Source organism: Oncorhynchus nerka, linkage group LG8, assembly GCF_034236695.1.
Source record: "Oncorhynchus nerka isolate Pitt River linkage group LG8, Oner_Uvic_2.0, whole genome shotgun sequence".
In the NCBI taxonomy this organism is placed as follows: Eukaryota; Metazoa; Chordata; class Actinopteri; order Salmoniformes; family Salmonidae; genus Oncorhynchus; species Oncorhynchus nerka.
The window spans coordinates 53,044,394-53,188,572 of NC_088403.1; the positions used below are offsets into that span (position 1 = coordinate 53,044,394).

Here is a 144,179-nt window from a genome sequence, read left to right on the forward strand (position 1 = left end):
TTAGGATGCACAGGGGTAATATGCTGGGTATCTAAGATTTTATTTCGACAGGTCCGTTCGCTCCAAGTGTGTTTATAATTCACTCTGGTGGCATGGTTTGCTACATATGAAACCGCACCATGGCTTTCAATGGACACAGTTATTAACTGAATTCCTATCCCAATGGACCCAGGTGGGGGAAAGATATTTGCCTTCCCGACCGCTAAAGTGAATTGAGCCATTTGCAACACTGTATTATACATAAAAAAATGTAGATGTGGCAATGTTCCTTTGTGGGTAAACCCCATTAATCTTTCGTGAAAGGTAAACAGCAACAAGTAAACAATGGAAGGAAGGAAGTGAATCGAGAGCGAGGTTAAGAGTGCACATGCATCGAGAGCATCCGACTGCATCCTTCAATATGTTCTAGAAACCTCGGAATCCATACGCCAGTCAAGCTTCATCTCATCTTTTGACAGTTTTGCAGCTCGTCTAGAGGTTTGCCATAAAACAGTAGTGAAAATGGGTCCCTGAAGAGCTGGGGCTACGCCCTCAATCTTAACTTGTCCAGCAGTCGATCGAGACCAGTCATATACTCCATGTTAGTATTTTATTTTTAAAAAATCAAGACCATGACAACTATCAGTATCCTCTCAAGGATATGTCAGAAAAGTTTGTTCGTTGAGTAAGGTTGAGTGCTAGGCATTTGAAGATCATCAAAAAAAAGCAGGAAAGAAAAGGGATTGCAGTTGGCGCGTCTGGTGTTTGCGCCTGAGGGCTACTCTGACCCTGTGACCCGAACAAACATGATGACTCAGCCAATCGAGACAAGTCCATGCTGCAACCTGTCTCTTTAAGAAACACACACACACAAACAACCATGCATGCACACACACACACAACTGAAAATGACAGAGAACAATCTCCAATCCCGGGTCGCTTCCCTTAAGTCCGCATGACGCGCCTTCAATCTCCTGCGCCTGTCACACAACAAACCCGGAGCACGCTGACAAATCTATGTGCACCTCCATGTACGATAAAATTAGAGACGTACCCCTGTGGTATCGGGGGGAGAGAAAGAGAGGGACAAGTTAATCATGTCTGAGTAGCTTCTCCCATCACTGGCAGCCCACTTTAATCAAATTATGACCTTGTAAAGCATGCACTTGTCATTTGGGACCCAAATCTCCTCGCTAATGACTAATTAGCCTCACATCACCTGTGCCTTCCAAAACTTCCATTACACCCAGAACTACGCTCAAGATAATGGAATAAACAAAAGAGGGGAGAAAAAAAAGCTCTCCCCAAAGAACGTCAGATGTGCATGCATCAATCAACAACATGGTAATCTATAATGGGCTGAGGTAATGTTTTTTTTCTTCATCTGTCAGCGAGAGGCCACCCTTCGGTGCGCCAAAGGACAGACAATAAGGATACACACGTTCATTAACAGCAATTAGCGGGAAAGGGCTTGAGAAAAAGGTAGAAAACAAGTGAGGAAAAGTAAGTGATGCTAACCTTGTTTGAGGTTATGTCCGGCGGAGTTGGGTGTATAACTTAAAGGCCATGACACATCAGTAACTCCAAATCGACTCAAACCAAGCCCATTTGAATAAAGGCGCATAAATAATCATTTCCTTCATGTTAGGTCTTGTTACAAAGTAGCTTTGAGATGATGACCCTTGCTTTGAGGTCACACATGCGGTCCACTTGGCCTCTGAAGTGTCAACTTATCCTCTGAAGTGTCACGGGGGGAACGAGGGTTTGTTTGTTCCATCCAGCGCTCCGTGCAGCTGTGGCATTTGGCGGCAGTCGCACAAACAGGCGGCGCCATTCATTACAACCATTTTATATCAGAGACACACTCTACGTCTAGGGGCCCTAAGCATCTGCCTCCATATCAGGGAGGGAGGGAGGGAGGGAGGGAGGGAGGGAGGGAGGGACAGAGGAGGACAAGGAGAGCGAAAAAGAGAGGCAAAAAGAGGTAAAGACATTTATATAGAGAAAAGGTGTTTAAAAAAATACAGACCGTTTGGACGTCCCTCCTCTTCATCTCTCCCTCCTCATCTTCACATCACAGGAACATCTGGCTGTGAAGACGGACAATAAAAGCCCCCTTGGCTGAGAGTCCATAGATCTATCTCAAACAAACACACACACACATCCTCGTCAAGTCATCCTAGAGGACTCTTGGGAGACCACCACACACTGCAGTACACAGCTGTAACAATTAGAGCTGTGGTTCTAACACACAGTCATAACTGTATTGGCCTAGAGTCTGATATGGTATTCAGCATGAAATTCAACATCAGAAACATTGTGGTCAAAAATGTTTAATGGTTCAATACATACCATTTCCCATCTGAACTGACTAAAATGATGTAACAGTGGACATCCAACAGCTACATGTGTATAGTATATTGAATTTCCCACAAGACTTGAATACAATTCTGTAGCCATGAACATAATCAACATCCATTTACAGTATATGTGTTCAACTGTTCAATGTATAGCATTTCCCAACTGAATTGAATTGCAATTGGTTGCTATAATGGTAAATAGCAAGTAAGTAAGATATAAATACATACTTAAGTTGTTGGTCCAAACTCATATTAATAAAGAAGTTTAACAGAGGGAAGTAGCTATGTAAATGCAGTGTAAAGTACCTAAGTGAAAATTATTTTAAGTACTACTTACGTAGTTTTTTGGGGTATTATTTGTACTTTACTTCACTATTTATATTTTGAATACTTTTACTTCACTACATTCCTGAAGAAAATAATGTACTTTTTTCCTGACACCCAAAAGTAGTGGTTCCATTTTGAATGCTTAGCGGACAGGAAGTGTGCTGGAGTGTGCCAATAGCTATCTGTAAATACATTTTTTAAAACAAGAAAATGGTGCCTTCTGGTTTGCTTAATATAAGGAATTTGAAATAATTCATAATTTTACTTTTGATACTTAAGTTCATTTTAGCAATTCCATTTACTTTTGATACTTAAGTATATTTAAAACCAAATACTTTTAGATTCTTACTCAAGTAGTATTTTACTGTGTGACTTTCACTTTTACTTGAGTCATTTTCTATTAAGGTATCTTTACTTTTACTCAAGTATGACAATTGTGTACTTTTGCCACCACTGTGTAAATGTAATCCAAACATGAGCTAAAAAGTTTGTGTCTGCTCTTCTGTTGTTGTCTACACTGTGGCCTCTCTCCAGTTCTTTATCTACTGTGATGAATGGGCCCACGCCGCGTCCCAAATAAAGATATCCCGCCGCCTCCGCCACGGTAACCAAGCACTTCAAAATAATGTGGCCAACCCAATGGAGGTTGCACTAAATTTGATCTCATTCAATTTCCTTAAACTATCTGCCAAGGCACGCAAGGACAATGGCTGTCTTTTATAAATCACACGCGACGCTCTCCTCTCAAAAGGGCTCCTGAGGGTTGCCCTGGGAGACATTGATACATAAAACATCACCAAGATTTTCCTACAAACCCAATTTATGAGAAGTGACATGAGATTGGGTTGAGGAAACCGAGTATCATATCAAATTTATTTATATAGCCCTTCGTACATCAGCTGATATCTCAAAGTGCTGTACAGAAACCCAGCCTAAAACCCCAAACAGCAAGCAATGCAGGTGTAGAAGCAGGGTGGCTAGGAAAAACTCCCTAGAAAGGCCAAAACCTAGGAAGAAACCTAGAGAGGAACCAGGCTATGTGGGGTGGCCAGTCCTCTTCTGGCTGTGCCGGGTGGAGATTATAACAGAACATGGCCAAGATGTTCAAATGTTCATAAATGACCAGCATGGTCAAAAAATAATAATCACAGGTAGAACAGTTGAAACTGTAGCAAGGAGTCATCATGCCAGGTAGTCCTGAGGCATGGTCCTAGGGCTCAGGTCCTCAGAGAGAGAGAAAGAAAGTGAGAAAGAGAGAATTAGAGAGAGTATACTTAAATTCACACAGGACACCGGATAGGACAGGAGAAGAACTCCAGATATAACAAACTGACCCTAGCCCCCCGACACATAAACTACTGCAGCATGAATACTGGAGGCTGAGACACTGTGGCCCCATCCGATGATACCCCCGGACAGGACCAAACAGGAAGGATATAACCCCACCCACTTTGCCAAAGCACAGCCCCCACACCACTAGAGGGATATCTTCAACCACCAACTTACCATCCTGAGACACGGCCGAGTATAGCCCACAAAGATCTCCGCCACGGCACAACCCAAGGGGGGGCGCCAACCCAGACAGGAAGATTACATCAGTGACTCAACCCACTCAAGTGACGCACCCCTCCTAGGGACGGTATGAAAGAGCCCTAGTAAGCCAGTGACCCAGCCCCTGTAATAGGGTTAGAGGCAGAGAATCCCAGTGGAAAGAGGGGAACCGGCCAGGCAGAGACAGCAAGGGCAGTTCGTTGCTCCAGAGCCTTTCCGTTCACCTTCACACTCCTGGGCCAGACTACACTCAATCATATGACCCACTGTAGAGATGAGTCTTCAGTAAAGACTTAAAGGTTGAGACCGAGTTTGCGTCTCTCACATGGGTAGGCAGACCATTCCATAAAAATGGAACTCTGTAGGAGAAAGCCCTGCCTCCAGCTGTTTGCTTAGAAATTCTAGGGACAATTAGGAGGCCTGAGTTTTGTGACCATAGCGTACATGTAGGTATGTACGGCAGGACCAAATCAGAGAGATAGGTAGGAGCAAACCCATATAATGCTTTGTAGGTTAGCAGTAAAACCTTGAAATCAGCCCTTGCCTTGACAGGAAGCCAGTGTAGGGAGGCTAGCACTGGAGTAATATGATACATTTTTTTGGTTCTAGTCAGGAATCTAGCAGCCGTATTTAGCACTAACTGAAGTTTATTTCGTGCTTTATCCAGAGCATTGCAGTAGTCCAACCTAGAAGCAACAAAAGCATGGATTAATTTTTCTGTATCATTTTTGGACAGAAAGTTTCAGATTTTTGCAATGTTACGTAGATGGAAAAAAGCTGTCCTTGAAACAGTCTTGATATGTTCTTCAAAAGAGAGATCAGGGTCCAGAGTAACGCCGAGGTTCTTCACAGTTTTATTTGAGACGACTGTACAACCATTAAGATTAATTGTCCGATTCAGCAGAAGATCTCTTTGTTTCTTGGGACCTAAAACAAGCATCTCTGTTTTGTCCGAGTTTAAAAGTAGAAAGTTTGCAGCCATCCACTTCCTTATGTCTGAAACACATGCTTCTAGCGAGGGCAATTTTGGGGCTTCACCATGTTTCTTTGAAATGTACAGCTGTGTGTCATCCGTATAGCAGTGAAAGTTAACATTATGTTTTCGAATGACATCCCCAAGAGGTAAAATATATAGTGAAAAAAATAGTGGTCCTAAAACGGAACCTTGAGGATCACCGAAATGTACAGTTGATTTGTCAGAGGACAAACCATTCACAGAGACAAACTGATATCTTTCCTACAGATAAGATCTAAACCAGGCCAGAACTTGTCCGTGTAGACCAATTTGGGTTTCCAATCTCTCCAAAAGAATGTGGTGATCGATAGTATCAAAAGCAGCACTAAGGTCTAGGAGCACAAGGACAGATGCAGAGCCTCAGTCTGATGCCATTAAAAGGTCATTTACCACCTTCACAAGTGCAGTCTCAGTGCTATGATGGGGTCTAAAACCAGACTGACGCACTTCGCATACATTGTTTGTCTTCAGGAAGGCAGCAACAGCCTTTTCTAAAAATTTGAGAGGAATGGAAGATTCGATATAGGCCGATAGTTTTTAAAATATTTTCTGGGTCAAGGTTTGGCTTTTTCAAGAGAGGCTTTATTACTGCCACTTTTAGTGAGTGTGGTACACCTCCGGTGGATAGAGAGCTGTTTGTTATGTTCAACATAGGAGGGCCAAGCACAGGAAGCAGCTCTTTCAGTAGTTTAGTTGGAATAGGGTCGGGTACCCTCGAATGTGTCAGGTAACATTGTGCATGTCGGTCGCAGTCTGCTATTGGAGGTTAATACAAGAAATGGTAAGATATCACTTAGATATTCTTTGAGCATTGTTTGATTCAATTTGCCCTGTACAATAGAACCCATAAAATAGTCCCAAAGTGCAAACTCCCAGAAAAATCAAGTGCGTCTGAAAGTACATACCACTGGTCGAAAACGGGTTGAATCAACGTTGTTTCCATGTTGTTTCAACCCCCAAAAATTATATGATGTCATTGAATGAATGTGGAAAACTGATTGGATTTGCAAAAAGTCAGCATTTTGGGAGGGGGGTTTTCACCCAACTTTGAACTTAAATCAAATGACAGGGTGACATTTGTTGCCGATTTCACATTATTAGACAAATCAACCAAATGTCAATCAAAACTAGACTTTGAACTGTCGTCTGTGCCCAGTGGGGTGACACATGTATTTGACCCAGGTCTGCTATATACAGTACACACTGTTCACTGGCATTATGGTAAATCTTTGAATAATCTGCTGTTATGGGATACATTATTGTCACTCAACACTGACTGGGCGTGTTAATTCAAACTCTACTGAACAAATATATAAAATCGCAACATGTAAAGTGTTGGTCCCATGTTTCATGAGTTGAATAAAAATATCCCAGAAAATGTCCAGATGCACAAAAAGCTTCTCTCAAATTTCTCTCAAATTTTGTTTGTTAGTGAGCATTTATCCACAGTCTCCACTTGACAGGTGTGGAATATCAAGAATCTAATTAATAGTCATGATCATTACATAGGTGCACCTTGTGATGGGGCACTAAAATACGCACATGCCATAATGCCACAGATCTCTCATGTTTTGAGGGAGCGTGCAATTGGCATGCTGACTGCAGGAATGTCCACTAGAGCTGTTGCCAAATAATTTTAAGTTAATTTCATTACCATAAGCCGCCTCTAATGCCATTTTAGAGCATTTGGCAGTACATCCAACTGGCCTCAAAGTCTCTTGAGTCTCCTGAGTCTCTTTTGTCGTGCACTCTTCACGACTGTATTGGTGTGCTTGGACCATGTTAGATTGTTGGTGATGTGGAAACCAAGGAACTTGAAGCTCTCAACCTGCTTCACTGCAGCACCGACGATGAGAATGAGGGCATGCTCTTTTTCCTGTAATCCACAATCATCTCCTTTTGTCTTGATCACGTTGAGAGAAAGGTTGTTGTCTTGGTCTCTGACCTCCTCCCTACAGGCTGTCTTGTCATTGTCGGTGATCAGGCCTACCACTGTTGTGTCATCGGCAACTTAATGATGGTGTTGGAGTCGTGCCTGGTTGTGCAGTCATGAGTGAACAGGGAGTACAGGAGGGAACTGAGCATGCACCCCTGAGGGGCACCTGTGTTGAGGATCAGCGTGGCGGATGTATTCTTACCTCCCCTTATCACCTGGGGGCAGCCTGTCAGGAAGTCCAGGATCCAGTTGCAGAGGGAGGTGTTTAGTCCCAGGGTCCTTAGCCTATTGATGAGCTTAGAGGGCACTATGGTTTTGAACACTGAGTGGTAGTCAATGAATAGCATTCTCACATAGGTGTTTCTTTTGTCCAGGTGGGAAAGGGCGGTGTGGAGTGCAATATAGATTGTGGATCTGTGGATCTGTTGGGGCGGTATGCAAATTGAAGTGGGTCTAGGGTTCCTGGTATGATGATGTTAATGTAAGCCATAACCAGCCTTTCAAAGCACTTCATGGCTACAGATGTGAGTGGTTTGGTCGGTAGTGTTCTTGGGAACAGGGACTATGGTGGTCTGCTTAAAACATGTTGGTATTACAGACTCGGACAGGTAGAGGTTGAAAATGTCAGTGAAGACACTTGCCAGTTGGTTAGCTCATGCTCGCAGTTCATGTCCTGGTAATCCGCCTGGCCCTGCGGCCTTGTGAATGTTGACCTGTTTAAAGGTCTTACTTACATCGGCTGTGGAGATCCGATGTAATGCATGTTCTTCTCATGCATGTTTCAGTGTTATTTGCCTCGAAGCGAGCATAGAAGTAGTTTAGCTCGTCTGGTAGGCTCGTGTCACTGGGCAGCTCTCGGCTGTGCTTCCCTTTGTAGTCTGTAATGGTTTGCAAGCCCTGCCACATCCGACAAGCGTCAGAGCCGGTGTAGTACGACTCGATCTTAGTCCTGTATTGACGCTTTGCCTGTTTGATGGTTTGTCGGAGGGCACGGCAGGATTTCTTATAAGCTTCAGGGTTAGAGTCCTGCTCATTGAAAGCGGAAGATCTAGCCTTTAGCGAAGTGCGGATGCTGCCTATAATCCATGGCTTCTGGTTGGGGTATGTACGTACGGTCAGTGTGGGGACGACGTCATCGATGCACTTATTGAAGAAGCCAATAACTGATGTGGTGTACAATGCCATCAGAGGAATCCCGGAACATATTCCAGTCTGTGCTAGCAAAACCGTTCTGTAGCTTTGCTTCCTCTGACCACTTTTTTATTGATCTAGTCACCGGTGCTTCCTGCTTTAATTTTTGCTTGTAAGCAGGATGTAAGCAAATGGAGGGCGAGGGAGAGCTTTGTATGCGTCTCTGTGTGTAGAGTATAGGTGGTCCTGAGTTATTTTTCCTCTGGTTGCACATTAAACATGCTGATAGAAATGTGGTAAAATGGAATTAAGTTTACCTGCATTAAAGTCCCCAGCTACTAGGAGCACCACCTCTGGGTGAGCGTTTGCTTGTTTGCTTATGGCAGAAAACAGCTCATTCAATGCTGTCTAAGTGGCAGCTTCTGACTGTGGTGGTATGTAAACAGCTACAAAGAATACAGATGAAAATACTCTCGGTAGGTAGTGTGGTCTACTGCTTATCATGAGATACTCTACCTCAGCCAAGCAATAGCTCGAGACTTCCTTAGATATCGTGCACCAGCTGTTGTTTACAAAAATACACAGACCGCCGCACCTCGTCTTACCAGACGCTGCTGTTCTATCCTGCCGGTACATCGTATAACCAGCCAGCTGTATATTGACATTGTCAGCGTTCAGTCACGACTCCTTGAAGCATAAGAAGTTACAGTTTTTAATGTCCCATTGGTAGTTTAATCTTCCGCGTAACTCGCCGATTTTATTCTCCAAAGATTGCATGTTTGCTAGCAGAATGGAGGGAAGTAGGGGTTAATTAGATCACCTACGAATTCTCAGAAGGCAGCCCGATCTACTGCCCCTCTTTCTCCGCCTCTTCACGCAGATCCTGGGGATCGGGGCCTGTTCCCGAGGAAGCAGTATATCCTTTGCATAGGGCTCGTCAGAGTCATGAAAGGAAAAAATGAATTTTGCTAGTCCGTGGTGAGTAATCGCAGTCCTGATGGGAGAACCTTCCAGAAGGACAACCATATCTGCAGCACTCCACCAATCAGGCCTTTATGGTAGAGTTGTCAGACGGAAGCCACTCCTCAGTAAAAAGGCACATGACAGAGAAGAATGGAAGAAACTCCCGAAATACAGGTGTGTCAAGCTTGTGGCGTCATACCCAAGAAGACTAAAGGCTGTAATCACTGCCAAACGTGCTTCAACAAAGTAAATATAAATGAGTAAATGTGCATGCAAAATGAATATGTAAAATGCATATGTATATGTAGCAGAAAAGCGGTCTTTTTTTTAAACATAAAAATACATTTTTTTAAATAATAATAAAAGAAAGTACTGAGTTTAAGGGTCTGAATACTTATGTAAATGTGATATTTCCAGGCTTGTTTTTAATAAACATTTGCAAATCAAAACTAAAACCTGTTTTTGCTTTGTCATTATGGGGTATTGTGTGTAGATTGATGAGGGGGGAAAAACCTATCCGTACGATCCGTATGTATGTATGTATGTATGTATGTATGTATGTATGTATGTATGTAAGCCCTTTCCGTATGTATGTATGTATGTATGTATGTATGTATGTATGTATGTATGTATGTATGTATGTATAGTAGGGAGAACAAGTATTTGATACACTGCTGATTTTGCAGGTTTTTCTACTTACAAAGCATGTAGAGGTCTGTCATTTTTACCATAGGTACACTTCAACTGTAAGAGACGGAATCTAAAACAAAAATCCAGAAAATCACATTGTATGATTTTTAAGTAATTACATTAGCATTTGATACACACACACTCTTTTTCTCTACTGTACTGTGCTGTCCAAACTATTGAAACATAGACATCTATAATTAGTACAGATTTGGTCCAGACCAACCATATTTGGTCTTGTTGGGGGTGGAGCTCATTAGAATACTAGCCAGTGTGTAGAATAATACCCAGATATGCAAAGGAGGATAGTATATTTATCTACCTTTGTGTATCTATTTAGGATACATCACCATGAAGAGAAGGACAAATGATGCATTTCTGTATAGTAGAGGTCAGGGACCCAGGATGTCATTCTTTTACCGGTTGTTGATCCACTTCACAACGGAGAGGTTTTCAAACTCAAGGTTTCATATCATAGCTGACATCCCATTCTTTCTGCAGACATCTTTGAATCTTAATTCAGAGCAGATATTTAAGTGTTTTTGGAATGTGGTCACATAAAAAAACTGAGGGAGATTTAACTGTCATTCTGTTACCAAACTTTGCATCTGCACTGTTCCTCAAGTAAATGTGTTATCGTAAAATGTTCAGTGGCAATTGTTAAAAGTAGACTTCTGCACATTGGTGTATGGTTTGGTAAACTTTGCAATCAATGGTTTTTGCTCAGTATACAATTTAACCCATAAGAGCCTAAGCCCTGTCTAAGTTGCGTGGCATTTAAGACAAAGCATGTTTGCAAGCAAAACAGAGTGCTAGCGAGACTACGCTAAACCCTGCATTGACTTTCAACTGATAATGAAACCAACAAACTATGGATTAGAAGCCAAGAGAAAACATGTTTTTATCTAGCTTCCAAACCACCCCTGGCCTCAAAACATAGATACCAAAAAGAGAGCTTCATATATAGCAAACAAAATGATTACACATCTTTAGAGCAATCTGGGGGTCCTGTGGTCGTAACCACTTTGTCGATAGCCTTCCAGTGGGCAGGTGCGCTGATACAGATGGTTTCATGAAGATCCATTAAAAATAATTTTGCTCATCGTCAGGCCCAGGAGGGGCCCATCACACTGAGATGGGTGAGACGCACTGAACTGCCAACAGGCGCTACCAACCACAACCCTCTCCTCACCACCCCACCGTGAGCCGCCCCGTTGCCATGGGAACGCCATGCACAGATGGAACACAGGGAGGGAAGAGAGGAAGAGGGCAGCAGATACACACCACACACATACACAGACACCTTGGGGGTGAGGAGCACACAGAGGAGGCCAAAGGGGAGCCACTTGCAGCCTCTTGTAGAAGATTGAGTCAGAGGGCCACATCAATAGCATCGCTGCTACATCTATAGTATGTTAGGTTATTTTTTAAAGTCCTTGTGAGGCTGCTTATGTATCATTTGTTCACCCTGTTGCAGGATAACCTTCCTGCAATGCAGGACATTTAAAACTTGCAGTGTATTTGAGGTTTAAAAAGGCTTCTGAAGTTTTTAATTTCACTTTGAATGTTCAGACTTGATTTCCCCTTATGAAAAAAATGTATCAACCCCTACAGAAAAAATATGAATGTATTATAATCCACATAATAATTCTCATTTCCTGTTGCTGCAGGATTATTTCCTTGCTGTACAAAACTGGCTCAAATTAAGATCTTACATCTGTAGCTGAAAGGTAAGATGTATTGGAGAGAGAAAATGGAAAAGTATAATTGACAAAAATAATAAGGAATTGTATTTATTCCTCGTGTTATTTTTCTATTTTTCTCTCTGCATTGTTGTCAAGGGCCTGTAAACAAGCATTTCACTGTTAGACTACACCTGTTGTTTACAAAGCATGTGACAAATACCATTTTATTTGAATACCATATATTTTTGAATGGCTGATGTTTTGATGTTTCTTTGATATAGGGATTATCAAAAGATGTAGAAAATCAATGTTTAATAAAAATGGCTTCCTAGGGGAGAGACAGTTCTTTGACAGGGGTTGTCTCCTGCCTTATCTCTCCGTCTTCAGATCCCGAGACAGGCAAATATTTAAACAGTAAACACTAAAGATTAGATGCCGTGCTGCTCTGTCAGACCCACACACACACTCACACACAACCTGCAAAACACACGCTGCGCTCTCTAAAACACACAGACACAAAAAATGTGTACACCCAAACACTCTTGCTTGGTTTTTAAACAACTAATTGGCCGATGCCGGTTTATTTATTTGAATTCCATTTTGTTCTTTTTTTTTTCTGTGCGCTTAATGCGCAGTTTCCCTAGAAGATAAATCAGATCAAGCCCGAACTGTGCAATGTAGTAGGGAGTTGTAGTTCCCAGCAGGCCAACAGTCTACATTGTTTAGCGTAGGTAATTAACTACAATGACCATAATCCATTGCCTACTTGTTCAGTCTGCGTTTATTTCATGGCAGCTATGTTAGGTTAGTGTGGGGCAGACACGGTGAGAGAGAGAAGAGACAGTAGAACGCGCAATTCGAGGGGGATGGAGAGAAGTTCTTTCCCGAGGTATCTTCACCTGAAAATACATTATCGAAGTGATTGTTAGTTGGTATTCAGCAGTCATAAAAGTATGCCATATTTACTTTGAAGAACTACAACAATTGTGATCTTAGGCAGCAGCTCCACAGAGATGAGATGATGACTTGGAATGAAACAGCTGAAATCATAATAATAATCATAATAAGTGATAAGGGACGGATCAAAATGTACAGAATTTCAGTAAAGGGGAGGGTTTAGTATATATTTTTAAATATAGTCCAGGGGAGGGTCATGTCATTTCTAATTGATGAAATTTCAATATTTCTCAGTGTTAGCTGAGATTTGTCGGTCAATTCCTCCACCCACCACTCGTTTAATAGCCTACCTAAGTGTCAGTGAAGTGCTGTTAAGTTAAAACCAAGACTCAAATTTAGGGGGTATGTGAGAGTATGCCATAGGCCTAGCTTTAAAGAACATGGCAAAAAGCGCAGGAGTACGCCTTGTTAGGATACGATTACCCAAGAAAATACAACTGATCCGATTCTATAAAGTGATCTATAACATGGCTTTGGTCTGCCACACGTTATGCTAGAAACAAGCTGTAAAATACCAGGGAAAGACGTGACTCCGATGTATGTGGGGAAACCATTGTTTCCAATGTATGTGGGGATACCATTGTTTCCAATGTATGTGGGGATACCATTGTTTCCAATGTATGTGGGGATACCATTGTTTCCAATGTATGTGGGGATACCATTGTTTCCAATGTATGTGGGGATACCATTGTTTCCAATGTATGTGGGGATACCATTGTTTCCAATGTATGTGGGGATACCATTGTTTCCAATGTATGTGGGGATACCATTGTTTCCAATGTATGTGGGGATACCATTGTTTCCAGTGTATGTGGGGATACCATTGTTTCCAGTGTATGTGGGGATACCATTGTTTCCAGTGTATGTGGGGATACCATTGTTTCCAATGTATGTGGGGATACCATTGTTTCTCGTTTCTTTGACATTCAGTGGCTCACTTTGCTTGGGAAGTAATCTAATTCTGTAACTATCAATTGATTTAAGCGATTCACTTTCTGAACAATGGAAGACATTAAACCCAGACAGCTTTTAGGTAAATACTTGTGACCTCTTGTTGGGTTAAGCCACAGAAGATGATCAGCAGGCAGTTAAAGCTTACCCTTTTCTGCATCGGTCATTTTTGAAAGTAACATGCTCAGATTCCTGATGACATCTGAGATTGAATTATTTAAAAACGGACCGTTTTCTTGCAAACAGGGACACACTGATTTGGCATTGGAGAAATGTGATAAGATGAACACATAGGCCTATCTCTCTGTCCGTGCTCAGCCTTTAATTTTCTTAATTTGTGTGCTATTAAAAAAAGATTCTGCTAATATGTCAAATTACGTAGAATTCCATGAAATGTTTATAAATGTCTATTTTTTCTCGGACCTGCAAATACGACGATAGATTCATGTAAAGCTTTTACTATAAAGGAGATCTTTCCCCTACTCTTGTCCACGGTGATCTGCGAACCCACAACTTTCTGGCCTGCAGCCCTGTGCGATATCAACAATGCTCATGTTGCCATATAATGCTTAGAAGAGATTTTAAAAGGCTATGGTCAGTCTAAAAAGTGAGGGTAAAATGGTAGGCATGTTCTCTGCTATCCACTTTGTTTTAATGATTATTTTGGGTGTATGGGAGTGTCTTTTTTTTCAAGTGTTCAGGGAGGGTATAGGTAAAATGTATTTTGCCGAAGGGAGGGCAATCCATTTTCATTTCGATTTTCTCCATGTAACCCTTATCATAAATAGCATTTACTCCCTAAGCAGTAACAGGCAGTTACTACCACCATGGGACTTTTATTAATTGTTTTATTCTATGCTGTTACAGCATTCAACCCACATAATGCATAGTGCATTAATGTTCCAATCGAAATTGAAATCGAAAACTGTGATCATTTTTTTACAATCGAACTGACCTCAGAAACACTAATTGCTAAGCACTACCACACACACAGGTGCTCACTCACACACACACACACACACACACACACACACACACACACACACACACACACACACACACACACACACCACCATAATGTGTGACCGCGAAACCCACTCTCAAACTCTGAATCATAGTCCACTTAGCCGTGATATTTCTACAAAGTCAACATTCCCCTCTGTATTGAAAGTGTTGAGAACAGACATGCACCACACCGACGTCCTCCACCGGCATCCTCCAACCGGCCGCTATCCAAATTCACTGTCATTCAGATTAGCCTGGGAGTCACCAGATGCCTGCGGGCGCTGCAACAGCAGCACACTGAAACGCCGTAATTAATCCCAGATTACATCCTGCGCCTCTAAGGCTCCATCACGCCAGTTAGCTCGGAGAAGTGCTTCCCAAGGTTAAGAAGAAACTGAGAAGTGTCAGTACACATGTTGGTCTTCTACAGAATGACACGCTGGTCTGGAGTGACATTACATTCAGTATTACAACACATTTATATTTTATTCAGATGGGGAATGCTCTCTATTGAACAGCTGAACACATAACTAGATATGTTTGATGTTCACCGCATGGAAGGTTAGCTCTGAAAACTGCTTCCAAAGGTTGAGGAAAAACTGGGAAACAGCAATACCCACACTAATCTGGGAAACAGCAATACCCACACTAATCTGGGAAACAGCAATACCCACACTAATCTGGGAAACAGCAATACCCACACTAATCTGGGAAACAGCAATATCCACACTAATCTGGGAAACAGTAATACCCACAATGATCTGGGAAACAGCAATACCCACACTAATCTGAGAAACAGCAATACCCACAATAATCTGTGAAACAGCAATACCCACACTACTCTGACAAACAGCAATACCTACAATGATCTGGGAAACAGCAATACCCACACTAATCTGAGAAACAGCAATACCCACACTAATCTGAGAAACAGCAATACCCACACTAATCTGAGAAACAGCAATACCCACACTAATCTGGTACACAGCAATACCCACAATGATCTGGGAAACAGAAATACCCACACTAATTTGGGAAATAGCAATACCCATACTAATCTGAGAAACAGCAATACCCACACTAATCTGAGAAACAGCAAAACCCACACTAATCTGAGAAACAGCAATACCCACACTAATCTGAGAAACAGCAATACCCACACTAATCTGAGAAACAGCAATACCCACACTAATCTGGTATACAGCAATACCCACAATGATCTGGGAAACAGAAATACCCACACTAATTTGGGAAATAGCAATACCCACACTAATCTGAGAAACAGCAATACCCACACTAATCTGAGAAACAGCAATACCCACAATAATCTGGAGCATGACCCCATAGGGGTGGGGGAGGGCTGAAGGTATGGTTCTTGTATGGAGTCCTGGAAAAATAAATAGTGGGGGGGGTACACCGTACCGGTAAAACATGAGCCTATCACAATAATTACAACAAAAAGTCAAGAAAACTTTAGGCCAGTGGTAGGCAATCTTGTTCCTGGAGTCCCGCAGGTACTGCAGGATTTTGTTCCAACTAGGCACCACACCAGACCAACTGAGCTAATTGATCAGTTAAGTGTTTGCCTAAATTCAACACACCTGATCTTTCTGGTGGGTTAAATCAAAACAGTGGCTGTGGCCCTGCAGGACGAGGGTCGTCTATCCCCGCTGTAGGCTACTACACAATTATTTATGATTAACGCCTGACAAAAGGCTTGAAACATGTGTGAATGGGAGGTATAGCGGGTGGAATAGCCTGGGGGAGTTATCTACATAGCAAGACAAGACAGGGTAACATACTACCAAGACAACACCTAACAAGATCCTCAAGAGTTTCAGATATCAAGTGTTGTTCAGGGCTATCAACTGAATTCCTTAGAATATCTTGTTATCTTAAGACGTGTTCAAATGTCCTCCTAAATGAAAATAAGAGCCAAAGTTGTGGGCTGTCCCAATGTGATTTGTTACAAGCCTAATAGAGCCTGCGTCCTCTCTCCCTCTCTTGAATGTTGATATTTCGGCTGACCTTTCAAAGCTCAATTCCTTTTTCCTCAGCCATCGAATCTAAATTAAATAAATTAACTACATAATACATTAAAGCAGTTTCAATTAAAAATTGAAATCCCTTTGATGCCAGCGAACCGTTTGTTGATGTGCTTGAGAAAGTGCGACACCCCCCGTTTCAGTGGGGAGGCCATAAGGGTCTGTTTACTTCTGATTAGAGCGGGCAGAGTCATTTCTCACAGAGGGGGAGCGTTGTTGTTTCTCCTGCCACTCTCTGTACTGCATTGGAGCCATTCGGCACAGCGACCATGAAAGACTCACTCCATCTGACTAAGCAGGATGTGGACTTGCCCGCTCTGCCTATTCCGCTCATTCTATCCCTCCCTGCCACCGTCCGTCTGTCTTAGTTTGGCTACTGATGTGAAATGGCGTCTGTGTGCGGCTCATCTTCAAGCGGCTGGAATCGTAGCCCGATACAACAACCCCCCCCCCCCCAGACAAGCCGGGAGCCCTTAAATTAAGTCAATCATTTAGTCGTAACAAATTACAATAATAATTAAATCATTAACACATTAAATATAGCAATTAGAAATCGTGTCCTACATCAATGAATTTGAGTGAATTTTATGGGGGAGAGCAAATGGAGCAATGGAGTGTGCCAAAACACACTTATTATTTTATTTATTTCATCTTTTTTCCTTCTTCTACTACACACGTTGGAGCGTGTTGCACAACCTCGAGAGTAACCATCCGCTAAAGAAATGAATAAATAACCGCAGATCAGAATCGGCAAATGATAATTAAAAAATGAAGTGAAAAAAAGTATAAACCATGTTGAACGACGATTCTCTCTGTTACAGTCTGGTTCACAGCCCTTAAAAAAGCAAGTCGTTTCGTATTCGTAAAGCCACTGTCTAAGAATCCCAGTAACTTCAACTAACGTATTTGCCCCATTGTTTACATTTAGTTGGTGGTTCCACTTTGATTGTATACACATCTTACAGGGTGTGGCTTTAATAAGACTTGGCTTATGTTTAAGTGGTGTTTTTTATACACTGTTACATTATATATAAACCTCACCAGTCTCCCAAACTACATTTCCCGGTCGCCTAGCAACAGCAGCACTCCCTAGTTGAGGCTGAGCGGGGTCAGGGGGGGAAAAAAGCATGCAAACCTAAACCACCTTGCGCTTGATGAAGCTCGCCAATTGATAGCTCTGGCTAAAGTGATGTCTCTGGACCTCTGAGTCCTGGTGAAAATAGGTAGCTAGCTAAGTGGTGGGGATATCGTTGAGATGGTAAGAGCCTGGGTGTAATCCCCTTATATCCCCACCAACAGACACGGCCTCACAGTTAGAAAGCTGCTGGAACGGCACATTGGAACAAAACACAGTGTCGTACAAACAGGGCTTTGGTCCGTGTTCGTTTCGGAGCTTGGATGAAGAGTTGTTTTCATTTGATTTGTGTGTGTGTGTGTGTGCGCGCGCGCCGCGAGTTTGTGCACGCCTGTCCACGTTGTGGCAGATCGCCTCCATATGTCTTGAAAGTTCACAAAAGACAAAAAGTCAATGTCATTTCAACATAGCAGAACACAAAGTCCTCTAAACAGTCTCAGACAAAGAAAACAGCTGTTGCTCAATGAGCTAACAAATGTTGGCCATGACATTGAGTCCTCCAGCTAGTTTGCAGGTGGGTCCGTTTCTCCTGAGCGCAGCCCATTGGTCTGTTGGTAATTCACCTCATTTGGAGGTTGTAAATAATGCCTGGTGCCATGGCTTCAGTGGCGCGTGGACTAGAAAATGGCCTTCTGGAGGCGAGGAGAGGAGATCTGTGTGCCTGACCTGAGACCGGAGCCACTGCATGGCTCGCTGGTTACAGCTGCCACACAGCCAGGTAAAATTGACCAGTTAATTGTTTGTTTATCATTTCTAGGAGGACGAGAAGAGGCCAAGGCTTCCACTGCGAACGTGGACACTAACTCTTTTTCTCTCTACCTATCATCCTCTCACTTTTTTCCACGGTTATTTTCCACTATTGATGACATGATGAGCCTTTGGGGGAATGATTGTGTGAGAGTCCATCTGTTTCAAGGAGTAGCTTTGTCTGTGTGTTGTGTTGTGTGTTTGTCATAAGTGGACATTAGCTTTCCTATTTATCTGAACTTTCACTGATCTATGCATGCTTTCACCAATGATTGACCTTAATTGATTGCATGTGTGTGCTGTGACTTGGAGATTTGCTGTGCTTAATATAATTATTATTTTTAATCCACCCTCCTAATTGGAGCATCCCCCTAAAACACATCTCTCTTTCAGTGCTGTTCACGCCCTCCGCTTCCTTTTATAACCTGTGTTCGAGTCGAGCACCTCTGTCAGGCCAGAGAAGATGCGTGTCCATGGCGCTGGAGTACAAGATGCAAGCTGTCGGTCCACACTACAAAACGTCTGAGCTGTGGAGCTCTGGTTTACGCTAGCTCTTAGTGGGATCCGTTCAGGGTTGTCGACTATCGTTGGTCTTTTGTAGTTCTGGCTCCAAGTGCCACTCCCCGTGCTCACGGTGGTGGATTCGCCAGGTATTTGTAACGATTAATGATATACGATGTAACTTATTCCTCTTAAAGTGACAGTAATGTGATTGTAGTCCTAGGTATTACTGTCTAAGTAGTGCCAAACAACCATCCGGATCTGTCTGATTGATCCATTGCATTGCTCATGATCCAACTCAAAGGTGACCTGTCTCGAACCTGTGTTATGTTCTGGTTGAGGTGTTCCCCCTCAGGAACTGGCGTAGTCTGGTAGTTGAACAATTTTAGTCACAGCCCCTCTCGGCCAGGGTGTGTGTTTGTGCATCTATACTCCATACTTCTAAAAATGATTCACTTTAAAGAGCATCTATTCTTCATCATACAGTATACACATGCTCCCACTGTGAATAAGGTCAGAATGCATGTAGCCTCATCCCCGGGCTAAATTGCTACAGCATATAGAGCCTGCAAATACCAAAACAAAGTGAGACTTGAAAGAGCCGTGGGTTCAAATCGAGACGGGAGAGAGAGCCTGCAACAGTTGTATTAGATGGGACTTTGAAAAATTCAGAAAATCGCCAATAAATATTCTATCACAGCGACCATATTTTTTGGGAAGCCCAATTTGATTCTGAATTTAGGCCATAGAGAAAGCATCCCTATAGAGTTCCCATTATGGCATCTAAAAGCACACAGGCAGCGCCATTCAGGCAATCTCTACTTTGAATTAGTCAGTTTTCTTCGTCATGATTGGCTGATCCCTCCTGGTTGGACAAGACTCCAACCGGGTCATCAGGAGGGATCAGCCAATGAAGTTGGAAGCCCCACCCAGTTGACTACATTAAAATGGTAGAAGCCCCAGATGGCACTACCCGTGCTGATGTGGCCTTTTGGCCACTAGAGGCCTCTATCATTCTCTATGGTTTGGGTATACAACAAATGTGAAAACAGTTCTAAAAGACTTCCTTGTTTAGCCTAAATCACTTGCACTGCTCACATGGTGATGGCCAGAGATTAGCCGATGAAAATCCAGCGGGAGTTTTTCCCGCTCCTGCCTTAGGCTTCATTCTAGTTCCTTGTGAAACCAGCTGGTGGACGAGATTACTGTATGCTAGTCTAGCACCCCCAGACAACAGTTGACAATCAATCCCCTGTGCAGCATTAGTAAGATGGGGATCAAACGCCTTGAGTGAAATCCTAATGCGAGGGGCTTGACAACTTCTCAATTCAGCCTCCTGAGTGGCACAGCGATCGAAGAGATTGCATCGCAGTGCTTGAGACATCACTACAGACCCTGGTTCGATCCCAGGCTGTGTTGCAGCCGACTGCAACCAGGAGACCCATGAGGCAGCGCACAATTGAACCAGCGTGGTCTGGGTGAGTGGAGGGTTTGGCCGGCTGGGATGTCCTTGTCCCATCATGCTCCAGCGGATCCTCGTGGCAGGCCGGGCGCATGCGCACTGACTTCGGTCGCCAGTTGTACAGTGTTTCGTCGGACACATTGGTGCAGCTGGCTTCCGGGTTAAGTGAGCAGTGTGTCAAGAAGCAGTGCAGCTTGGTAAGGTCGCGTTTCGGAGCACGCATGGCTCTTGAGCTTTGCCGCTCCCGAGTCCGGCGATGGGACAAGACTGTAACTACCAATTGGATATCACGAAATATAGGAGAAAAAGAGGGGAAAAGTATATTTTTAAAAACTCAATTCATTCTAATTTGCAGATAGAAAACAAAAACATGGTAGAGGACGGAAGACTCCCAGACAGAGGGGCCTGACTTGGGGCAATGCCATCACCTCGACTGCAAGGCAAAAAGACCCAGGGGCCAGTCAATGCTATCAAAGGTCTATTTCTGTATACATTCCAAAATACCATGAGGATGATGATCTCTCTCCCATCGATCACCAAGGTCTACATATCTTTAGACAGCATTGATTCTTTATTGGCTTGTGTATTCCAGGAAGCATTAACAGACAAGCTTGTGTGAAGTGGTGTGTGTGTAAGCCTTCGCGCATGAATGTGTTTGTATGAGAGAGACAAGAATAGTGGAATGGGTGAAAAACAAATGTCTTTGATTTCAGATGTATGGGCGGAGAGGAGCTCAGGTAACAAAGGATTTCACCAAGAGAATGTAGGCCTATTCGCTATGTCAAGGGGTTTCGCCAAGAGAAGTCCAACAACAGATCTATTTCAATGCACATTTCCTATAAGCCTATAGTGCCTTTCTATCAAAAACTCTACTTTAAAAATAGCATTGTGATGGTTTGAGGAAGAACGATGGAAAAAGTCCCCTCAGGGCAATAGTCTTTCACAACCCCACTACTTGTTCTTTCAATCAGGCGTGCAGCAGCAGTGTTCAGTGTTATCTCCCAAACTGCTGTTTGTTTTGATAGAGCGGCCTGCTACCCCAATTGGCGTTCACTTGTCACAGCTGCGAGCTAAATCAGAGCCTCACACGGCCTCAATATTTCCCGACACCCTCAGAAGCCTCTTATACTCTGATACTCCTGCCACAGTTTCCCACAACAACAACATTTGTCTCCTTTGCCACCAGCCCTCCGACTTCCTTTGCTAAATGGATGCTTTACGAAATATATTCTTTGGTGTGTGGCGCTAATCTATGGCTGCCTTTTAATGAAACTATGAGGAATTACCACTATCCAACATCAAAATGCTTAAATTATGGATTAACATCCCGAAATTCATTAGCAGACGAATGCCAAGCTCCAATGGTGCCCCATTGAAAAATAATAGCAAGTACCTTTTTTTTTTTAAATTGCGGTTACTGATTTGGCTGACAACTTTTCGGAGATGCACAGATATGATGCATGTTGATAATACTACAGGCGTGTCTTGTGCTTAACATTAATGTGGTATGGATCCTGTTTGACTTTGAGGAATATTAGGAGAAATCCCTCAGAAAGGCAATACATAAGCTTTTACATAAAACGTATGAGCTATAGTTCACGAGGCTGAGAAATTATATTTTCATGTAAGACTAGAGCCAAGGCCACTAAAATGTACTAATTAAGCAATCATTTGAAGTTAATTATCATGAAGCATTATGCTCTTTGAAATCTAGAAGACACAATATATACATTTCAAATAGTCATTAATAATGCAATGTTTCACCCAGTTCTAAAAACATTAACAGCCGAACTACAATTCATTGTTTGATCACACTGAAATAACCAGAAGCTAGTTGTGTGACAAAATACCATTAACATGCTTATTGAGGACCAGAAGGGATCAACAAATTTGAATAGTATTGTTCCCTAAAAGCAATGCATGCAACGGCTTTGAAGTAATGTGCTGTACAAACCAAGGTTCAATTAGGTTGCTTAAACTCTAAGGGAGGGTTCTCCACTATATACAATGCATCACAGAATTACATATTAGAACTAATTTGATAGGATCCCTGTGCAGTGCATAGCCTCACAGTTTACCCATATGTTTGTATTAGATTCTTCAACCCCGGTTGGCATTCAGGTGGATTCAATATACTGAACATTGCAGATAGAAATGCAAGGAATAGAGCTAACTTGACTCCTTACTCTATACATGTCAGAGAAGCATGTCTATTCTATGCAATATATTTCTATTAACAGGGCCCTCGATCATGGTGGTAGAGCTAATCACTTGTCAATATCAGAGTCTCTGTCAGTCTCCATCGTTGGCTACGTGATAGACTGCCCCTCCTCACTCCCTGAACACATTTCAGCCACCGGGGCAAGGCCCCCCCATTTAACGTGACATGATTAAGACATGGAGGAAGGAAGGATTGTGAGCGGGAAGGTGTGTGTGGGGAATGGGTTAGAGTTAGAGATGTGTAAGTGTGTGTAGCAGGTTAGAGCTTACCATTGTCACCCACCAACCTACTTCCTCATTCTCATACCAGTCAGATCCCAATTCATTCGCTGGGAAGAACTCTTCCCCATCAAGCCAATCATCTGAGAGGAGAAGAAGAAGAGCGAGTGGGCGGCTTCATCTGATTCAGTCAAATACTAATGTGGAATATATCACCCAGTATACAGATATCCCAACCCCACCTCTCCAAGCCTCCTCTCTCCAACTTCTCCCCTCTCCAACCTTCCCCTCTCTCCAACCTCCCCAACCTCTCCAAGCCTACTCTCTCCAACCTCCCCGTCTCTTCAACCTCCCCGTCTCTCCAATCTCCCAAAGCCCCCTCTCTCAAAGCATCCTCTCTCCAACCTCCCCCTCTCTCCAACCTTCCCAACCTCCCTGCCTCTCCAACCTCTCCAAGCCTACTCTCTCCAACCTCCCAGTCTCTCCAATCTCCCAAAGCCTCCTCTCTCAAAGCATCATCTCTGCAACCTCCCCCTTTCTCCAACACCCCTCTCTCCAACCCCCTCTCCGCTCTCCAAGCCTCCGCTCTCCAAGCCTCCGCTCTCCAAGCCTCCGCTCTCCAAGCCTCCTCTCTCCAAGCCTCCGCTCTCCAAGCCTCCGCTCTCCAAGCCTCCGCTCTCCAAGCCTCCGCTCTCCAAGCCTCCGCTCTCCAAGCCTCCGCTCTCCAAGCCTCCGCCCTCCAAGCCTCCGCTCTCCAAGCCTCCGCTCTCCGTGCATCTCTAAGCAGACCATCAAGCCATTGTAAAACTGACAGCCATAGGCTGCATTTAGACAGGCAGCCAAATTCTGATGTTTTTTTTCACTAAATTGGTATTTTGACCAATGAGATCAGCCATTGTAAAACTGAGCGCCATAATGTTCCGGAGCCGTAGGGGCTCATTAGGATGTATAAACCTACATAGCACCTTCATTCATATTCTCCATAAACTGCCGGGGCTAGATATATATTTTTTTGCCTGCCTTGTGACAGGGAGGGTGGACAATAAACCTGCAATAATATTCATGCCACAAGATTGATTTGCAAAATATACTCAGCAAAATAATAAAAGTCCTCTCACTGACAACTGCATTTATTTAGAGCAAACTTAACATGTGTAAATATTTGTATAAACATAACAAGATTCAACAACCGAGACATAAACTGAACAAGTTACACAGACATGTGACTAACAGAAATGGAATAATGTGTCCCTCAAACAAAGGCACCTGCAAGTTCCCGTACATTTCTGGGGGGGGAATGGCCCTTGCCCTCACCCTCCGATCCAACAGGTCCCAGACGTGCTCGATCCGGGCTCTTCGCTGGCCATGGCAGAACACTGACATTCCTGTTTTGCAGGAAATTCCGCACAGAACGAGCAGTATGGCTGGTAGCATTGTCATGCTGGAGGATCATGTCAGGATGAGCCTGCAGGAAGGGTACCACATGAGGGAGGAGGATGTCTTCCCTGTAACGCACAGCGTTGAGATTACCTGCAATGACAACAAGCTCAGTTCGATGATGCTGTGACACACCGCCCCAGACCATGACGGACCCTCCACCTCCAAATCGATCCCGCTCCAGAGTACAGGCCTCGGTGTGAATCTGAATAAGTCAGGGCTTTGACTGTGTATATGTATATGAATGGCGGTGAATGAATGAATGGAAGTGTCAAAGATCTCCAGTACCAGTCAAAAGTTTGGACACACCTACTCATTCATATTTTTTACTATTTTCTACATTGCAGAATAATAGTGAATACATCAATACCATGAAATAGCACATATGGAATCATGTTGTAACCTAAAAAGTGTTAAATCAAAATATATTTTATATTTGAGATTCTTCACAGTAGCCACCCTTTTCCTTGATGACAGCTTTACACACTCTTGGCATTCTCTCAGCCAGCTTCATGAGGTAGTCACCTGGAATGCATTTCAATCAACAGGTGTGCCTTGTTAAAAGTTCATTTGTGACCAGTTCCAGGAAACTAGGTGTAGGTCGCGGGTCACTACCTCACAGGAGAGCCGTTTAAACGTAATCCCTTCTCGAATATGTGAACTCCCATGTGCCTTAATAAGAAACTCGTAGGCCATTGATAAATACAAATACAATTGTTAAATTACGAGCCTAGTTAATGTATCAAAAGAAAAAGTCAGCAACCTTCCCGCTAGACATGATTGGCTGAGATAATGAGTGGGCTGGACATGCCGAGATGAGTATAGCACGCTTCTGTCTATTTGAGCTGGTCAATATGTCTAGGTAATCCTGTCTAACGAGGCTTTTTTATTTTTTATTGTGTATTAAGTGTTGGTCTCCACTTTCTGGAGGACCGAGTTTTGAAATCAGTGAAATTCGACTATGATAGCTAAGGAGATAGAGAAAACGCCCGTCTCCGGATTACATCTTCAAACTAAGGGCAAACATGGCATCCGACAGGAGACGCAGAGTAACCTCTGCTGCAGAGGATAAGTTCATTAGATTTAACTGCACCTCAGATTGCAATCCAAATAAATGCTTCACAGAATTCAAGTAACAGACACATCTCAACATCAACTGTTCTGAGGAGACTGCATGAATCAGGCTTTCATGGTCGAATTGCTGCAAAGAAACCACTACTAAAGGACACCAATATGAAGAAGAGACTTGCTTGGCTCAAGAAACACGAGCGGTGGAAATCTGCCGTTTGGTCTGGAGTCCAACCACCGTGTCTTTGTGAGACGAAGTGTAGGTGAACGGATTAAATATACGTGTGTAGTCCCACCGTAAAGCATGGAGGAGGTGGTATGATGGTGTGTGGGTGCTTTGCTGGTGACACTGTCTGTGATTTATTTAGAATTTGAGGCTCACTTAACCAGCATGGCTACCACAGCATTCTGCAGCAACACACCATCCCATCTGGTTTGGGCTTAGTGGGACTATCATTTGTTTTTCAACAGGACAATAACTCAACACATATCCAGGCTGTGTAACGGCTATTTGACCACGAAGAAGAGTGATGGAGTGCTGCATCAGATGACCTGGCCTCCACAATCCCCCGACCTCAACCCAATTGAGATGGTTTGGGATGAGTTGGACCGCAGAGTGAAGGAAAAGCAGCTAACAAGTGCTCAGCATATGTGAGAACTCCTTCAAGACTGTTGGAAAAGCATTCCAGGTGAAGCTGGTTGAGAGAATGCCAAGAGTGTGCAAAGCTGTCATCAAGGCAAAGGGTGGTTACTTTGAAGAATCTCAAATATAACATATATTTTGATTTGATTAACACTTTTTAGGTTACTACTTGATTCCATATGTTTTATTTCATAGTTTTTAATGACTAGGTGCGTACAGACTTTTGACGAGTACTGTATATGAAAATGTTTGTTGGGGTACATATTCAGTACAGTAACCATTTTCCTCCCCTACTTATATTTTTGGACTGTACAATCTGCAAAATAGGATTTGATACTGATTACAATGAGCAAAGGAAAAAGTGGCCCTGGTATTTCACCCTGGGCAGAGAGGGAGAGATAGAGTGAGGGCTGGGGGTTAAGAGAGAGAGAGAGAGAGAGAGAGAGAGAGAGAGAGAGAGAGAGAGAGAGAGAGAACAACAGATGGAGAGAAAGAGACACAAAGGTAATGACAGAGGTGGAGAGAGAACGGGCGAATGAAAACCGTGAGAGAGCAAGAAATTATTTCTATGATGATATAACTCGGAGAATGATTCATTTCTCTCCACCGTGCAAAGTTCAATATGTGAATTCCACAGAAGCTCTGAGTAGCATCAGAAGCAGCAGTCAGAATTACAGGGCCCACAGTGCTCTCAGAATCTGATTTCCAGAGTCAAAACAGGCCCAGAAGATCACACCTCTTATCTCTCACATACCTACAGTGTATTGAAGCTCCCGTAAATACTACCTTCTCTGAATCCAAATCTGTTTGTTCAACTTACAGCTAACTAGGTCACTAACATGATAGGTGACAGTGGTGTGTTTGTGTGTCTATGCTTTGTGTGCTTTGAGTGAGTGAGTGAGTGAGTGAGTGAGTGAGTGAGTGAGTGAGTGAGTGAGTGAGTGAGTGAGTGAGTGAGTGAGTGAGTGAGTGAGTGAGTGACAGAGACAGAGAGAGTGAGAGTGATAGTGAGATAGAGAGTGAGAGCGATCATATTCTAAATGAAATGATGAAACATAAAGAGCACATATTCCAATTGGCTATACTTAAACTCTTTACATCATCTGCAGCTCTGGCGTCTTCCCCAATATTTTGAACCAAGGACTGATCACCCCAATCCACAAAAGTGTAGACAAATTTGACCCCAATAATTAATATGGAATCTGCGTCAACAGCATTCTCGGAAAAATCATCTGCAGTATCATCAACATCAGACTCAAAAAAATCTCATCAGACATCAAAACAATGTCCTGAGCAAATGTCAAATTGGCTTCTTACCAACATACCATACGACAGGCCACGTAGATACCCTGCACACCCTTATTGACAAAAAAACGAAACAAAAGCAGTCTTCTCATGCTTTGTCGATTTCATGAGGGTCTGCGATACAAATTGATGGAAAGTGTATTACATATTACATTACAAAATCTATGTACACAAAGTGTGCAGTTAAAATTGGCAATAAACACAGATTTATTTTCTCAGGGTCGTGGGGTGAGACAGGGATGCAGCTTGAACCTAATCAAAATGCATTTGTCATGGGGCGGCAGGGGCGGCAGGGAAGCCTAGTGGGTAGCCTAGTGGTTAGAGCTTTGGACTAGTAACCGGAAGGTTGCAAGCTCAAACCCCCGAGCTGACAAGGTACAAATATGTCGTTCTTCCCCCGAACAGGCAGTTAACCCACTGTTCCTAGGCCGTCCTTGAAAATAAGAATTTGTTCTTAACTGACATGCCTAGTTAAATAAAGAAAAAATAAAATAAAATGCTTAAGTAAGCATTTGACAACTACAATTTGATTTGATTCAAGCTGCATCCCTGTCTCACCCCACAATGCAGAGAGAGAAAAAAAAGAGAAATAATAGAAACATAATAGAAATAAATACACAATGAGTGACGATAACTTGACCCCCACCCTCTTCAACATATACTGTTTATAAATGAATTGGCGAGGGCACTAGAACAGTCTGCAGCACCCGGCCTAACCCTACCGGAGTAGCCAGGACAACAAATACAAATTCTACCTTGACACTGTTGCCCTTGAGCACACAAAGAAATATACCTACCTCAGCCTAAACATTAACATCGCAGGACACTTTCACGAGGCTGTGAACGATCTTAGGGACAAGGCAAGAAGGGCAATATACGACATCAAAAGGAACATAGAACTCAACATCCCAATTAGGATCTGGCTAGAAATACTAAATAAATCAGATATAGAACCCATTGCTCTGTATGGTTGTGAGGTCTGGGGTTCGCTCACCAACCAAGAATACACAAAATGGGACAAACACTCAATTTAGACTGCATGCAGAATTCTGCCCCCAAAAATACTTGTGTACAACACAAAACACCAAACAATGCATGCAGAGTCAAATTAGGACTATACCCTCTAGTATTCAAAATCCAGAAAAGATCTGTTAAATTCTACAACCACCTACAAAAAAAGCTATGCCCACACATTCCACCACAATGCCCTCACCTACAGAGAGATGAACATAGAGAAGAGTCCCCTTAGCCAGCTGGTTCTGGAGCTTTGTTCACAAACACAAACAGACTCCACAGAGCCCAGGGCAGCGACACAATTAGACCCAACCAAATTATGAGAAAGCAAAAAGATAACTACTTGACACACTGGAAAGAATTAAACAAAAAAACAGAGCAAATTGGAATGCTATCTGGCACTAAACAGAGAGTACACAGTGGCAGAATTCCTGACCGCTGTGCCTGAACCAAAATTAAGAAAATCATTGGCTGTACAGACTCAGTGAGCATAGCCTTGCTATTGAGAGGCCACCATAGGCAGACCTGGCTCTTGAAAAAAGACAGGCTATGTACTCACTGCCCACAAAATGAGGTGGAAACTGAGCTACACTTCCTTACCTCCTGCCAAATGTATCTCTAATGACAGCATTGGAGATACATATTTCCCACAGTTCACACAGACCCACAAAGATTTTGAAAACAAAGCAAAACATTGATAAACTCCCATATACGTTAGGCGAAGTACTGCAGTGTGCAATCACATCGGCAAGATTTGTGACCCCGTTGCCATGAGTAAAGGGCAACCAGTGGAGCAGAAACATTGTAAATGCCACCAATATTTATCTTCCCCTACTATTCGCACTACAACTACTTGCACATTGCTAAAACACTGTACATACAGTTCCTTCAGCAAGTATTCACACCCCTTGGCTTGTTCCACATTTTGTTGCATTACAGCCTGACGTTATAATGGATTAAATTTAAATGTTACTTTGTCCCAATACCCCATAACGTCAAAGTGGAAGCCTAGTGGTTAGAGCGTTGGACTAGTAACCAGAAGGTTGCAAGTTCAAATCCCCGAGCTGACAAGGTCCAAATCTGTCGTTCTGCCCCTGAACAGGCAGTTAACCCACTGTTCCTAGGCCATCATTGAAAATAAGAATTTGTTCTTAACTGACTTGCCTAGTTAAATAAAGGTAAAATAAAAAATAAATAAATAGTTTTTAGAAATGCATTTAAAAACAAAAAGCTGAAATGTCTAGCATCAATAAGTATTCAAAACCTTTGTTATGGCAAGTCTAAATAAGTTGAGTAAAAATGTGCTTCACATCAGATAATCATGTGCATGAACTCACTCTGTGTGCAATAATAGTGGTTAACATGATTTTTGAATGCCTACTGTACCTTTTCTCTGTACCCCACACATACAATTATCTGTAAGGTCCCTCAGTGGAGCAGTGAATTTCAAACAGATTCAACCACAGGGACCAGGGAGGTTCTCCAATGCCTCGAAAAGAAGGCCATCTAAGCAAACATTGAATATCCCTTTGAGCCTGGTGAAGTTATTAATTACACTTTGGATGGTGTATCAATACACCCAGTCACTACAAAGATACAGGCGTCCTTCCTGACTCAGTTGCCGGAGAGGAAGGAAACCGCTCAGGGATTTGACCATGAGGCCAATGTTGACTTTAAAACAGTTTAAAGGCTGTGATAGGAGAAAGCTGAATATTACTAGTTAGTCCACAATACTAACCTAAAGGACAGAGTGAAAAGAAAGCCTGTACTGAATAAAAAAATATTCAAAAACATTCATCCTGTTTGCAATAAGGCACTAAAGTAAAACTGCTAAAAATGTGGCAAAGAAATGTACTTTATGTCCTGAATACAAAGTGTTATGTTTGGGGTAAATCTAACAACACATCACTGAGTACCACGCTTCATGTTTTCAAGCATGATTGTGGCTGCATAATGTTATGGGTATGCTTGTCATCGACAAGGACTAAAGAGTGTTTTTAGGATAAAAATAAACAGAATAGAGCTGAGCACAGGCAAACTCCTAGAGGAAAACCTGGTTCAGTTTGCTTTCCAACAGATGCTGGGAGACAATTTCACCTTTCAGCAGGACAATAACTTAAAACAAAAGGCCCAATATACACTGGAGTTGCTTACCAAGACAACATTGAATGTAGTGGCCTAGTTAAAGTTGACTTAAATCTGCTTGAAAATCTCTGGCAAAACCTGAAAATGTCTGTCTAGCAATGATCCATTTTTAACCTACTTTGTAACACAACGAAATGTGGGTGTAACGCTCGTCTGAAGAAGAGGGAGTGGACCAAAGCGCAGCGTCGTACATGTTCATGATGTTTATTAAAATCTGAACACTAGAACAAAATAACAAAGAGCAAAAATGACAACAAACCGCTCTGTCAGGTGCAGAAACTCAAAACAGAAGACAATTACCCACAAAACACAGCTGGGAAAAAGCTGCCTAAGTATGATTCTCAATCAGAGACAACGATAGACAGCTGCCTCTGATTGAGAACCACACCCGCAAAACACACAGAAATAGAAAACATAGAAACAAAGAAACTAGAATGCCCACCCGAATCACACCCTGGCCAAACCAAAATAGAGAATAAAAGCCTCTCTATGGCCAGGGCGTGACAGTGGGAAAGGTCAAGAGGTGTGAATACTTTCTGAAGGCACTGTAGCTGATAATATAACACGTGAAATGTCTATCTTTATGAATAGAATATTTACTGTTAAATTCAAATCGTTTTTTTTTGTCGATGTTGTTTTGTGTCCTCTCACTTTCGCTTATTTCACTTGCTTTGGCAATGTAAACATGTAAACACCTTAAACTTACAGAATGCAGAAAAAAAACATCCTAAATGAAATAGAAGCATTGATATTAGTTGGCAGGGGTCTTCAACATGATTGTGTTTTGATGTATTTGTAATACCTTAAGACTTTTTCTGGTAGATGTTTTATAACACCCCTTCGGGAGAAAGAGCGAGGGGAAGCTTCTCTGCTACAATGAGTCGGACCGTTTGGATGAATCTCTCCCATCACAGAAACATCTGGCTGTGAAACCGGTCCATAAAAGGCCCATTGGCCGTGTGCGTCATGATTGACTAATTGAGCCCCTTCAAATGACAGCCTTCACAAAATCAAATGTCATCATCACGCAGGTGTATCGACAGAGGCTCATCCATAATTAAAGAGAAATAGCTATTGCGATGGTTAAATCAGGTCAATCAACAAATCCAAATTCTTTACAGCCCAACTGTATTCCAGATCAAACTAATTGACAATACTAATAAGACCAAACTAATGGATGATGTCAAAGTGTTACAGATAAACCATGAAGGTGAAATAATTACACCAGCCTCGGTTGTCTTGACAGTTATCTGTCAGGTGGATTAAACTCTACGTGTATTCAATTCAGCGTCTATTAACCATCATCTGTGATGCTATATGCAACAGCTAGTTAAGCAAGCAAACCAGGCAAGGTGTTGTCACAACTGAAGCGCGCATGAGGCTGTTTAGTAAGACATCTAAACCCTCTGCAGTACCAATGAAAAGCTAGGTTGTGAAGGTTCTAAGCACCTAAAAGCTAGACTACATCCAGCTAACACCTATAATGTGGAAAGGCCGATTTCGTTTTTTACATGTTTTTTTATTCGTTATTTAACTAAGGAAGTCCGTTAAGAACAAATTCTTATTTACAATGACGGCCGATTAAAGTACATGTTTTATCAAGAGCAGACACTTTTCCATGTGAACACTCCTTAGTTGTTCCTCCACATGCTTGACATAGGTCACTTTAGGAGAAAGCTAAAGGTCACTCAGTTATTTCCCACAATGCATTGGAGCTGAAGTCTGATGATGGTAGGTGTGACAGGCCTGCCATGAGAAGGGAATGTTATGTTCAGCCATAAAGCATCGCCTGTTTTAACAGTGTGTGTTTTCACCAAACCTGAATGTACATTTCTAGAATATGTCATTTTGATGAGTTTACCTGCGGCTTTGACCGGGGCATCAGGCTCAAGCCCGAGAGGCCACCCAGTTTTAAAACGAATGCAATAACGCTTCACCTGGTGCAAACACCCTCATTGCTGTCTTACCTTGTCCATAGACTGCTTGCAGGGTAAAGAAACCACTGTGCCATTTTGTAATTTGGGTGAATTATCCTTGTAATGACTGACTCTACAAACAGAAGCATGTGAGTGGAACTCCGAGAGCCAACAGAAAGCAACAGACAATATTCAGATGCATTGTCACGCTCAATGTCCCAGCAAATAATAAGAAATAATGACAAAAGATGTGCCCCCTCCCTTCGCTCTCTTGAAGTGAGAGCCCCGCTTTCTACATACTTCCAATTCAGTCACTGGTAAATGTGTCATATCAGCTCGCTCCAAATCTTTAGACACAGTAGTAGACATAATATTGCATGCAGGGACAGACAAGCTCACAGTGCCATTGTAACATTTTCACTAGACAACAGTGTATACACCCAGTAAATATTCAGTTATTTCCCACAATGCATTGGAGCTGAAGTCTGATGATGGTAGGTGTGACAGGCCTGCCATGAGAAGGGAATGTTCAGCCATAAAGCATCGCCGGTTTTAACAGTGTGTGTTTTCACCAAACCTGAATGTACATTTCTAGATATATGTCACATTTCACTGGGTACGAGTTGCTTTCTTCAGAACAGCATGCAGTCTAAAAGAGCTGTGTGTGTCACCCCTGCAAACACTATACCCAAGCGTGCACACACACACACACACACACACACACACACACACCGCATACAGTAAGTGCAGTACCCAGAGGTCGAGCCTCATGCACAGTTAATGTTTCTCCTGTCTAGATGATTAACATTGCCTGATCCCCGCTCCCAAACGGCGCCCAAATTTCGGTCTCCTCCGGACTCACCTTCTGTGTTCAACACACTCCTGGGCCTCAGTAAAAATAGCTGTTCCACCCCTGTGGTTCACTTTGTTCCAGCTTGCTGTCAGAACAAGCTCTTTGTCCACTATGATGGCAGGCCTGGGAGATATCGATTTAAAGACAGGCAATGGAGAATGTTTGGAAAGTTCACAGTGCTACTTGTTTAAGCTGTTTGGCATTTTTTTTATTACATGTATTATGTCTATTCAGACAAACAATTTTAACCATGAACTGACCACATTCACTGCCATACATAAACTCAACTACTTCCTGCTTTCTTCCGACAACTATCCTCTGACCAATCAGAATAGAGAAAAGTAGTTGCTAGGTAGATAATCAATTACAATTCCAAACAACTGATTCAGCATATTTTAGAACTACACAACATTGACTTAGAAAATTATATTTATTGTAATATAATTCTACACGTGGTCATTTACATGTTAAAGGACCCATGAGCACCAACATATGGAGTTTATAGGAGCATATCAAATGTGGTGTCAAATGAAAGCTAAGAGACAATATTTTGGGGAAATGAAGGCATGAATATGTTTTTCAACCATTTTCCATTCTGAAAATTAGGAATAAGCAAAGGCTTCTGTTCCTGGTACTTCCTGTGTAGAGCTCAATTTTTGTGTATTTTATTTTATTCCTCATGTTAGTTACTATTTAATTTTATTTTAATTTCTTAAACTGCGTCGTAGGGAAAGGTTCGTAAGCAATCACTTCACTGTAAAGTTTACACCAGTTGTATTCGGGGGCATGTGATAAATACAAGTTGATTTGATGCTTTGATTTCTAGTCACACAGATGGAAAAGGGGTCATAAAAAATTTACTAGAAAAAATCTTAGAAATACATTAGAAATACATCAAAACACATTCATGTTGAAGTAAATGAATATGTAAGTTTAAGAAATACTTCCTAGAGTCTGGTCATTCTGTTTAAAAAAACACATACAGTGTGCTCTGAAAGTATTGACACTTTGGTTGTTGTTTTGACTCTGTACTTTGGATTTGAAATGTTACAATGACTATGAGGTTAAAATGCAGACTGTCAGCTATAATTTTAGGGTGTTTACATCCATATCGGGGGAAGCTTTTAGGAATCGCTGCACTTTTAGTACATAATCCCCCCATTTTAGGGGACCAAAAGTATTGGGACAAATTCACTTAAATAAGTAGTCAAAAGTTCAGTGTTTAGTCCCATATTCCTAACACGCAAGGATTATATCAAGGTTGCGACTCTACAAACTTGTTGGATGCATTTGAGTAATTTTGATTGTAAATAAAAATAGACTATGTTTCTAAACACTTCTATATTCATGTGGATGCCAACCATGATTACAGAGAATCCTGAATGAATCGTAAATAATAATGAGTGAGAAAGTTAGATGCACAAATATCATACTAAAGTGCTGGAGTACAGAGCCAAAGCATGTTCACTGTCCAAGTACTTTTGAAGCTCACTGTACCTTTAACATATTATAACATCTCTCTATCTCATGAGGAGGGAGGATTATGAAAGTTCAATTAGTAAAAAAAAATTACGGATAAAATATGAATTATTAAGTGATTCAAATGCGGCACTCTGTTACCAAATCAAGAACAGTAAAAAAAATATTATAATAATTCAGGACCAGAATGAATGCAATTGAAATGGCCACAATGGGAAATCGTAGTAGTCACAAAGCACAGCTGTAGTAGAGTAAAGTAGAATACAGTACAGTAGAGCACAGTAGAATACAGTACAGTAGAGCACACGAGTAGAGTACAGTACAATGTCATTTATAAACCGGGGCGATCGAGCCCTGGATGCTGATTGGCTTTAAGACGTGGCATATGAGACATTATAAACAGAGTGGTTTGAGCCCTGAATGCTGATTGGCTGAGAGCAGTGACATATCAGACCGTATACCACATGTATGACAAAAAATGACTATTTACTGATCTAATTATGTTGGTAACCAGTTTATAATAGCAATAAGGTACCTCAGGAGTTTGTGGTATATGGCCAATATACCACGGCTAAGGGCTGTATCCAGGCACTCCGTGTTGCGTTGCGCATAAGAACAGTCCTTAGCCGTGGTATATTGGCCGTATACCACAAACCCCCTCGGACCGTATTGCTTAATATGTCATACTAACTTTACTAATCTACTCTACTTTTCTTTACTGTATTGTACTGCAGTAGTTCCCAAACTGTGGGGATCGACCCCTAAGGGTCTGCGGGGTGGGTAACTCACTCTGTCTTTAAACTTACTCTTCAAGTGATAATGGTAGAATGCACAAGGTGTTTCATCGGTTTTCCTTGTCATGTCAGTCATTGCATACCTTAGAGAGCTATTTATAACTTGTCAGAAATGTCCAGATCAACTAGCCCATGTATGTCAGCTAACATTTTTTAGCTAGGTTTTTTAGCCCATAGATTTTGTAGTAATGTTCGAGTCACTCTAATATCACATGAATACACATTAGACGTGCAAAAAAATGTATAGAATTGCAATAGAATTTGCTTTAAAACGGATCCAGAGCATCCCAAACGTGCTCAATGGGTAACATGTCTGGTGAGTATGCAGGCCATGGAAGAACTGGGACATGTTCAGCTTCCTGGAATTGTGTACAGATCCTTGCGACATGGGTGAAACATGAGGTGATGGCGGCAGATGAATGGCACTACAATGGGCCTCGTCGCAGTATCTCGGTGCATTCAAATTGCCATCGATATAATGCAATTGTGTTCGTTGTCCGTAGCTTATGCCTGCCTGCCCATACCATAACCACACTGCCACCATGGGGCACTCTGTTCACAGCGTTGACATCAGGAAACCGCTCGCCCACACAACGCCATACACTCTGTCTGCTATCTGCTTGGTACAGTTGAAACAGGGATTCATCTGTGAAGAGCATACTTCTTCAGCATGCCAGGGGCCATCGAAGGTGAGAATTTGCCCACTGAAGATGGTTATGAACCCGAACTACAGTCAGGTCAAGACCCTGGTGAGGTCGATGAATACGCAGATGAGCTTCCCTGAGATTGTTTCTGACAGTTTAAGAAGAAATTCTTTGGTTGCACAAACTCAGTTTCATCAATTGCCCAGGTGGCTGGTCTTAGACAATCCCGCAGGTGAAGAAGGCAGATGTGGAGTTTCTGGGCTGGCAAATTCTCTAAAACTACGTTGGAGGCAGCTTATGGTGGAAATTCTCTGGTGGAAATTCCTGCAGTCAGCATGCCAATTGCACACTCCCTCAAAACTTGAGACATCTGTGGCATTGGGTTGTGTAACAATACTGCACATTTTAGATTGTCCTTTTATTGTACCCAGCACAAGGTTCACCTGTGTAATTATCATGCTGTTTAATCAGCTTCTTGATATGACACACCTGTCAGGTGGCTGGATTATCTTGGCAAAGAAATCCTCACTAACAGGGATGTAAACAAATTGGGGCACAACATTTGAGAGAAATAAGCCTTTTGTGTAAATGGAAAATTTCTGGGATCTTTTATTTCAGCTCATGAAACACTTTACATATTACGTTTATATTTTTGTTCAGTGTAGCTACATGCAAAATGTGTGTAATTGTGCATCAGTCAGATAATCAGCATTAGTATTTACCAAAGCCTATAAAATGGATCCCTTGTGATGCATGGTGTACAGTAGCTTCATTATCAAATCCAATCATTTTAATTGTAGTGGTCCATATTTCAATAGACATTTTGAGTGAATATGGTAAGAGTAAATAAATATACATTATACTGCAAGGTCGCTTTTATAAAGCCTAGAAAACCAAGGCTATCTTGTGTTGTTTGAATCCACCTAGCTACTTTTGTGTTGCTAGCAGCTAAGTCATGATACTCGGCTGTCATGCACAGGCTGCACTCTCAAAGCAATGCTGATTAGGTCCAGGTGTGTGTTTGTCCTTCCAAATATGCTAATCAATACAGATTCTTTGGTCTAGTGGTTGTTCCCATTTACACACTCACATAACTACATCCTTCTTCTGGTTTTACCTGTCTATGTTTACTTAAGCCTGACAGGGTTCAAATACTTGAACAATCATTTCAAAGACTTTCACCATTTGCTTGAGTCTGCCTGGAGTGCCAGATGGGTGGGGTTTGCCATTTTGGGACTTTTCTATTGGTTTATTAAACCAGGCACACTTAAACAGGCACAAATAAATAAAACAGGCACAAATAAATTATATTTTTATTTGCATTGTGAGATTTTTTGTGGGGGGCGGGTTGCCATATCAGCATTGATGATATTTGTATTTTTGCATTGTTTTAGTTAGGCTACTGTAGGTTGCTAAAATGATGTACATGTTGTCTTCTGCCCCTGAACAGGCAGTTAACCCACTGTTCCCAGGCCGTCATTGAAAATAAGAATGTGTTCTTAACTGACTTGCCTGGTTAAATAAAGGTCAAATAAAATAAAAATATTTTTAAAATCCTGTTGACACAAAATGGCTTTCCATATGACATTTAATTACCAAAAGACTCCCGCGTGAGCTTCCTTCTAGTATCCTGATATTTCCTGCCTAGTATCTGTAACAAGTAAGAAGCATGCTCGAATGAAGGATTGTCTCTCTCCTTCACACAGTCTGATTTGCTTAGCCAAGGCACTGACGTCTAACACTGACCTGAACGAAACCAGTGGAAATCTTGGCTGTGTTTCAGAGGGCTCGATTTGGGCTAGCCCAACGACCGTCTCTCAGAGATCATAGAAAGTTTGCCGGGTCAATACGTCACAGCCAGCACAAGCTCAGAGAGAGAACAAAAGTGGAAATATGAAATGTGTTGAAGCTGTCACTAATGTTTGTAGTAGACATGACTGGAGGAGTGTAGTAACTTGTGACATGTGGCTCATGTCAGAACATGTATCACTGATTAATTAATCATTGATTATTTGGATCATATTTTTTGTCATATAATAAATACACACTGGATATGTGTGAAAGATGTATTAGAATGCATCAAGATTTAGATACTTGTAATTTAAACTGTGTGACACTGCATTGTTGGTTAAGGGCTTGTAAGTAAGCATTTCACTGTAAGGTCTACCTACACCTGTTGTATTTGGCTCATGTTACAAATTCAATTTTATTTTATTTTATTTGTTTGGGCCGGCTACTTGCAAATGTATTTCTGTATTTAAAAATACAAAATACATGTATTTCAATTAAATACATCTCAAAATACTTGTATTTTCTAGTTTTTTTTTATACATTGATCTTATGGTATTTTGTAATTGTATTTTGTATTAGTATTTTGTCATTTTAGCCCATCCCTGTGCATAGACAGTGTGACTCCAATTACTGGTTAAAAATACTCCACGCCCTAATCCGCATGTTAATAACGTCATTAAAGTGGTGTTTCATGGGCTTCATAATCTTCTGTGACATGTCTTGAAATTGAATAAACCCCATTTTAACACTTTGTTTCAACATACTCCGGAAGGCTAAGTTGGTTAACTTACTACTTCACTCACTATAATTACGTCTGGAGAATTCTTCCGGATTACAGTTGTTTATCTTGATTCTCTACGGATGTCATCCTATAAGGTTCACACATTATTCCCACCCAATGAGATGGTTGGTAGGTGTTCATGTGGCTTGGAATATTGAAGCGTTTAGAGAGGAAGAGGCAAAGAGAGAGGTTCCACTCCCGTCAAAATCTGTCCAAAGAAAACCCTAAAACAATAAGAAATAAAAGTAACAAATAATTAAAGAGCAGTCGTAAAATAACAATAGAGAGGCTTATATACAGGGAGTACCAGTACAGAGTCAATGTGCAGGGGCACCGGTTAGTCAAGGTAATTGAGGTAATATGTACATGTATGTAGAGTTATTAAAGTGACTATGCATAGATGATAAACAGAGAGTAGCAGAAGCGTAAAAGGGGGGAGGGGCAATGCAAATAGTCTGGTTAGCCTTTTGATTTGATGTTCAGGAGTCGTATGACTTGGGGGTAGAAGATGTTTAGAATCCTCTTGGACATAGACTTGGCGCTCCGGTACCGCTTGCCGTGCGGTAGCAGAGAGAACAGTTAATGACTAGGGTGGCTGGAATCTTTTACATTTTTTAGGGCCTTCCTCTGACACCGCCTGGTATAGTGGTCCTAGATGGCAGGAAGCTTGGCCCCAGTGATGTACTGGGCCGTACGCACTACCCTCTGTAGCGTAATGCAACAACATTCTCAGTAACAGTTACAGGAACCTTTTACTTGCTATGACTGTGATATGTGATATGTTTATCTACTTTAGTTGAATGCACTGACTGTAAATCACTCTGGATTAGAGTGTCTGCTAAATTACCAAAATGCAAATGTGAAAATAAACATCAAAATAAACTGCAAAGCACACTGGGTATTACTATTTTCCTTGTTTTGGGGCGGAGCTCATTAGAGTAATACTCGTGAATTGCATGAATTGCAATCGTACATCTTCAGATATACAGTACCAGTCAAAAGTTTTGACACACATACACATTTAAGGGTTTTTCTTTATTTGTATTATTTTCTACATTGTAGAATAATAGTGAAGACATCAAAACTATGAAAAAGCACATATGGAATCATATATATTCGGCGCCCATGACAAATAATCTTTGATTGGATTTGATTTGGTCTTTTTCCAAATAGGGCTAAAATCTTCTGTATACCACCCCTACCTTTTCACAATACAACTGATTGGCTCAAACGCATTAAGAAGGAAAGAAATTACACAAATTAACTTTACACACCTGTTAATTGAAATGCATTCCAGTTGACTACCTCATGAAGCTGGTTGAGAGAATGCCACGAGTGTGCAAAGCTGTCAAGGCAAAGTGTGGCTACTTTGAAGAATCTCAAATGTCAAATACATTTTGATTTGTTTAACACTTTTTTTGGTTGCTACATGATTTCATATGTGTTTTTTCATACTTGTCGTGTCTTCACTAGTATTCTACAATGTAGGAGGTGAGTAGGTGTTTCCAAACTTTTGACTGGTACTGTACATTTCCATTGAGTTAATTTAGCAGATGCGCTTAACATACCATAGTGCCATCAGACTTCAGAAACTAAACTAAACATAATTGTGACCTGCTATAAACAAAAAGGTACAGAAAAGTATTTTGTATTTTGAAAATACCAATTACAGCTCTCAAAAGTATCTTGTTACAAAGTACACCGGAGTGTAGTTCGGCCCAGTGTAATACAAATGTCAAAATACTCAGTGAAGTAATTTAAATACTTATTTCAAATACATGTAACAGAAATACTGCCCATCTCTTTCTATGCATCTGAAGACACATTGGTTGTAGTCTGCAAATTCCATTTCAAAATAAATAAGCCTCCCTGATGCTTTGAGAAAATGACATCTCAGTGTCCTCTCAATATCTTCTGAATTAAATGGATATATGGTGTTATTGGGGTGTTAACATATCGTCTTCAACTACAATAGATACCCTAGAAGACAGTATTATTCTCAAAAGTTGTTACTGTTGTGTTCCCAAACAGCATGTACATGTTCAGTCTTGCACTCCAGACATTTATACGGAACAAAAATATAAACGCAACATGCAACAATTTCAAAGATTTTACTGAGTTAAAGTTCATATAAAGAAATCAGTCTTTTGAAATAAATTCATTAGGCCCTAATCTATTGATTTCACATGACTGGGGATGCAGATATGCATTTGTTGGTCACAGATACCTTAAATAAAAAGGTACTGTACGTCCCTGGATCAGAAGACAAGTCGGTATCTGGTGTATCTGGTGTGACCACCATTTGCCTCATGCAGCGCGTCACCTCTCCTTCACAATAGAGTTGATCAGGAAGTTGTTTGTGGCCTGTGGAATGTTGTCCCACTGTGCAAAGTTGCTGGATATTGTCGGGAACTGAAACACGCTGTTGTACACCTTGATCCAGAGCATCCCAAACATGGTCAATGGGTGAAGTGTCTGATGAGAATGCAGGCCGTAGAAGAACTGGGCCATTTTTAGCTTCCAGGAATTGTGTACAGATCCTTGTGACATGGGGCCATGCATAAATAACCATGCTGAAACATCAAATCAAATGTTATTGGTCACATACACATGGTTAGCAGATGTTAATGCGAGTGTAGCGAAATGCTTGTGCTTCTAGTTCCGACTATGCAGTAAAATCTAACAAGTAATCTAACAAATTCACAACAACTACCTTATTCACGGAAATACACACAAATGTAAAGGGATGAATAAGAATATGTACATATAAATATAAATATATGGATGAGCGTGCGGCATAGGCAAGATGCAGTAGATGGTGTAGAATACAGTATATACACATATGAGATGAGTAATGTAGCATATGTAAACATTATTAAAGTGGCGTTATTTAAAGTGACTAGTGATACCTTTTATTAAGTCAATTTATTTAAGTGGCTAGAGATGTAAGTCAGTATGTTGGCAGCAGCCACTCAATGTTAGTGGTGGCTGTTTAACAGTCCGATGGTCTTGAGATAGAAGCTGTTTTTCAGTCTCTCGGTCCCTGCTTTGATGCACCTGTACTGACCTCACCTTCTGAATGATAACGGGGTGAACAGGCAGTGGCTCGGGTGGTTGTTGTCCTTGATGATATGTTTTGCCTTCCTGTGACATCGGGTGGTGTAGGTGTCCTGGAGGGCAGGTAGTTTGCCCCTGGTGATGCGTTGTGCAGACCGCACTACCCTCTGGAGAGCCTTGCGGTTGAGGGCGGTGCAATTGCCATACCAGGCGGTGAGACAGTCCGACAGGATGCTCTCGATTGTGCAACATGAGACATGAGGTGATGGCGGCTGATGAATGGTACGACAATGGCCTCCACTGCCCTGCACTCTTAGAAAAAATGGTTCCAAAAGGGTTCTTTGGCTTCCCCATAGGAGAACTCCTTTTGGTTCCCGGTAGAACTCTTTTTGGTTTCAAGCAGAACCCTTTTGAGTTCCATGTAGAACTCCCTGTGGAATGGGTTGTACATGAACCCCAAAAAGTTCTCCCTGGAACAAAAAAGGGATCTTCAAAGTGTTTTCCTATGGGGATAGCCGAAGAAGCTTTTTAGGTTCTAGATAGCAACTTTTTTCCTAAGAGTTTAGGACACACTGTGTGAAGAGCACTGCCATAAATACACAACAAAGTCTTTTGTTTTTTAAATGGCAGCCATTTGAATGCGTTGGGACATGTTCCCAAGATGTGATGTATCATCTAAAAGTAAAGCTTGCATTTACTGTACATTGAGGTAAATTGTTCACACAAATAATGTGTCCACTCTCCATTCTAATGTACAGTGACAGCTATTCCTCCCATGTGGTCAGCTCCAACTGAGACAGTGTGTAAGGGTCTGTGCCTCACCGGAAGAGAGTAGAGAGAGGGGGGGCAGAGAGAGAGAAAGAGGGATAGAAAGAGGGAGAGCGAGTTGCAGCCAATCGGACTATATAAATGTGTCTGTCTGTACCCTTCCAAATATAAGGTACATGAGGTCTACACTGGAGAATCAGGTCCAATAATATGATGTACTGCTGGAGCAGGATAGTGCATCATTCAGTGTCTAATTGCCTCCAAGCTGTCTATTTGCAAGAGGAAATGAACATATTTGATTTGTCAGATTCTTGACTAAAGTCATTAAGGACAGTGTAAGTCACGGGAATTATGCTAACGGAAATTGATGCCACTTGATGATTACCAAATAATCACTGACGATTTGGCAAATGCACTCACATCACTTCATTTGCATATTTTATTCAACGCTAGCTCATCAACCATCACACTAAGTGAACACCACCAAAACGCCTCACTATCACTTGCCTCTCTCATCTGCTGCTGGCCATTTGAATTTACAGTATCCTTGAGGTGGCTAGGCTATGTAGCTTTTGCCATTACAGTCAGGTAGCCCCACAAAGCACGGGCCTGTCAGGTCGAATCAATCCCCCTCTCGATCTCTTCCTTTCTTAGATGATGCGCGCACAAAAAAGCACACCCGTCTGCGGCCGGAACCCTGTGTTCTGTCAGTCGGCTATCCCCATGGTGGCCGCGATCTTTCTGCTGACGTCCCGGTGTGGCATTAGTTGCCAGCCCCAGCATTCTAAAAGGCCTGCCGTGGCCCGGAGGCATGGTAAATCCTTGGTAACAGGCACAGCGCAGGTGCGTCTTGTTGTGCAATCAGCTTCTCCTCTACGATTCAGACAGCAGCCTCAACTGGAGGCCTATCAACAAGGGAGGGTTGTAGTTGCGTCTGGGACTTTTTCGCTAATCCGCTAACGCTTTCTCTTTTCCCTCCCTGTCTACGCACAGTGGAGCCACATCTGATTCATTTGATCCCAACTTTCCCTTTTTTGTTGCTCTAATTAATACGGCACGTCTTGGGCACTCGAGGTAATTAGCGTTGTTTTTCTCCAGCGACACACAGCAGATGGTGATTGAAAATAGAAGGATGAGTCGCTCAATCAGCCACCATTTGTGTGTAACCATTAATTATCTAGGAGAAGTATCCACTCGTGGTCCCCAAAGTTGATAGTTTGTGGGGGGGGGACTGTCCGTCTGTTGTTCATTACTCTTTGAAAGACAACTGTTGGAATGGGGAGTGTGCGATCATAATAGCGCTGTCATAATCGTCTCCCCATCACTTGCCGCACGATAGACAGACGCATCTTGGAGGCCTATAGACGGCACTGGTGCTACTGAAACAGGTCTAACAGGTCTGGAGCCTTTGGAGATAGAAATACTGTACAGTATATATACACTCTGTCAGTGCTAGTCGTGTGGTAGAGGCCAAAAACAACATAATAATATACTGCACCAAAATGATCATATGATCCAATGAGAACAATATGACCGTGGGCATCCTAGTTGTTAGCTCACATGACCATCATGGCACATCTTACCATGCCACAGACAGGATTAAAGAAGCAGACTCTCTTTTTGTACATGGCAAGCGATGGGAGTTGGAACTCTACCGGCGATGGGAATCATCAAGATGATATGATATTTCAGGCGAAGATAACATTTAGCATCTTCCACTGGTTTTGGCAAGACTCGTTGGAACTGGCAAGCACGGGTTATGCATGAGTAGAGCTCATGGAAGGGATACTTTTCCTGGTGACAACGGGGGAACAGCACTGCTTATCAAATCCTCTAAAAATACAACTTGAGGAGGAGGGAGGAGAGTGGAGGTTTGGGGCTCAAGCTTAGGAAGTCTTGAAAGAAAACGTGAGGCAAGAGAACTGAGGAATCCAGGGACCTCGCCTCGCCTGCATCTCTTTGATGTCATTCAGTCATCGCTAACAGTTCACTAATCCTACTTCTTGGCACACTCTAATCCTGTTTTTTCTCCCCCTACTTCCCAGTCCTAATGGTGTCACTTAACTTGAATTATTATGATAGAATTATACAGGCAAGCGATTTAACTAGAATGCCAGCTTCACACTATTAGTGAGAAAAAAATGTGTTCCTTCCGAGATGGAATTTTCCCAATGAATCATGTGCTTGCCCGAGAAGAAACTGGTCCTGATACTAAATTACGGGTAGCATTACACATGTTCCACCCCACAGCCTTTAATGAACTAGTCTTGAGTAGTGTAATATTCTTATCAAGGTTTTCTTCTCCCCCCCTTCCACCCTGACCTGCATACTTTGTATGCGAGAGGCAAAAAGGTGTGGAAAACGTGTGAGAAACAAGGTGCTTGTTGTTAAAAACTCTACTGCCTTAAGGCCTCAATGACTTGATGATTTATTTCAAAATAAAAGTTAAATGCGACTTTGATTAGACTTCATTCTATGCTCAAGTTTAATATGTCTACTTTAAAATGGTCCATTTTTTACTCCACGGAGCCTTTGGACGACAGTGGCAACCCTAATACCAGTGCTACTCAATGAAGTGGAGGAAGGACAATGGCCGCCCCGCAACACTAAACAGCATCTCCTGTTTGTCCTGGAGAGAACCGAAGCTGATCAAACCCCATTATCTGCAAGGCTTCCACTTACTGTTCCCTTTTGCTTTTCCCCTCCCCCTTTTTCCCCATCACGATAGGATGCCCGACATGATCTGTTATGTGTTTTTTATAATTAACCAGTAAGATAAGAACCTATCTGGATTGAGATTTCCCGGGACTATTTCATTCTGTGGAAAGGGCAAGCAGAGAGACCTCCAGCTGGAGTGCTGCAGCCGAGCTGAAATGAAAGCTAGCCACCACTTTTTCTCTGGGGCTAAACGGCAGCCCTTAATAAAAAACACAATCAGACCCCCAACCTTAAAGTTTAATGCACATTCCTCCCACATTTCCCTTCAAAACCGGCAGAAAAAAAGGTTAGGGGGCTCGCAGTGAGAGGCCCAGCCACGAGGCCAACCTGCGAGCGATACAGTCATAATGAGCAGCCCGTCGCATATCAACGAAGCAATCATCAGCTTGCCAGTACTCCGTCGGCCATTTTGTGACTTTAATGAATTTGTCCTCTCAACTTTTTTAATTAACTTGCAGAGTCATGGTGCGCTGGGCTAAAGTTGTAGACATAGATAACTAGGAGAATATATAGCATCGCTCAGGTGATAGGAATATCAAAGAGGGGAAAGCTGGGGTCTAATTAATTTCTTAGTGGTGGAGAGTGGTAGCTGAGGGAGAATGATCCCACACTTGAAGGCATTGAAATGTTACATGAGTAGACTTTCATTTCATACAGTCCATGATGCTAGAGAAACCTAATGCGCATATATATATATATATATATATATATATATATATATATATATATATAGCTCTGTCAAATCTACAGTAAATGCTAACTACTACAGGCAGTGTGGTCTCATGTCTAACATTGCACACAGTAAAACAGGTATGTTCATATATTAAGTTATAGCATAGAGGGTAGACTTCAGGGAAACGCCATTACAGTCATACCCAAATGAAACTGGTCACAATGATGCCTGGCTAAGGGAAGTACACACTCTCACCATGACAATGAGAGAGGAAGCAGGAGGGATGAAGGTAAAGAAAAAGTTACCTGACAAGACAGTTCCCAGTGAGTTTCTTTCAAACACATTTCCCTTTATTGACATGTTGAGGCTGATGAGAATTGCACATAAAAATAAAATTCACAAGAAAGTCATACAATAGGAACCACAAAAGGCATCGATAAGGACTCGGCAGAAGGCAACGTGGATAGGACACAAACAGGTAACAACCCAAAGCAACCCCCCCAACACACACACATACACTATCTGCCTATAAACAGACACACACACGCTCACACTCGCAAACATTATTGTCCTTCCAAAAGAAACATGATCACCCAACAAACGTTTAAGCAGTGGCGAATTCCTCAGTAGTTCACATTATTAAAGAGTCTGCCACAGGTGACATTTTGAGAACCATAAGGTGTTATAATATATTGCTACTCTAGGCGATTTACAAAGCGAATTTTTTATTTTATTACAATGATTAAAGCCACATCTATCAAATGGGACGCGACGCCATTACCCATGCGCTGTACAGAAAATCAAAAAAAGATGTTGAAATACAGGTGAAGGGGGAAGTATTTCCCCCACTGATTTTTGCCTCTTTGCATCAGGAGAATTAGCTTGTTTTCATCTACACAGTCAATCTTAATGAAAGGTAGCCTGTGATCAGTGAAGCTTTCATACAAAACAAACGTCCTACGTCTCGTGATGGAGCCAGTTTTTTCTCGTTACTTGGCTCTGACTATAAACAGGATATTAATTCAACCAGAAAGCACAAGGTTACCTTTAATGTCACGTGGAAGGTGCTGTGATATCTGGACTGTGTGGCAGCAGCGCCTAATGGAAAATGGTGCAGTAGCATGCAGTATTGAGTAGTTTCTCGAGGCTTATAGGATGTCATTCACGTAGTGCCATTCAGACAGGAGAGCCTGATAGCCTAAGTAGTTTGTGCTTTATCGGCTGTCATTGAATGGACATGCGCTACACAGACAAATGTTTTGGTGCTAGGATGCTTGTTGCTGAACACTACAGTTTTAACACTGTGTTTTCCGTTGCATTCGTTTACATTTGTACAGTTGCCACAAGGTGTCTACAGAAACACACAGACCCAAACTCACACTAAATGTGCAAACATGAGTGTTGACTGACTAGAACATACTGTAAGTGTTCTCTGTTGGGTGATAAGAGTCATGTGACCGTGCTAAGAATGGAATGGAATCCCCGTATGTAGCCAGCGATTGGGTAATGGGTCGGATCTAAAACCACACAACAATATAAGCTAAAGTACAACTTTGAAAAATAATTTATTGCTTTTTTAAATACTTTTTCTTTCATTTATATTATTATTCATTATTTTTGTAATTACTGTGAATAATGTAAATATTATCAGCATGTATATATATATTTTGAACATCAAATACAAGATTTAAAAAAAATTCTGGAAAGAAAATTGTAAACTTTTGTTTGGCATTCACATAATCAAGCGTGTGTGGAGAAACAAATCAGATTTTTACAGTGTGGTACAACAAAATACCTGCAAAATCATTTTATTGCTTCATGTTCTACGGTGTATAAAGGAAAATAACGTGGTAGACATTTTGTCATGGCTGCAAACCACTGTTGTGGAGACAGAAATCACTTGGACAATGAGCAGCATATCTCATCCCACTGTTCGAGAAGATTATTAAGAATATGTTGATTGTTTCTGAAAGGCATAGAAAGAAATATTCCCACAAAACTGTTATTTATTGTTCATCTTACCACTGATTGTAAATTAAATAACAAAAATCTAATAACAATATGAATAGATAAAATGTGTGAGGTACACCATGTGACATGGGAACCATAAATATTTTTGATTCAAATATGAAAATAAATAGATAAATATGCATGGTTTATCCTGTTTGAACAGATTAAACATAGTAGTAGTCTTTCCTCAAAGAGGGTAAAATTTATCAAAACAAGAACCATAGAAATCATTGAAATCAAAATGAGTTGATACATACTGATTGTTTCAGAAATAATTCATAAAAATAATGGGGTTTGTTTTTTTACAATCATGAAAAAACACGTTAGAAATGCATTTTAGACTAGTTGTCTAAGGAAAAACACTGAGAAACTTTAAACATAAAACTATAAATGGTTAACTTTTTATCCCAACAAAATAAATGTCAAAAAAGGAGATTTGTTGACATGCTCCCTCGAAATGAGCCTCCAACACATTTTTACAATCATGTCATGTCTTCTAAACTTCATGTAGGTGTACAATATGTTTTACATCATTGTAATAACTACAGATCGACATTCTTAATTAAGAAAATTTCTTCATCAAAAGGCTGCATTTTACAGTGCATAGCTGTAACAAATAAAGAACTTTGTCTGATATGTACACAAAAAAATACAACATATTTTGATCATATCTGTAAATACAGGGCTACATTTTTGTCCGAAAATGTAGACAGCATTGTTATCTCTCGTTAATAGTGTAACACCACATCCAAACACCAGATTTTTAAAAAAGAAAAGAAAATCAGGCACAAAAAAAAAGAAAAGAAAAAGCCTGAACAACCTGCACATTTTCACCACTCAAAGCATTCGTTGGGTGTTTGTAGTGCTTGGAGAGAAAAATCTCCTCAACGTCTTTGTCTTTCACTGACCGTTGTACAACAGCACAGCACACATCTGTACACAGGCTATGAGGATTCACTGGCTCTCCCGGTACTGTCTCTTCCCAGCTTCTTCAGAAGCTATGTTCATGTAAACGTTGTTGTTAATATACTTTATATATATATATAGGTCTATATATAGAGATTCATCTTTATATACTCTCTTACATAGAGTGTAAAACTTCTGGAAGTCTCGTAGTCGACGGACAGAAACATTAGTGAGGTATCAAGACATCCCTCTTTGTAGACAGCAGGTGACAGGGCAACTGTTACCTTCTCAGGCTGCACTGGGCCTCTTTCAGCAAGCTGTCGAAATCCATGGAGTCGTACTTGCTTTTAGTGGAGGCTGGATCAAAGTCGTCAGAATGGGAGTCTGAAACGAGAGATGGATATTGACGTCAGGGTTAAGCAGACTAAGTGGTCTCCAATTCTTGTCACAAAATCACCTCTCACCTTTGTTTTGTTTTGCATATTGAGGGGCAGTTTCCTGGACACATAAAGCATAGTCCTAGACTAAAAAGCATGGCAAGAATCTCCATTGAAATACCTTTCAGTCCAGCAATAAGATGAATCTTTGTCCAGAACTGCCCCTACATTTTTGACAATTTAAGTCATCGTGAATTAGTTATATTCTGAATACATCCATTTCAAAGGACGTTCAAACCATTTCACATAATCCTATAAACAACTGCAAATCTGTATGACTATCTGCATCTATGTGAAAGGACTCATCTGAATCGGTTGCTTTTCAATAAGTCTGAAAGCTATCTGTACCCCCCCCTCCAATGTTTCATATCTCCCCACAAATTAGATGTTTAGACACCATTCATCTTTACATCATTCAAAGGCTCAGGGTGGAAAATAAAGCTTTTCTGATACTGAGCGACAAAATCGTCAAAACTGAGCGAGCGGCAGGGGGCATATATTTTGATTGGTCGGCGCGATAATAAATGTGTCTTATCTCTCGTGGCAGACAGCTTCACAAATGGGGCCCCCACACACGGGCGGCAGCACGCTTTGAGAGCTTGAGAAATGGGAATGACCATGGCATGCAGGAGATGCCAGTCGTGATCTAATGCTATGGCCAAGGGGTACGCCGCGCACCTTGAGGGATGACAAATACCCATGTGCACTACTTAGAACTAATGGACAGTCAAAAAAAAAAAAAAGACGAGACAAGACAAGAAAGCCAGGCAAGATTGAGAGGAGGAACTGAGGCCGCTACTGCATGACATTATTTAAGTTCCCTCGCTTTGAACAGGGAGTATTTTCCTCTCCCTTTCTTTGATCCTACCCCCGTCATGGGCCGTTTGGGATAAACTGGTCTTTCTCTCTAAAAAAAGAGAATGAAGCAGAATGAAGGTCTTTCTTTTCATCCCGAAACTGATTAGTAGTGTCAGTCGTCAATGTCTTTCCTCAAGGGCCTGGGATTAACGCATCGTCGCTGTACACTTCACCAACGTCCACTCCATGAATGCCACTGGTTTCAGGCCCGAGCCTCAGAAATAAACATTAACGTCTGTGTTCCTTGGAAGAACATTCCATTTTCTTTCCTCTGCTGTGACCTACTGACCTCCCGGTTCACCCTGCGTTAAACATTCCCCACCCTACGCTTTGTCGTGGAACGAATGTCGAGTGGAAAATAGGAGCAACAATACAAGCCCCACTTGGCATCTTAACCGCCATCATCAAATGGACCAAATGACACACAGACGAGCATCCATCTTGATGGACTGACTGACTCCGGCTATAGTGCTATTTAAACATCGCTCCCAGTGTCTACCGTCTGTTAATGATAGTGGGGCTATAGTAAAGAGAGGATGGGAAAAGGAGGGATGGAAACCCCACTTTCTGCTCTGGTTTTCAACAGGCGTCTACGTAGGGAGAAGCCAAGATTTGTCTCAGTGCCTTGCATTATTTATCAAATGCGTCATCCGGCACTATAGCCATGTCCTTCTGAACAATGAGTGCAGTCTTTTGGGCGTATACGCTTTCTTTTTTCTGTGCATGCACTCGCACGTTGTGTACCTTTTCCTCAGATTAATCGACTAGCTCTACCCGTGCTTTTAAGTCGCCGGCACTTTGTAGGGCTGCCGCCATGAGGAGCAGACCCTGTGTCAGCGTCTGTGTCCAAAAGCATGAGGAAGAGAGTGCTGATTATTAGTCAATCAGGCCTCTGCTGTCAGGCTCGTTTCCTCCCTCCCTCCCTCCCTCCCTCCCTCCCTCCCTCCCTCCCTCCCTCTGTGGATGACACGCTGCTAGGTAACACAGCGAGGTCTTGCCTCTGTTGAACACCACAACAGCTGGCAACAGACGGAGGCTCACCCAGGAGGGAGGGGCTGAGGGATTTAACCTTGCACCCCTCTTCCCTTCATCCCTCCCTCCCTCTCTCCTTCCATCTACCTACCTCTCTTTACCCTCCAGACCATAAAATATACATGCCTGTATATAGGGTATCAAAACAAACCGCGGACTAGCTTTTAAAGGGCATCGTTCTCTTTCTTCCCAATTCCATACTTCTCGAGTATCGACTAAGTACAAAGATATAGGCTGTGAACAATGGAATGGAACAATGCCTCTCCATTCCTCGAGATATACTCCTATATGGGTGCTGGTTAAAGAGGAATTGTACACAGATTGACCCCTGAACTGTTTTTGCCCGTGATGACTGGAAGGTAGACTCTTGAGGCAGGGTGATAAGAGTAAAAATATGCTTTCTGGTTTTGAAAGGCATCATTCGAGCCTTTTTGCTTCCTGACCCTCCCCTCCATCCTTCACTCCCTTTGACAGTCTGCGTGTATTAGCAGAAGCTCCAGGGTTCTCCCGAGCAACAACAAAGCAGCACTTACCCAAGTCTGTATAATTCGATTTGCAGAACTGCTTTTGTCCACCGAAGCACAGCTCGAACTGGGGCTCGTTTGACCGGCGCAAGGTGTGTCCGTTTTCAAGGGCAGCGACGGCGTCACAGGTGTAGCGGTAGGTGATGAAGCCAAAATTGTCCCTGCGGTCAAGAACAGAAAATGAAAAGTCAAACCAACAACGTCAGGTTCTCTTCTGGTAGCGGACATCCAGACTATTTATATGCAAAAGAGAAATCAATAAAAATGTATCTTTGGGGCTTTTTATAGGCTAGGGATATATAGGATAACAGACATGACTGGAATGCAAAAAAGCGTTCTCCTGCCCTGCGTCTACTCCTGACTTTGACATAGAAGTCGATGCAAAGCCCAAAGTTTTCTGTGTTCCACCTAACCCAGAGGGTAGAAATGAAGGGAACGATGTACTACAATGAATCCTATTACACCCCCCCCCCCCCATAAACCCAACACACAAACACACACATGCGAGCACACAGTCCCGGGGCCTTACCCGTCATCTCTCAGGTTCACGGCACACTCTTCGATCTCGCCGAAGACTTCAAAGCGCCGCTTCAGCTCGGTCCGCGTGCTGTCGGACCTCAGTCTCCCCACGTACACCACCCGTCTCTCCTCCTGCTCATTAACGGAGAGAGAGAGGGAGAGAGATTAAAGGAGGAGTATATTCCTCTCCTTTCTGCTTTTCCCTCCCCTTCAGGCCCACTCGGTGGCCGTAATGAACTACTCGGAACTCCTGATGGCGAGCGCTGACTCGAGGCCACCCTTTTGTCACATCGCTCTTGTTTTTTTCCCCCGTTGATTGGTCGGGCTGTGCTAAATACCTCCTCTTATCTGATAGGACAGATTCATTATGGTCCCTTATCTTTTTTCTTTCCCCCCCTAGCCTTTATAGAACCGTTATACATTAAGACTATCAGAGGTTTGCTCTTCCTCTTTCGTTTTGTGGTCTGAGAAACTAAAATGAGCCAATGAGTTGTTTGGTATTACACAACTTTAGAAGCCTGTATCTGTAGTCAAAAGAGGACAAATGCATTTTTAAGTGTCCTTCAATTATGGGTAACTGTTGCACTAGAGAATTAGACCTCTCGCTTGGCTCTGAATATCAGACAATAAGCTGCCGTTACACAAACACCATTAAAGAAACCTGTACGAAACACCATTACTAAGAACAGGCCGTGGGGGAGAAAACACCATTACTAAGAACAGGCCGTGGGGGAGAAAACACCATTACTAAGAACAGGCCGTGGGGGAGAAAACACCTTTACTAAGAACAGGCCGTGGGGAGAAAACACCATTTTCCACGAACCACAAAGGACACAAAGGTCACACCGGCATAATTTAGACCTACCGCACGAGGCTGCAATTATGGTTTTGGGAGCAATTTAATTGCATCTGCTAATCATATAATGCAGAACAAGCCTCTAGGCTGTTGTATCGCTGGAATTATTTATTCACTCATTTACTTGCCATTACTGGGGCGAGTCTATAGAGATCCATTCAAATGTTGAATGCTACCCCGGGGCCACTGGTAACTGATACATGTAAATCAGTCGCCTGGTAGTGAAACTCAAAGTTCACCTCCGCAAAGAACCTAGACTAAGGTTCTGTTCCAAATAGCACCCTACTCCCTACATAGTGCACTACTTTTGAGCAGAGCTTTATGGGCCCTGGTCAAAAGTAGTGCACTAAACTCAGCAAAAAGAAAACATCCTTTTTCAGGACCCTGTCTTTCTAAGATAATTAGTAAAAATCCAAATACCTTCACAGATCTTCATGGTAAAGGGTTTAAACACTGTTTCCCATGCTTGTTCACTGAACCATAAACAAATAATAAACATGCACCTGTGTACCTCTTAACGGTCGTTAAGACACTAACAGCTTACAGACGGTAGGAAAATACGGTCACACCTAAGAAAACTTAGGACACTAAAGAGGCCTTTCTACTGACTCTGAAAAACACCAAAAGAAAGATGGCCAGGGTCCCTGCTCATCTGTGTGAATGTGCCTTAGGCATGCTGCAAGGAGGCATGAGGACTGCAGATGTCGCCAGGGCAATAAATTGCCATATCCGTACTGTGAGACGCCTAAGACAGCGCTACGGGGAGACAGGACGGACAGCTGATTGTCTTCGCAGTGGCAGAACACGTGTAACAACACCTGCACAGGATCCGTACATCCGAACATCACACCTGCGGGACAGGTACAGGATAGCAACAATAACTGCCCAAGTTACACCAGGAACGCACAATCCCTCCATCGGTGCTCAGACTGTCCGCAATAGGCTGAGAGAGGCTGGACTGAGGGCTTGTAGGCCTGTTGTAAGTCAAGTCCTCACCATATATCACCGGCAACAACGTCGCCTACGGGCACAAACCCACCGTTGCTGGACCAGAAAGGAAGGGCAAAAAGTGCTCTTCACTGACAGGTCGAGGTTCTGTCTCCCCAAGGGTGATGGTCGGATTCGCGTTTATTGTCGAAGGAATGAGTGTTACACTGAGGCCTGTACTCTGGAGTGGGATCAATTTGGAGGTGGAGGGTCCGTCATGGTCTGAGGCGGTGTGTGTCAGCATCATCGGACTGAGCTTGGTGTCATTGCAGGAAATCTCAACGCTATGTGTTACAGGGAAGACATCCTCCTCCCTCATGTGGTACCCTTCCTGCAGGCTCATCCTGACATTACCCTCCAGCATGACAATGCCACCAGCCATACCGTTCGTTATGTGTGTGATTTCCTGCAAGACAGGAATGTCAGTGTTCTGCCATGGCCAGCGAAGAGCCCGGATCTCAATCCCATTGAACATGTTGGATCGGAGGGTGAGGGCTAGGGCCATTCCCCCCAGAAATGTCCAGGAACTTGCAGGTGCCTTGGTGGAAGAGTGGGGTAACATCTCACAGCACGAACTGGCAAAGTACTTAATGCAGCTGGTGGCCACACCAGATACTCACTGTTACTTTTGATTTTAACCCCCCCCCCTTTGTCAGGGACACATTATTCAATTTCTGTTAGTCACGTGTCTGTGGAACTTGTTCAGTTTATGTCTCAGTTGTTGAATCTTGTTACGTTCATACAAATATTTACACATGTTAAGTTTACTGAAAAGAAATGCAGTTGACAGTGAGAGTTTATATAGGGAATAGGGTGCCTTATGGGATACGTTGGAAATGGTAAGACATGCGCTCCAATCCTCAGAAAAATACAAATGAACCGTAATATTCAGTATTATTCTTTTTTCTTCTCCTCCCTTCACATACAGTATGAGACAAAGTGTTTGCTGAATTAGGGATTTAGATGCTGACAATTGAAAAATACGCCGGCTTTCCGAGACGGCACCCCGAGGCTGGCCGTCTGTGTGTGTGTGTGTGTGTGTGTGTTGCCCTCGCATCATCTGGCCTCCCAAACCTCTACTGACAGCTTGGCTTTGCTGCCTGTAATTGTCTCACCTAAAATGTATGCAGGCCAAAGATAGCGTGTGTGCATTTATCATCCTGTGTTAGCATGTTTAAAATGTGTGCAATCTCACACAGAGACAGGTAGAGAACGGAAAATTGATATTCATCCCATTTTCATTGAATTTGAACTAGATCACTGGAAAGATTCCTTATTTAAACAGTGTACATTTCCATGGCAGTGAATTTCCTTTTTTTAGCCTTGTTCCCTCTCTCCCTCTCTTCCTGTTTCTAACATCTGCCCCTGTGGTGTGATTAATAAGATCCGACACCGTTCCCAGACGCTGGAGACTTTTAAAAATACACAACCCTGAGATAAAGAGGAAACGCGTGGAGCCCTGAATGATTCAGTGACTCACTTTGCATCTATTCATTCATTACAGAGGAACAGTAGGCAGCAGGCACGGCAACGAGCCCTCAACTGTCTGCCTTGTCTAGGTAGTGCAGAGGGTGTGTGAGACAGCGATGGGCACAGCCGGGCTATATTAATACCAGGCTGCCATTAGAAGGACGAGAGAAAGACAGAGAGAGAGAGAAGGGGGGGTTGAGAGATGGGCAGAGAGAGAGAGAGAGAGAGAGATTCACTGAGTATACAAAACACGAAGGATACCTGCTCTTTCTGTGACAAAGACTGACCAGGTGAAAGCTATGATTCCTTATTGATGTCACTTGTTAAATCCACTTCAAAATCAGTGTAGATGAAGGGGAGGAGACGGGATTAAGAAGTATTTTTAACCCTTGAGACAATTGAGACATGGATTGTGTATGTAAGTGCGTTTGAATGGGGTATGGTAGTAGGTGCCAGGCTGCTGGGTTTGTCTCACTCAACAGTTTCCCGTTTGTATCAAGAATGGTCCACCACCCAAAGGACATCCAGCCAACTTGCCACAATGTTGGGAAGCATTGCAGTCAACATGCGCCACCATCATGGTGGAACGCTTTTGACACCTTGTAGAGTCCGCGCCCCGACAAGTTGAGGCTGTTCTGAGGTGCAACTCAATATTAGGAAGGTGTTCCTAATGTTTGATATACTCAGAATATAAGACAAAATGACAGGGGAACTCACTATTGCTTTTTCCCTTTGCCTCTCCCTCTGCTCAGCCCTCTCAAACTCCCTCTTCTGGTAGTCCTGGCGATACTCCTCGCGCTTCAGACACTCGTGCTGGTATTCCTCGTAGCTGTCGTACCTGCGGAGGGACCAAACCAAACCCATCACTTTCACTGTCCTCCACCGCCCTTCCGCTGTCCTTCCAACATCCGCCCTTCATTTCACGTCGGCACTTATCAAGCGTATCGGCCGAAACCCCACCAAGGAGTTGGGCTAAATTTCCCCCCTCCCGGAGGGGTGGGGAAACAAACAAAGGCATTAATAAGAAGATGCCTCCCCCCTGGTCGTAAAGGTTATGGATCCTGCAGGAGAGGCCCACGGGAGAGAGCGGGTGAGATGCACAGTAGAGAGCTGGACAGCTGCCACTGTCAGCACTACTTCACATCATTACTTTCAGCTTAGTTAGAGCTTCATCCGGGGAGAAAAAGTGCAACTTTCGTCAGATGTGGCCATGCATTGGAGAGATGGGGAAAATAGGACTTTGGGCTTGTCTGGTGTCATCGGGCTAATCAATGGCTAAGGAAGGAGTGCCAATATTCAACATCGTGTTCCACAATCCTGCTGGTTTTCGGTCAATACATATTTTTGGTTACAAGGCAAGGATGAAAACTAACTTCAATTGAAGGAACTGGATCATGAGGGACCCGAGCTGTTTACCCCTGGTTTAGTGTAAGGGATGTGTTGAACCCTTACCGTGGCCTGCGACTGAGGGGGGATCTGGACTGTGAGTGAGGGCCTTTGTGGGTCCTGGACCGCAAAGTGCTGGAGTCCATGTTGTGGCGAGACCTGCAAAATCAGAATACATATTAATCATCAAGATGTCAATCATCTGGAGTCTAATAATAAAGGATTGTCCAAATGTAACTGTGCATTCTGCGTAATTCAGTCTTATCGACTGCGAGCATTATTTCAATCAATTAAATCATATCTGAGATGGGTATCTGTGAATCCGATAAAATTGTCTAGACATACTTAGGCATTCCTCATTCATATCCTTTCCTTACAAGATGACAGAGCCACACTGTCAAATCTGACAATAAAAAAAAAAAAACACAAAGTCCTAATATATTCAGCAATATTTTCAGAACGCTTTTCCCAAGTTTGACCGAATTTGACTTCCTTCACTCTTCCCCTCCACAGTGCAGCTGGGTTTAAATGTTCTCACCTTTCCTCCCACCAGGGCCAGTATGTACTGTACAAGCACCACGTATCTATGTTAAATGAGGGGAAGTTCCTAAGGCCCCGCGGCCAAACGCTAAAGTTAGTATCCCGACAGAGTACAGGCTCTTTTAGCTCCCATTGCTTTATTATTGAACTGATGCTGAAGAAGGGAGACTTGAATAATAGAAGGAGAGACGTTAGGCTATGGTCCAACGTCCACAGAGTTAAGGAAGTGAAGAGTTTGAAAAGAGAGAGGGGGAGTAGAGAGACTTGAGGACATTTTGTTGAACATTTTTCACAGAGTTCTTGAGATACTCGGGTATGCCTGACCTTTTACGAGGTTACTTTCTCCCCCCGCTTTTCTTCTTTCAACCTCTAACCTGGACATCTTTAGCAACCTAGTGACCGCCTCTGTGTACTGTATCATAACGTTGGCGATAGTCCTCAGCCTGAATGATTTATCAAGGATATACTGCAAAACAGAAGGCAAAGCTCACCTCCATTGAGACTGACCTTTCAGTAACCCAGCAAACCAATTCACTTATGAGCGTGAGGGAAGTGAATGAATAGTCTATCCAGTTTGCAAGGCACTCAATGTACGACTGCTGAAAGTATACCTACTGTATATCCGTTCCCTTTGCTCTGATCAAAGGGAACCATGGGAAATGTAGTTTTTCCTGGGCTGCTGTGATGATGCACATTGTTTTCAGAGGAGGGGATAAAGAACTAAACTCCCCAGATTTGGCTTTCATCTCTGGGGACAAAGAAGGGGTCTCGCCTGGCGCTCAATGAAACAACAGCTGCTGCCTAAAACAACACGCGCCGCATCAAATAGTAGATCCCGGGAAAACGGAGGTGGGAATGAGAGTGACAAAACGCTCCGATAACAGTCATTGCCAGGGGAAAGGAGGCTTTGACAACGTTGAAGCAACCAAAGCACAACACCTCAGGCGCCGCTCATTTTCCTAGTTGCCGCCTTCTCTGATATACAGTTTTGATCTCACAGTTTGACTAACACACCAAACCTCCTCGTCTGGTATCTGCTAGTGGAACCCTGGGTCTGCATGTACAAGCTTCTCAGAGTATGAGTACTGATCTAGGATCAGTTTCCTCAGTTAGATCATAATGAATAAGATTACATGTACAGGAGGGGCCTGATCCTAGATCAGCACTCCGACCCTGAGAAGTGTGAGACATATGGCCTCTGCTCTGTAGTTAAGCACTGAGACGGTTGAGCTTGGCTAGCCTCACTACACCAGCCTAACACAATCCACCGTCTAGTAGTCCAGCCGGGAAGGATTCTCCCTGGCCCCGTCACACTCTCTCCTGTTGTTAAAGCCTCTTTCACCAGGAACATAACAAGTCTTCTCTGTGGTTGGGGATGCAGAAAGAGCTAGAGGCCCCATTCCGGGGAGACTGGAGAGCCTCATACCGCAGGGCCTATCCTCTCCTGACACCGTCTCTGACGGCTGAGGAGACCTGTTTACACGACTGAGCTGTCCACCTCCTGCCGGGAGCACTATCAGAGCTTAGGCAACGTTCAAACAACAGAAGGGAAACGTCTCCCACCAGGAGGGAACGTGCTAGTTGGCTGTATTCCTATATCCACACTGGCAGGCTACTTAGAATGAAGCTAAGCAGTAGATATTTTGGGCATGATGTCTAAGTGGTGTGGTAGTACGGACATGGGAACCTAGCCACAGTGAGTAGAGGGTTTACTCACCTGGAGGAGGGGCGTCCGTCAGGCGAGCTGGAGAGGGAGCGCCTCCGTTGGTGGGAGGAGGAACTGCGGGACCGGGACCGGGAGTGAGAGCGGGAGGAGGGGGAGCCCGAGTGGGGCCAGTGGAAGTGTCTGGGGGAGAGGAGGAGGGAGGAGGGGGGCGAGACGGAGCCCCGCGAGGGGGAGCAGCTGGACAGCGAGCAGGACGGCGAGCAGGACTCGAAAAGCAGGTCCAAAGGGATGCCCTCCCAGGGGTAGAGGAAGTGCCCCTCGACGCCTTGACCCTCCAGCTCCTCGTGGAAGGGAGAGAGGCCCGGGTGCAGGTACCCAGTAGAACCAGACCCAGAACTAGGGAGCTTGGGGTAGTTCTCGTACCCAGCAGGGCTCTCTTTGGGGGTCTGCAGGGCTCCGGCCATCTCCCCTCCTCCCCGTCTCCCCTCCTCCACCACCACCTCCTCCCCCTTCTCACCCTGGCTATAGATGGCTTGCTGGGGGCGGCCAAAGTGCTTGTTGAGCTCCGCCCGGATATCCTGGTCTCGCAGGGGCTGCTTCCTGCTGGCAGAGTGCTGGTCCCCTTCTGGGGTCTGTGGTGGGTGTGGTTTGTCCTGGGTGATGGGGGTCCGGTCCTGCCCCCGAGCCTCCTTACCCACAGGGGAAGAGCTCTGCTGCTGCTGCAGCTGCTTGGCCAAAGATGATGAAGATGAAGGAGGAGAAGTAGAGGATGAAGAGGAGGAGGAGGGTGGCATGGCTGAGTCCTTACATTCCACATGCCTGTCCTCCGCCACACCCGGATTGGGCTTCAGAGGGGTTGTCGTAGTAGTCGTCATGGTAACGGTAGCGTTAGCCGCATTAGTGTTAGCGCCGGCGGCAGGGTCCTGTTTTGTGCTGGTCGCCGTGGACTGACAATAGTCGTGGTCACCGTAGCAGCGAGGCTGGACACTCCGCTTGTTGTTGCCGCAGCAGCGCTCCTCCTTGCAGCCCCCTGTCGTCGCAGCAACCACAGAGGTGGGGAGGGCAGTGGACGCTTTGCTTAGCTGGGCGTACAGCTCAGTCTGCTCTGGGCCCTTCCTGCCTGGGACCGAGGTTGGGGCTAGGGGCCTGCAGGGTTGCGCCTCGCTCAGCCGAGCCCTCTTGCACGCCAGGGCAGATGGGGAGCATGAAGACAACTTGGTTTTGATCGATGCTTTGAAAGGGTTCTCTTGACTGACTTTGTGGGGGGGCGTGGTAGGTGGTGTCAAACCTGGAGAGAGGGAGGTAGGGGGAGAGAGGGGGAGAGAGAGAGAGAGAGAGAGAGAGAGAGAGAGAGAGAGAGAGAGAGGTCGATAAAAGAGAATGGAAATATAATGCATTCTTCCTCCCCACCTTCCACCCTCTCCTCGTACTCCCTACAACCTGTTTAAAGACAGTAGACACACACAGGGGTTGATTAAAATATTCACTTTCATCCCTGGTCCTAATCCTGATCCGTATTTTATTGCAATCTTGACAGATTAATGCAATGCTCTGTGTAATTTAATATGGTGGAGCCGCTACACGGCTCAGCTACCACCGCCATCCCTCCCTGACCTTGGACCATCCCTCATTCAGAAAGAAAAGAAAAACATTGGCAGCAGACAAACATCCTCCTCGAAGTGGAGCGTCCTTCGAACATGTAACCGTTGAATCTAGCCGACGCGTTGGACGATGGCCAAGCGATTTCAATAAAAGCAAAGGCCTTTTGGCTCAGTTTTGAAAATCTATCACAAGTGTCCTATGTTTTGGGCTTCTGCTCTCTACTGCGAGTCAAGGTGGCTAGATATGTCAGGCAGCGAGATGTGTCAGTTTTCGGCACTGCATGTTGCTATAGTGTGCCACTGTGCTGTCATATGATAGTGGCGGCTTGGTGCGGGGGAGATGTCTGACTGGTAATGGAGGCTCAGTGTCTGCCGGGGGAATGGGTTGTCATTTTTCTCAGATCCTGCTTGCCTCTCTGTGGCTCGTGCCGAACCCGACCCCTCCTGACAAGTTTACGAGCCGACAGATGGCAGTTATATGGGAAGTCCTGAGATGGGCCTGCTTTATAGCATTGTTAACTATCACGCAAACAACCAGCGCTAGGTAGGCAGTCCCTTTCCTTCTGTCTCCCTCTCGTCTCTTCCCTCCTTTTTCCCGTTCTGTCTCCCACTCCGGTTCAATCTCTCGTTCTCTGTCTCTCTGGTTCAATCTATCATTCTCTGTCTCTCTGGTACAATCTCTCGTTCTCCATCTCTCTGGTTCAATCTCTCGTTCCCTTTCTCTCTGGTTCAATCTCTCGTTCTCTGTCTCTAACCATCTCTATTTTTTTCCCACTGTCCGTCTTTCTCCTCTAGACAAATACATAGGCATGCACACACGGACAGACACACACACACACACACACGGACAGACACACACGGACAGACACACACACACACACACACACACACACACACACACACACACACACACACACACACACACACACAGACAGACACACACACACACACAGACAGAGAGAGAGACAGACACAGACACACACACAATAGTCACATACAGCCTCCTTCTCTGGAGTGAAGCTCAGGCACTTTGAACATCTACGCTCCCTGTCTTTGCCATTGTTATGAATGCACATCACTCTCCCTTGCAGTGAATTGCACCAAATGACAGCTATTAGTATCAAATCCTGTGTAAGAGTATTTACTGCTGAGGCTTGGAGCCTGAAAAAAAGAGACGGAGAGAGAGAGAGAGAGAGAGAGAGACATAAAAATTCCGTTGCGGGGCCATTTCCTGAGTTTGGGCTCTCTAATCCAACCATCTTATCATCTAGACTTATCTGGATTTTACGGTAAAGCCGAACCGCAAACCCCCATCCCTCTTTAACAGTCAGTCGTGGTACACCGATAGCGACACAGAGACTTGATGCAGTATTTCAGAGAGATAGAGATGAGAAAGAGGGCTATATTTATCATTACGCCAATGAAATGAGCTATGAAAAGGGAGGGCCGGTGTGGTGCCTGAGGAACTTCTGTTTCGCCAATGAAACGCCATCTGTGCAAAACAATGCGCACTAGGGTCATAAACTAGGAGCCATTAGTGCCGGGGTGAAATAAATCAGAATTAGATAAATATGCGCCTCTCAGTCAAACCGGCTTGGGATGGATGCTCGGCAGACACAAACACCAATCATACAGCGAATAGAGTTTTAGTTTTTTTCTCTCTCTCTCTCTTTTTCTGTAATCTGTTTCTTTCCGGACTGTAAATTGCGAAGAGACCTCAGAGCAAACGACTCCGACGCCAACTCAGGGCTTAAAGAGTTGATCCGGTGGTAAGCCATGCAAATAGCAACACATAGACCCAACCCCGGTGTCATGAGATACTGTAATTAAAGACAACACAGTAAATCTATTAGCAAAAGGAGATTAGTCCTTCCAGTCAAATCCATGGGCTCTCTCTGAGTAGTGGGGTTGTCTCAGGTTTACCTTATGGGGGAGGTGGGACAGGGCCATAGTAAAATGATCCTTGTGTAAATACAGTTAGCAGTATCAAATTCTGAATAGAAGATAATTACAATTACTTTTCCTACTACTACTACTACTACTACTACTCCTACTACTACTACCACTACTACTACTACTACTACTACTACTCCTACTACCACTACTACTACTACTACTACTACTACTACTACTACCACTACTACTACTACTACTCCTACTACTACTACCACTACTACTACTACTACTCCTACTACTACTACCACTACTACTACTACTACTGATACTACCCTATGTGTCATTCTTGAATTGCAGTGGCATTTGGGGATTTATGGAGAAAAAAAAAGAATCTTGTTTTTTAATTTTGATTTAAATGTATTTGGGTACATCTTCCCCTTCTAAATCACTAATATGGCAGCTTAATGACTTTAAATACCGTTACACTCTGAGAAAAAAAAAGGTGATCTAGAAACTAAAATGGTTCTTCGGCTGTCCTCATAGGAGAACCCTTTGAAGAACCCTTTTTGGTTCCAGGTAGAAGAACCCTTTTGGTTCCAGGTAGAACCATTTTGGGTTCCAGAAGAACCTTTTCCACAGAATGATCTACATGGAACCCCAAAAGGGGTCTACCTGAAACCAAAACAGAATCTCCTATGAGGACAACCGAAGAACCCTTTCCGAACCCTTTTTCGTAGGCTAACATTGTACCACCAGGAAGAGTAGTAACGATGGTAAACACCAATGAGACATTTTTGGTTATTGTGGATTTTCTTAAATGGAGGCCCCATATTTGTATTTATTAAAGATCCCCATTAGTTCCTGCCGAGGCTGCAGCTACTCATCCTGGGGTCCAGCAAAATGAAGGCGCTTATACAATTTAAAAAACATTACAATACATTCACAACAGATTTCACAACACACTAAAGGTGTGCCCTCAAGCCCCTACGTTTATCTGTACGATAAACAGCATGTTATCATGTGTGTGTATGCACGTGTCTGTGCCTACGTTTGTGTTGCTTCACAGTTCCCGCTGTTCCATAAGCTTGCTTCAGTTTTACTGCTTGCTTCAGTTACTTGATGTGTAGTCATTTAATTTCATTTATTTGAGTAGGGACAGATGCAATAATATTGACACATTGCAATGTACAACAGTAAGATGAATTGCATCATAATACTATCTTTGTAACGAGAGGTGTTCAAGGTGGTAACACCAAATGACATAAAACTGAGGGGCAGACATTATCCTAGTACAAAAAAAAGGTATTTTAATTGATCTATACAATATATTTAAAAAAAAAAAATCTTCTTCACTTTCTAGCATTCAAAATAATAGATACATATCTCTAAATCCCCAAAACATGTCAGTACAACTCTACACATTACTATTGGGACAAAGCCAATTTGCTTACCCTAAGTACATTAAACAATACCTAAACAAAGCCTTGCAGTATAAAGGACATTATGTTGTATCATTGATAAACAGTTCAATATGACCAAAAACATGTATGATGTATTAACTATTTGTCATTTAAAGTGCAAATGCCACTGCAGTTCAAGAACGACCCCCATGTCAGGGAAAAGTTTACAACTGAAATGCTAACCTACTACTGTACTACATAAATACTTACAAGTGTCTCTCCTTAAAGATGCACTATGCAGAAATAGCTCCACCATGGTTGAAAAAAAAAAGTATTCTTATAGTTCCCCTAATAACAGTTGATGTGACACACCAAGCGGTCATAGTGTAGAGAATCATTGTACCATTCTAAACCGCTGTGAAATATGCTTTACAAAATAAAAAATGTTGTGTTTGAAGCTGGTACACAAAACCAAAAGTAAAAGAGGCAAAAATTCAACTTAAAAATGGGAAGCATAAAATAGCACACATAGAGAATATCTATCGCCTCTTAGACTTGTTTCAAAGGGAATGAAAGATCTATAACTCACATTTCTATGTGGATTTGGTCGGGCCGCCCAAAAAGTGACATTTTGTAGCTTTAAACTTGCCACGGAAAATTCCATGTCCGATTGAAGCACTGACCTACTTCCTTCTGAGGGTAGCCTTTGGCTTACCTCCACCTGGTTATCAATTAAAGAAGCCTAATCTCCAGATCTACTGGAACGGGTCTGCTGAGGACACATTAACTCAAGGGATCACAAAGATTTAATTCCCCCTGTTTCTCCATATCTGGCGTTCCTGAGTCGCCTACCACACGGGACTAGACTAATCCTAAAACGTAAAGGGGCTCCGTATCCGTTACCATTGTCCTCTAATGGCTTTTCCCCTAATATCTAATCCCAAATCCCAAAGGGCAGTGAAGTCAGAGTTTGGCTTTATTAACTATGGCTGAAGCAGGAACACAGGGAGACGAGGAGAATGGGACTGGATTTAACCCTGAGGTCAGAAGCAGTAAAAAAAAAGAAAGACATATTAACCGTGTTTGATTGCTCCAAAGCTCTTCATTCCCTATGGGTGTCCCCTCTAACCTCGGATGCTTATGTACACACAGGATTAAATGGCAAGCGGAGCACGGTCAACTGGAGGAGCCCCCTTGGGACTTTGGTGTCCCACAAATCTACCCCCTCCCGACTCTAAAGAGATTCCAGATAATTCCTTCCCGTTGGGCCTCGTTCCCAAACAAAACACCACCTGGAGTCTAGGAGGCGAGTCAGGTGTGTTACGTCGAGGGGTATTTCTTTTATCCGCTAGCAAATGAATACCAAAAAGGCCCATTGACGCGTCACATTGTGAGGGAGAAGAAAAGGGCCGCCATTTTGCTTTTATTGACCTGGGATGATTCATCTCAGGGCAGGAGTGGGGGGGTTGGGAGGGAGGACACTGAAATAATTACCTGCATAATTCACAAAGAGAGAGAGAGAGGGAGAGAGGGAGAGAGGAGAACTGCTGAAGCCTGGTGTTTTAGATTTGCCTGACATTTACTTCATCTGGCTTTTAATTACCTTTTGCCTATAGCTTCTCACCGACGTACTTAATGAATAAGTGTATAATATACAGAGATAATGACAATAATAATTTTAAAATCCCCCTGCGTTGACCCCATTTGGAAAATTGCATCCTTCCCATAAATACAGACCCTTAAAATGGGAGAATACCTTACATGTCTCGAATCAAATTACCAGACTGTCTGAGAGAAAAAAAGAGACACAGATAATATCGGTCAAACCGAATTATGTGGCAGAACCAATTAAAACAATAATAATGCCACATCAGTTTGTCGGTGATGCGTTGGTTAAGTGAGCATTGCAGTCAAAGAGCATTAAGATCCCGGCATATGAGAGAGAGAGAAAGAGAGAGGGAGAGAGAGAGAGAGAGAGGGTGAGAGAGAGGGTGAGGAGAGAGAGAGACGAGAGAGGAGAGAGAGAGTGAGAGAGAGGGAGAGGAGAGAGAGGAGAGAGAGGAGAGAGAGAGGAGAGAGAGAGAGAGAGAGAGGGAGATAGAGAGGGAGAGAGGGAGAGAGAAGAGAGAGAGAGAGAGAGAGAGAGAGAGAGAGAGAGAGAGAGAGAGAGAGAGAGAGGAGAGAGAGAGAGAGAGAGGAGAGAGAGGGCAACCAGTGAAGAACAAACACCATTGTAAATACAACCCATATTTTTGCTTATTCATTTTATCTTGTGTCCTTTAACTATTTGTACATTGTATATATATATATATATATATATATATATATATATGACATTTGTAATGTCTTTACTGTTTTGAAACTTCTGTATGTGTAATGTTTACTGTTAATTTTTGTTGTTTTTCACTTTATATATTCACTTTGCATGTTGTCTACCTCACTTGCTTTGGCAATGTTAACACATGTTTCCCATGCCAATAAAGCCCTTGAATTGAATTGAATTGAATTGAGAGAGATAGAGAGAGAGAGAGAGTGAGAGAGAGAGAGGAGGGAGAGGGGGGAGAGAGAGAGAGAGAGAGAGAGAGAGAGAGAGACAGAGAGAGAGAGAGAGAGACAGAGAGAGAGAGAGAGAGAGAGAGACAGAGAGAGAGAGAGAGAGAGAGAGAGAGAGAGAGAGAGTGAGGCAGCATATTAACTCTTCACAGAGAATAGGGGGGATCTGTCTAATAAACCCAAAGGAGATTGGATCTGTTAATCAACAGTGAGGCATATAAAACATGTCACCCTGTGTCCTAGTCCTTCACCTTGAACTCTGAACTTTTATGGAACTATCAAGATGGTGTGAAAAGCCCCGTGGGTAGTGACTGGAATGTAACCCCTAACTGGCTTAGTGAGAGCTACTGGGGTTTACCATTATGCCAGTACAAAGCAAGGTGAGCTACTCTGTGATTTGTGTGAACATTTGCATCTAGCCCTTACTCATAAATTCACTGGAAACACATTCTTACCTGGGGTTCCAGAGATCTCCACACTCAATGTGCGTTCAATGGTTTTGTTCTCAAACGGGGATCCCTTGTGGTCACTGAAAGACAAAAGAGATTGAACACACCGTTTTACTCCACGCGGGAAAATGTGACATGAATAAAGACTGTTGTGATCTTAGAAACGGAATTGAGAGTTAACAAAATGCCTCATGAATCTGGGTTTGTCGGATTCCAGGAGAACACTACCGGCCACAATGCAACAATGCCAACTGTAAAGTTTGGTGGAGGAGGAATAATGGTCTGGGGCTGTTCTTCATGGTTCAGGCTAGGCCCCTTAGTTCCAGTGAAGGGAAATGTTAACACTACAGCATACAATGACACTAGACAATTCTGTGTTTCCAACTTCTTGGCAACAGTTTGGGGAAGACCATTTCCTGTTCCAGCATGACTATTACCCCGTGCACAAAGCGAGGTCCATACAGAAATGGTTTGTTGAAGAAATTGACCTCAACCCCATCGAACACCTTTGGGATGATTGGAACGTCGACTGCGAGCCAGGCCTAATCGCCCAACATCAGTGCCCGACCTCACTAATGTTACAACATCTAGTGAAAAGCCTTCCCAGAAGAGGGGAGGCTGTTATAGCAGCAAAGGGAGGACCAACTCCATATTAATACCCATGATTTTGTAATGAGATGTTCGACAAGCAGGTATCCACATACTTTTGTTCATGTAGTGAATCTTTGTTATTTTGTTTTATTTTGTTTTGTTTCGTGCGAGCCGGTCGCATCCGCGCTTCGGTCTGCAGGTTGTATAACTTTTTCATTACATTTCATTATAGTACAACGGTCTGATTTGTCTAATCTTAGCAATTTCTTCTTAGCTAGCTACATAGTCGTCGTTGTATCAAAGATAATTGCGTAATTATCGTATTTCGTCGTCTCCTATCTGCCCAACACGTTCACCGTCTACCGTAGCACTGTAGTAACTATCACACTCAACTGAACGACTTGATTAGTGTAGTGTTAGCTAGCTACATAGTTGTCTTTGCTGTCTTCGTATCCAAGATAATTGTGTAGTTTAGAGCGTGGAGTCTTAGAGTGATAATTGCGTTATTATCGTATTTCGTCGTCCTCCTATCTGCCTAGCAGCTAGCCAGCTAGCATACGTTCACCGGCTACCGTAGCACTGTAGTAACTATCACACTCAACTGAACGACTTGATTAGTGTAGTATTAGCTAGCTACATAGTTGTCTTTGCTGTCTTCGTATCCAAGATAATTGTGTAGTTTAGAGTGTGTAGTCTTAGACTGATTATCTTAATTCACCGAGGTTAGCTAGCCAGCTATTTTGTCGTCCTTAACGTAGGAGACACTCCTAGCTAGCCAATAGCCAGCCAACGTCTACTGAATAGAACTTTCGCATTCCGGTCGCATTCCGCTTCGCTCCACAGGTAGTATCACATTTTCATTTCATTTCATTACAGTCCCAACGGTGTGATTTGTTTGATCGTAGCTAGCTACATAGCCGTCTTTGTTTCAAAGATAATTGTGTAGTCTAGAGCGATTTTCTAGGTTAGCTAGCCAGCTATTGTCGTTCTCCTAACGCAACGTAACGTAACCAACACTGCTAGCTAGCCAGCTAGCTCCCGAAAAGCAGCATTGTAGAAACTTCACACTCAACGGTACGACTTGATTAGGGTAGTGTCAACAACGCAGCTAGCCTACCCCAGCAGTACTGTATCATTTTAATCATTTTAGTCAATTAGATTCTTGCTACGTAAGCTTAACTTTCTGAACATTCGAGACGTGTAGTCCACTTGTCATTCCAATCTCCTCTGCATTAGCGTAGCCTCTTCTCTAGCCTGTCAACTATGTGTCTGTCTATCCCTGTTCTCTCCTCTCTGCACAGACCATACAAACGCTCCACACCGCATGGCCGCGGCCACCTAATCTGGTGGTCCCAGCGCGCACGACCCACGTGGGTTCCAGGTCTCCGGTAGCCTCTGGAACTGCCGATCTGCGGCCAACAAGGCAGAGTTCATCTCAGCCTATGCCTCCCTCCAGTCCTCGACTTCTTGGCTCTGACGGAAACATGGATCACCACAGACAACACCGCTACTCCTACTGCTCTCTCTTCGTCCGCCCACGTGCTCTCGCACACCCCGAGAGCTTCTGGTCAGCGGGGTGGTGGCACCGGGATCCTCATCTCTCCCAAGTGGTCATTCTCTCTTTCTCCCCTTACCCATCTGTCTATCGCCTCCTTTGAATTCCATGCTGTCACAGTTACCAGCCCTTTCAAGCTTAACATCCTTATCATTTATCGCCCTCCAGGTTCCCTCGGAGAGTTCATCAATGAGCTTGATGCCTTGATAAGCTCCTTTCCTGAGGACGGCTCACCTCTCACAGTTCTGGGCGACTTTAACCTCCCCACGTCTACCTTTGACTCATTCCTCTCTGCCTCCTTCTTTCCACTCCTCTCCTCTTTTGACCTCACCCTCTCACCTTCCCCCCTACTCACAAGGCAGGCAATACGCTCGACCTCATCTTTACTAGATGCTGTTCCTCCACTAACCTCATTGCAACTCCCCTCCAAGTCTCCGACCACTACCTTGTATCCTTTTCCCTCTCGCTCTCCTCCAACACTTCCCACACTGCCCCTACTCGGATGGTATCGCGCCGTCCCAACCTTCGCTCTCTCTCCCCCGCTACTCTCTCCTCTTCCATCCTATCATCTCTTCCCTCTGCTCAAACCTTCTCCAACCTATCTCCTGATTCTGCCTCCTCAACCCTCCTCTCCTCCCCTTTCTGCATCCTTTGACTCTCTATGTCCCCTATCCTCCAGGCCGGCTCGGTCCTCCCCTCCCGCTCCGTGGCTCGACGACTCATTGCGAGCTCACAGAACAGGGCTCCGGGCAGCCGGCGGAAATGGAGGAAAACTCGCCTCCCTGCGGACCTGGCATCCTTTCACTCCCTCCTCTCTACATTTTCCTCCTCTGTCTCTGCTGCTAAAGCCACTTTCTACCACTCTAAATTCCAAGCATCTGCCTCTAACCCTAGGAAGCTCTTTGCCACCTTCTCCTCCCTCTTGAATCCTCCTCCCCCCCCCCCTCCTCCCTCTCTGCAGATGACTTCGTCAACCATTTTGAAAAGAAGGTCGACGACATCCGATCCTCGTTTGCTAAGTCAAACGACACCGCTGGTTTTGCTCACACTGCCCTACCCTGTGCTCTGACCTCTTTCTCCCCTCTCTCTCCAGATGACATCTCGCGTCTTGTGACGGCCGGCCGCCCAACAACCTGCCCGCTTGACCCTATCCCCTCCTCTCTTCTCCAGACCATCTCCGGTGACCTTCTCCCTTACCTCACCTCGCTCATCAACTCATCCCTGACCGCTGGTTACGTCCCTCCCGTCTTCAAGAGAGCGAGAGTTGCACCCCTTCTGAAAAAACCTACACTCGATCCCTCCGATGTCAACAACTACAGACCAGTATCCCTTCTTTCTTTTCTCTCCAAAACTCTTGAACGTGCCGTCCTTGGCCAGCTCTCCCGCTATCTCTCTCAGAATGACCTTCTTGATCCAAATCAGTCAGGTTTCAAGACTAGTCATTCAACTGAGACTGCTCTTCTCTGTATCATGGAGGCGCTCCGCACTGCTAAAGCTAACTCTCTCTCCTCTGCTCTCATCCTTCTAGACCTATCGGCTGCCTTCGATACTGTGAACCATCAGATCCTCCTCTCCACCCTCTCCGAGTTGGGCATCTCCGGCGCGGCCCACGCTTGGATTGCGTCCTACCTGACAGGTCGCTCCTACCAGGTGGCGTGGCGAGAATCCGTCTCCTCACCACGTGCTCTCACCACTGGTGTCCCCCAGGGCTCTGTTCTAGGCCCTCTCCTATTCTCGCTATACACCAAGTCACTTGGCTCTGTCATAACCTCACATGGTCTCTCCTATCATTGCTATGCAGACGACACACAATTAATCTTCTCCTTTCCCCCTTCTGACGACCAGGTGGCGAATCAGCATCTCTGCATGTCTGGCAGACATATCAGTGTGGATGACGGATCATCACCTCAAGCTGAACCTCGGCAAGACGGAGCTGCTCTTCCTCCCGGGGAAGGACTGCCCGTTCCATGATCTCGCCATCACGGTTGACAACTCCATTGTGTCCTCGTCCCAGAGCGCTAAGAACCTTGGCGTGATCCTGGACAACACCCTGTCGTTCTCAACTAACATCAAGGCGGTGGCCCGTTCCTGTAGGTTCATGCTCTACAACATCCGCAGAGTACGACCCTGCCTCACACAGGAAGCGGCGCAGGTCCTAATCCAGGCACTTGTCATCTCCCGTCTGGATTACTGCAACTCGCTGTTGGCTGGGCTCCCTGCCTGTGCCATTAAGCCCCTACAACTCATCCAGAACGCCGCAGCCCGTCTGGTGTTCAACCTTCCCAAGTTCTCTCACGTCACCCCGCTCCTCCGCTCTCTCCACTGGCTTCCAGTTGAAGCTCGCATCCGCTACAAGACCATGGTGCTTGCCTACGGAGCTGTGAGGGGAACGGCACCTCAGTACCTCCAGGCTCTGATCAGGCCCTACACCCAAACAAGGGCACTGCGTTCATCCACCTCTGGCCTGCTCGCCTCCCTACCACTGAGGAAGTACAGTTCCCGCTCAGCCCAGTCAAAACTGTTCGCTGCTCTGGCCCCCAATGGTGGAACAAACTCCCTCACGACGCCAGGACAGCGGAGTCAATCACCACCTTCCGGAGACACCTGAAACCCCACCTCTTTAAGGAATACCTAGGATAGGATAAAGTAATCCTTCTCACCCCCCCCCCCCTTAAAAGACCTAGATGCACTATTGTAAAGTGGCTGTTCCACTGGATGTCATAAGGTGAAAGCACCAATTTGTAAGTCGCTCTGGATAAGAGCGTCTGCTAAATGACTTAAATGTAATGTAATGTAATGTCTCTAATGTAGAATGTTGAAAAACTCTTGCACTTACTTTGGAGACTCTGGGGTCAAAGGAAGTGGCAGGGTGGTTGGTTTGGCTGCAGAACACAAAGGAACATGGGTAATTATTTAACTACATAGATAACAAGTTGAGGCAAAAGAGATTAGGTCCACGTCTGCAAATCAATCTCAGATTGGTACATTAACAGAAGGCAGCATTCCAAAACCCAACCCAGTACGGTTAGCATAATGCTCTCTTGCTATTGATTTACAAGAGCAAAAAAACGACATCAGTCATTTTTGTTCACTTTTGTTCACTGTTGACTTTGTGAGGATGAAGTGATGGAATTGGCAAGTGTACAGAATACAGAGTTTGACACAGATATCTCACTCAATAAAAAAAAACTAAAGAGGCGATGGCACAAACAGCACACTGGGCGGTGGTGGTCGTAGTGACTAATGGGAGGTGGTGGTGGTCGTAGTGGTTAATGGGAGGTGGTGGTGGTCGTAGTGACTAATGGGAGGTGGTGGTGGTCGTAGTGACTAATGGGAGGTGGTGGTGGTCGTAGTGGTTAATGGGAGGTGGTGGTGGTCGTAGTGACTAATGGGAGGTGGTGGTGGTCGTAGTGGTTAATGGGAGGTGGTGGTGGTCGTAGTGACTAATGGGAGGTGGTGGTGGTCGTAGTGGTTCATGGGAGGTGGTGGTGGTCGTAGTGACTAATGGGAGGTGGTGGTGGTCGTAGTGGTTAATGGGAGGTGGTGGTGGTCGTAGTGGTTAATGGGAGGTGGTGGTGGTCGTAGTGGCTAATGGGAGGTGGTGGTGGTCGTAGTGGTTAATGGGAGGTGGTGGTGGTCGTAGTGGCTAATGGGAGGTAGTGGTGGTTGTAGAGGCTAATGGGAGGTGGTGGTGGTCGTAGTGGCTAATGGGAGGTAGTGGTGGTCGTAGTGGCTAATGGGAGGTGGTGGTCGTAGTGGCTAATGGGAGGTGGTTTTGGTCGTAGTGGCTAATGGGAGGTGGTGGTGGTCGTAGTGGCTAATGGGAGGTGGTGGTCGTAGTGGCTAATGGGAGGTAGTGGTGGTGGTGGCTAATGGGAGGTAGTGGTGGTAAATGGGAGGTAGTGGTGGTCGTAGTGGCTAGTGGCTATGGGAGGTAGTGGTGGTCGTGTGGCTAATAGGAGGTAGTGGTGGTCGTAGTGGCTAATGGGAGGTAGTGGTGGTCATAGTGGCTAATGGGAGGTAGTGGTGGTCGTAGTGGCTAATGGGAGGTAGTGGTGGTCGTAGAGGCTAATGGGAGGTGGTGGTCGTAGTGGCTAATGGGAGGTGGTGGTCGTAGTGGCTAATGGGAGGTAGTGGTGGTCATAGTGGCTAATGGGAGGTGGTGGTGGTCGTAGTGGTTAATGGGAGGTGGTGGTGGTCGTAGTGGCTAATGGGAGGTGGTGGTGGTCGTAGTGGTTAATGGGAGGTGGTGGTGGTCGTAGTGGCTAATGGGAGGTGGTGGTGGTCGTAGTGGCATAGTGGTTAATGGGAGGTAGTGGTGGTTGTAGAGGCTAATGGGAGGTGGTGGTGGTCGTAGTGGCTAATGGGAGGTAGTGGTGGTCGTAGTGGCTAATGGGAGGTGGTGGTCGTAGTGGCTAATGGGAGGTGGTTTTGGTCGTAGTGGCTAATGGGAGGTGGTGGTGGTCGTAGTGGCTAATGGGAGGTGGTGGTCGTAGTGGCTAATGGGAGGTAGTGGTGGTCGTAGTGGCTAATGGGAGGTAGTGGTGGTCGTAGTGGCTAATGGGAGGTAGTGGTGGTCGTAGTGGCTAATGGGAGGTAGTGGTGGTCGTAGTGGCTAATAGCTAATGGGGTAGTGGTGGTCGTAGAGGCTAATGGGAGGTGGTGGTCGTAGTGGCTAATGGGAGGTGGTGGTCGTAGTGGCTAATGGGAGGTAGTGGTGGTCATAGTGGCTAATGGGAGGTGGTGGTGGTCGTAGTGGTTAATGGGAGGTGGTGGTGGTCGTAGTGGCTAATGGGAGGTGGTGGTGGTCGTAGTGGTTAGTGGTGGTGGTCTAATGGGAGGTGGTGGTGGTCGTAGGTGGTGGTGGTGGTCGTAGTGGCTAATGGGAGGTAGTGGTGGTCGTAGTGGCTAATGGGAGGTAGTGGTGGTCGTAGTGGCTAATGGGAGGTAGTGGTGGTCGTAGTGGTTAATGGGAGGTGGTGGTCGGTGGCTAATGGGAGGTAGTGGTGGTAATGGGAGGTAGTGGTGGTCGGTGGCTAATGGGAGGTGGTGGTCTAATGGGAGGTAGGTAGTGGTGGGAGGTAGTGGTGGTCGTAGTGGCTAATGGGAGGTGGTGGTGGTGGCTAATGGGAGGTGGTGGTGATCGTAGTGGCTAATGGGAGGTAGTGGTGGTCGTGGCTAATGGGAGGTGGTGGTGGTCGTAGTGTGGCTAATGGGAGGTGGTGGTGGTCGTAGTGGCTAATGGGAGGTGGTGGTGGTCGTAATGGGAGGTAGTGGCTAATGGGAGGTGGTGGTGGTCGTAGTGGCTAATGGGAGGTGGTGGTGGTCGTAGTGGCTAATGGGAGGTAGTGGTGGTCGTAGTGGCTAATGGGAGGTAGTGGTGGTCGTAGTGGCTAATGGGAGGTAGGTGGTGGTCAGTGGCTAATGGGAGGTGGTGGTGGTCGGTAGTGGCTAATGGGAGGTAGTGGTGGTGGTAGTGGCTAATGGGAGGTGGTGGTGGTGGCTAATGGGAGGTGGTGGTGGCTAATGGGATGTGTGGTGGTGGCGGCTAATGAGAGGTGGTGGTGGTAGGGGCTAATGGGAGGTGGTGGTGGTCGTAGTGGCTAATGGGAGGTGTGGTGGTCGTAGTGGCTAATGGGAGGTGGGTGGTCGTAGTGGCTAATGGGAGGTAGTGGTGGTCATAGTGGCGTAATGGGAGGTGGTGGTGGTGGCTAATGGGAGGTAGTGGTGGTCGTAGTGGTTAATGGCTAATGGGAGGTGGTGGTGGTCGGGAGGTGGTGGTCGTAGTGGCTGGCTAATGGGAGGTGGTGGTGGTCGTAGTGGTTAATGGGAGGTGGTGGTGGTCGTAGTGGCTAATGGGAGGTGGTGGTGGTCGTAGTGGTTAATGGGAGGTGGTGGTGGTCGTAGTGGCTAATGGGAGGTGGTGGTGGTCGTAGTGGTTAATGGGAGGTGGTGGTGGTCGTAGTGGCTAATGGGAGGTGGCGGTCGTAGTGGCTAATGGGAGGTAGTGGTGGTCATAGTGGCTAATGGGAGGTAGTGGTGGTCGTAGTGGCTAATGGGAGGTAGTGGTGGTCGTAGTGGTTAATGGGAGGTGGTGGTCGTAGTGGCTAATGGGAGGTGGTGGTCGTAGTGGCTAATGGGAGGTAGTGGTGGTCGTAGTGGCTAATGGGAGGTAGTGGTGGTCGTAGTGGCTAACGGGAGGTGGTGGTGGTGGTGGTAGTGGCTAATGGGAGGTGGTGGTCGTAGTGGCTAATGGGAGGCGGTGGTGGCTAATGGGATGTGGTGGTGGTGGTAGCGGCTAATGGGAGGTGGTGGTGGTGGTAGTGGCTAATGGGAGGTGGTGGTCGTAGTGGCTAATGGGAGGTGGTGGTGGCTAATGGGATGGTGGTGGTGGTAGGTGGCTAATGGGAGGTGGTGGTGGTGGTGGTAGTGGCTAATGGGAGGTGGTGGTGGTGGCTAATGGTGGTGGTGAGGTGGTGGTGGGTAGTGGCTAATGGGAGGTGGTGGTGGCTAATGGGATGTGGTGGTGGCGGTAGCGGCTAATGAGAGGTGGTGGTGGTAGGGGCTAATGGGAGGTGGTAGTGGTAGGGGCTAATGGGAGGTGGTGGTGGTGGTAGCGGCTAATGGGAGGTGGTGGTGGTGGCTAATGGGAGGTGGTGGTGGTCGTGGTGGCTAAGGTGGGGGATGGTGGTGGGATGTGTGGTGGTGGCTAATGGGAGGTGGTGGTGGTAGGGGCTAATGGGAGGTGGTGGTGGTAGGGCTAATGGGAGGTGGTGGTGGTAATGGGAGGTGGTGGTAAGGGCTAATGGGGAGGTGGTGGTGGCCCCTGTAGTGGAGGTGGTGGTGGAGGTAGCGCCTAAAGAGAGGTGGTGGTGGTAGGGGCTAATGGGAGGTGGTGGTGGTAGGGGCTAATGGGAGGTGGTGGTGGTGGCTAATGGGAGGTGGTGGTGGTTGGTAATGGGAGGTTTGTGGTGGTAGCGGCTAATGGGAGGTGGTGGTGGAGGTAGTGCCTAATGAGAGGTGGTGGTGGTCGTAGTGGCTAATGGGGGATGGTGGTGGTGGCGGCTAATGGGAGGTGGTGGTGGTAGGGGCTAATGGGAGGTGGTGGTGGTAGCGGCTAATGGGAGGTGGTGGTGGTAGCAGCTAATGGGAGGTGGTGGTGGTGGTAGCGGCTAATGGGAGGTGGTTATGGTAGTGGCTATGAAGTAATTGTTGCATGCATTTGGAACCAAAAGCAGAGGAAGAAAGGAGAGTCAAGGAATCTTGTGCAGTTGCCTGAGGCTCTGGCTGTCTCCAAATGCAGTTAAAGAGTGTCGCTCAGTCAGACAATTAAGTCATTAGGGCAGTACTCTGCCCAGAGTAGCTAGGTAGACATTCAGCACCTCCGCTTGATCCAGCCAGATAGTGTTTGATTTAACAAATGCCATGCTGAATCAAAACATAACAGGCTACTACCCCTCTCCCACCTCCCTGTTAAGTCAATGTTGAGGCAAGGGTCTGTACCAATTCTAAAGAATGCCTTTTGGAATAGATGGTGCACCAAGCAATTTATTTTTTGTACTCAGAGTGATAGCGTCGAATTAGCATTGGGGTTAGTGTGTAGGCAAACTGGGAAGTGGTTAAAGCAGGAGAGGGAGAAGAGAGAGGGCAGGGATGCAGCGATGATTACCTAACAACGGGAGGCTCTGGTCCTCGGGGTGCCTGCAGACTGCCTGCATGTGTAGGTGCTGCTGTGTGACGGAGGGAGTGGGGTCTGGATTTCTAGAATCTGGGAAGAATGGGCTTGGCAGGCCCCATGAAAGCGCCATGGGGCTGCCTATGGCATCATCATCGCGAACATCCACCCCGAAACAGTCAGCCTGCTCCACCAGGCCAACCTCTAGCCAGCCCAGTCCCAGCCCCAAATCTAGCCCCTGGTCTGGCTGGCTAACCCAGCTGCCTAGGCCTAAGCTCTCGGCCAACAGGGGGTCCGAATCAGGCTCCTTGGCCTGTCTGAGACCCCATCTGCAGGGATCGATATTGACAGTCCCTCTGTGCTCCTTCTCCTCCACCACAATAGCCTGGCTGGGACACTGATCCCTCTCCAGGACTCCAGAGCTCATTCTTGAAGAACGGCTCTTGCAAGGCTGAGGGGTAGTAGTGGGCGGGAGCAAGTGGGCCTGATAGCGGGCGGGCCTCTGCTTGGAGGTCAGCAGCTGGCTAAGCAACGGATGCCCTGGCTCCTCCTCTCTTTTCTTAACGGTCACTGCGATGTGCCTAGGCGCCGCCCCACCGCGGTCATGCCTGCCCCAGCACTCAATTGCCCGAGTGGCAGCGCCCGGCTTATGGCAACGCCCACAGCTGCCTGTCTGACCCGTCTCTCTAGGAGGGAGAGAATAAGAATGCATGTACCTAATGAACCTAGCGGCTGCCAGGCGCCCCGCGTCCACCGCAGGCTGCAGACCTGGCGGCCTTCCTTCTTCACTGGACGGCCTGCGCTCCAGTTTGGGGCAGGCATGGGCGCTGTCGTTCCTACGTGCCTGGGGGACACGAGCGGGTGCCGCCGCGGGTTCGGACTGTCCCTCAGTGCCACCAGCCCCATGAGCGCAGCGACGCCACTTCCCAGCCCCCACACCAGCCACACTACACTCGCCAGCAGCCCGGCTCTCACCTCGCTGGTGATGTGGCTGCTGCTGCTGCTGCTGTGACACGACAGACGACGAGGACGACTTCTTCTTGGAGGCGATCGAGGAGGAGGAGGAGGAGAGGGAGGAGAAGGAAGTGGTGGAGGACGGTGAGGAGGAGGAGGACGAGGCGCCCAGCAGGCCGCCCTTGTCTTTGCCGCCTCCCCCCCAGGCGCTCTTGGCTTCGCTGGCTTTGGTCTGGAGGAGGATGTCGTCGGTGGCGGTCAAGTACTTGAGCAGCTCGGTGCACGGGCGCCTCACTAGACGGCTCTGCTGCGGACAGCCCCCCCTCGGCTTGCTGTTCCAGGAGATCTCCGTCTGCAGGGGGGTGAAAGAAAAAGAGAGGAAGAAAGAGAGTGGAAGAGAGAGAGTGAGGCTCAGCATAGCGGGTCGCCCAACTGTCTGGGAGGCGGTGGTGGGAGCGCCGCCCGCCCATCATCTTAATTGCGTGGCCCCCGAGCGCCACCGCAGCAGCACTGTCCTCAGGGAGCCTTCCAAGCACCGTGCTCCAGAAATGGATGTCAAAAGTACGGTTTAAAAATAGACTTTTCAGAGATGTGTAAGCTGTGTGTATGCACTGTTTACCAGACAACAATGCTCCAAATTCATTTTCTTTAAGCACTGGGGGACGTATATTCAGGCGTATATTCATACATTTTTCCAAACAAGGAAAGAGTAAACAAACGCATTATTTATGTGCCATCGTACTAAATAAAAATCTAATCTTCAAGCGCATTCATCATGTTCCAATGAAATGCTGCAGGTAGCAAAATACTGGAACCACCTACTTCATTTAATTGGCATTCCTGTGCCCATTATACTTAAACCCAGTGAAATACTAGATTATCTCAAAAGAAACCCATTCGCCCTACAGAACAGTAACAGTAAGAAAGGGTAACAACATCAAGACTGTATGACTAGATATTTAAATCTAGATCGAGCAGCATCAATCTTACCGCTTGTCAACGTTTGATTTTCCACAGACACCGTTACAAGGGAGGGGGGGATAAGTGCTTTAGCTAATGAGACAACAGTCCTGAAACAGGCAATCAGGCTGTTTTCATTACGAGATGGCCCCCAGGAGGGTACAGTGGAACAGAAGTTTAACATCTTCCAAGGCCAAAAAATACAAGAAGAACTGAGACGGTAAACAAACATGAAGGGGCCCACGGAAGCGTTGCATTTGAAGTGAACCAATGGCGCGACTGGGTAGCTACCTTGACAACAGCAGGTGGTGGTCTGATCCGGTGGTTGCTGGTTGCATGGTTTTGTGCCTTGTCACCTATGTATTGATTATAGCTGAGCTGGGAGTTCGCGGGCGCCAGAAGGAGCTTCTTCAGCTGCAAAAGACCCAAACAGAACGGGGAAGAAAAGGGGAGGAGGAGGAACGAATGGAGAAAAAAGGGGTGAGCAGAGTTAGAGTTTCCCCAAACGCTGCCTCTGAAATGTCATCATTTCACTCAGTTAAACAATCCGAGAGAGATGGTCAATGCTTTTGTAAATGTGTGACTGAGGATGTTTGATTCATCTCAGTGTACAGAAACACAGAAACAGTATGAAGACAAACGCATTGCCGCCTATCAATAGAGGCCTTTCACCTCGTTGTTTACAGTGCCAAAAGGACAAGTCAAAGAGGTAACCTGTCTTTCACCTCGTTGTTTACAGTGCTCAAAAACCTGTCTTTCACCTCGTTGTTTACAGTGCTAAAAGGACAAGTCAAAGAGGTAACCTGTCTTTCACCTCGTTGTTTACAGTGCTAAAGGACAAGTCAAAGAGGTAACCTGTCTTTCACCTCAGTGCTAAAAGTTAACCTGTCTTTCACCTCGTTGTTTACAGTGCTAAAAGGACAAGTCAAAGAGGTAACCTGTCTTTCACAGTGCTAAAAGGACAAGTTGTTTTCACAGTTTACAGTAAAAGGACAAGTCAAAGAGGTAACCTGTCTTTCACCTCAGTGCTTGTTTACAGTGCTAAAAGGACAAGTCAAAGAGGTAACCTGTCTTTCACCTCGTTGTTTACAGTGCTAAAAGGACAAGTCAAAGAGGTAACCTGTCTTTCACCTCGTTGTTTACAGTGCTAAAAGGACAAGTCAAAGAGGTAACCTGTCTTTCACCTCGTTGTTTACAGTGCTAAAAGGACAAGTCAAAGAGGTAACCTGTCTTTCACCTCGTTGTTTACAGTGCTAAAAGGACAAGTCAAAGAGGTAACCTGTCTTTCACCTCGTTGTTTACAGTGCTAAAAGGACAAGTCAAAGAGGTAACCTGTCTTTCACCTCGTTGTTTACAGTGCTAAAAGGACAAGTCAAAGAGGTAACCTGTCTTTCACCTCGTTGTTTACAGTGCTAAAAGGACAAGTCAAAGAGGTAACCTGTCTTTCACCTCGTTGTTTACAGTGCTAAAAGGACAAGTCAAAGAGGTAACCTGTCTTTCACCTCGTTGTTTACAGTGCTAAAAGGACAAGTCAAAGAGGTAACCTGTCTTTCACCTCGTTGTTTACAGTGCTAAAAGGACAAGTCAAAGAGGTAACCTGTCTTTCACCTCGTTGTTTACAGTGCCAAAAGGACAAGTCAAAGAGGTAACCTGTCTTTCCATGGCAGGTGTTTTGGGATATTGACACAATGTGCTTTACTAGTGTGATTCACAGAACAATGAGGAGGGGTGGCATTAAATACATGGACTATGACTCAACAAAATAAACAACAATTCAGGTAAAAAGGCCTGATCGAATAAATGATGCCACTGTCGTTATATGAGGTGAGATGGATTTAATTTTTCATCCCTAGCTTGATTTCAAGGCCCGTGGCATAATGTCGACCATAACAGACCCACCGCTGTGCATGTTTCATTACATTGGCGCTGCTCGTACGCTACAATGTAATTAACACCTCACAGCTAACACTGAGCCATTCGATTTCCTCTTTCATCCAGGCATCTGCATCATGGTCAGCTCAGCACACAGACATGCACGGGGGGGGGCTGCTTCACTGGCCTGCTTCGCTCGCAGTGCCTTATCTGGTGTTGGCGGTGGCCCCAGGAAAGGGGCTGGAACGAAGGGGGTGTGCTGGGGGATGAGGGTTTATGGTCGTGGATGGTGGGGAATTGGGTGGTGGTTGTGGTGGAGGTAGGGATAAAAGAGGGGTAGTGGAACAGAGTCTTACCAGGGAGGGTTCCTCTGGTTCGGGGGTGCGCGGCGAGCCGTCAGGGGTGGAGGGACAGCTCTGGTCACTGGCATTGGTCACGTCCCCATCTGCCAGGGCCTCGAACGAAGGCAATCCGTCCTCGTCCACTGGGATGCTGTCCAGGGTTTCTGTAAGCACTGCCAGCAAGTTGGCCTCATTTTCCTCATCTATCTTCTTGGGAGGGGAAGAGAGAGAGAGAGAGAAAGGGAGGGAGAGAGATGGAAAGAGAGAGCGGGAGTGAAAGAGAGATCAGGAGTGAAAGAGAGAGCGGGAGGGAGGGAGGGAGGGAGAAATAGGACATTTTAGTTTGGAGAAGTTGCTTTAGCAATACGTCTTTTCTTTGCAGATGGGGATGGGAGGGCGAGTGTTTACACGCTTCTATTGTTCATAGAGTAGGCCAGTTTTGCAGCAGAGCGGCTCGTTTCAGCAGTCCTATCTTTTTAAAAACAACTCTCTCTGTGCGCATGAGAGTCAGCCCTGTCACTCATATTTTAAGCATGCAGCTTACTGGACCAAAATAATATCTCCCCCAAGAAATCCATTAACAAGGCTGACACACAGCAAAGCGTCTAGGGGGGAGGGAAGTTGAGTCGCCTCAATCCCCCAACTCTTCCCTCAGAAAAGGGAACGATCGACTTGTCGACAAGATGTTTGCAAGACATCCTCCGATAAGGCGAATTACCGCCGGCTAACGCTAAATTAATCTGATATTTTTAAGTGTCGGGAAAAGACAACTGACGTTCGTGGAGGAGCATGTGCGGAGGGAGGGGATGTTGTGAGTTTGCTGCAGCTGTTTCCCACTTAAAGGGGTGACATAATGAGAGAGGGAGCAAATGAGACAGAGAGGGAGCGATGTGGCCTGCCTAGCATCGACAGGGGAGCTGAGAGAGACAGAGGATTATGGAGGGGGGAGACAACAGGCACTGGAAGTTCCAGGACCAAAACCCAGGGGAACCGGGAAAAAGTTAAACAGCGAGTCGCCAATAAGAATAAGAACAAATCCTTTTATACCACATGGCAGGATTAACATCGCTTGCCGATAGCGTGCAGCGATCATCGCGCCAAAGGGGAACCATCCCTAAAGATAGCGCCGCTTGCCTGCTCATGCTTGGCTCCCACATGCAGACAATTACTCCAGGCCGCTTGCTCCCATTCAACCCCTCTGAGTTTCCTACGATTACACACCGCCGTGGACATGTCATTTCCCCCCCCCCCCTTTTCTTGCTTAGATGACACAGATAGCCTCAGCAATTGTGTTAGCCATCTGACAGGGAGGAGAATGTGAATCCAATGCTCTTTCATACGATATTCATCCTCTAACAACATAAAAGTGACATATTTCACAGAGATAACAAAACGGTGACTGGGGCCACGCCAGCACTGGCAGTAAATGGTTTGCAGGAAATTGCTCTCGATGAGGTACCATGCTGTTTAATTACTTGCAAAGAGCTTCAATCCACTGTGCCGGAACCTCTGTTGCCGTTCCCAGTTTTCAGACATCCCACTATATTAGCCGAGCGCTAAGCGGGTGGGTAATAACAGTTGATACAGACAGAGACTTTTCTTAGAACCTAACACTCGCTCCTCAGCTCGAAAATTGTAACTGGGATCATTTCAGATTATCTCAAAACGAGAACCATCTGTTTGGATTCAACTTGAACAACTTTTCACAGAAGGCTAGGGTCACACTTTTTCCAGTCGTTTTTGGCAGCGAAATCGAGACCTCCATCTTACCTAAGTGCCAGTCAAATTTCACCACGCCACCGAGCTTCATCGGCAGGAGTGGTCCCAGGAATATCACCCCGGATAATACGCGACCGTGGCAAATCTATACCTGGGTTCAAATACATGTGTATTCGAGCATCTGTTATTTCAACAAAACAAATCTGTGTATTTGAGTATTTTCAAATACACAGCCCAAAACAAGTACTTTTATTTGAGTATTTCAATGGTTCTTTGTAAAAAAAAAAATGGTGTGCCAACTAGTTTTTGAGAGTATTTTCAAACATTTATTTCAAATATTACTTTCAAATACCTGGGTTAAATGCATGGGAGTGTACTTGAGTCATTGTATTTTAGTATTTTCAAATACTTTACAAGTGTATTTCCAAATACATTAAAATATTTAACTATTTGTCTTTTCAAATAAAAAATATCTGAATAGTTACTTTGAATGTATGTGAAAGTATTTGAGATATTTGAAATAGTATTTGAACCCAGGTCTGCTGTTTGAAAAAAAAAGAGTTTGAACAACTCTTACTAAAGTCTAGAGGACTGTAAATGCAGTGAAAGGGACTCTTGTAAAAGCTCAAGTCGTGGCGGTCATGCTACAGGCCTTGCTAAAGCTCCGGCTGGTGAGTCCCAGGCCAGTCAGAGGATTTTCAGGGGCTGTGGAAAAAGAAGAGACCTGGGTAAGTGGTTATCCTCTAGAGAGAGCCCCTGTCCAGCAAAGCCCAGCTTTGCCACGCCAGCTTAAGACTATCCTCACGCCACTTCACCAGACCAAAGTCAATCCACTACCTCTTGACTCGTCACCACCCAAAAGCTATGCAACCCCAAAGGAGGATGACATCAGAGCTAACCTGGCAACCCAATGACGGCCGCGTCCACATTTATCGATTACCAGAGCGGCTGTTTAGAGACCGAAAAGGGTGTGGCAAAGGAAAAAGATATGGCCTCGGTGGGAGCACCATCTCTCCCATCCCGGTTAATGGACCTCACCCAATTAAAGAGATATTAACCATCCAAGACTAAATGTAGGATCACGATATATTAACCAGCTTCAATTCCAAAGGGTGCCATTCATGGCTGTTTTACTCCAAGCGTTTCAATTAGCCATAAAGCATGATGGCAGGCGCCGGTAGGGCCGCTCCATCTTTCTCCCCCCTCCCTCCTACCCGCGTATCCCTCTACCTCTCACTTCGGGGAGAAGAGAAAGCAGCACACCAGTCGCTCATTATCAGGTGAGGGTCTTTTGTTATCAGACGGACTGTCTTTGAAATCGTCCTTGCTTTCAACTCTTTGACTGAGTTCCGCCGAGCCAATTGTGACCCAGAGATATTATTCATGTCCCTGGTAACGGGATGTGTGTTTTTTTTGTTAGTTATAAATACAGACTTTTGAACTCTGACTTTTGAAATCCAATTTAAAACAATGAATTGCTTCTTGAAGATTTGTAGCCTCTGAGCAATGTCCCAGGGATCACATTTCAAGTGCAATGCATCTTTACATCTTTGAAGAAACGGGAATAATAAAAAACACTATTCAATGTTTCTGCAATTACAAACCTGACCATTTAATAACACACAGGTTCATCTCATACACTGCTGTGATCTCACAATGAGAGACAGAAACTGTTACAACTGCCACTCAGGGAGAAGAAGATAACCCCCCTAAATGAGTCATCTGGTTCTGAAAGTATGGCTTAGACTCGCTCCGCAAATACAGGGAGAAGAAAAAGAAGAAAAAAAAAAGAGACCAGTCTACTCAGACAGAAAACATTTCTTAATAAATTGGCCTGCGAATTGATCGGGGTTAAATCCATGCCTTGACAATTGAATTGTGCTACTTCGTCTAGAGATGCACTGCGTACCAAACATTAGGAACACCTGCTCTTTCCATGACATGGACTGACCAGGTGAACCCAGGTGAAAGCTATGATCCCTTATTGATGTCTCCTGTTAAATCCACTTCAATCAGTGTAGATGATGGGGAGGAGACGGGTTAAAGAAGGATTTTTAAGTCTTGAGATAATTGAGACATGGGTTGTGTCTGTGTGGCATTCAGAGGGTGCATGGGCAAGACAAAATATTTAAGTGCCTTTGAACAGGGTATGGTAGTAGATGCCAGGCACACTGGTTTGTGTCAAGAACTGCAACGCTGCTGGGTTTTTCACGCTCAACAGTTCCCTGTGTGTATCAAGAATGGTACACTAACCAAAGGACATCCAGCCAACTTGACATAACTGTGGGAAGCATTGGAGGGAACATGGGCCAGCATGCCTGTGGAACTCTTTTGACACCTTGTACAGTCCATGCGCCGGCTGTTCTGAGGGGTGAGTGGAGCAACTCAATATTAGGAAGGTGTTCCTAATGTTTTGTAAACTCAGTGTATATTTCTCTCACACTCACAATTTCAAAGGCATTCCCTCGGACGATATTATACGAGTAGCCAGGGGGGGGGTCACCTCAACGCGGCATTACATTTTATTTAGATTTCATAAACAAATAATGTATTCTGTATTATTGCCCCAGATTTCAGAGAACATGAATCAAAGTCAGTCACTGCTGAGGCGTTAGTCGAGCTGACACGACGGCTGGTCACACAGGCGCAACATATGGCAGGAGAGGGACGAGGGGAAGGGGAGAGGGGGCGAGGAGGGGAGAGGGGGCGAGAAGGGAGGGAAGGGGGTAGGAGAGGGGGAGGAGAGGGAAGGGAGGAGAACGGGGGAGAGGGGGGGGGGGGGGGAGTAGAGGTGCAGCAAGATGCAGAGCATAGACATGTCATGCAGCCACCAGAGACGACCAGTCATTTAGCACTCATTATCTGCTAGTGAGAGAGAAGAACATTGTAACCTATAGGACTGACACAATACAATACTGTGCTGTATAGATCTGGTGTGTGTGTACATGTGTCTGTGTTGTGTCTATGTCTATGTCTGTGACTGGCTGCACTGTTCATCTCAGTTCTTTGAAACATAAAACTACATGTTAAAACTGTCAAATTGATCAAGGCCATGCCAGAGTTGAAGGCTGGTCTCCTTTGACCATCTGGCTATGGGAGTCAACAGTGCGTTGGATTATTCAAAGCCCATTTTCCAAGCAAACGATCCTTCGGGCTAGAAGAGACCGGGTTCTGCTTGCTCTGGACATAAGGCTCACTGCGTGGCATCGGTCAACACCTTCAAATGGTCGCAAGCCAAGAGAAGACTATCGCCCCTGCTCCACGCACACACAAATACACGCACACACACACATAAGCGCGCACACACACACAGCCCATTTACCCAGCAGTAAATGTGTAATTCCTTGAGGTGTCTGGGTTCCTCTCTGAACACAGATAAGAGTGGTCAACAGCAGCACAGTGGGTCGTCCGGAACAATACTCTCTGAATACAGATGAGTGGTCAATAGCAGCACCGTGGGTCGTGCAGACCAATACTCAACCCTGATGAACAACAGGACTCATCTCCACACCTGCCTAAGCTCCTAGGAATGTACTAATAGAGATCCTGCAGTAGTACAATAACCATTGACCGTTTGATCCAAACCAGAACTTTTGGCCCACACGCGGTTTCTCAGTTGCATCACATCAAGGAGTGACGTCAAAGACAGGACATCTCTGTCAGATGTCACTCCCATTGACAACCAGTGTGAATATTCTACAGTGGAAACTCCATTCGACATGTCAATGAAGCCTCGGACTGTGTGAGAGAGAAGTGTTCGAGCGAGGGAGCGCTGATGTGTCTCCTGGGAACCATTTGGACCGTTAGAGCGCTATCAGATGAGAACAGAGAGAGAGAGAGACAGAGACAGAGAGGGAGGAAGAGAGGGAGAAAATCCTCCGGTGACCAATTCTCTGTCGAAGACCGTCAAACCTGACAACTCGCTCGGATTCTGAGAGAAACCTAGACGTGTTCCCAAGAAACTCTACTCTGCTTTGTAAAAGGTTGACGGACAGTCTTTGACCGACAGTTCCAGCACTCCTGCCACAATTCCTGACTGAAATCCTGACCTGAAACAAGACCAGGTCTCGGAGATCTGCTGACGCCACCTCGCCCTACGGCCATTTTTAGACTTCAGCCTTGCATGTCGTACAGTACTGTTGTACCTCGGGGTCAAAAGTCAGGAGAGAGTCGGCAAAAAATACACCACCACCACAACATCATCATCATCAGCAGGCATGAAATAAAATGTCATCCTTGGTCAGGATTCTCTAAGCAGGTGTACCCATGACAGAAACACACAAACACAACAGCTAGTTCTCGAACGAGCAACAAACGAAGGGAAGGACAGTGATACACCACCAGCAAGGGGGAACAGAAAGCTTAAAACAAACTCTACTCCCCTCCAGGAAGTTTGGACTTGTCCGCCCACCACCACTGCCGACGACAACTGAAACTCTCCAGGTACTAGAATCGCTAGTCTAAGGAGAGGCTTTTAGTCACAAGTGTTACGGGCCCAGGAGAGCCCTGCGATCACCAAACAGCTGAAGCCAAACCACGAGGGGGGTTTATATTAACAGTGTGAGCAGGAGAATCTATATCTAAGGCCTAACGCAGAGCTGCTGTCGTTTTTTTCCCCTCTTTCCAACAGATGGTGTTCTTCGGTTTGTTTTACTCCAATGTAATTATACACCAATGTTTGAATGCTCTTTGCCGTGGTGGTCTGGGGGTAAAAAATGTTTTGTATTAGCCAGGTCGATGCAAGAAATGAAGGCGCTGGCGTTCCTACTTAGGTGAAATGGGAATTCTGACACGAGTGCTTTGCTTTTATCAAACATTCCACTGGATATACAGAAGTGAGTTAAGGGAATATTTTCTGGCCGTTTTTCTCATAACATGCAAATAGCTGTTTGCTTGAGTAGGCAGCCATGAATCTGCAGTGCTAAGCATCCCTTGGTACGTGTCGGCGCGTAGATGGTGAGTAGAAGGAGAGAGAGATGGGTGGAGGAGGGGCTGCTCTGACATCAATCCAGTTAAACGGACATTGTCACGTTTCCTTCACGCACGTCGGTAACCGTTACCGTCAGTGTAACAAACAAAACCATCACAAATTGGGGGGGGGGGGTTGCAAGGAGAGAGAGCAGAATGGTCAAAGCCTCTCCTTTTCTCACAGAACGGCCAAGGATAACATCCGCTGCCCCCCCTCCATCCCTCCCTCCCTCTCCTGACCTTTCAGACCCTGCCAAGCTCATCAACGGCTGCAGGCCTTTTCATTTGTCACAGTATTATCAGAGGAGGATGGGGAGAGCAAGGAGAGAGCAAGGATGGGGTGGACAGATACTGTATCACACAGTAGTGTTGTGTACTGGGATGCAAACAGGAAAATATTGTTATGCAGGGAAGCACACTTCTGCTTCTAATGTGTGTGTGTGTGTGTGTGTGGGGGGGGTATTGTGTATGCTTGTTGGAGAGTATGGACCCAACATCACAAATGTATGGTAATTGAAACCACAGAAATCTTTTTGGAAAATGCAGTCAATTTGATTATGCGGCAAAAGGTCACCCTATTCAATTTACACTCTACGCGGAGTACAATACAGAGGGGAGATAACACCTGAAATGATCTTATCAAGCTTACAGACCTCAGCACTTACCTACTGCATTAAAGCTATTTGCTGATTACTAAATAAACGCATTATCTTTTACCTTGACTTCTGAGCATGGGTGTGGCTTTGTTTCCCCCCCGTTTCAGGTCAGGGTGCTGCACCAGGTAACCCTGGTCCGTGCCTGGACTTTGTGAGCAATGGAGCTGGGATGGAGGGATTTGGAGCTAGCACTTTTTGGGAAAACGGATTCTCCTGGAAAGAGTCGATTGTTTGAGACAGCTAGATAATCAGGTCGACAGCACTCACAGAGGACAAACACTTTATTCCCTGAATGTGTCATTGCACAGTTTCATAACAAACGTGTGTTCTTCCTGCCAGTGAGAATGAACACGCTAATCTCTTAACACACACACACACACTTCTCTCTCACACACACACACACACACACACACACACACACACACCATGAGAATGTCCGTGCCACAGCTTTCTCCCTAGCCTACTGTCTGTCGGTGGTGCTGATTGTCAAGCCATGTGAGTCATCCCACTCTCTCAAGCGCAAGGAGTTACTTCAAGAGCTTCTTCAACTATTTAAGGCCCTGTCTGAGACCAAACGTTCAATTATAGAAAAACACAAGCTGGAACCATATGCATGCTCTAAGGTTAGCATAGCTCTACTGATCTGAGTGTAATTCTGGAATGACCAGGTTGGGGACAGAGTTTGAAGAGGAGACACTGCAAAACAACATGCAAGAGACCGAACAGACAAACTAAATCCGGTCTATAAAGCCAATTGTATATTTCCAGTGCAGACAAAGACATCCTATTCTATGGAGTAGGGGCCAAGGGGCTGGCTATAGGCTAGTGATAGGCACTAGTGAAGAAATGCTAGCTTCAGTTAAAGGTGGCTGAGCTGGTCTGGGGAGGGCTGCACACCTCTGATCGATATGCCTCTCCTGGAGAGTAGAAGTGGAGGATCACACAGGACTGATAGCGCTTCACATCTAATCACTGAACCAATGGATTGAAGGTCTCCCTCTTGGCTTCTTTCTTTTGTTCACTGGCTCTCCCTATCTCTCTGTCCCTCTCTACCCCTACTTATCTCACTATCTCTCTGTCCCTCTCTAACCCTACTTATCTCTCTGTCCCTCTCTACCCCTACTTCTCTCACTATCTCTCTGTCCCTCTCTACCCCTACTTATCTCACTATCTCTCTGTCCCTCTCTACCCCTACTTATCTCTCTGTCCCTCTCTACCCCTACTTCTCTCCCTATCTCTCTGTCCCTCTCTACCCCTACTTATCTCACTATCTCTCTGTCCCTCTCTACCCCTACTTATCTCACTATCTCTCAGTCCCTCTCTACCCCTACTTCTCTCACTATCTCTCTGTCCCTCTCTACCCCTACTTCTCTCACTATCTCTCTGTCCCTCTCTACCCCTACTTATCTCACTATCTCTCTGTCCCTCTCTACCCCTACTTATCTCACTATCTCTCTGTCCCTCTCTACCCCTACTTATCTCACTATCTCTCTGTCCCTCTCTACCCCTACTTATCTCACTATCTCTCTGTCCCTCTCTACCCCTACTTATCTCACTATCTCTCTGTCCCTCTCTACCCCTACTTATCTCACTATCTCTCTGTCCCTCTCTACCCCTACTTATATCTCTGTCCCTCTCTACCCCTACTTCTCTCACTATCTCTCTGTCCCTCTCTACCCCTACTTCTCTCACTATCTCTCTGTCCCTCTCTACCCCTACTTCTCTCACTATCTCTCTGTCCCTCTCTATCCCTACTTCTCTCACTATCTCTCTGTCCCTCTACCCCTACTTATCTCACTATCTCTCTGTCCCTCTCTACCCCTACTTATCTCACTATCTCTCTGTCCCTCTCTACCCCTACTTATCTCTCTGTCCCTCTCTACCCCTACTTATCTCTCTGTCCCTCTCTACCCCTACTTATCTCTCTGTCCCTCTCTACCCATACTTAACTCTCTGTCCCTCTCTACCCCTACTTCTCTCACTATCTCTCTGTCCCTCTCTACCCCTACTTCTCTCATTATCTCTCTACCCCTACTTCTCTCAGTCCCTCTCTACCCCTACTTCTCTCACTATCTCTCTGTCCCTCTCTACCCCTACTTCTCTCACTATCTCTCTGTCCCTCTCTACCCCTACTTCTCTCACTATCTCTCTGTCCCTCTCTACCCCTACTTATCTCACTATCTCTCTGTCCCTCTCTACCCCTACTTATCTCACTATCTCTCTGTCCCTCTCTACCCCTACTTCTCTCACTATCTCGCTGTCCCTCTCTGCACCTATTTCTCTCACTATCTCTCTCTGTCCCTATTTCTCTCTCTCTTTTTCTGCCCCTCTCTCTATCCCTATTTTTTCTCACTTTCTCTCTCTGTCTACCCCTATTTCTCTCCCTCTTTCCATCTCTCTCTCGCTCCGTGCCCATTGCATAAGTCTGTGTGTGTAAATAGCATTCCAGGAATCCAGTGTTCTTACACCCATTTGAAAGAATACAGTATTAAATAATACAGGAAGGGTTGGCTTGCTGTTTGAGTTTCTGTGTATATGTGGGTGAGGGGGGCTAAGCATTTCTGGCCTGGTTAAACAGAAGTGGTCCTGAAAGGCTCTTAGTAGAGATTACCCCCTCGCACTAAAAATAGCCACGCAACCACCAACAGACACACACAGACAGACACACACACAGATACACACACAGGAAGCCTATGGAAGTGCAGCGGCTAGTCATTTATCACATGCAAATGGAACCATATTGTTCTGAGTTGTCTCACTCACATGTGCGTGCTCAGGCGCACATACACTCACACACCACACACACTAGCTATTGGTATAGCTGGAGGAAGTGTCCGTGTCTATTTAGTGCAGCAACGGCCTGACAACTTTACTCCTTAATCTCACTCTTAGAACAACACACACACACACACACACAGAAGGAAAAACACACACACACAAAATACACCCTCACCTACACACACATAAAATACACCCCACACACACAGATAAAATACACCCATCCTATACAAACACAGGTAAAATAAACCCCCCCCACACACACAGATAAAATACACCCCCCACACACAGATAAAATACACCCCCCCACACACACAGAGATAAAATACACCGCCCACACACACACACACAGATAAAATACACCCCCACACACACACACACACACACACACAAACACAGAAAGAAAAAATACACCCCCACACACACACAGTTAAAATACACCCTCTCACACACACACAGATAAAATACACCCCCTCACACACATACCAATAAAATACACCCCCTTTCTTACACACACACACACACCACACACACACACACACACCACCCTCACAGTTAAAATACACCCCCTCACACACACACACAGTTAAAATACACCCCCCCCACACACACACAGTTTGAATACACCCCACACACACAAAAGTCCCTCTACTTGTATTTGAGGTGAAAATGATTAATCAGACACCTTATCGTTATCAACAGCTCATGGTCCTCCTGGAATCAGAAGTTGTTGTTGACTCAATGGAGGAGCGTAGTCAGAGAAATGCTGATGAATGTCTTGCTCAAGCTGTGTATGCAACTGGTTCACCTCTAATGCAAACAGGCAATTGTGTGATTTCTGAACGAAGCAAATCATAGAGAAAGCTGTTTGTGGGCCAGGAATAATGAACTACATCATCTCCACCCCTCAACCAATATTCTACAAAAGCACAGACACAATGGACAACAGACACACGGGTCTCTATACTGCAGATGAGCTGAAGGCGGTCATCAATGACCTTGGACCACAGAAGGTATGTGCACTGGTGACAGACAATGCTGTGAACATGAAGGCTGCTTGGTCTAAAGTGGAGGAGTCCTACCCTCACATCACACCCACTGTCTGTGCTGTTCATGCATTGAATCTGCTCCTCAAGGACATCATGGCACTGAACACAATGGATACACTCTACAAGAGAGCCAAGGAAATGGTTAGGTATGTGAAGGGTTATCAAGTTATAGCAGCAATCTACCTCACCAAGCAAAGTGAGAAGAATAAGAGCACCACATTGAAGCTGCCCAGCAACACCTGTTGGTGTGATGTTGTCATCATGTTTGACAGTCTCCTGGAGAGGAAGGAGTCTCTCCACGAAATGGCCATATCAAAGTCTGCCGATATGGACAGCCACATCATGAGGATCCTCCTGGATGATGTATTTTGAGAGAGAGTGGTAAGCAGCCTGAATCTCCTGAAACCTATAGCAGTAGCCATTGAGGGAGACAATCCCATCCTGTCTGATGTTCATCAGACTCTGCTTGCAGATGTAAGAGAAGAAATTGGTACTGCCGTGCCCACTTCACTGTTGCTCCAAGCAGAGGAAACTGCAGTTCTGAAATACATCAAAAAGCATGAAGCCTGAAGCCCACACACACCGCAGCGTACATGTTGGACCCCAAGTACGCTGGCAAGAGCATCCTGTCTGGTGCAGAGATCATCACGGCCTATGGTGTCATCACTACCGTGTCTCGCCACCTTGGCCTGGATGAGGGCAAGGTTCTTGGCAGTCTGGTGAAGTACACTTCCAAGCAAGGGCTTTAGGATGGTGATGCAATATGGCAGTCGTGCCAACATCTCATCAGCCACCTGGTGGAAGGGACTTTGTGGATCTGTGGCTCTTTCCCCTGTTGCCTCCATCATCCTCCAAATCCCACCAACATCAGCTGCCTCAGAGTGAAACAGGTCCTTGTTTGGGAACACACACACCAAAGCACACAACAGGCTGAACAATACAAGGGTTGAAAAATTGGTGGCCATCCATGCAAATTTGAAGCTTTTTGACACTGACAACGAGCCATCCTCAACAAGGTTGGAAAGTGACAGTGAAGATGGAAATGTTAGATTACTTGTTAGATATTACTGCATGGTCGGAACTAGAAGCACAAGCATTTCACTACACTCGCATTAACATCTGCTAACCATGTGTATGTGACCAATACAATTTGATTTGATGTGAAGATGAGGCCTCAGAGTCTGATGTTCAAGAGGTGGACATTGAGGAGGTCCAGGGAGAAGAAATGGAAGCCTGAGAGGAAGACAACCAAAGCTTTTGTTTCTAGACTATCATTTTACAGATGTATGTTGAAAAGATTTTTGAAAGATGCGATGGATCATTGGGGATCATTCAATATTCCCTTTCTTTTGTTGTTCAGTGAAATCATCCCATGTGAAGAGTCAACTCATTTAATTAAAGTGAAAATTCATAACTAAATAGTATTTTTTTTATTTCTATTGGAAGGATTAAATCATTTGCAATCATTTATACTTATGAAATGAAGGTAAAATGTTTATATTTCTGTCTCCATATGATAAATGGGTAAATATATACAATGGTACTAATATTAATTTGCATATATTTGATTTAATTCCCATATATTCCCGTTAATTCCCACAGAAGGTTCAACCGCTGAATATTCCCCAAAATGTGCAACCCTACCCCCCACACACCCATACCCCCCCTGCCCAGTTAAAATACCCCTCCCACACACAGTTAAAATACACCCCCCACACAGTTAAAATAACCCCCACACACAGTTAAAATAACCCCCACACAGTTAAAATACCCTCCCACACATACAGTTAAAATACCCCCCACACACAGTTAAAATACCCCCCACACACACACACAGTTAAAATAACCCCCACACAGTTAAAATACCCTCCCACACATACAGTTAAAATACCCCCCACACACACACACACACACATTACAACCTCAAAGGAAACACAACCTATCCTAATAGACAATAAACCAGCTATGGGGGCTTGACTCAAGTGGCTGGTGAACACTGTCTACTTTGACGTGACCGTTTCATGATTAACCTTTACCCCCATGTCCTCATTAGGGCCTTCGGGAAGGGGACAGGCATGACTCTAGGTCCCATAGTGGGTCGCCAGCCTGGTGTCGTCAGATGTCACAGTCAATGGGTTTTCCATCCAGGCAATGTACATCCAGTTCAGATTATATTATTAGACACACACACCCCCGAAACATTAGGTCCGGCTAGCACACTACACACACACAAACGCTACACACACACACACACACACACACACACACACACACACACGCTCTACACACACACTTTACACCCACACCCACACACTCTACACAAACACACACACACACACACACACACTACACACCCACAAACACACTCTACACACACACTCTACACACTCTAAGTGTGTGTGTGTGTGTGTGTGTGTGTGTGTGTGTGTGTGTGTGTGTGTGTGTGTGTGTGTGTGTGTGTGTGTGTGTGTGTGTGTGTGTGTGTGCAGGTGTCATATTAACCAGAAGAAATCAGCCAATATGTTTGAGGAGACTCAGGTGAGACAAACAGCCAGCCAGTTAGCCAGCCAGTCAGTCAGTCAACCAGTCAGTCAACCAGTCAGCCAACCAGTCAGCCAACCAGTCAGTCAGCCAACCAGTCAGTCAGTCAGCCAACCAGTCAGTCAACCAGTCAGCCAGCCAGTCAGTTAGCCAACCAGCCAGTCAGCCAACCAGTCAGCCAGCCAGTCAGTCAACCAGTCAGCCAACCAGTCAGTCAGTCCGCCAGCCAGTCAGTCAACCAGTCAGCCAGCCAGTCAAAGAGTCTTGGGGTGAATTCATTTGTTTATGCCCACTGAAACTTTCTAACAGGGCTGCTTGCGGATGGTGTGTGTGTGTGTGTGTGTGTGTGTGTGTGTGTGTGTGTGTGTGTGTGTGTGTGTGTGTGTGTGTGTGAGAGAGAGAGTTGGAGAGCCAGTGGACTGTTCTACCAGGGAGGGAGAGATCGAGAGAGAGAGAAGGATAGAGGGGGAAGGAGAAAGAGGGAGAGTCTTTGCTGTGGAGTGAATCTGACAGACGCTTGGAGATAACGCTCGGACTCAACCATCGTGTGTGTATGTGTGTGCGTTTGTCAGTTAGGGCTGTGGCTGTCACAAAATTTAGTCAGACGGTGATTGTCAAGCAAATAACTTCCGGTCTCACGGTAATTGACTGTTAATTAACATGAACACATTTAGCATCTCCTGGCTTCCACTCATAGCCTACAAGCCACTGATACAGACCTCTGTAGCATCTACATTTTAAAAAGTCTAATAAATCACAATAAATCAATTATATATGTTAGACAGGTCTAAAGAAACATGGTATGAAGAAAATGTATTTCAGAAGAACAGAATAACATACTGAGTTGTCCTTGTGTTAGGCCGTGACCTGGCTATGACATATGGCTGTGGGTTACACTAGTTCATTTAGCAGACAACATTTGCTTAGAGAGAATCCCGTGGCATTATTTTATATTATTTTATAGTATGAAGAATACATAGCTGAATATAATAGAAAGGATATTTTCTCCAAACTATTTGAGGGACTGTACATGAGGCTATTCTGTGTTGAGTGGTTAACAAAGAAATAGGTACTCCTATATGCTTCATTTAGAGTTATTAATGTAACTTTAGTTGTTCTACAAATGTTGGGCTATATGTTTAGATTTTTAATACATTCTAAGGCTGCATGATGCGACTAATGATGATTTGAAAAAGGTTTGCTCAGGCTGTACACAGTCTACCATTCACAATTTGACAAGCACTTGATAATGTCTCAAATTTCACGGCGGCATCCCCTTTGTGTGGCCGTAACGCACCTTAAAAAAATCGATGCCTATTTGCGGCCAGTTTCCATTGTGCACTTGGGCTGAATATAATAATTATAATTCCCTTCTCCCTGAGTGCTGCGTGGCTCTCCATAACATGATCAGGTCTTTCTCACAGGCTATAAGTGAAGACAGACACATCAGGGATGCAACTGCGTGCTTCCTTATCCAATTCCGAGGTGCATATTGAAGATATTGGAAGAACGGTCCACATTTACTTTGTCAGCCAGCAAGATGAGTAGGTCTAACGAACAGCTAAAGCACTAGCCTATGTCAATCTACTATCCCCCATAGTACAAAAGTTGACCTATTCTATTCTGTGCGAGAAGTAAATATTCCAAACATAGTCTGGGACTTTTTTACACAATGAGGAAGACGCAACAGATCCGAACGTTTAGCTTTAAATGTTGATAGACTATTAGGCTATTTGTTCACATTATAAGCGCAGCAATGCGCACATGGCAGTAGGCTAAAAGTGCAAATGTTCCATTAGCGAGAAAAGACCATTATCAAAAGTGACCACAAATGTGATTATGCATGTACTGCTTTTATTATAGAGGTGCATTTTTATGGTGAAAATGATCTTCCCCAAACTTCAAACTCAGGCGCTGCGAATGTATGCCAGTTAGGGTCTACACTCGTTGTAAAGCAGATTAATGTTCTTTAAGAAGTTATTTAGCCACTTTAGTTGTCATTAGGGATGCACAATATATTGGTGAACATATCGGAATTGGCTGATATTAGCTAAAGATGCCAACATCGTTATCGGCCCGATGTCTAGTTTACCTCCGATGTTTTCAAAAACGATGTCAAAGCGTTCTCTGTCGTGGGTGATGTTGGCTTTTCGCTTTTTGCTCAACTGGTCGAGCACCGGTACACACTAACGTTACCAAGTGAGCTGTTGTTCAGATGTTGCCCTACTGGAGTTACACAGTAATAGTGTCACTGCTATTAGCTTCACGACATACTATGGAACTTCATTTGGGTCTTTGCGTGTCAAAAAAAATACATGTCAAATAACACTATTTGACAATAACACTATTTGACGCGTTAAATAAGCTTTAAATTTGACACGTCAAATAACAGTTCTATTATAGAATGTTGTGTGTTCTGAATTTGCATGTGCAAGCCAAGCAGCATCACTACTATCAGTAGCACTGTCAAAGATGCACAGAAATGTCTGCAAACAAGCAAACACCATCCACGAACGATGTGTTTACAATACCTCGTTGGTAATAAAGCATTATTTGTTCCACCTCAACTTCTGGGGTATCTAGCTAGATTTAGCTTGGTACCTAGCTAGCACCAATACAACCAGCCTGAAAACATTGGCCAGTAGAAACTGCAGTCACTTTCACTATTCTTAGCAATGATTTAGAAATCCTTGTGAGTAAGTATTTGCAAGGTAGCCACTTGTTGTTCGCGTATTGAAATTGAACTTCAGTTCATGAAAATAAATAGCTAGCCAGCTACTTAACTCTGTTGCCCAAAGCTAACGTTATAAGCAGCCAGCTAGCTTCATCTGGCTAGTGAGGGTTATGTGTTGTGAAGCTAGCCACAGTAAGGATTAGTCATAATAGTGGAATTTGCAGTTTGCCTTCAATATAAAAGTACCTCTTTGAAAGTGATGCAGAAGGCTACAATTGGTGGAATTTATGCCATATTTAGACTAGATAATGTTAAACAAGGTTGGAATGTGAAGCAATGAATTGGGGTATCAGTCTACTTGGTGACACCCACAGAACACAATTGTTCTGAAGCGTTTATGCAAATATTAGCGTTGTAGCTCTTATCGTGCACTGTGACTGTGTGAAATCACCTCCCCAGTCATCCTATTGTGTGTATTGACAATCATATTGCACTGTACAGCTTTACTTACGGATTGGGGATCAATGTTGATTTTATATAACAACATTCCAACCTTGTTTAGCATGATCTATTCAATTATGGCATAAATCTACTATTTGTATGCATTTGTATCACTGTCAATGACATACTTTTATTTTGAAGGCTAACTGCAAAGTCCACTATTGTAGCTAATCCTTATTGTGGCTAGCTTCACATAGATGGGTCCGACACCATTAATCATAGTGTTATTTGACGTGTATCTTTTTTGACATGCAAAGATCCAAACGGCGTTCCATAGAATTAGAATGAAACGACTGAATAAATGAACAACGAACCAGCACAGTAAGTAACTGAAAAAAATAGGTTTTGATTAGGTTTTACTGGAAATGGGGACAGACGTAAATGCAAACAAAATAACTTTTTGATCAGTGTGGTGTGTGTGTATTATTTAACTATACTTTATTTAACTAGGCAAGTCAGTAAAGAACAAATTCTTATTTACAATAGCGGCCTACCCTGGCCAAACCAGAACAACGCTAAGCCTATTATGCGCTGCCCTATGGGACTTCCAATCACAGCCGAATGTGATACAGCTTGGATTCAAACCAGGGACTGTAGTGACGCCTCTTGCACTGAGATGCAGTGCCTTAGACCGCTGCGTCCATGTGTGTGTGTTAATTATTTAACTGTACTAGAATACTTAAAAGGCTGCAAAAATGTTAAATATTGGTTATCTGTATCGTTTCTTTTGGCAAGGAAAATATTGGATATCGGTATCAGCATATATGTCATATTGGTGCATCACTAGTTGTGATTCAAACCTTATCAAAACATTTAGGCCTATGGGCTAGGCTACATGTGGTGTGCGACTATGATTCAAAAAAGTTTTAAAAAGGCACTGCTTTTGCTTTATGCTGGGCATCATTCAGAAGTGATAATATATAATTCACAAGTGATAGGCTAATATTGTCACCCATCAGACTATTCTTGATTTCATCTTGTCTTTACATATACTAAATAAAATATGTGTGAAATTTGTTTTGATTTAGAATGGACCATTTATCATGCACCTGTCTCGAAACAGGGGCAGCGGAAAAAAATACATGTCATCTATGCACTTAAATAGCAAATGGAGGACGCTTTTCCCATGGTTAATTTTCATGCCAGCCAGGTACGCTATGCTCCTGTTGTTAAGAGAAGCAATGTGATATTAATATTAATATTAGGAAAGTTGAGAAATAAATATAGTAGGCCTAGCCTATAGAAAGCTGATGGGATCCTCCTCTTTTTAATAGAGGCCATCACTCTGTTTTCTCACTCAATTGCATAGCCTATAGAAATATTGTGCTCATGGGCTCTCGTCAAGTGTTTGATTCGATTTTCGATCACATTTGCATTGATGTCAGAGTGATTACAGGGACAATAGAGTGCAATAGAGTTAGCAAGTTTGGTAGACTACTAATGACCATCAGCAGCATCAGAGCTTGGAGTAGCCTAATTACCGTGACTAAACGGTGTGACGGTAATGCGGTCACCGCAACAGCCTTATTGTCGGTGTGTCTGTGTTCCTATTAGTCTACACGTGTGTGTATTACAGAAGGGAGTATTGGAACAAAACATTTTGATCAGCACACTTGCAACACCCCTCCCCCACAAAAAAACAAGACTACTTTACAGTCAGAATGACAGATCCCTGGGTCTCTTACACTGTTGCAGAGATCGCCTTTGTTTTTCAGAGTAAGGGGAGCCTTGCAAGTGCAAATACTGTATGTGTGTCACGCCCTGATCTGTTTCACCTGTCTTTGTGATTGTCTCCACCCCCCTCCAGGTGTCACCCATCTTCCCCATTATCCCCTGTGTATTTATACCTGTGATTTCTGTCTGTCTGTTGCCAGTTTGTCTTGTTTGTTCAAGCCTACCAGCATTTTGTGTCTCAGCTCCTGCTTTTTCCAATTTCTCTTTTCTTATCCTCCTGGTTTTTGACACTTTGCCTGTCCTGACCCTGTACCCACCTGCCTGACCACTCTGCCTGTCTCTGCCCCTGTACCCACCTGCCTGACCACTCTGCCTGTCTCTGCCCCTGCCTGCCGTCCTGTACCTTGGCCATGACTGGATTATCAATTCCTGCCTGCCTTGACCTGTCGTTTGCCTGCCCCAGTGGTTACAATAAACATGGTTACTTCACACAGTCTGCACTTGGGTCTTATCTTGGTACCTGATAATGTGTGGACAAAGCAGGGGCCCTAACAATGAGGGGAAGTGTGTTTGATTTTAATAGGGCTCACATGAGAAAATCGTATTATACAGTACAGTATGATAATTCAGGCACCCCGGCGCTGTACACTCAAATGTCAGCATAAATTTGCAAAATAAACTTAGCCACCGCTCAGCGGGGACTGGTAACGGGGAACGATGAGGGTCTGTGTGTGTGTAAGTGTGTTGGTGTGTGTTAGTAATTGTGCCTGTGTGTGTGTGTGTGTGGAATTGTGTATGGTATGTGCGTGCAAGTGTTCTACTTGTGTTGTACAGTATGTGTCTAGGGGTAGGGAAGGGGGGCTATTCAACAAGACATTTTAAACTTGACACATTCAGCACTTCCAAGCACACACACACACACACACACACACACACACACATCCCCTTAATCAATCCGGACTGCCTTTCTGTTCCTCACCCGGCTATGACTAAGCACTGCTTCTGCCCAGGGAAACATGTCAACAAGAAATAAACAAACTGCAGAGGAGCCTCTCCCAGGCACAATACCTTCTCCGCCTAACAATCCCAATCCTGCCGCAAGAAAGATCGCCCACCTTCGATGACTAATCTAATGTGTGCGTGTGCGCTCAGGTGTGTGTGCGATCGACGCAGAAAAAGCCATTTCATATACAGTACATTGCCTGGCTAATGCTCTAAATCCTCTGTCTTTCTCCACTCCCTCTCGCTCCCGCCTCTGTTGCTTTAAATTCATCAGTGGGGGGATTTCAGCTGGCACTCTACCACCGCGGCCCAATTCCATCCCTGCAGTGAAAACGACGCCGATCACTCAGCCCGCGGGATCATCGACTTGTCGACACACTCAACATCTTGTTTTACCTCTAGTGATGTTGACTTCCTCGCTATCCTTAATGAGAGACTCACTTAATCGTCTGATTGCTTTACTCTGTAATGCTGAGTGATTGACAGCTGGGGATAGTCGTCTTTAAACGGCTTGATCCGTGTGTCTGAGGACGCCTGCCATTGACCTAATGCTACTTCCACTCCCTACTTACAAGAAGACGGCGGCCATATTTGACGCAGTGGAGAGTAAGTTGCACCTCTCAACTGATAAAGGATTAGATCTCGTTTAATGCGCCTAATGATTTAGGTCGGGAGTGAAGATAATGTCATCTGATCCTAGGTAGGGCAGGGACGATACCAGTATATCGCGATACTCATTTGTATCGTGACAGGGAAACAAAACAAGGTGGATGAACTTCTTTAGGAGAACAGCCCTAATGTTGAAAACAAACATCATTATGTTGTCATCCAGAGTCACATGCATTTATGTTCTAAGCTACAGAACACTGTTTACATACAGCAGGACGTATGTACATACAGCAGGACGTATGTACATACAGCAGGACGTATGTACATACAGCAGGACGTGTGTACATACAGCAGGACGTGTGTACATACAGCAGGACGTGTGTACATACAGCAGGACGTATGTACATACAGCAGGACGTGTGTACATACAGCAGGACATACAGGACATACAGCAGGACATACAGCAGGACGTATGTACATACAGCAGGACATATGTACATACAGCAGGACGTATGTACATACAGCAGGACGTATGTACATACAGCAGGACATATGTACATACAGCAGGACGTATGTACATACAGCAGGACGTATGTACATACAGCAGGACGTGTGTACATACAGCAGGACGTGTGTACATACAACAGGACGTGTGTACATACAGCAGGACGTGTGTACATACAGCAGGACGTGTGTACATACAGTAGGACCAGAGTTTGGTCTGCTTCATGTTCACAGCTCTAATTCTAGATCTGTCGTTCGGTTGGAGTAACTTTGAGATCCCACGTGACTCTCGTTCCACATTGGCAGGCGGTTGGGAAGTTTTGGACATAATCCCAGTATGAACCCACTGGAAGCCCCAAAAAGCCAAAGTCTGACATAGAAAGTGTTGGTTTAGTGGCCGGGCCATGTTGAAGAGGTATTGGAGAACACTGTGGTCCAGACTGATAGCTGGCTTGGTAAGAGGCTGTGTGCCATTCTCAGCATAGAGGCCGGATCCCACTGGACTATCGCTGGCAGAGTACAATAGGCAGTCCAAGAGACAGCATACACACGCATAACGTGCGTGCAGAAGCAGACAGTCTCACACACACACACACACACCACAAACACTATATCAACACTTTATACTAGTCACACACACACACATATACCACAAACACTATATCAACACTTTATACTAGTCACACACACACACGCACGCGCACACGCACCCACACCAGCAGCAAGCAACATTTTCAATTTCAAGATATGGAATAAGAAGGCTGTTTACACATGTTCCACTGCCTGTTACGCGGCCGGCAGCATCTGCATCATACAACACTACTTTTTGTTCTTTCCAATCATTTCCACAAGAAGTGCAGGACTGATACTGAAGTACATGACCAGTCTGTCCATTTTAAGAAGGATTCTCAAAGGCTGTTCTTTAAAAAAAGCAAAAAGGAAAGACAAAGATTTCTTTCTCTTGCCTCTGTCGCTCTCTCTCCCCTCTCTCGCTGTCTCCATCACTCTCGCTCTGTCGCCCTATGTTTATCAGTTTCTCTCTTTAACGCTCACTCTCTCTCTCCCCCTCCCTCACTAGAGTTGTGTGCAGTAGCCAGAAGGAGCCTAGAACACAACCCCCTGTTTTGGTTCCTGCTTCCTACCACCCACGCTACAGAGAGGGGCCCCACGGTGACAGCTGCACCCAGCTTCCAGGTGCCCTCCCTGGGGAGCAGCGCAGCCTCCACTCCCCTACTACCACCATCACTCCCAACCTCCTCCAGATTCAACTCCACCATTTTAGCCCCGGAGATGGGCCGGATAAATCCTGGCCAAGCGGACTGGCACTTAAGGGCATCAGCTGTCAAGTTTGCAACAATCCACCATGCCTTTTCTGCTGCTGCTCCCTGATACTATCTCTCTCTCTGTCTCTCTGTCTGTCTGTCTCTGTCTCTCTCTCTGTCTCTCTCTCTGTCTCGCTCTCTGTCTCGCTCTCTGTCTCTCTCTCTGTCTCGCTCTCTGTCTCTCTCTGTCTCTCTCTCTGTCTCTCTCTCTGTCTCGCACTCTGTCTCTGTCTCTCTCTCTGTCTCTCTCTCTGTCTCTCTCTCTCTCTCTCTGTCTCTCTCTCTGTCTCTCTCTCTGTCTCTCTCTCTGTCTCTCTCTCTCTCTGTCTCTGTCTCTCTCTCTGTCTCTCTCTCTGTCTCGCTCTCTGTCTCTCTCTCTGTCTCTGTCTCTCTCTCTGTCTCTCTCTCTGTCTCGCTCTCTGTCTCGCTCTCTGTCTCTCTCTTTGTCTCGCTCTCTGTCTCTCTCTCTGCTCATCTGCCTGCCAACCCTGTTCTGTTCTGTGCACACTAGAAGAACTCCATGATAATTCACACACGCGGGATAAAAAACTGCACTTTGTGTGTTTGTTTGTTTGTGTGTGTGTGTGAGTGAGTGAGTGAGTGAGTGAGTGAGTGAGTGAGTGAGTGAGTGAGTGAGTGAGTGAGTGAGTGAGTGAGTGAGTGAGTGAGTGAGTGAGTGAGTGAGTGAGTGGGTGAGTGGGTGTTCGTTTGTGCATTGTTGAAGGTTTGGGTTGAAATGACCTAACTACCTAACCCCTAGTCAGGTAGTGAAAGAAAACAGTGGCAGTAGATTGTGAGAGAGGGAGAATAAAACATCCCCTGTGCCAACTTGTCTCCCACAAGAGCTGACCAATCATGAACTTATTCTGAAACCTGACATTGTGATTGGGTGCTGCAGTGCCCCACACAGTCCAATCAGGGAAGTGCCGGAAGTGCGTTAGCAGCTACCAGCATCTGACTTGTGAGCGCACACGCACACACACACACACACTTAGAACCAACCAACTTCCCCCTGTCAGATTAGTAAGGATTAGCAATAACAAGAGCCAACTCCCAGCGTTGCTGTATGATGTACTGAGCACTTCGTATGGCAACTTGAAAACTTTCCACTTTCCAATTCCAGATGGCAACTGCCAGTACAAGGGTGGAATACATTAGTTGATTGTAAAGCGAGCTCATTTGAAATGCATCACATTCATTATCGTTTTTGGGTTGTCTCCCATGGCAAGGCAGAGCCAGTGGTGTAGTATGGGTGTTGAAATAATGTAGTTTACTACTGTTTTCCTGTATGTTGATAAGTGCACAGATCTGCCCACACACACACACGTCATACTGTGCTGGTTTCTCTCAAAAAAGGATTCAACGAGTATTAAGCTCCATGCTGTTTTAAAACGTGACACAGGCACTCTCTTTTACACACACACACACACACACACACACACACACACACACACACACACACACACACACACACACACACACACACACACACACACACACAATGACCCTAGTCATAGACTGTTCTCTCTGCCAGTGGTACCGGAGCGCCAAGTCTAGGTCCAAGTGGCTTCTGAATAGCTTCTACCTCCAAGCCATAAGACTCCTGAACATCTAGTCAAATGGCTACCCAGACTATTCACATTTCCCCCCCTCCCCTCCACTCTCTGTTGTCATCTATGCATAGTCCCTTTAATTAACACTACCTACATGTACATACTACCTCAACTAACCGGTGCCCCTGCACATTGACTCTGTACTGGCACCCCCCTGTATATATTGTTATTCTTACTGCTCCTCTTTAATTTCTTGTTACTTTTATCTCTTATTCTTATCTGTATTTTTTTTAAACTGCATTGTTGGTTAAGGACTCGTAAGTAAGCATTTCACTTTAAGGTCTACACTTGTTGTATCCAACGCATGTGATAAATACCATTTGATTTGACAGCCATTTTTATCCATCCCCCGAGCCACGGACCCCCGAGCACAGGGCACTGTCTAGGGCCACCCCTGGTAGGAGGTTGAAGGACCACAGGGAGGTGTGTGTTTGCGTATATTTGAGTGTGTGTGTGTGAGTAAAGAATTCCGTCTGCTATCAACTTCTCCCCTATTGGACCATTGAGACAAACACATGTCCACCCCAAAACACGACGAGCCACAGAAACACAGCGGCATCCCCCTAGCATTCTCCTCTCCCCAGCCAAGCCAGCACCAATCTCTGTCTTCCTTGCCTATCTCCCCGGTGATAAACCAGTAATGAACTGGCTCTCGTAGCTCATGGCTTTATTGCCCCGCCAGCATGCTGCTTTCAGTGGACTTTCCCCTGAATGTGAGAGAGTGCAGCGGGTTGAACATTGAAAGTTTTACTCCCAAGCCCTGTGGAAGGGGGGGGATTATGCAATATGGCCGACGGCCAAGCGCCGGGTTTAATCGTGCTAGTGGAAGTTGTTACCTGTCTTTCGTTAGATGTGTGCTGCAGCAGAGCAGAGCTGTGGCTGGACTGGAATGAAGGACGTGGGGGATGAATGAGGTACTGTCAGAGAGAGAAGCCAAAAGCCAGGACAAAGGTCTCTGGGCTTATCGCTGGGCCCCCCTGTTAACTTGACTTTGTACTTTTCAGGGGGGGGATATAAACTAACTCAATAAAGTCAGTAATACTACATACTATTACTAGGCGGGAGGTTTTTTATCAAGTATCTGGAAGGCTTTCGACAGATGGCGACCTCAGCGTACAGAGTCGAGTCTGTGTGGCACGCGTTTGTTTTTAATCGCTGACTTGAGCTCAATCTGGTGACCTCTGGAGAGTTCATTTACCTGGCCTACACTTCATAAATAGAAAAGAAAATGTATCGGACATGAGTCCAGGCTACCATTAAATCTGTAAATAGTTCATGACCATATCATAAATCATGTTATAATTTGACATTTGAGTCATTTAGCAGACGCTCTTATCCAGAGACTTACCGGAGCAATTAGGGTTAAGTGCCTTGCTCAAGGGCACATCGACAGATCTTTCACCTTGTCGACTAGGGGATTCTAACCAGCGACCTTTAGATTACTGGCCTAATGCTCTTAACCGCTAGGCTACCTGACTCTGGGGTAAAAAGGAGACCAGAGAGACTTGGGAAAGAAAAACAAGATGTAGTATGATATGCTCTCTTACCTCAAACAAGTTAGAAGCCTCGTTGCCATATTGACTGGAAATTATCTCTGATTGGTCACTGTACCACTTGAGCCCGCCCAGGAAGCTATCTGCATCCAGGTCGCTGACATCAAGCTCTGAGAGGTCAAGTTCGGGGAGGTCCGGGCAGAGGGGTTGGTCTTCGCCAACCAAAGCAGCACACTGGGGAGACAAGAAGATGGGAGGAGTCAAAAACCCCATCAACACACACGAAGGTGCGCAGCGATACACAAACACACACACTGAGGCAAATGATGAGAGGCAGTCTTTCACATGAATTAACAAGGTAACATTAACCCCACAGGTATTCATGGTTATGATGCCATATCTGCACACTCCATCCAGACCTTGAGAACATTCAATGCTTCTTTGATGGTTCTTGTCACGTTGGTATGAAGAGATTCGGAGATCCGGATTCGTATTTTTATTAAACCCAAATTACGGCGTGCCGTGTAAAGGCACGGGTACGAAGACCAAACAAACACGTAACAAAACACAGGGTAGTAACCCAAAACAAAAGAGCGAGGAGTACCTCGAATAAATAACACTAGCGCACAATGATTATCACACGGGACGAGACCCGTAATCATCTGCACAATCCGCAAGGGCGTGAAAGCCCAAAACACACAGAACAGGTACTCACACGCACCAATGTAACAATAATCGACCGCACCATGGTGAACAAAGGGCACATATATACAAATAAAATCAGTGGGAATAGGGACCAGGTGTGCACAATGAAAGTTCCAGAGGGATCCGTGACAGTTCTGATTATAAAAAGTGATCTTTATTGATAGGCGTACCTTTTCTAATTTGTCATACTGCATGGTTAAGTGTCATACTGCATGGTTAGGAGTCATACGGCATGGTTAGGAGTCATACTGCATGGTTAGGTGTCATACTGCATGGTTAGTTGTCATACTGCATGGTTAGGCGTCATACTGCATGGTTAGTTATCATACTGCATGGTTAGGTTGTCATACTGCATGGTTAGGGGTCATACTGCATGGTTAGGTTTCATACTGCATGGTTAGTTGTCATACTGCATGGTTAGTTGTCATACTGCATGGTTAGTTATCATACTGCATGGTTAGGTTTCATACTGCATGGTTAGTTGTCATACTGCATGGTTAGGTTTCATACTGCATGGTTAGTTGTCATACTGCATGGTTAGTTGTCATACTGCATGGTTAGTTGTCATACTGCATGGTTAGTTATCATACTGCATGGTTAGGTTTCATACTGCATGGTTAGTTATCATACTGCATGGTTAGGTTTCATACTGCATGGTTAGTTGTCATACTGCATGGTTAGTTGTCATACTGCATGGTTAGTTGTCATACTGCATGGTTAGTTATCATACTGCATGGTTAGTAGACCATGAAAGCCTGCAAGCCTAACAAACTAGGCAAGACATTCATAAAGGCTCATAATGCATGGGTATTCTTACTATTGCTCTCTGTTCACATCACTGATAGGTCAATCTGAATGACAGCGTGGCTAGATTTGACACCTGACTGGTTGCCCAGGGCGCATGGGTGCGTCAACACAATGGTAACAGTAGCCGATGGCACAGATTTCACTCCAACGCTAGGGTTGTTTTCCACACGGCACATTGTGATCCAAACCGGGCCTCGTTGATGCTAAATTCTACCTGTTGACATTTCATTATTCACTGTCCGCTTTTATGTAGGGGCCTATGTCTATACGACAGCTGCCTCGCTGTGCTTCAGACACAAATCATTGGCTTCATCGAACTGCGATTGAGGAGATCCACAGACCTTAAAGGCCCAATGCAGTATTTATTTCTCTCTCAATGTCAAATCATTTCCGGGTAACAATTAAGTACCTTACTGTGACTTTTTTCAATCAAATTGCCAAAAAGAAACAAAAATAGCTTCTTAGCTAGGACAATTTCTCAAGCAACCATTTGGGTAGGACTATCTGGGAGTGGTCTGAGTGGGGAGAGGAAGGAAAACTGAAAACTAGCTGTTATTGGCAGAGAGGTTTGGAACTCTCTTTCTTATTGGTCTAATAACCAATTAACAGTCTGATGATGTCAACGGGCAGGCCAACACTTTATCCCACCAATTTCTGGCTGTCTTTTAAAACAGCTCTTTCACTAAAAGGGCATTATCATAATTTCCACAATTTCACAGTATTATTCCAACCGCATAGTGTGGAAATATATATAAAACACAGGAAATCACGTTTTTGACACTGGGGCTTTAAAGGGGCAATCAGCAAGCTACATCAATTTTTGGACACATAAATTAAGGATATGTACCCAATAACTATTGAAGAATATATGAGCTTAGTTCAACTGTCATACCCCATCATAACCCAAAATATAACCTTGTTTTACTACAATGTTTGTAACCAAAGTACACGCTAAGTTAAACATAGTTAAAACTATACATTTGCTCTGTGGTTACATTTCTCCAGCCCATCACTCTGCTTTTTCCCGAAACAGGGACAAAAAGGCTTCGTTATTGTTTCTACAGTTGATTGACACCTTTACATCTGTCAACACGCGTTGGTGTGGAGAGAGGAGCGAGATGAAGGCGCAAAGTTTGACTGCGCCTGCAGTTGCAAGCTCAATGTAAACAAGTTCCAGGAAGGCGCGTTGCTAACTTACATGTCTTATTCAAGTGCCAAGACGTTACAAATGGTAATTGCTTCAGAGGCCCGCGCTTGCTTGCAGCAAGGTTTACCTACTCCATCACTGCACGGAATGCGTGCATTCCGTTCTGGAACATGGCAGTCACTTCGTACAACCCCCAGGCAAGCAAGGAGAAGTCAGCTCCGAGTGAGCCAAATGTAGGTATTTTTATCCCAACGTAGCCTACTCAAGCGTCTGCTCACTCACACCCTCGTTACGCATAGATAAACAGGCGCTTCGAGTGTGGTAAATGTCAATTCGAACCCCACATGTCATACATGTTGGCTAGGGAGTTGGCACGATTCAATGTATTCATATCAGATTTAAGGGAGAGTTAATGGTGATATCCTCGGGCATACCCGGGAGGCAGTTAGTTGGCCAAGGTGCCAGAGACGGGGAGGGAGTCTTGTCTGGAGACAGAGATGAGCCCAGGGTTCGGCTCGAGGCAACAGAATGACAGATACACAAAAGAACAACGCTCGGGCCGACATGTGCTACAGTTGATCAGGCCTCTGGTTGCGCTCATGCGATGTCATAGCTCACCTATATGTATACCGCAACTCCCTCTCCTTCGCCCATAGGCTAGGTTAAAGATGCTAATTCATCAAAGTCGCTATCCCAGCTCTGCAAAATGCCTCACTTTATCAAGATAAGGGGGGGGGGGGGCGAATCAAACGGGGATCTGATAAAAAGAAAATCCCTCAAAAGGTACATCTCCTTTCAATCTTCTCATCGACTTCCAAGGAAGTTAATGAAATAGCGCCGCCAGACAGAGCGATGGGGAAGCGCGCCGTGTGATTTACGCACACAGAACACATAAAAGCACCTGCTATGGTGAGATTATTAGGAATATGACTGGGGACTTGTAGTGCAATTCACTGATTGTAAAAAAAAGCGGGGGGGCTTTGAGAATTTCACAGCATGATTTATGCTCAACTCAGAATGAACTGACGCACTCAGAAAAGAAAGAATAACTAATGCATGTCACAAGCAAGACAGGTTATTGAAAAACACGCACATTTGTACGAGGGGATGCAACACTATAGATTGGCAGCAGACATCAATACGCTGATCTACTCGAAAATGCCCAGACAAACAAGAAAATAGATTCTTTTTTTCTTTGACACGCTGGCTCAGTCGACCGTGCATCCGTCAACCTTTATGAATAATTGAGGTAAAGTGTAAAGGAGTGCTACAGTTTCATAAAATCATACGCCAAACGCTGTCAAGGAAAGCAAATAAATACATGCATACTTGGTAAGTAAATCATGGATTATTAAACTGACATTTCCAGGCATTTGTCAAGGGAATTATTTCCATTCAAGCTTGCCTCATATTGATTGGTGATAAACAGACAAACCGAGAAAAGCTGATAAACCAACTGCAGTCGCATATCGAAGATGAGCTTCGATCCCATCAATGCATTTAAGTCGATCGTATCTGCAGACAACTATACTGCTCAATGCCTATAACAAACTACATAGACATGCATAACACAACACGATGATAATAACAGATCTCTAAATCACTATTTGCATTATTTCCTGTTCTTTTATTCAAAAATCATCCCATTGAGTTGCCAATCTACCCCCCTGTGCGTTTTAAACCAAGAGCTTACTAAATCTGCTATGGGTAAAAACATCCCCTATGGCAATTACGCAAATCTTTTGATTAACGGGACGAAATATTCCCATAGCCTACGTAAAACAAGACAGTTGGTCACATGCAACTAGGCTACAGATATTCTTTACTCATCCAAAGGGATGACGCCACATATGTTAAGACGCGCCCGATACCATACAAGAGAAGATGCTCCTCCTAAATACAAAACCTCGGCGCCTGTGATCATCTCTGCACTTTCCAATTTAAAAATCGGATACATCCAGATAAAGCCTAGATAAAAAAAGACACACATCGTCCGAGAGGTAGTTTATGGCACTGTACGATACCTGATTTAGAAACATTTCTGTAATTCTAACTTCAAGAGCGAACCCGTCACACAGCAGCGCAGAAGGGAATTACAGTCCGTGACTGGAAAGATTCCACAAGCATGTAAACATTCTTTCCGACTGCACGACATCCTAGGGAGACGCAGCCAGCAGCAAACTCCAGCGCTGCAAGATACGCACCGCTCCTGTAGCCTACAACCTTTATTAGATCTAACCATTTAAACAGACAATATGAAGTTAAAAACACTGCGATTATCCCCTCCACTTGTCATACAATCCTGCGCTTTGTATTTCCCCCGTATCGTATCCTCAGCGCAATAACTGCGATATTACGCATCCCGTGCCAACACCAGCAAAGGAAAAGCCGTATTCGCAATCGGAAATTACTGTATTGGATGTTCTGCGCAGTCCATTTCCCCCTAAACGGTCCAGACTGGTACAGTTGACAATAAGTTGGATATTTTAGAACTGCTCACCTCTAATTCTCTCCAGACCGAGTCTTGGTTACACCTGTCCCACGCCATCCAGGCACTGAATGACGGTCCGAAAGAAACAAAAAAGAAATCAGGCAAAAAGAAATCCACTCGCGCTCCACTCGATCTCGTACAGGCAACTGCCCCTTACTGAGAATAAACTGAGGGCACCTATCTTACAACTGCTTTCAATCACATGACAAAGCTATTAAAAGTAAGCAGGGGAGTGACTCCCTTCAGTTCACCCCTGCCCACTACTCGCCAATGACGTACTGTAAAGCAGGCGGAGTCTGGCAGGCGCATAGTAAATCTTTTCCCAACTATAAAATCGCTCAATTCTAATGAGACAGCGAGATAAAATACATTTCGAACGCAAACCACGTAAATTGTTGCTTGACAATCGAATCACCACCACGGTTGCAGAATATTCAAGACATCAACATGTACAGTGGTGATATCAATGAAGTATTTGTGCCGCCCTTGTTCACCGTGCCTACAGGTAATCTGTCCAAAATAGCAATTCCAAACATAGTAAAATAGCGACGTTTAAAACGAACCAGCGCCATAATCTTATTAGGCTATTCTCTATATTAAATATGATGGGGTAGGCTTAACAGTGTAGGCTACAATGAAATCACGCACGGTGTTTAGTTATGTTAAACAAATAGTAAGCAATTACCGATGCTCATCTATTCCAAAAAAAGTGTGCGTTCTGAGTTCCCATGGGCGAGATACTAAGTAATAATAACGGATCATGTGAATATAGAAGGCGACAAAACAATACAAAAGGTTACAAACACACAGGTTAAAGTTCAGCCTATTGGTCGGACTTCAATCACCTATCCCGAATGTTCCAAATATGCACTGTAACGTTTTAAGATATCTCTAGCCAAGACTACTGCATTTCCCACCGGAGTGTTTCAGTATCTCCTGGGCGACGCAAGGCTTGTGCGTAATTTCCACGCCGCCCTTGTGCCTGCATGCTACTCCTAAACCACAGACTAAACCTGAGACGAATTTCTTGAATTTCCAGTCTTCTTCGTGAATACCAGTAGAGAGAACAGAAATTGTGCATGTGTGGACATGATTCCCCTTCTCAAAGGATGTTACAGTTTTAGACATTTTAGCCAACTGTAATTTCAAGACAGTAACCTTATACATGTTTGTTTGAGACTAATGTAAACCCCCCTGTGGTTTCTGTCTGTTTAAAAACAGAACATTTACATACATAAAAAAGAAATGCTGGGTTGTTTGGATAACTTAACTGCTGGGTTGCAGGCATTTGGGTCACTTAGTTGGGTTGCTTTCTTTAAAAAGAGCAAGGTTGGGTTATTGAGGCTGCATTATTGAAATATGACCCAGCTGGTCAGATCAGAAGACTGAAGCCATGGCTTTCATATAGTTATTTTTGGCCACCGGTGAGAGTAAATGTCATTCCTGTTCATCTGTTCTGTTGTATTTTTAGCACATATTAAGGTTGAAAAAATGACCACTTATGAGGCTTACAGAAGTGTATTTGTTCCTTAAGACAGAGGTTCTCAAACTGGTGTCCGCGGAGGTCCTGCAGGGGTCCGCATTCGGAAAGTATTCAGACCTCTTCCCCTTTTCCACATTTGGTTAAGTTACAATCTAATTCTAAACTGTATTAAATTATGTTCTTCCCCTCATCAATCTACACACAATACCCCATAATGACAAAGTGAAAACAGCTTTTTAGATTTTTTTGCAAATTTATAAAAAACAAAAAACAGAAATATCTTATTTACATGAGTATTCAGACCCTTTGACATGAGACTCTAAATTTATCTCAGGTGCATCCTGTTTCCATTGATCAGCCTTGAGATGTTTCTACAACTTGATTGGAGACCACCTGTGGTAAATTATACTGATTGGACATTCCTAGAGTTGGCTGCCTGGCCAAACTGAGCAATCTGGGGGAAAAGGGGCGATGGCCACTCTGACAGAGTTCCAGAGTTCCTCTGGGGAGGTGGGAGAACTTTCCAGAAGGACAACCATCTCTGCAGCACTCCACAAATCAGGACTTTATGGTAGAGTGGCCAGATGGAAACCACTCCTCAATAAAAGGCACCCAAAGGACTCTCAGACCATGAGAAACAAGATTATCTGGTCTGACGAAACCAAGATTGAACTCTTTGGCCTGAATACCAAGCGTCACGTCTGGAGGAAACCTGACACCAACCCCTTGGTGAAGCATGGTGGTGGCAGCATCATGATGTGGGGATGTTTTTCAGCGGCAGGGACTGGGAGACTAGTCAGGATCGAGGGAAAGATGAACGAAGCAAAGTACAGAGAGATCGTTGATGAAAACCTGCTTCAGGATGAAAACCTGCTCCAGAGCGCTCAGGACCTTAGACTGGGGCGAAGGTTCACCTTCCAACAGGACAACGACCCTAAGTACACAGCCAAGACAATGAAGGAGTGGCTTCGGAACAAGTCTCTGAATGTCCTTGAGTGTACCAACCAGAACCCGGACTTGAACCCGATCTAACATCTCTGGAGAGACCTGAAAATAGCTGTGCAGCGACGCTCCCCATCCAACCTGACAGAGTTTAAGACGATCTGCAGAGAAGAATCGGTGAAACTCCCCAAATACAGACGTGCCAACATTGTAGCATAATTCCAAAGAAGACTCAAGGCTGTAATCGCTACCAAAGGTACTTCAACAAAGTACGGAGTAAAGGGTCTGAATACTTATATAAATGCGATATTTCAGTGTTTTTTATTTTATACATTTGCAAACATATCTAAAAAACTGTTTTTGCTTTGTCATTATTGTGTATTGTGTGTAGATCGATTAGGGAAAAAAATATTTAATCAAATTTAGAATAAGGCTGTAAAGTAAAACAAAATGTGGAAAAAGCTAAGGGGTCTGAATATTTTCCAAATGCACTGTATATACAAAAGTATGTGAGCACCCCAGTCCGACGGACAAATCTGGGTTTGGTGGATGCCAGGAGAACGCTACCTGCCCCAATGCTTAGTGCCAACTGTAAAGTTTGGTGGAGGAGTAATAATGGTCTGGAGCTGTTTTTTTATGGTTCGGGCTAGGCCTCTTAGTTCCAATGAAGGGAAATCTTAATGCTACAGCATGCAATGACATTGTAGACTATTCTGTGCTTCCACGGTTTGTCGAGATTGATGTTGAAGTACTTGACTGGCCTGCACAGAGCCCTGACCTCAACCCAATCGAACATCTTTGGGATGAATTGGAACGCTGACTGAAAATGAACCGAAACAAAATGTCAAATAAAAATCTAAACTAATAGAAATTAAAACTAATATTAAATCACAAAACTATAATAACATTGGTTCTGTCCAATATTTACCCAGCGCTGGGTTCCCCAAAAAATCCAAATTGAGTTGTTTTTAACCCAGCATTTATTTTTTGAGTGTACAAGAAGACATGGAATGGCAGGTGACGAGTACCAACCGTGTGTACAGTGTCAACAGTGCGTGTATACAAAACAGCAGCATAGACAACTAAAAACACAAGCTCTGTGTGGACATTTCAAATCCCATCAGTGGGATTGTGCGAATACCTATTGTTTGTGGTAGCCTATTAATTTCCACAGATAATACACTTGTAGTAAGACCATACATGGTATGAAATTAGATATAATTCTCATCAAAGGAATTTTAAAAAATGTAGTCCAAACGTTTTCACTAAATTGACAACTAAAAGTTTAACACATCATCCATCACCTAGGACACATCTCATATAATTCCAACAATTTAATGAAGATATTTTATCAGGTAAATAAGCAAAAACCCAATGATAATGTAGCCAGAGGTCAATGATAGATATTCCTAATATTTTTCAAGTGAATGACCCTTGTGATGACATTGAACATCAGTCAGAATAATTCAAGGAAGATTTGTGTATTGTGAAATAACACAACTCCATTACAATTAAATTACAAAGCAATTACTAAATTACAAAGTAAAAACAAATGAATACATTGTTGTTACTATAATTGCGCCATTACAACTCAGGTATAAGAGCAACTTAATGTAAAGTGTTACCAATGTGCAGTGCCTTGCAAAAGTATTCATCCCCCTTGGCATTTTTCCTATTTTGTTGTATTACAACCTGTAATTTAAATAGATTTTTATTTGGATTTCATGTAATGGATATACACAAAATAGTCTATAATTGGTGGAGTGAAATGTAAAAAAATAACTTGTTTATTATTATTATTACTTTTAAACGGAAAAGTGGTGCGTGCATATGTATTCAGCCCCTTTGCCATGAAGTCCCTAAATAAGATCTGGTGCAACCAATTACCTTCAGAAGTCACATAATTAGTTAAATAAAGCCCACCTGTGTGCAATCTAAGTGGCACATGATCTCAGTATATATAAACCTGTCCTGAAAGGCCCCAGAGTCTGCAACACCACTAAGCAAGGTGCACCACCAAGCAAGCGGAAATACGAAGACCAGGGAGCTCTCCAAACAGGTCAGGGACTAAGATGCGGAGAAGTACAGATCAGGGTTGGGTTATAAAAAAATATCAGGAACTTTGAACATCCCACGGAGCACCATTAAATCCATTATTAAACAATTGAAAGAATGTCACCACAACAAACCTGCCAAGAGAGGGCCGCCCACCAAAACTCACGGACCAGGCAAGGGGGGCATTAATCAGAGAGAAAACAAAGAGACCAAAGATAACCCTGAAGGAGCTGCACAACTCCACAGTAGAGATTGGAGAATATGTCCATAGGACCACTTTAAGCCGTACACTCCACAGAGCTGGGCTTTACGGAACAGTGGACAGAAAAAAGCCAATGCTTAAAGAAACAAATAAGCAAACACATTTGGTGTTCAGCAAAAGGCATGTGGGAGACTCCCCAACCAGATAGAAGAAGGTACTCTGGTCAGATGAGACTAAAATTGAGCTTTTTGGCCATCAAGGAAAACGCTATGTCTGGCGCAAACCTCATCATCCCAAGACACAATCTCCACAGTGAAGCATGGTGGTGACAGCCTCATGCCGTGGGGATGTTTTTCATCATCGGGGACTGGGAAACTGGTCAGAATTGAAGGAATGAAGGATGGCACTAAATACAAGTAAATTCTTGAGCGAAACCTGTATCAGTCTTCCAGAGATTTGAGACTGGGACGGAGGTTCACCTTCCAGCAGGACAATGACCCTAAGCATACTGCTAAAGCAACACTCGAGGGGAAACATTTAAATGTCTTGGAATGGCCTAGTCAAAGCCCAGACCTCAATCCAATTGAGAATCTGTGGTATGACTCAAATATTGCTGTACACCAGCGGAACCCATCCAACTTGAAGCAGCTGGAGCAGTTTTGCCTTGAAGAATGGGCAAAAATCCCAGTGGCTAGATGTACCAAGCTTATAGACACATACCCAAAGAGACTTGCAGGTGTAATTGCTGCAAAAGGTGGCTCTACAAAGTATTGATGGGGGGGGGGGGTGAATAGTTATGCACGATCAAGTTTTCAGTTTTTTTAAACTTATTTTTTGTTTGTTTCACAATGAAAAATATTTTGCATCTTCAAAATGGCAGGCATGTTGTGTAAATTAAGTGATACAACCCCCCCAAAATCTATTTTAATTCCAGGTTGTAAGGCAACAAAATATAAATAATGCCAAGGGAATACTTTCTCAAGCCTCTGTACTCTTTAGCGGTACATAGGATAAACATAGATCATTCCATACAATACAACACACTCAACACAACGAGGAATAACATTTAACTCCATGGAATAGACCAGACCCACTTCAGGTTTGTCATCAAGGGCCTATTAACTCCACCTGAGCATGAGAGGAGAAATTGTTTCCCTAAATTAGCAAGCCACATAAGCCTCAAAAACATGAAATTGCACAGAAACCTGTAAAAAGGCTTCCGATGCTGGAGCTGGGGACTTGCTTTGTAGGCGGTGGTGGCAATGTGTCTGCTTATTGCTATCCGAGGGCCTTTTCTACCAGTAAACCTACACATCTGCTTTGCCATGCATGCCCAGTGCCCACAGACACTACCCAGAAGCCATGACGAAACCTTATTTGAGCAGGTGGTGTTCGGTGACCTCACTGGGCCCAGATGGAACAACCCCCCTCACACACACACACACACACACACACATACACACACACACACACACACGATAGTTGGTGGCTCTGGAAGCATATCTAATATATATAAAGCATCGAGACAACGTATACTCAACGGAGCGCGGCAGATTTAAAACATTGAGACAACGTATACTCAACGGAGTATATGTCTAGACAAATGCTGGAGTCTATTTTGCTCAACTATGCTACAGCACAGGACTCACACACTCAGCTTTTAGACCATCAGACTGTTGAACAGCTTCTATTACCAGGCCATCAGACTGTTGAACAGCTTCTATTACCAGACCATCAGACTGTTGAACAGCTTCTATTACCAGACCATCAGACTGTTGAACAGCTTCTAAACCATCAGACTGTTGAACAGCTTCTATTACCAGACCATCAGACTGTTGAACAGCTTCTAGACCATCAGACTGTTGAACAGCTTCTATTACCAGGCCATCAGACTGTTGAACAGCTTCTATTACCAGACCATCAGACTGTTGAACAGCTTCTAGACCATCAGACTGTTGAACAGCTTCTATTACCAATAGACTGTTGAACAGCTTCTATTACCACCAGACTGTTGAGCAGCTTCTATTACCATCAGACTGTTGAACAGCTTCTATTAACATCAGACTGATGAACAGCTTCTATTACCAGACCATCAGACTGTTGAACAGCTTCTATTACCAGAACATCAGACTGTTGAACAGCTTCTATTACCAGACCATCAGACTGTTGAACAGCTTCTATTACCAGACCATCAGACAGTTGAACAGCTTCTATTACCACCAGACTGTTGAACAGCTTCTATTACCACCAGACTGTTGAACAGCTTCTATTACCATCAGACTGATGAACAGCTTCTATTACCAGACCATCAGACTATTGAACAGCTTCTATTACCACCAGACTGTTGAACAGCTTATATTACCATCAGACTGTTGAACAGCTTCTATTACCAGACCATCAGACTGTTGAACAGCTTCTATTACCAGACCATCAGACAGTTGAACAGCTTCTATTACCACCAGACTGTTGAACAGCTTCTATTACCATCAGACTGATGAACAGCTTCTATTACCATCAGACTGTTGAACAGCTTCTATTACAATCAGACTGTTGAACAGCTTCTATTACCAGAACATCAGACTGTTGAACAGCTTCTATTACCAGACCATCAGACTGTTGAACAGCTTCTATTACCAGACCATGAGACAGTTGAACAGCTTCTATTACCAGACCATCAGACTGTTGAACATATTCTATTACCATCAGTCTGTTGAACAGCTTCTATTACCAGAACATCAGACTGTTGAACAGCTTCTATTACCAGACCATCAGACTGTTGAACAGCTTCTATTACCAGAACATCAGACTGTTGAACAGCTTCTATTACCAGACCATCAGACTGTTGAACAGCTTCTATTACCAGACCATCAGACAGTTGAACAGCTTCTATTACCATCAGACTGTTGAACAGCTTCTATTACCATCAGACTGTTGAACAGATTATATTACAATCAGACTGTTGAACAGCTTCTATTACCAGACCATCAGACTGATGAACAGCTTCTATTACCAGACCATGAGACAGTTGAACAGCTTCTATTACCAGACCATCAGACTGTTGAACATATTCTATTACCACCAGACTGTTGAACAGCTTCTATTACCAGACCATCAGACTGATGAACAGCTTCTATTACCAGACCATGAGACAGTTGAACAGCTTCTATCACCAGACCATCAGACTGTTGAACAGCTTCTATTACCAGACCATCAGACTGATGAACAGCTTCTATTACCAGACCATGAGACAGTTGAACAGCTTCTATTACCAGACCATCAGACTGTTGAACATATTCTATTACCATCAGTCTGTTGAACAGCTTCTATTACCACCAGACAGTTGAACAGCTTCTATTACCAGACCATCAGACTGTTGAACATATTCTATTACCACCAGACTGTTGAACAGCTTCTATTACCACCAGACAGTTGAACAGCTTCTATTACCAGACCATCAGACTGTTGAACAGATTCTATTACAATCAGACTGTTGAACAGCTTCTATTACCAGACCATGAGACAGTTGAACAGCTTCTATTACCAGACCATCAGACTGTTGAACATATTCTATTACCATCAGTCTGTTGAACAGCTTCTATTACCACCAGACAGTTGAACAGCTTCTATTACCAGACCATCAGACTGTTGAACATATTCTATTACCACCAGACTGTTGAACAGCTTCTATTACCAGACCATCATACTGTTGAACAGCTTCTATTACCAGAACATCAGACTGTTGAACAGCTTCTATTAACATCAGACTGATGAACAGCTTCTATTACCAGACCATCAGACTGTTGAACAGCTTCTATTACCATCAGACTGATGAACAGCTTCTATTACCATCAGATTGATGAACAGCTTCTATTACCAATAGACTGTTGAACAGCTTATATTACCAGACCATCAGACTGTTGAACAGCTTCTATTACCAGAACATCAGACTGTTGAACAGCTTCTATTAACATCAGACTGATGAACAGCTTCTATTACCAGACCATCAGACTGTTGAACAGCTTCTATTACCATCAGACTGTTGAACAGATTATATTACCAGACCATCAGACTGTTGAACAGCTTCTATTACCAGACCATCAGACTGATGAACAGCTTCCATCACCACCAGACTGTTGAACAGCTTCTATTACCACCAGACTGTTGAACAGCTTCTATTACCAGACCATCAGACTGTTGAACAGATTCTATTACAATCAGACTGTTGAACAGATTCTATTACAATCAGACTGTTGAACAGCTTCTATTACCAGACCATGAGACAGTTGAACAGCTTCTATTACCAGACCATCAGACTGTTGAACATATTCTATTACCATCAGTCTGTTGAACAGCTTCTATTACCACCAGACAGTTGAACAGCTTCTATTACCAGACCATCAGACTGTTGAACATATTCTATTACCACCAGACTGTTGAACAGCTTCTATTACCGTCAGACTGTTGAACAGCTTCTATTACCAGACCATCATACTGTTGAACAGCTTCTATTACCAGAACATCAGACTGTTGAACAGCTTCTATTAACATCAGACTGATGAACAGCTTCTATTACCAGACCATCAGACTGTTGAACAGCTTCTATTACCATCAGACTGATGAACAGCTTCTATTACCATCAGATTGATGAACAGCTTCTATTACCAATAGACTGTTGAACAGCTTATATTACCAGACCATCAGACTGTTGAACAGCTTCTATTACCAGAACATCAGACTGTTGAACAGCTTCTATTAACATCAGACTGATGAACAGCTTCTATTACCAGACCATCAGACTGTTGAACAGCTTCTATTACCATCAGACTGTTGAACAGATTATATTACCAGACCATCAGACTGTTGAACAGCTTCTATTACCAGACCATCAGACTGATGAACAGCTTACATCACCACCAGACTGTTGAACAGCTTCTATTACCATCAGACTGATGAACAGCTTCTATTACCAGACCATCAGACTGATGAACAGCTTCTATCACCGGACCATCAGACTGATGAACAGCTGCTATTACCACCATAATGTTGAACAGCTTCTATTACCATCAGACTGATGAACATCTTCTATTACCAGACCATCAGACTGATGAACAGCTTCTATCACCAGACCATCAGACTGATGAACAGCTTCTATTACCAGACCATCAAACTGATGAACAGCTTCTATCACCAGACCATCAGACTGATGAACAGCTTCTATTACCACCAGAATGTTGAACAGCTTCTATTACCATCAGACTGATGAACAGCTTCTATTACCATCAGACTGATGAACAGCTTCTATTACCAGACCATCAGACTGATGAACAGCTTCTATCACCAGACCATCAGACTGATGAACAGCTTCTATTACCAGACCATCAGACAGTTGAACAGCTTCTATTACCAGACCATCAGACTGTTGAACAGATTCTATTACCATCAGACTGTTGAACAGCTTATATTACCACCAGACTGTTGAACAGATTCTATTACCAGAACATCAGACTGATGAACAGCTTCTATTACCAGACCATCAGACTGATGAACAACTTCTATCACCAGACCATCAGACTGATGAACAGCTTCTATTACCAGACCATCAGACTGTTGAACAGCTTCTATCACCACCAGAATGTTGAACAGCTTCTATTACCACCAGAATGTTGAACAGCTTCTATTACCACCAGAATGTTGAACAGCTTCTATTACCACCAGAATGTTGAACAGCTTCTATTACCACCAGAATGTTGAACAGCTTCTATTACCACCAGAATGTTGAACAGCTTCTATTACCATCAGACTGTTGAACAGCTTCTATCACCACCAGAATGTTGAACAGCTTCTATTACCACCAGAATGTTGAACAGCTTCTATTACCACCAGAATGTTGAACAGCTTCTATTACCACCAGAATGTTGAACAGCTTCTATTACCACCAGAATGTTGAACAGCTTCTATCACCACCAGAATGTTGAACAGCTTCTATTACCACCAGAATGTTGAACAGCTTCTATTACCATCAGACTGATGAACAGCTTATATTACCATCAGACTGATGAACAGCTTCTATTACCAGACCATCAGACTGATGAACAGCTTCTATCACCAGACCATCAGACTGATGAACAGCTTCTATTACCACCAGAATGTTGAACAGCTTCTATTACCATCAGACTGATGAACAGCTTCTATTACCAGACCATCAGACTGATGAACAGCTTCTATCACCAGACCATCAGACTGATGAACAGCTTCTATTACCAGACCATCAGACTGTTGAACAGCTTATATTACCAGACCATCAGACTGTTGAACAGCTTCTATTACCACCAGACTGTTGAACAGCTTCTATTACCAGACCATCAGACTGTTGAACATCTTCTATTACCAGACCATCAGACTGTTGAACAGCTTCTATTACCAGACCATCAGACTGATGAACAGCTTCTATTACCACCAGAATGTTGAACAGCTTCTATTACCATCAGACTGATGAACAGCTTCTATTACCATCAGACTGATGAACAGCTTCTATTACCAGACCATCAGACTGATGAACAGCTTCTATCACCAGACCATCAGACTGATGAACAGCTTCTATTACCACCAGAATGTTGAACAGCTTCTATTACCATCAGACTGATGAACAGCTTCTATCACCAGACCATCAGACTGATGAACAGCTTCTATTACCAGACCATCAGACTGTTGAACAGCTTATATTACCAGACCATCAGACTGTTGAACAGCTTCTATTACCACCAGACTGTTGAACAGCTTCTATTAACCAGACCATCAGACAGTTGAACAGCTTCTATTACCAGACCATCAGACTGTTGAACAGCTTCTATTACCAGACCATCAGACTGTTGAACAGCTTCTATTAAAATGTCATTAGATTGTTGAACAGCTTCTATTACCATCACACTGTTGAACAGCTTCTATTACCAGACCATCAGACTGTTGAACAGCTTCTATTAAAATGCCATTAGATTGTTGAACAGCTTCTATTACCATCAGACTGTTGAACAGCTTCTATTACCACCAGACTGTTGAACAGCTTCTATTACCATCAGAATGTTGAACAGCTTATATTACCATCAGAATGTTGAACAGCTTATATTACCAGACCATCAGACTGATGAACAGCTTCTATTACCAGACCATCAGACTGTTGAACAGCTTCTATTACCAGACCATCAGACTGATGAACAGCTTCTATTACCAGACCATCAGACTGATGAACAGCTTCTATTACCAGACCATCAGACTGTTGAACAGCTTCTATTACCAGACCATCAGACTGATGAACAGCTTCTATTACCAGACCATCAGACTGTTGAACAGCTTCTATTACCAGGCCATCAGACTGTTGAACAGCTTCTATTACCAGACCATCAGACTGATGAACAGCTTCTATTACCAGACCATCAGACTGATGAACAGCTTCTATTACCAGACCATCAGACTGATGAACAGCTTCTATTACCAGACCATCAGACTGATGAACAGCCATCACTAGCTGTCTACCAGGTGATGCACACTCACACACAAAACGAAAATACAAGCAATCGCATGCACGCAAACACACACACACACACACACACACACACAGCTCACAGCTGTCCCATGTTATAAAGACATTAAACCACTGGACACCTCCCATTTCATACTGTGTATTTAAATACTGTATACTCAACATATCTCATTCTAATATATCGACTACTGTACATTACATTGTAGTTACACTGTTTATACACAGCGCATATTAATTTATATACTGGATTCTTGACATAGCTCATTTTAATATATCTACTGCTGTACAAACCATTCTTAGTATATCTAGCGGAAATTCATTAGGTGTACAGACGTATAGATTGAATTTGGGATGACTTTTACAGTGCTATTTGTGTTGTTAATTAGATTTGTTCTGACCTTTCTTCATTTGTTATCTTTAATTATTTGTGTACTAATTTTACTGCACTGTTAGGAGCTAGTAACATCAGCATTCCGCTGCATCCGTTATAACACCCGATAAACTGTGTATTCGACCAATAAACTTTGATTTGAAGCAGAAGCGTTGAGGATTGACACATACTGCATGCTGGTGACCCCAATCTGACAGCTACACGGTTGTGAATACTCCATCAACAGTTCTGCTTTTACGTCATTTAGTAAATTATTAGAAACATGCTGTCAGTTTCTATGGCAAACTCATGACTAGCTAGCTCCTTTGTCTTTGTCTGGCAATTCTTTACCAGTTGCTCTAAATGGTTACATGATTTGTCCAAGAATTAGCCGACAGGTGCATCATCTGGAATTCTCAATATCCAAAATGGCAGTAATCCACAATTATCTCACTTTGACCTTTGCGCTTCCAATATTGCCAGAATATTACTGCATTTAAGCCTCTAATGTGAGATAGTTATAGTCAAACATGCCTATATTCAATATTTTCCCATGATGAATGAACTGCTTAGAGGTTGGCCTGATGCCACTGTCCTTGATTTCATGTCCCCTGCCCCAGTTCTAGCTATTACAGATCTCCACAGAGTTAGGTAAATCTGCTTTACACCTACCTGACTTGTGGAATATTCCCCAAGGCTCTCTAAAGTTGGATGAATTGGTGCCTCTGGGGAAATTCAAAAAGGCTGATTGAAGACATTTTTACTGATGAATGTGTTTTGTTTTCCTATGATCGTGTTTGCTTGTTGTGTATTGATGTGAATATCGATGCATATTGATGTGATTTATGGTGTATTGATGTGCATGCAGGGCTCATCTGTAAAAGAGACCCTGGTCTCGGCATGACCCCCTGTCAAAATAAAGGTTCAATTCAAAAAATAAATAGAAAACATGACAGAAATCCCAGACAGATGTTTCACCCCTGTATTTCTCATATATTCTGAACTAGAAACTAGAAAGATGTTCCAATCTAACGTTCAGAACCCCCCCGTGATCAGGAGGCTTAGTTTGAGACCATTGCTACCATTTTCACCATCATTTGTTACAGGAAACAGTCCCTTTAGGGAAGTTTGAGTGCTATGTTAATCATTTTGGCAAAAGTGACCATTAATCCAGAATATAAGCCTATGAGAATATGTTTCATGGAGCTCACCGAGACAGTATCTAACACCTTTGGAAGGTGATTCATATCACTTTGTCGTGTGTCACGCCGTCCCAACAGAATCTACCCAAGCATCTGGCTAGTTTGATGCGTAACCGACGCATGTATATGAATGAATGGCAAGCAGAGCTGGCAGGGTGATGCTCAGTCTATTTGTTGTACAGGAACAAGATAAAATATCTCTTCTTTTGATCCTCGTTTGACGTCTTTTCAGATGCTCCAGAGCCCCGGTCATTTTTCCTTTAATAAATGAGTCGTTCGCTCCGAAAAAAAAAAGAAAGTGTCTATTTCAGGATGGGTCGCGACCCCTGCGAGGCCACGCTTCCACACAACGTTGACGGCAGCAAATGTAAAGGGATACGTGTGCTATGAAGATACGACCCATTGTGTTGGCTTCATGACTTCCTTATATGTAAGATACACCTTGGACAAACAACTATGAGGCAATTTTTCCAATGCAAAGACCACCAGGTGCTATATCTGTGTAGGATGTTGGGTTGAATATTTTGGACATATTTTGTGTAAAAATTCTATTACCTATTAAAGCACGACAAGCAGGCCATCACATAAGTGTTATTGAAAAGATGGAACACATAGCCGACAAATGGAATTAAAAAATTAGGGAGGGCACAGGTGACTCACTACCCTCCCATTACGAATGGGATGCAGTAGGCACTTTCTGTGAAGAACACTACACAAGGAGTGCTTAACACAAGGATAAACATGCATAAGCAATCAGCTTACTCCCTTTGTCATCTAGGTGAGCCACCTCTTTCCTGTAAACATGATCCATCGCCTTTGTGCAGTGCCCTTCATAGAACATGTCGCTTCGCCTCGCGCCCTGTGTGCAAGCATGTAATCCTTTCCATCAATGAACTCCACTGTGTCATTAAGCAGGTCTCAGGGTGGCGGCGATTCTCCCCGTCGAGAGTCCGGCCCACGTTATTAAGGCAAATGGCATGACGGGGGCTGGGGCCGAGTTAGCCGGGACTGAGCCTTGAAATTGAAAATAACATCAGTCCCACGCAGGGGCGGGTAAACACAAAAGGGGCCCGGGGCGCTGAAGGGCGCCCCCCCCGTCCTTATTTTCGAGAGGCGTAGGGCGCAGTGGCGAGCCTCGCTCCCCCTGCCGATGAATAATATCATGGTCACTCAGCGAAGCGAGTTGGAGTCCCCTGTCGGAGCTCCCTGTTGTAAGGGCTGTTATTGGGCCTGTTGAAAACCACCACTGAGTCATGAAAGATGCATGGGAGAAAGTGTCGGCGGAGGGAGAGGCCAAAGAACCAATGCATAATGCTCTTGGTATAGAGACCTGTGGTACTCTAACTCTCCGGGCAGGCACCGTAGGGCCGCTTTGGGTTTTGCTTGGGTGGCACTCGAGAGCAATGCTAAAACTGCTGGACCATAGGGGACAAGACTGACACACATGCATGCTCACACCAAAACTTGAATTTTAAGACTGTTGTAAAATTCCTGCAGATGCCAAATTATGCAAATTATGTCAAATGTGACAAAAGCTGACAAAAAGTGAAAGAATTTAGTTTAGTCATTTTAGACTTAAATTCAATGGGATCACCATAAACGATGCAGTTTAATTGCCAAATACTAGAAAGGCACCTGTTGGAATACCTTGAAAGCGAGTCTCGTGCTCCTTATGTACACTCAGCACAGGAAGTTTGCCAGACAAGAATTAGGTCAACCGAAGTACAGCGTGTCTTGTAGAACTAAAACCACACCAGAGGAGGAGGGGAGGTGTCACATACAGGTAGAATGTTCTAGACCAGCACAACCTTTATTTTCTCCTTCTTTTCGTCACGTTTCACAGAACAGTGAGCAAGGGCGTTCCGCCTACGAGACCAGACGGCGGCCTAATTATTTTGAGTAATAAAAAGATGTAAGGAGAAGAAAAAAAAGCTGGTGAATTGCAATTCTATCCTATCGGCCTGCACAGTGCATATACGGGGTGTGTAACCACAGGTGCACGGAAATCCTAACGGCACAATAAAGAGATTTTTATCATCACCTTTTTTCCCCCTTACAGGGTGCATTTCAACTCTAGAAAAAGACGAGCAGGTGAACACAGGGGAGGAGAGCAGAGTGACTAAAAGGGGGGGATGGGTTGAAAGGTCTACGGAATTGAGCAGCTCCCCGTCATGTGACAAGATCTTCCTGCTTACGATGTGTATCTGGCTGTATTCATTTAATGGAAAGTCTACATTTCCACGCATGGGCACAAAAACACACAGACACACACACAGCCTACACACGCCCCTCTGTTTCCAATGCTAACATGACCTCACTGCCCAGGGTGAGTATCTTGTTTCGAGGGAAACTCAATTCACCTTTGCAGTTTCACTATCTCTTTAGTCAATAATATCTCTTGGAGCGAGGTAATGCATTGTGAGTGCTATTCATTGGTGGTAAATCGGGGTTGGTGTCAGATGCTGACATATGTGGTTAGACTTAGATACACTACATCAATATTTTTTTATTGTGTGTAAGCATATCATTCTCGGAGCTAAGCATCAATGTTTGGCCTTTTCCCATGAATGGGCAACTTTCATGGCGCTTTGGTGTTTTTTTCAGGCCTTTGTTGCCTCTGCTACTCAGTCCTAGGGCTATTCCCATGGTAAAGAGATCCAATAATTTACATGAAACCGCTCTGAATCATTATAGCATCAGCAGATCCCCAACTGTTAAGACTAGACCACTGTATGTCAGCTGTCTGTCTACTAGTGGCTAATCATAAACACCTATTTACACGTTCATCACCAGAACACCCATAGCCCATTTCTCTGTCTGTCTGTCTGTCTGGTGGCCAGCCATAACCACAGGGACTCGTCGCTACGGTAAACAGGATTAATCAGCGCTGGTGACGGGCACACTGGTCCAGATGACGCGTGTAATTAAGGAGTAATTGGCATGTCAGCCAGAGAAACGCAGAGGTGCAACAATCACAAAGGGGAAAACTGTCAGCAGCGGCGGCCATGACAGTTCCACTGAAGAGCCTAGCTTCCAACGTCCTTCTTACTGAGGAATACTTCTTCAATGTCTTTATTTACTCGACTAACTCACTCCCCTGGCATTGTAATTCACCCGCTGATTCATTTATTTCTCGCTAACTCGCTTACACACTAATTTGCTAACTTCTTCATTTATTTACATGCTAACCCACTTACACACTCGCCGTCACCGACTTATTCATTTATCCACATCCGAGATGACACAGTCGCTTGCTTGCGTATTTAGTTATGCACTTGGGAAGTCACTCTTGTTCTCCCTCACTTAATTGCTTAGACCTCTATTTTCTTTCTTTTTTTGCACAAAGAAGAGGGTTTTATTTGGCTTAATATAGCTACTGTAGTGCCACAATGTGAGATGGCTGAGATGCCCTTAGATGTTTGGGGTCACTCTGGCCACAACAATGGGCTGCTCCGCTCTTATCTCTGCTTGTAAATGTGTGGAGTTGCAGAATAAAGTCGGGTAATAACTGCAGGAGTGGTGGGAGGGGTGGGGGGGGTTCTCCAGTGTGTATTCGCATGGATTCAACAGGGAGTTTTGTTGAAAGGAAAAAGGTATTGCTGTGGTCCATGGTGCTAAGTTTTTACAACCTGATTGGATTCTACTTGTGGTAAATTAAATTGGTCTATGGTGGTAATGTGAGCTCACGACTTCCTGTTGTGTTGCAGTGTTTCATGAAATCCTCAAAGGAGTATTGATTTGATCCCGGTCTGTGTTTGTTTCAATGGATCTGATTTTGATGTCTTGTAAGTAAAAGCGAACACAGTTAACCACCACCAAACTCGATCAATCAAACACTTTGGTATCGTTAGCAATCAAACCAATCCTATCCACTACTCTCCACCTAGCCAGTTGACTGCTACAAAGCAGGTAGCAGAACAGCTCAGCCTTCTAGTGAAGTTCTGCTGGAGCTGCAGACGGACCGTCGCTGGTTTCCAGATGGGGGAGACGATTGCCGGGAGGGGGTCGGCGGTGGGCAGGCCTGATAACCTGAAATAGCTGCTGGGTAATTTGCATTGTGTTGCCTATCACAGTGGACACCCCAGCGCCGTGCTGAGGGGAGAGAGGGACGCTATAATGGCAAAGCAAATGGCTCATAGAGGTATCCCAGTTGTTTTTCATCACATCAATTTCACGGCCGCTCCACTGGGTTTCTGAGAAACGCGACAAGGCGAAGATAGACAGACAGAAAGAGAGAATGAAAGAAAGAGATTGAAGGGAGAAATGGAGAGAGAGAAAGAAGTGTTCCTTTTAGTGGCCCTTTGGAGGTGTGTGTGTGTGTTTGTGTGTGTGTGTGTGTGTGTGTGCGTGGGTGTATGTGTGGGTGTATGTGTGTGTGTGTGTGTGTGGGTACAAATGTATGCACTTATGGACTGAATATGAAGTAGGTGAGGGTTTTACTTGAATTCTTATGTAAAACGAGCTTTGGGTAATCTCAGAATTCGCTTCAGAGAATCATTTTTCTGCAAAAACATTTTTGTGTATGGAAAAACACGGTAATGACTTCAAAGCATGAAAATAAACATTATTTCATACGAGGGCATATTTCCTTAGATTTCAGTTATTGCAAATGTATTTCATATCTGAAGGAATATCTTACCTGCCATTTCTGTCTTCAAGAGAAATGTATTGCCATGATATTCCAAAAATGTTCCCTTCCACTGAATCTTTGTGAATAGCACAGTTAGCGATCTCATCCGTAGTGCAAACAAGCCTGTTTATCCAAGATGAATATCACTACTAGGACCTAAGAGCACCATCACAGCATGTTCACAAAACAGAGAATATTTAACTTGACTAAGTTTGACTGGTTTCTTGACGTTGAGGTGTTTTATAGCACCTTGGGTCAACGATTGGTCAATGAGACTTTCTGTAAAATATGAATCAAGGGGTGGTTAATTTGGTGTGAGATTGGGAATTCCTACACACAGAATTACCCTAACAAATGAATATGCCCTGTCAATGAGCGTTGACCTCATTTGTGACCAAACATGTTCAAATACTTCCCAATGTTAGCTTTGAGGTGCCAATTAGACAACTAAAAAAACTGAAATAAAGGAAAGATATGCAGGCAAAAGGAACATAATAGTAGTAAGTATTAAGACCCCTTGACTTTTTACACATTTTGTTATGTTATTGCCTTATTCTAAAAATGATTAAATACATATTGTTTCTCATCAATCTACACACAATACCCCATAATGACAAAGCAAAAAACGTTTTTTATAACTTTTTTGTAAACGTATTAAAAAATTAAAAAATGGAAATTTACACAAGTATTCAGACCCTTTGCTGTGAGACTCGAAATTCAGCTCAGGTACATCCGGTTTCCATTGATCATCTTTCAGATGTTCTTACAACTTGATTTGAGTCTACTTGTGATACATTTAATTGATTGGACATGATTTGGAAAGGCACACACCTGCCTATATAAGGTCCCACAGTTGACAGTTCACGTCAGAGCAAAAACTAAGCCAGCAGGTCGAAGGAATTGTCCGAATAACTCAGAGACAGGATTGTGTCGAGTCACAGATCTGGCGAAGGGTACCAATATATTTCTGCAGCATTGAAGGTCCCCAAAAACACAGTGGACTCCATCATTCATAGATGGAAGAAGTTTGGAACAACCAAGACTCTTCCTAGAGCTGGCCGTCCGGCCAAACTGAGCAATCGGGGGAGAAGGACCTTTGTCAGGGAAGTGACCAAGAACCCGATGGTCACTCTTACAGAGCTCCAGAGTTCCTCTGTGGAGAATGGAGAACCTTCCAGAAGGACAACTATCTCTGCAGCACTCAACCAATCAGGCCATTATGGTAGAGTGGCCAGACGGAAGCCACTGCTCAGTAAAAGGAACATGACAGCCTGCTTGGAGTTTGCCAAAAGGCACCTAAAGGACTCTCGACCATGAGAAACAAGATTCTCTGGTCTGGTGAAACCAAGATTGAACTAGTCAGGACCGAGCAAAAAAAGATGAACAAAGCAAAGTACAGAGAGATCCTTGATGAAAACCTGCTCCAGAGCCCTCAGGACCTCAGACTGGGGCAAAGATTCACCTTCCAGCCAAGACAATGCAGGAGTGGCTTCGGGACAAGTCTCGGAATGTTCTTGAGTGGCCCAGCCAGTGCCCGGACTTGAACCCAATCGAACATCTCTGGAGAGACCTGAAAATAGCTGTGCAGCGACGCTCCCCATCCAACCTAACAGAACTTGAAAGGATCTGCAGAGAATAATGGGAGAAACTCCCAAAATACAGGTGTGCCAAGCTTGTAGCAGCATACCTAAGAAGACTCGAGGCTGTAATCACTGCCAAAGGTGCTTCAACAAAGTACTGAATAAAGGGTCTGAATACTTATGTAAATGTGATATTTCATAAATGTACAAACATTTCTAAGACCCTGTTTTTGCTTTGACATTATGGGGTAGTGTGTGTTGATTGGTGAGGGGGAAAAAACTATTTAATCAATTTTAGAACAGGGCTGTAACAATAACAAAATGTGGAAGAAGTCAAGGGGTCTGAATACTTTCCGAATGCACTGTATACATACAAATGCTGGTAACCGTAACACAGAAAAAAACTTTTAAAACATTGCAAACAAAATGTATTTGTTTGAATTTTTTTTTTTACCACCAATTATAACTTCTTACAAAAAGGTAATTTCTCCATGACAAAGAGGGACTTTCAGAAAAAGGGATGTTTGGGGGCTAACCGTGACACTCGAAAAAGACTAGCATACAGAAACTGAAAACTATAGGTGGTCTAACCATAACGAGACTAGAACACATAGTTCTCTCCCCGCGTTAAAACCAACGGGTAAAACTTAACCAGCGATCTCCCGCTCTGACAAAATGAATGACTGCACTTTTTGAATTGACCCTGTGCGAGGATGTTTAATCGAGCCCCGCAGATCCCCATATTAACAGAGTTAGGTTAATGATAGAGGTATTTTACTTGATAGCATTTTTATTACTCCTGGTAAGTATGCAAGCAATTAATTAGCGATGGGCGAATTAAGTCCCCCCTCCTGTAATGGCCTACCAACACCGGAGATCAGGACCAATTTCTGGAATAATTCATAAAGGGGCGAGTTAAAGGGTACCAACGGTGGAGGGGGGATACAAAATTAATATTCCCCCATGTAGGTTTGATTTTCCATATTATAAAGGATTAAATGATGTACATGGACTGTCAGCAGATGGGATACACTGGTGGTATTGCATGCCAAGTAAGCCGCATGGATCAAAGATGGCCGCCTGAAAAGTCATGCGCTTGACACGGTTGGTGAAAGGTTTCATCGGACAATACATGCGTAGTGGGGGGTGGTGGGCATACACTGTGCATGAATAGCCTGGATTATAGATGGTTAAATGAGTGAGCAACAGAGAGAGACAGAATGAGTGATGGAGGAAGAGAGGGAGAGGGCTCACTCTATTCTATCAAAAATGGAATCAAATAATGGACCACAGAGAAATATACAAAAGAGGATAATGTTTTAAGCTTTGAATCTAAAGGTAATCTTCCATTACTAGCAATTTTTCAGTGAAAAAGAAATGCACAGACAGCAGAACTAGAGTGACTATTGGTTCGACTCTTTGAATGGGGAAAGGATTGAAATGGTAAAGGGTGCAGTCTCTAAGGCTGAACTACTAAAACAGTGGGTGTTCATTTGAATACAGCGTGACACACACACACACACACACACGAGACCCACACACACCCCACTGAGTTGAATCAACATTGTTTCCACGTCATTTCAATTAATAGACGTCTGTGCCCAGTGGAACAGAGACACAGCAAGAAAGCAAGAGACACACACACAGATTGAAGTATTCTTCGGGACATAAGAGATGAGATCCAGGCATGGATTCAGAGTGAATGTATCTGTGGAGTTATCTTCTCTGTTGCCTGATGGCCATGTCTACCCTCTGTACTCTGTTGCACTCAATATGCACATGCAGAATAGGGTCACACCTTGTGGCCATCCGTATCATCTTGTAAACTCTTGTTTTTCTTCGATAAACTCTCTTTCTCTGTGTGTGCGTGTCTGCATTTCCGCACAACTCATCAACAGGTGCAGTGCTCTGTGCAGAGGTGGCGAATGCCTGCTTATCTATTTGCACATTGTATCGCACGAACCGCATGTCTGTTTACCGGTCTGGCTTGCCTGACAACACACAAGTGATCATGCACCTCCATGAATCTAGCCCTGCCCGCATTTAGCAAGGGTAGCCTTGTGTACAGTTTAAAAAACAAAGCGCTAATATGCAGGTACTTTTGGCTTCGTAGGGCCTTCAGCCAAGCATACTGTTTTCTGAATGTAGAATATTCCATTTCATAGATGTGGCTAAAAATGGAGGACAGTGTGCGGCCAGTAGAAGAGGCAAGATATGAAATTGGTTGATGGCATGATTTGATTTGTTCAAAAGAAGTCTTGATAATGGAAAGAATAGCAGCTTAATGTCATATCTACAATGCTGCAGATAATACATTCAGAATCCATTTCCTATTTTGCAAATGTGGATTATAATGAGGAAAAACGCATTGGGATGGTATTGGACCTCCATGACAATGCTAACACATTAGGACACAAATGACTAGACACTAAAAAATGAGGGTTCCTCAAGGGTTCTTTGGAAAAGGTGATGGTTCTATGTGAAACTATACTGACCCAAATAACACTGAGCCCTACCATGGTTGTTTGTAGTTCAGAAAAGGGTACTTTCCTCTTTTAGTGCTAATTCAAATGAAGGGGCAGCGGCTCATTAGAATATGTTGGGGGTGTGGTTTTCTCATAGCTCTTTTTGTGAAACCGTGAGTGAGTTTCATTGCAGTTTATCTAATCTGTGGTGTTATTTCATTACATCTTAAAAATGATGATGGCCTTGTGTCAATTGAGAGCTGTTGTGTAAATCGGTGGTTCTCAATTCTCTACTCAACGACCCCCAGCCGTTCCAGAGCTAGCAAACCTGATCCAATGTGTCAAAAAAATAAATATATAATAAACACAATATAATATGGCTAACCAGAAAAATAACCCTGTATGTTTCTTCACAAGGTCCTTTGTAGAACTTTTGAGATTGAGAATGGTTCTATAAATAACCATTAAAAACTGTTCTGCACAGCACCATAAAGGGTTCTATATAGAACCATTTGTTTTTAAAGTACATAACACTGTCAAAATGATGACATACAAGGTGACATACAGTCTTGAAAAGTGATGTCAGATTTTAGATAGAGCCAAAGGAACAGCTATGACACAAACCGCTAGCTGTTAGCAATCTATCTCATCTACTTAAATGCATCTGTAACGTCAAGTGTCATGAGCTGATATCATCGGTTTATGTTTATGCCATCTGTTATGGCATCATTATGACAGCTTTATGTAGTCCTGAAGAATGAGGGTCCAAGTCAAGTGCCACCCACATTAGCATGGGATGGTGTTAGCATGGGATGGTGTTAGCATGGGATGGTGATAGCATGGGATGGTGTTAGCATGGGATTGTGTTAGCATGGGATTGTGTTAGCATGGGATTGTGTTAGCATGGGATGGTGTTAGCATGGGATGGTGTTAGCATGGGATGGTGTTAGCATGGGATGGTGTTAGCATGGGATGGTGATAGCATGGGATGGGGTTAGCATGGGATGGTGTTAGCATGGGATGGTGTTAGCATGGGATGGTGTTAGCATGGGATGGTGTTTGCATGGGATGGTGTTAGCATGGGATGGTGATAGCATGGGATGGTGATAGCATGGGATGGTGTTAGCATGGGATGGTGTTTGCATGGGATGGTGTTTGCATGGGATGGTGATAGCATGGGATGGTGATAGCATGGGATGGTGATAGCATGGGATGGTGTTAGCATGGAATGGTGTTAGCATTGGATGGTGTTAGCATGGGATGGTGTTTGCATGGGATGGTGTTTGCATGGGATGGTGTTTGCTTCTCAAAGCTATGTTGGTCACAAGGAAGGTAGTGGCATGAATGACAAAAACCCAGTCAGTGGGCTTTCCCTACAAACCCACCCGTTAGCACACTTAGGGCTACCAACTACATGAGCATTGACTTCCAACAGCACATGTCGGCGCGCCTTCCATCTTGACCTGAGAGGGATTTACGGGTCAGACAGATATGGTACAGATTTACATATCCCACGGCTAGTATTACAAAAGGTGTGAGAGGGTGGCATACTGGCTAAGCAGCCATACATTTAACATGTCACAGCCATGTCACAATAACCTACAGTACAAGCTGGTCATGAGTCACGCTAGATCATGGTGTTGGCGACATAAATACATAATGAGGAGAGCGCTTGGGTTTTTAAAGGGATGGTTGTTTCACGAGGCAGCGCTGCGGTCCAAGAGGAGGAGGGAAGGAGGCACACATCCAAAACCTGGTGAAATCGCTCCAGAGACCTATATCTCAGTTGAAGCACTCCTCCACACAAACAGAGATGGGAGGGTGTGTGTGTGTGTGTGTGTGTATGTGTGTGTTTACGTGTGTATGAGTGTGTGAGTGAATGTATGCCAGGCCTGTAACCTCTCAATAATTCCACACCTTAATGTTTGCCCTTAATTTACCTTTAGTATTGCTAACTGGTCAGAGTTGTTTTTTTTTTTATTTAACCTTTATTTTACTAGATAAGTCAGTTAAGAAGAAATTCTTCTTTACAATGGCCTACCAAAAGGCAAAAATAAAAAAATATATAAAGGACAAAACACACATCACGATAAGAGAACACAACACTACATAAAGAGAGACCTAAGACAACAACATAGCAAGGAGGCAACACATGACAACAGCATGGTAGCAACACAACATAGCAGCAGCACAGAGTACAAACATTATTGGGCACAGACAACAGCACAAAGGGCAAGAAGGTAGAGACAACAATACATCACACAAAGCAGACACCACTGTCAGTAAGAGTGTCCATGATTGAGTCTTTGAATGAAGAGATTGAGATCAAACTGTCCAGTTTGAGTGTTTGTTGCGGCTCGTTCCAGTCGCTAGCTGTAGCGAACTGAAAAGAGGAGCGACCCAGGGATGTGTGTGCTTTGGGGACCTTTAACAGAATGTGACTGGCAGAACGGGTGTTGTATGTGGAGGATGAGGGCTGCAGTATATATCTCAGATAGGGGGGAGTGAGGCCTAAGAGGGTTTTATAAATAAGCATCAACCAGTGGGTTTTGCGACGGGTATACAGAGATGACCAGTATAGAGTGCGGTGATGTGTCCTATAAGGATCATTGGTGGCAAATCTGATGGCCAAATGGTAAAGAACATCTAGCCGCTCGAGAGCACCCTTACCTGCCGATCTATAAATCATGTCTCCGTAATCTAGCACGGGTAGGATGGTCATCTGAATCAGGGTTAGTTTGGCAGCTGGGGTGAAAGAGGAGCGATTACGATAGAGGAAACCAAGTCTAGATTTAACTTTAGCCTGCAGCTTTGATATGTGCTGAGAGAAGGACAGTGTACCGTCTAGCCATACTCCCAAGTACTTGTATGAGGTGACTACTGTAACGGCGTTCGTCTGTTGTTGAAAGAGAGTCGGACCGAAATGCAGCGTGGTGGTTACTCATGTTTCTTTAATGACGGAAAACGGAACGATACATGAAATAACTGAGAATACAAAACAACAAACGGAACGTGAAACTATTTACAGCCTATCTGGTGAATACAACACAAAGACAGGAACAATCACCCACGAAATACACAGCGAAACTGAGGCTACCTAAATACGGTTCCCAATCAGAGACAACGAAAATCACCTGACTCTGATTGAGAATCGCCTCAGGCAGCCAAGCCTAACAACACCCCTACTCAACCGCAATCCCAATAATACAAAACCCCAATACGAAATACAACAACATAAACCCATGTCACACCCTGGCCTGACCAAACATATAACGAAAACACAAAATACAATGACCAAGGCGTGACAACTACCTCAAGCTCTAAACCCTCAGGAGGTAATAATCATATTGCATGTGATGTTTTAGCAGGAAACTGACACATTGCTACCAAATATGAATTATAATCTGTTATAACCACTACCTGCCATCACCTCCAAAAACATGGGCACTCAATATTTATTTATTTGATCAGGTAAGTTGACTGAGAACACATTCTCATTTACAGCAACAACCTGGGGAATAGTTACAGGGGAGAGGAGGGGGATGAAGGAGCCAATTGTAAGCTGGGGTTGATTAGGTGACCGTGATGGTATAAAGGACAGCTTCAGAAGTTTAGCCAGGACACAGGGGTTAACACCCCGACTCTTATGATAAGTGCCATGGAATCTTTTAATGACCTCAGAGAGTCAGAACACCCTTTTAACATCCCATCCGAGTGACAGCACCCTACACAGGGCAGTGTCCCCAATCACTGCCCTGGGGCGTTGAGGTGTTTTTTAGACCAGAGGAAAGAGTGCCTCCTACTGGCCCTCCAACGCCACTTCCAGCAGCATCTGGTCTCCCATCCAGGGACTGACCAGGACCATTCCTGCTTAGCTTCATAAGCAAGCCAGCAGTGGTATGCAGGGTGGTATGCTGCTGGCAAATATATACAGCTGTTGTTTTTATAATGCTAAGTTTAATCATTTTCATTTATTGTGTCTTATGACACGTGAATCCTTGCTCTACATGTTGTAAACAATTTGTATATGCGCCATTTCATGTGAATGATGACAAAATGGAAAACTTTACAGTGCAACAACAGCATTTATATTAAATAATGATTATTTCAGCAACATGACTTAGACGATAGCAAATGCTTTGAATGTAGCGGTCAAAGGTCATCTCCATAATATTATGAGGATTTAAGTAAGTATGACTTAACATAATCAAGCTAGTTTGACTACTGTTTATGTTTATGTTCCCACTACTTACTTCATTTAATGTCTTAGTTTGAAAACTGTAAAACATAACCGTCTATGTACTTCACTTCAAGCACTCAAAAAAACAACCCAGCAAACTAAAATTGGTTCTGTGAACATTCCCAGAACATTCATTATGTGCCACAAAATTCTAATTACACAAAAACTGTCCAGTTGTGCTGATGATTATACAATGTTTGTATAGAACTTTCGCCTGATGTTGCAGGAACGTTCCCAGAACACATTTGGTTATTATATAACAGGGAAACCTAATAAAATCCTTAGGGGAATGTTCTATGTTAGTTGTTACAGATGTTGTGCACAACATTTTAGTGAACGTTAGAACATACCAAGGATTTTATAGAACAAAAATGTTGATTGTTTTTGGGATGTAATCATCCTAATGTTAAATAAACTAGAGGTTGACCGATTATGATTTTCAACGCCATAACCGGTTATTGGAGGACCAAAAAAAGCAGATATCGATTAATCGGTCGATTTATATATATATACACTTGTAATAATGATAATTACTACAAAACTGAATGAACAATGAACACTTTTATTTTAATATAATATATAATATAATATAATACATCTATAACATCAATTTAGTATCAAATAAATAATGAAACATGTTATACATTTGGTTTAAATAATGCAAAAACACAGTGTTGGAGAAGAAAGTAAAAGTGCAATATGTGCCATGTAAAAAAGCTAATGTTTAAGTTTCTTGCTCAGAAGATGAGAAGATATGAAAGCTGGTGGTTCCTTTTTACATGAGTCTTCAATATTCCCATTTAAGACGTTTTAGACTGTTGTTATTATAGGAATTATGACTCGTTGACTATTTCTCTCTATACCATTTGTTTTTCATATACCGACTATTGGATGTTCTTATAGGCACATTAGTATTTCCAGCCTAATCTCAGGAGTTGATAGGCTTGAAGTCATAAACAGCTCTGTGCCTCAAGCAATGCTAAGAGCTGCTGGCAAACCCAGTAAAGTGCTGTTTGAATGAACGAGCCTGCTGCTGCCTACCACCGCTCAGTCAGACTGCTCTATCAAATATCAAATCATAGACTTAATTATAATATAATAAACACAGAAATACAAGGTTTTGGTCATTAATATGGTCAAATCAGGGAACTATCATTTAGAAAACAAAACATTTATTCTTTCAGTGAAATACAGAACCGTTACATATTTTATCGAATGAGTGGCAGCCCTAAGTCTAAATATTGCTGTTACATTGCACAACCTTCAATGTTCAAATCAAATCAAAGTGTATTTGTCACGTGTGCCGAATACAACAGACCTTACAGTGAAATGCTTACTTACAGGCTCTAACCAATAGTGCAAAAAGGCATTAGGTGAACAATAGGTAAGTAAAGAATAAAATAACAGTAAAAAGACATGCTATATGCGAGGCTATAAAAGTAGCGAGGCTACATACAGACACCGGTTAGTCAGGCTGATGGAGGTAGTATGTACATGTAGGTATGGTTAAAGTGACTATGCATATATGATAAACAGAGAGTATATTAGCAGTAGTGTAGAAGAGGGGTTGGCGGGTGGTGGGTGGTGGGACACAATGCAGACAGCCCGGTTAGCCAATGTGCGGGAGCACTGGTTGGTCGGCCCAATTGAGGTAGTGTGTACATGAATGTATAGTTAAAGTGACTATGCATATATGATAAACTGTAAGTAGCAGCAGCGTAAAAAGAGAGGTTGGGGCGGGGGCACACAATGCAAATAGTCTGGGTAGCCATTTGATTACCTGTTCAGGAGTTTTATGGCCTTTGGGTAAAAGCTGTTGAGAAGCCTTTTTGTCCTAGAATTGGCACTCCGGTACCGCTTGCCATGCGGTAGTAGAGAGAACAGTCTATGACTGGGGTGGCTGCGGTCTTTGACAATTTTTAGGGCCTTTCTCTGACACCGCCTGGTGTAGAGGTCCTGGATAGCAGGCAGCTTAGCCCCAGTGATGTACTGGGCCGTTATGTCATAATTATGTAAAATTCTGGCAAATTAATTATTGTCTTTGTTAGGAAGAAATGGTCTTCACACAGTTTGCAACGAGCCAGTCGGCCCAAACTACTGCATATACCCTGACTCTGCTTACACTGAACACAAGAGAAGTGGCACAATTTCCCTAGTTAATATTGCCTGCTAACATGAATTTCTGTTAACTTAATATGTAGGTAAAAAATATATATACTTCTGTGTATTGATTTTAAGAAAGGCATTGGTGTTTTTGGTTAGGTACATTACTGCAACTATTGTGCTTTTATCGCGAATGTGCTTTTGTTAAATCATCACCCGTTTGGCGAAGTAGGCTGTGATTCGATGATAAATTTAACAGGCACCGCATTGATTATATGCAACGCAGGACAAGCTAGTTAAACTAGTAATATCATCAACCGTGTGTAGTTAACTAGTGATTATGTGAAGATTGATAAGATAAGATAAGTTTAATAATAGCTAGCAAATTACCTTGCCTCCTTGCAGGCACAAGGTCCTTTTGATGCTGCACCAAAAAGGCAGATTACCGATTGTTATGAAAACTTGAAATCGGCCCTAATTAATCGGCCATGAACTTAATGGGAATACTAATGTCCTGAGAAGGTTCCAGGTTTGCTGGGAAAGCTCAGGAAATGTAATTCACGCCGTCTTGTTAATTACTAAGGGAAGTATTGACTTCAGATAACATCTACTGAAATACAATTAGCAATCAATTAACCTTTTAACTCAATTATCTCAACTACATCGTACTCCTGCACATTGACTCGTTACTGGTACTCCTTGTATATAGCCCCGTTGTTACCTCAACTACATCGTACTCCTGCACATTAACTCGTTACTGGTACTCCTTGTATATAGCCCCGTTATTACCTCAACTACCTCGTACCCCTGCACATTGACTTGTTACTGGTACTCCTTGTATATAGCCCCGTTGTTACCTCAACTACCTCGTACCCCTGCACATTGACTCGTTACTGGTACTCCTTGTATATAGCCTCGTTGTTACCTCAACTACCTCGTACCCCTGCACATTGACTCGTTACTGGTACTCCTTGTATATAGCCCCGTTGTTACCTCAACTACCTCGTACTCCTGCACATTAACTCGTTACTGGTACTCCTTGTATATAGCCCCGTTATTACCTCAACTACCTCGTACCCCTGCACATTGACTCGTTACTGGTACTCCTTGTATATAGCCCCGTTGTTACCTCAACTACATCGTACTCCTGCACATTAACTCGTTACTGGTACTCCTTGTATATAGCCCCGTTGTTACCTCAACTACCTCGTACCCCTGCACATTAACTCGTTACTGGTACTCCTTGTATATAGCCCCGTTGTTACCTCAACTACATCGTACCCCTGCACATTGACTCGTTACTGGTACTCCTTGTATATAGCCCCGTTATTACCTCAACTACCTCGTACCCCTGCACATTAACACGTTACTGGTACTCCTTGTATATAGCCCCGTTGTTACCTCAACTACCTCGTACCCCTGCACATTGACTCGTTACTGGTACTCCTTGTATATAGCCCCGTTATTACCTCAACTACCTCGTACCCCTGCACATTAACTCGTTACTGGTACTCCTTGTATATAGCCCCGTTGTTACCTCAACTACATCGTACCCCTGCACATTGACTCGTTACTGGTACTCCTTGTATATAGCCCCGTTGTTACCTCAACTACCTCGTACCCCTGCACATTGACTCGTTACTGGTACTCCTTGTATATAGCCCTGTTGTTACCTCAACTACATCGTACCCCTGCACATTGACTCGTTACTGGTACTCCTTGTATATAGCCCCGTTGTTACCTCAACTACATCGTACCCCTGCACATTGACTCGTTACTGGTACTCCTTGTATATAGCCCCGTTGTTACCTCAACTACCTCGTACCCCTGCACATTGACTCGTTACTGGTACTCCTTGTATATAGCCCCGTTGTTACCTCAACTACATCGTACCCCTGCACATTGACTCGTTACTGGTACTCCTTGTATATAGCCTCGTTGTTACCTCAACTACATCGTACTCCTGCACATTGACTCGTTACTGGTACTCCTTGTATATAGCCCCGTTGTTACCTCAACTACCTCGTACTCCTGCACATTAACTCGTTACTGGTACTCCTTGTATATAGCCTCGTTGTTACCTCAACTACCTCGTACCCCTGCACATTGACTCGTTACTGGTACTACTTGTATATAGCCCCGTTGTTACCTCAACTACCTCGTACTCCTGCACATTGACTCGTTACTGGTACTCCTTGTATATAGCCTCGTTGTTACCTCAACTACCTCGTACTCCTGCACATTGACTCGTTACTGGTACTCCTTGTATAAAGCCTCACGATTGTTATTATTGTTTTACTATTTCCTTTTTTATTTAGCCAATATTTGTCTTACTTTTTGGGGAATGGGCTCGTATTTGGCAAATGTGACCAAAAATGTGATTTGATTTGACCTACTCATTTCCTAACATTACGGTGCTGTAAACTGGTTGGTAACTTGTGTATCAAGAAGAAGAAGTCGTTGTGAAATGGAGGTTGAGGTTGTTTGACATCAGCTTTTAGTAAGGGATTGTGGCTATATGTGTTATTGATTCGGAAAGGCCTGTAGAGATGTCCGTCTTATCTTATAAATGCAAATCTCACTACAAGGATCTAACTACAAGTACAACTTTCAGATATTAATCTAGAGTTGACGATAGCATTCATTCTCATCTAGTGTGAGAGAAAGACAATACATGTGTCCATCTGCCTTTATCGCGGACCTGAACATTATCTCGGCTTGAAACCCAAGTAAGAACCAAACCACCACCGTTTCTCCCCCCAAAAACGACAATGCTTCCACACACTGGGGCAAAGTAATTTGGCTCCCTGGTTTGTCTGTTCAGTCCAGTCCTGGGCTGGGAATGGATTCTGAGATTTCGATCTTTTTGTGTGTGCGTTGTCTGCTGTGCTCTTTGTCTCCATTGTGAGGACTTTTGGAAAAACAAGTTTGACCGTAACACAGTCAATTATCTCCCAGGTGTTGGACGGCCACGGTTGTAAGCGATCCCGCTGGTTCCCCCAGGACCCGGAATGAGAAGGGTTGAATTAGTTCAGAACAAAATCCAATTCAGCAAGAAGTGAAGAAATAGCAGTTTAAATAAGACGGGGAAGAGAATGCAAAGAAAGCCTCAGAAAAGGCTCGCCGGCGCTGGACAAAGTTGAATCTGGTCTCTTTTTTTCTCCCTTCTTTCTCTCCCCTAACACTGCCTATCATATAGCCAGTCCTTAACAAACTATAGCTGTACAATTGTGTCTGTGGCGGTTTCCAATACCTTTTTGTACCCAAGGTTAATTACTGGCCAGGCATGAGAAAATTACATTCTCAAAATAAAGTATTATGATTGGCTCCCTCCAGCCAGCTATTTTAAGTCCATGCATGGTTTTCATATTAGATTGCTGGCAAACTAGATTTGCAGACTTGTCCAAATCAAGTAACCTCATTTGATGTCCCTATTGAAGTCACTATTCTGACATGCAAATTACATTTTCTTTCTCCCCCATCCATCCCCAAACATGAAGGTGAAGTTATCCCCTGTACTTGAGCACAGTGCCGCACAGTATTATAATAACATAGGCTGTTCTTATTGATATCACTGTGTTTTCTCTGTGCTACAGGTGTAAGAGCTTCATTTGAGCCTGTTTTCCTACAGCAGGAAAATAACAGCAAATGTGAATTATTGTGTGGATTAGATCATCCATGGACATTTTTGTAGGGGTGTATAAATGTCTCATAATGGAAAATCAAGTCGGAAATGTCAAAGTGGAAATGAGAAACTTCAGAAGCCTTTTTAAACCTAAAATACAATACAAGTAAAAAATGTCCTCCATTGCAGGGAAGTTCTCCTGCAACAGTGCGATCAAATTAAGATCCCACACTCGGTATATCTCTCTGTATGGGGAAAGACGTACAGGAGATTGACATTTAGAAAGGAGGAAGGTGGTGGTGGATAGTGTGGATTGTCATGCATAACCTGCAGTCCACACATACCTTCATACCAGGGGAAGAAAACCGAGAGAGAAACCTAAGCAAAGTGAATGGCTAACCAACCAGCCGGTGGTAACTCAACCTTTGTGGACAGCGAGAGCCAGAGCCAGCGAGAGCCAGTTTGAGTTTGCATGGATCTCATGACACCTTG

The 144,179-nt window shown here is 44.0% G+C and overlaps 1 protein-coding gene across 5 annotated transcripts; it reads right to left on the bottom strand.

The window, feature by feature from the left end:
* Positions 1–46,286: 46,286 nt before the first annotated feature.
* Positions 46,287–111,420, bottom strand: LOC115133557 (peroxisome proliferator-activated receptor gamma coactivator 1-alpha-like). 5 transcript variants are annotated; one of them, XM_029666931.2, is made up of 13 exons: positions 111,263–111,420; positions 106,158–106,337; positions 81,016–81,207; positions 79,079–79,201; positions 77,849–78,179; positions 72,035–72,080; positions 67,059–67,132; positions 59,205–60,441; positions 57,014–57,106; positions 56,279–56,399; positions 52,259–52,380; positions 51,739–51,890; positions 46,287–49,262 (listed from the first exon to the last, which is right to left on the bottom strand). In XM_029666931.2, the coding sequence occupies exons 1-13, from the start codon at positions 111,308–111,310 to the stop codon at positions 49,159–49,161; spliced, it is 2,823 nt and encodes a 940-aa protein (XP_029522791.1). In that variant the 5' UTR covers positions 111,311–111,420; the 3' UTR covers positions 46,287–49,158. The 5 variants fall into 5 exon arrangements, with proteins under 5 accessions (XP_029522791.1, XP_064877979.1, XP_029522789.1 ...); XM_065021907.1 differs by having other exon boundaries at positions 76,868–78,179; XM_029666929.2 differs by having other exon boundaries at positions 81,016–81,210.
* Between the last annotated feature and the right edge of the window lie 32,759 nt (positions 111,421–144,179).

What these genes read in the sequence shown, in the direction of transcription:
- LOC115133557 (XM_029666925.2), bottom strand. Translation starts at nt 111,310, where the DNA reads ATGGCGTGGGACAGGTGTAACCAAGACTCGGTCTGGAGAGAATTAGAG. An exon ending in AGGCTTCTAACTTGTTTGAG is followed by an intron (nt 81,211 to 106,157) that starts GTAAGAGAGCAT and finishes TCCCCTCCCAAG; the next exon opens with AAGATAGATGAGGAAAATGA. An exon ending in CCAGAGCCTCCCGTTGTTAG is followed by an intron (nt 72,081 to 76,867) that starts GTAATCATCGCT and finishes TGTGTTCTGCAG; the next exon opens with CCAAACCAACCACCCTGCCA.